Source organism: Lepus europaeus, chromosome 6 (genome assembly GCF_033115175.1).
Source record: "Lepus europaeus isolate LE1 chromosome 6, mLepTim1.pri, whole genome shotgun sequence".
Classification (NCBI taxonomy): domain Eukaryota; kingdom Metazoa; phylum Chordata; class Mammalia; order Lagomorpha; family Leporidae; genus Lepus; species Lepus europaeus.
In genome coordinates, this window is record NC_084832.1 from 124,059,722 (window position 1) to 124,203,900 (window position 144,179).

Sequence of the window (144,179 nt, forward strand, 5' to 3'; positions counted from 1 at the left end):
CCAATCCTCCACAGATGTGAAAAGATGACTGTGGTATCATTTGAGAATTGGCTATCAACAATGACATTGGTCCTACAGATGTCATGTTGGGTATCGTAATTCTCTGATTTGATGGGAAAGGAGCAAGGGTGGTAAATGTTTTGTAATATTCCAAGCACAACTAGCAAATGAATTTTGTTTTAATTTCTTTAAAGAAATGTAAGTTGAAAACTAAAATATATGCCCAACACATTGTCCAGTAGGTAAATAAAGCTAATTAACATCTGTATTAACACATATACTTATTTCGTGGTGATGACATGAAATCTATTCTGCAATTATAAATATGCAAATTATCATTAACTGCAGTCACCATGATGTACAATAGATTTCTTCGGCTTATTCATCATCTCTTATGAAAATTTGTTATTGATGCTCAGAAAATGATAAACAAAACTCTTAAGTATGACACTTTGGTGTTCTGGATGCTTTGAGATGAGGGACATGGCAGAGGGCCGAGAAACAAAGTGTCTGTCTGATCTGCCCTTCCTCCCCTGCTTCTCTCTTTGTCTCTTACTGCATGCCACAGACACTACAAGTCCCATTGACTAAGCTCAGTCACGGAAAGTTGAAGCCTACTTGCCCAGATTCATCCCCGAAGCCTAGACAGAGCTGTGTTAGATCCACACAGGTGAGATCATGTGATACTTACCTTTGTGTGCCTGGCTTCTTTCATTGAATATAATGGTCTCTAGGTTCATCCATGTTGCTGCAACTGACAGGATGTCCTTCTTTTTAAAGGCTAAACTGTATCCTATTGTATGTACATACAGCATTATCTTTTAATTCATCTTCCATTTCCATATCTTGGCTATCAAGAATCATGTGGCAAGAAATATGGGAGCACAGGCATCTATTTGAGATTCTGATTTCAATTCTGTTGGATGAATACCCAGAAGTAGGGTTGCCAGGTCATAAAGTAGGTCCACTTTAATTGTTTTGAGAAAACCCCACATTGTTTTCCAAAATGACTGCTCTAATTGACATTTCTACCAGCAGTGTACAAGGGTATTCCCTATGCAACACGGATCTTTGATTTTTTTTTGACAACACGTAACGTTTTCTATAGGATCGTTGTTTCCAACAACATGTAGTCCTGCCAGATGTTGGGGGATGTATCCTAAGAAATCTCAGAGATGCTTGAAAAAACAAACCCTGCATAAGCTAGGATCAAGTTTAATTTATAAATTAGGCACAGCAAGAGATTAATAATAACTAGTGATAAAACAATTATAACATAAAATAAAATGTATGTGACTGCAGGCTCTGTCTCCCTCAGAATATCTGACTCCACTGTTGGGTGATGTGAGTTGCTGCAGTGCCTACATGATGCAGCGGAGTGCGGTGAGCACTGCAGGCATCATGAAACAGTGCTCACTGCTATGTAAGGGTTACTTGGACACAAGCCGTATGATATCATGGCCGTCAGTCTAATACCTGAGATGGCCTGTAAGGGGCTTATTGGCAGACAGCACACAGAATGTGGATACGCTGACGGAGGGACCAAGTGAATTCCTCAGGCCATGCAGAAGGGCACAGAATTTAAAACTTAGGAATTACATATTTCTGCAATTGTCCAATTAATATTTAATGTTTTAGACGGCAGTTGACTATAAGTAACGGGAACCATAGAAGCAAAACTGCATATAAAGGAAGCCTGCTTCTTACTTTGAGGCCTTTAGGTTTATTTCTCTTCCCTAATCACTCTGACTAGGTCTTCTACCAGTGTGTGTGACAGCAGTGAGTTTGAGACATCCTTGTCTTGTCCCTAACTTTCTTAGTGTCTTACCATTGAATATGAATTAGCTGTTGATGGTTATATATCATCTTTGTTGTGTTGAGGTACATTACTTCTCCAGCTAATTTGATGGGAAGTTTTTTCATGAAAAGATGTTGAAGTTAACCAGATTATTTTTGGACATCTAGTGAGAGCATCGTATTGTCTTTGATTCTGCCAGCACATCATATTTCATGACTTGTGTACTTTGAACCAAACTTGAGTGAGAGGGATAAACTCCAGTTCATTATGATCAATGATCTTGTCAACATGCTGATGGGTTTGATTTGCTAGTATTTTGACAAGAATGTTTGCCTATTGATTATAAAGGGTATTGGCCTGGGATTCTTTTTTCTTAGAGTATCTTTGTCTTGCTTCAACTGCAGGGCAATTCTGGCTTTGTAACATGAGTGTGGAGTGATTTCCTGTTCGGTTTTCTAGTAGTGTTTGAGAAGCCTGGGCACTGGGTCTTCTGTAAATGTTGAGGAGAAATCATCAGTGAAGCCTTAAGGTTCTGGGTTCTTCTTTGATGGGAAACATTTTATTACTGATTGTATATGCCTATTCATTGATGACCCGATCACATTTTTTATTTCTTCGGGATTCTGTTTTAGTAGGTTGTATGTTTCCAGGAATTTACCCATTTCTTCTCGGATGTACACTTTGTCGGTTAATAGAACATAACTTTAATGATCAACAGAACAGTCATGTCAGTGACTGACTCATCAGTGCCTGAAAGTAGAGCTTCTTTTTATAAAAAAAAAATGCAGTTTTTCCATGGGTTTGAAATATATTCAGTTCTAGAAATTGTGTTATTGAGGAAAGAGTTACCTTAGTTTGTTTGGAAATTGACTAAGAGTTGTCAACTACCAGGGAAATTCAGTCCTCAGGAGTAAATCTGCCAGCTGGCTTTCACCTCGGTCCAAGCTTCTGACTCCTTTACTGTATGTTATGGTCATGCCCAAACAATCCCATAGCTAAAAGACAATTCCTTTATAATAAATAACTATCTATTGTATACTTTTATATTATGGGGAAGGTATTAGATAGATTTTTAAAATATGTTTCAATAAGTTAGAGTATTTATAAGCCACGATGTGGGGAGGGAGGCATCTTAAGACCATTGTCAGGTGCAGTGATTCCCCAGAAGGACACCAAGAACTCAGAAAAGCTATAGGGCACAAATTAAAATCAGCAAAGACACACGGAGCAGAAGGCAGGAGGATCCAGACAGACCAGACACTCGTTTCCGTTGGTCCTCGCCCAGTGGAGCATATGGACAGAGCTACATTTTCCCAGGCACGGTTTGTGATAATATGTGTGAAGTAGTGTGCCCACTGTTTTAACTGGAGCTTGGTCATGTATCAGTGGAGTGTGTGTGGCTGGCTGCTGTGTTTGAATGTCTGCAACCTTCCAAACTCAAGGTGAAACTTAATCCCCTTTGTGGAGATGGGCACTTTTGGGACGCCATGAACTCTTGAAGGCTCTGTCCTCTGGAATAGAATGAATTTCCTTTTAAAAGAGGCTTCCAGGAGCTGCCTGGCACCTCTGTCCCTTCCACTATGAGAGGAGACAAAGATAAGGTGTCATCGTGGAGGTAAGAGCAGGTTGTCGGCAGATGCTGCATCCACTGGGGCCTCCAGTTTGCACTTCCCAGCCTCCAGAACTGAAAAATGAACTTGCGCTTACATCTTACACACTCTGGTGTGTTTTGTTACAGTAGCCTGGGCATGCTCAAATACTGACCTCAGTTATTCAGTCTGAATGTCCTGTGGTGCTCCGTTGGTACTGGTTAACCCAGACCTCCACCACGTGTCATTGTTGTCAGCACAAACCAGCTGTTGTGGCCCCAGGCAGACCAAAACACTCTAAGCCGGCCCAGTATTGTAGATGCTTCGAGATCATCTTCCCGAAACTGGCCAAGGACTAAATCTGGTTAGAATGTGCAGGGTCTGGACCATCTGAATCTGTTCAGTTGATCCCTTACCGCATACTTGAATTTATTTCAAAATACAAAAGAGGGTATTAGAAACACTAGTTAGAAGAGGCATCGGTGGATATGTGGCAGTTAAGGATCACCCTCTTAAGACATGAAGTGGGATTGGGAGGCAACTGCCGGCCTCCTGAAGATCCAGTGGAGTGAAATTTGCAAGATGGAATTCCTTGAGACTTGGCTTTTTGCATGAAGATCTGGCCCTACTGTTTCCAGAGTATGTGATTCAGAGTGGGCTACTGGGAGATGTTTCTTTACCTGTTTGTAATGTAGGGTTGTGAATGCCCCTACTAAGGATATAGTAAGCAATGAAGGGTTCTTCTTAAGCCCTTTATGTCTGTTAGTATTACTAACACTGTTACCTTTTCTAAGAGAAGAAGTGAGGTTTCCAAATGAGGAAAAGGAGGAGGGTTCGAGGTCATTGATGTTTTAGATGGGTGTACTTTTTTCAGGTTTGGGCTGTAGACCACTCTGTTTCTTCCAGTTCGTTGCAGGGATAGATGACTTTGAGATGCATTTTGAATGTGGAGAAAGGCCAGCTGTCTTCTCAGAGCCTTTCCGTGCTTCTGATTGAAGAACAGTAAAGCCCAGTGCAGATGGCTGGCCTAGTGTCACAGCAGCAGTAAAGATGTTCTCATCCCACAGGGATGGCTAGGGTTCGATTCCCAGCTCTGGCTCCTGACTCCAGCTTCTTGCTAATGGAGACCCTTAGAGGCAGCAGATGATGGCTTGAACGGGGGGTCCCTGCCACCCACCTGGGAGACCTGCGTGGAGTTCCAGGCTCCTGGCTTCTGCCTGGCCCCATACCAGCCACTGAGGGCATTTGGGGAGTGAACCGGTAGATAGGAGTGTGTTTCTGTATCTCTCTCTCTCTTTTTTTTAAAAAAGCCTAAATCAAACTTTTTTATTCTTAAATTATCCAAACCTGTCTGTCAAGACACAGAGGAAAGACAGACTCGGAGCAGCAGCTGGGTCCAGCGAGCAACATCTGGGCCGGAGATTTTGGATGCTGCTGACCTGGAGGCCTGAAGGGACCGGCTTTGCAAAGCTCCCCCCACAGCTCTGCAGTTATAGTCAAACTGAGCAACCGTTCTCATCCAGGGTGAACACGTCACCTTAGGCAAAGTGACTCAAGTGTTTTAGTCATTGCGTTCCTGCTAAAGGTGACAGTGTAGAGTGTGTGAGTGACTCATTTAGCCAAAAAGGGCTGCATGAATGGACTTTGATCACAAACCACTTGAAGGAAGAGTATCAGCTAATTGAAGACTGCACAGTGCCTGCACGGAAGGGTCTCCAGCGATGGCAGGAGGCTGCAGCACTTTGTCCACAGTGCCATCAAGTAGCAGAGAATGAAAATGCGTATTTTACCCTGGAGAGTTTGGTTCCTGGTCCGCAAGGCACAGGAGTGGCCCTTGGGAATGAAGTGCCTTACACTCCCATCAGACAAAGCTGCTCATCGGCTCTCTTTTTCTGCAAGCTGTTAACTGTTTCAGAGAATTGCAGGACAGCTGACCACGCTGGATAATGCAGCTGGGAAACGAGCTCCCTGGGCACTGCCTACAGCTGTCAGATTCAGAGACTGTTCCCCTGCCTCGCTCACAGCGCCAGGCGTGCACCCTCGGCAGCACCCAGCGGAAATCTGCTGCCTAGCGTCCTGCCATCCTCAGACCCACCAGTCAGCCAACACCGGGGAAGTCAGGGCTCTGCCCCCCACCACCCTCCTGCTGTGCCGTTTGGTGCTCCTGTCTGCTATCACCAGCCTCACACAGCCCCAGCCTCCCGCACAGACGTGCCTCAACGTCTCTGCAGCAGAGGTGGTTCACCTGCTCACACCCGCTTGTCTCTGCGTCTTGAAGTGGGAAACGGCAGATTAGTAATGCCTGGGCCACTGTGTAAGTGGGTTTCCATGTGCTTGCGATTCTCCCTTCCATTGCTACATCTTATACCTTCTGTCAGTCCAAACTGCTTCACCTCAAAATGTCCAATGCAAACGTTAGACTGAAAGGTCACAGCTTACTATGTGTCTTGTTGGCTTATGTAGTCTATTAGCATATTGTTTTATTTTTATACTTCTGCTTTTCAGTATCAATCTCAACTCAAGTAGCTTTCATAAAACTGTTTCAGAATTCTCCTCTCCATGCTCAATGCCGAATCCCCTTATTTATCGCTTACTCTTAGCAAGGGATCTGGATTTTGCTCTGTATCTGATGTAACAATCTAGATGTCTCAGTTGCCTTAAAGTTAGCATGTAGAAAAATCTCTTGAACCCTCTTCTCTCAAAAATGCCTTCCTTCTGTGTTCTCTATTTCTCTTTGACATCTCTGATTTGGTCACTCAGTATATTGAAACTGAAAACCTAAAGCCATTCTGTTTGCAGGCAGCCCATAGTTCCTGTAAGAAGGCCCAATGCTTAGCAGGCACACAGCTACATGATCTGGATGCTCCTTGTCTGTCTCCCCAGACTTCTCCTGTGCTACTCCTTGCTCTGTCCATCTTTTTGTACAGCCCATACTCAGCATCTTTCTTTTCTTCTAATGCACGCAGGGTCTCAGAACAGGCAATTTTTATAATCTTTTTATAATCTTTTTACATACATCTATTTAACATACAGTAACTAGCTCAGACCGTCTCATTCTTCATGTCTCACTAAAATGTCCCTCCTGCTGGAGAAACTTTACTGTCTCAGCTGTCTACTAACAGGTTAGGTCTTTCTGTTACACAGTGGAATAGAAAATTGCACGTCTCAGAATAATTGATTACTGTCTCTTTCCTACCCTCAAAGTCAGTTTGTAGTGTGGGTTCATGGCTCTGCACTTGGACATTGTCTATGATACCTATGGGAAAAGTGAAGGAATGACCTTGTGTCATTGTGTGCACTGTATTTTACAGTCTGTAATCATGATATATTTATTGTGATTCACAGTGGTATGATGTTCTCTTCTCACCGAAGACATAAATGCAACCCACCTATTACTGTAATTTTTCCACTCTGCCTTGGATCACTGCCCCTGACTGGTACAGCTCACTCCAAGACTTCTGCTCCACTAAAACTATGTGCCTGTGGCCCTGAAGCTGAGATCACCTGGAGGAAACCATGTGACCAGACAGGTGGTTTCCTCTTGGGATTCAGGGTCACAAACCACAGTTAGTAGTGCCTAAGTGCCGAGGCCGCTCCCATGTGCTCTCTCCTGGTAGGGGTTCACATCTCTTCCATTTCAGACCAGGAACACGGCTCTGTTGAAAATGAGAACTCATGTTTCAGGACACTTAGTGAAGTTATTTTATCCATCCTAAAGGCAATTTACAATGGGAAAAATGGCACCCTACTTTTATGCTCACCATTTGAAAACTTGGTCCATTCTGCACCCTCTCTCTGTATCAAACTGAATAGATTCTAAACAGCAAAACAGCAAACAATACATAGCATTAAAAAGCAACTTAAGGACTAGAAGAGCAATTTTTTCAAACTACATGTCTGATAAAGTGTTAGTTTATAAAGAACTCTTAGAAACACAGATAATGTGATTTTAAAAATGGGCAAATACTTGAACTGTTCCAGAGAAGTTATGAGGATACTTCAAAAGGTTTGTAGGAAATGGAATTAAAAAAAATATTTTTTTCATTGTGTGACATTTTTGAACTGGATACGTTTGAGTATAAAAGTTACCAACAGGTTGATCAAAAGATGCTCAGTAGCATTATCAGGGAAATGTACATTAAAGGCCATGTGAGGCACTGCCCCACACCTGTGAGGATGGCTGCGATCAAAAGACAGGAGAAGGATCCGGGAGGAGGTGTGGAAAAGGCAGCCCTAGCACCACCAGTGGAAATGCAGAGGGGTGCACCTCCTCGAGAAACCAGTGTGGGGGTTTCTACATGATAAGAACCAGGACCTTGTGTTAACAAGCAGTCCCTCCTCTGGCCGCGGGCCCAGGGCAGGTGCAATCAGCACTCACGGTGATGTGGGCACTCCTCGGTCACGGCAGCCGTCTTCACAGCAGGAGGCTAAGGACACCCCCTGGGTGTCTGCAGGAATGGACAGAGAAATGCGGTGTGCCTGTATACCTCACAGTGACTGCTGAACAAGACAGGTCGCCACTTACTGGGCCAAAGTCCTGTTGCTGCACATAAATGATGATTGTTGGATCTGATAGTATTTTATATAAATGTGTGGAGTTTTATCCTTCCTTTATGGTCTTAACTAACAATCGAACTTACATTTTGTTAGTTTTTACAGTAGTTTCTTATTGTCTGCCTTTTTATGTTTTTTCTATTTATATGATTTAGTTTTCCTCTTAGCAATTTAAATGTAGTATATTTAAGTTTCATTCCATTAATACCTGTTTTTCAGTAAATATAAAACTTCAGTATTGGTATCTTTTGTCTCTATGCATCAGAATAACTTACTTTTTTACTTCCACCTATTTCCAGTTTCCTGTTTTGGTTGGATAAGTGTGGAGTTTAAGTCCATTTTATTTCATATTTTTACATTAGGCTTTCTTTATTTTATGTTATGAAATAGTGTTTATAAAAATAATTTACTTGAAAAGTTTTATTGGAGACAATTCTATCATGCTATGGAATTTTCTATTTTAAAAATCTTTGAATTTTGATCCTTTGAAATATTTCTTCAAATATATTTTACTGTGTATGCATATCCAACAATTCTACAAACCTGTACATCTAAAAATACTTCTTGTCCTTATAGTTGAATGCAAATTTAGCTTTGCATAGAGTCCTTTGGATACAACTTCTTTTTGTTATTGTTGTTGTTGTTTACAACTCCATGACTACTGTTTAATTCTTAGAATAAGGTCAGTGAGGTTAGGGTTTTGAATTCTCAAACCATCCCCAAGTCAAAAGGAGGAGCAGGTGCACCTGTTGAAATGTGGTAAATTTTCAAAAGTAAGTAGAAAAGCAAGGTTGAAGAGGAACCATGTTTCTCTGTACCTTGTGACAGGGTAAATAACTCAACATTTTCAGCCTGAAAGCAAATTGGAACAGCACAGGTGATTCTGGGACGTCAGTCTCACTCTGGGTCACACCTGCTCAGGATGACACTGTGCAGTGTTGTCAGGCACGGTATGTAGAATCCCCTATTTTCCAGCTTTTTTTTGGTAGAGTTTATTCCTTGATAGTTGCGATTACTTTCAAACAGTACAACAGAGAAGACTATGCTAATAATTTATAATAATTTCTGGCTGGCACCGGGGCTCACTTGGCTAATCCTCCACCTACGGTGCTGGCACCCCGGGTTCTAGTCCCGGTTGGGGCGCCGGTACTAGTCCTGGTTGTTCCTCTTCCAGTCTAGCTCTATGCTTGGCCCGGGAGGGCAGCAGAGGATGGTCCAATTGCTTGGGTCCCAGCACCTGCATGGGAGACCAGGAGGAAGCACCTGGCTCCTGGCTTTGGATCGGCACAGCACCGGCCGTGGTGGCTATTGGGGGAGTGAACCAACAGAAGGAAGACCTTTCTGTTTGTCTTTCTCACTGTCTATAACTCTCTCTCTCTCTGACTGTCTAAATCTGCCTGGCAAAAAATAAATAATTTCTGTGAAGTCAACTCATGTGAAGCATGGGAAACCACCAAATATTTCATTATCGAAAAGTTAGCTTGTGGTTCCAATATAATAAGGATATATTGAAGATACAATTTAAAGTTGTAACCATCCCTGGGGTTTTAAAGTTATGGAGTAAGGACAATTTTTTTTAAAGATTTATTTATTTATTTGTAAGTCAGAATTAGACATACAGAGAGAGAGGTCTTCCTTCCGCTGGTTCACTCTCCAGATGGCCACAACAGCTGGAGATGCACTGATCCAAAGACAGGAGCCAGAAACTTCTTCTGGGTCTCCCATGTGGGTGCAGGGGCCCAAGGACTTGGACCATCTTCTACTGCTTTCCCAGGCCATAGCAGAGAGCTGGATCGGAAGTGGAGCAGCCAGGACTCGAACTGGCACCCATATGGGATGCCAGCCCTGCAGGTGGTAGCTTTAGGTGATACGCCACAGCACCAGCCCCTGAACAAAATTCTGTCAAACAAAATTTACCTCTAGAGCTGGAAATTAGAAATTAAAATTTAAAATCTTGGTTCAGATTTTTCTCATCATTTTATACACAGGAAGGGGCATTCTATTATTTATACAGTTTGTTCTAACAACAAAAATATATTCACAAGGCCGGCGCTATGGTGCAGCGTGTTAATGCTCTAGACTGAAGCGCTAGCATCCTGTATGGGCGCCGCTTCGAGATGTGGTTGCTCCACTTCTGATCCAGCTCTCTGCAATGGCCTTGGAAAGCAGTATAAGATGGCCCAAGTCCTTGGGCCCCTGTACCCACGTAGGAAACCTAGAAGAAGCTCGTGGCTCCCGGCTTTGGATCGGCACAACTCCAGCCGTTGCAGCCAATTGGGGAGTGGACTATTGCTTTGAAGACCTTTCTCTCTCTCTCTCACTGGCTCTCCTCTCTGTATAACTCTGACTTTCAAGTAAATAAATAAATAAATCTTTTAAAAAGAATCTATTCACAAAGAATGGCTATGAGCAACAAAAATGTGTCTGATTTAGCAACACAGTAACAGCAACACAGCAAAAATAATACAGTAGATACACTTGAAGCCATCACAGTTGAGGACTGAATGCCAATTTCATGGGAAAGCTGTTACTGATAATTACAATCGCATAATTACAATTATAATTACATTACCTAATCGCTTACAATAGGTGAGATAGAGTACATCTGAAATTCATAGGGAGCTGTATTTACTTTGACTGCCATGTCTAATCTGTGTCACTGTGAATACAGTCCATCGAAGCAAAACCTTTCCAATGTCTTAATACATAATAAAAAATTTCTATAACATTATGCAAAGTTAAAATAGAATCATAAGGATTATGCTGCTATATGACATTGGTAACTAGATGCTTTATGGTTTTTTAGCTTATGATAGGAGTATTGATACGGGTTGTCGCTGTGGCTCACTTGGTTAATCCTCCACCTGCAGCGCTGGCATCCCATATGGGTGCCAGGTTGCTCCTCTTCCAGGCCAGCTCTCTGCTGTGGTCCGGGAAGGCAGTGGAGGATGGCCCAAGTGCTTGGGCACCTGCACCTGCGTCGGAGACCAGGAAGAAGCTCCTGGTTCCTGGTTTCGGATGGGCGCTGCGGCGTCCATAACGGTCATTTGGGGAGTGAACCAACGGGGGGAGGACCTTTCTCTCTATCTCTCTCACTGTCTAACTCTGCCTGTTAAATAAATAAATGGAAAAGTATTGATGCATAAATAACAGCTGGCAGTTCATGGAACATGGCTGGATTAAATACTGAAATACATTTTTTAAAACAAATCTTTTTAAGAGCATCTTAAATTTTAATATTGATAAACACAATGGATGATGGCAACAATCTAAATAGATTCTTATAATGACGTTTAATAAACAAACACAATATTGAATAAAATCTGTACTTAAAACACTGACAAGTTTGAATTGTAAAGGTAATATAGAAAAATGCATCTTTTGGATTGAACAGAGGTGATCATTTTAGTATGCACCAAAGTTTTGAATGTGTGTATAACACTATACATGTTAGTGGCATTTTGTTTGTCGAATATCTGAAGAAGTCAAATATGTAACATGTAGGAAAGGATATTTGTTGAAAACACATTAAATTGTTTCTAATGCTGGGTTATATAGAATGTTTTGGGATGCAGCGTGGCTAAGATTGGCTTCTAGGTCTGGATTTTATCTTACTCTTGAAGCTTGTGTAGCTCATATTCAGGGTTTGGTACTTTTTCCAAGGGTGCCCAAGTGAAAGGACAGAGAGTCCTCTTTCCTCCCCAGCTAAATAATATTTTACAATATAAGAACACAGTCCCCAGTCTCTTCTCTACTCTGGTCTTGATACTATGGCTCAGCCCCTTGGCCAACAACACTACCATCACCACCTTGTACTCTCTTGAAATGACAGACAGTGGTGTTGACTGAAAATACACCAACTGTGTCAAAAGGGACAATGAGCATGGGGCAGAGGACAGTGGGGCAATGACCATGAACGTTGCTCTGGATCCTGGCTGAAGGGAGATTTTAAGGATATCAACTCTTGTTCATGTTTGCTTTTACCACTTTTTATTTGAAAAACTCATTTATGTGCTTGAAAGGTGGTAGGTGGGGGCTGAGAGAGAGAGATCTCTGCCAAGTGCCGGTATACTCCCTAAATGCCTACTGTGCTTGTGCTGGGCCAGGTCAAAGCTGGGAACCGAGAACTCAGTTCAGTTCTCTGATGTGGGTGGCAGGGCCCCAACTACTTGAGCTGGTACCTACTGCTGCTCAGGGGGTGCATCAGCAGGAAACTGCAGTCAGAGGTGGAAAGGTGGAGCTGTTACTTGAGCCTTGGACCCATGAGACGGGATGCTGACATTTCCAAGTGGAGCCTGACTCTATGTCAAATACCCAACCCAAACACACGATTTTTGTATTTTTAATTTTTCTAGGATACATGTTTTGGATTTCAGAGTGGAATTACCAGTTATATGGTAAGTTTATGTGTAACATTTCGAGGAAATGCCAGATAAAATTTCCTACTTTTTTAAAGACTTATTTAGTCTTATTTGAAAATCAGAGTTACACAGAGAAGAAGAGGCAGAGAGAGAGTTCTGCCATCTGCTGCTCCACTCCCCAGTTGGCCACAATAGCCAGAGCTGCGCTGATCTGAAGCCGGAAGCCAGGAACCTCCTCCAGGCTTCCTACATGGGTGCAGGGGCCCAAGCACTTGGGTCATCTTCGTCTGTTTTTCCAGGCCATAGCAGAGAGCTGGATCAGAAGTGGAGCAGCTGGGACATGAGATGCCGGCACTGCAGGTGGCAGCTTGCAGATAGAATTTCAAAGAGGCTGCACCATTTTATATTTTTTGCAGTAGTTTTTGATGGCTCAAATTTTCCACATACTTGCAGACAACTTTTATTCTATAGTTTTTTTTTTTTTTTTTTTTTTTTTTTTTTTTTTTTTTTTTTTTTTTTTTACAGGCAGAGTGGACAGTGAGAGAGAGAGAGAGAGAAAGGTCTTCCTTTTTGCCGTTGGTTCACCCTCCAATGGCCGCCGCGGTAGGCACGCTGCGGCCAGCGCACCGCGCTGATCCGATGGCAGGAGCCAGGTGCTTCTCCTGGTCTCCCATGGGGTGCAGGGCCCAAGGACTTGGGCCATCCTCCACTGCACTCCCTGGCCACAGCAGAGAGCTGGCCTGGAAGAGGGGCAACCGGGACAGGATCGGTGCCCCGACCGGGACTAGAACCCGGTGTGCCAGTGCCGCAAGGCGGAGGATTAGCCTAGTGAGCCGCGGCGCTGGCTATTCTATAGTTTTTAAAAAATAAATTTCTTATTTGAAAGTTAGAGCTTTGGAGAGAGGCTGATTGACTCAAATGGCGTCAACAGCAGGGCTGGGCCAGGCTGAAGCCAGTAGCAAGGAGCTTCATTGGGGTCTCCCGTATGGGTGGCAGGGGCCCAAGAATTTGGGCCATCTCCTAATGCTTTTCCCAGGCCATTAGCAGAGAGCTGGATCAGAAGTGGAACAGCTGAGGCATGAACGAGCACCTGTATGAGTTGCTAGTGTTACAGGTGGTGGCTTCACCCGCTACACCACAGCCTCATTTGTGGTTTTGATTTGCATTACCCTGATGACTAATGATGTTAGAAACTTTTTCCTGTGCTTTTTGGCTGCCTTTACATCATTTTGGAGAAATGTCCTTCCGTGTCCTTTTATTTTTTTATTTTTTTTTATTTTTTGACAGGCAGAGTGGACAGTGAGAGAGAGAGACAGAGAGAAAGGTCTTCCTTTTGCCGTTGGTTCACCCTCCAATGGCCGCCGCGGTAGGCGCACTGCGGCCGGCGCACCGCGCTGATCCGATGTCCCGTGTCCTTTTCTATCTTAAACTTGGTTTGTCTTTTTATTACTGGCTTAGAAAAGTTCTTTATGTATCTGAGCACTAGTTACTCACCCGATACATGACTTGCATATGCTTTTTCCCATCCACTGGCTTGTCTTCTCACTTTGCTGATGGTATGCACCGAAGAACAAAGGTTTCTAATGCTGTTGAAGTCCTGCTTATTAGCGAATGAAATTGCTACTGAATCCAAGGTAATGATTTTTCCCTGGTGTTGTCCTCTAAGAGTTTTATGAGTTTAGCTTTTATACTTAGGTATGTGACTTAAATGGACCTGCTGCTTATAATTGGCTTCAGGTAGGGATTAAGCTTTATTCAGTTGTAAATGTGTATATAGGCCAGCACATGGCTAATCCTCCGCCTGCAGTGCTGGCACCCCGGGTTCTTGTCCTGGTTGGGGCGCCAGATTCTGTCCCAATTACTCCTCTTCCAGTCCAGCTCTCTGCTGTGGCCCGGGAAGGCAGTGGAGGATGGCTCAAGTGTTTGGGCCCTGCACCCATATGGGAGACCAGGAGGAAGCACCCGGCTCCTGGCTTTGGATCGGTGCAGTGCACTGGCCGTAGCAGCCACTTGGGAGGTGAACCAACGGAAAAGACCTTTCTCTCTCTCTCTCTAACTCTGTCAAAAAAAAAAAAAATTGTGTATTGTGTATCTAGTTGCCTCAGACCATAGCTGGGAAGTGTTCATTCCCCCTTAAAGTTGTTTTGACCTCTTTGTCTATAAAAGTGAGCAGCTGACTTCGGGCTCCAGTTCCATGCTTTGTTCTGTGTCTCTTCTCAGTTATCACAGTCCTTGCCTCTTTCCATTTTAATTTAAATTTTAAAAATTACCTAAAGGTATAACCATATAGATCCTTTAGGGATTTAGTGTTTTCAGTCGACATTTTCAGAAATTAAGTTACTACAATTTACCGATGTTGTAGGTAGTGATAATTCACTCATCTCACTATTGTGTAATATTTTGTTGGATATACCAGACTTTATTAACTGCGTTTATATAGGACTGTGAGTCATTTTGTCAAATCAAATTGTTTATGTAAAGTTTGCACACCTCTTTGGAGTTGGCGTTGTGAGACTGATTTCATTGATGCTAAGTAATATTATCTCACTGAAACTTTGACATTTTCTTTATTACTAGCAGAATATTTACTTACGATTCATACACATTTCCCCTTCATAAAAGATTGTTTTTACTCAATTTAAATTAAGATTTTTAAGTTCTTCAAAATGATTTGTTTGCTACTAGTTTTCTTTACTAGTTATATATATATTATAAATATTACCAGTTTCTAGGTTTTTCACTTTTAAAATTGTTTTGATAATCACATTTTAAGGCAATTTGTTTTAGTGATATTTTGTTCTGGAACACATTTTGTGTTCTAAGAAAACATTCTATTTATACTTCACAATAGAATTCTCAAAGTTTTCATCTGACCTCTGCCATTTGAAGGGAATTGAGTACATGGGCTGAAATGGGTCCCCATATTTACACTTCTCCCTGTGCTTGACTTCCAAGAAGATGTACAGGTTTTAGATTTATGTTTAAGTTTGGTATTTATACATGAAAATAAGCTTATATATGAGGCAGTAGTAAAATCCTTTTGTGTTTTCTTACGGGTTTCCAGCTCTTCCAGTATTGGTTTCATTTGGGGTTTCTGAGTGCAGCTGTGGGATGTTCAGATACTCATTACCTAGAGATGGATCTGTGTAGAAGGGAGCGGCTTCTCTAAGAATCAGGAGGTTTTTAAACCACTTGGCAAGATACATAAAATGCAAGCAGAGCTTCCATAGCCCAGTCTAGAGGAGAGGCAATGAGAAGATGATTAAAGACTGGGATGTGATCAATGGGAGTCTGTAGGACTTGAGCCACGGATGCTGCCCCTCTCTCCGCTTGTTGGCTCTACTCATCATGTGCTACCTTAGCCTCCTGGTCAGCACAGACCTATCTCGGGAATTTTAAAAATACCCCAACTGTGAATTTCACTATTAATGAGGGGAAGCATAGTGGTGTAAAAACCAGCACTTAGTATTTGCATAATGCTTTACATATCACATAAATGGCACTGACAACTAACTGGTAGGCCAGGCAGACATTACTAAGTCACTTCACTGATGAGTAGCCAGCATCAATGAGGCTTCCATTGCTTTGATCCTGGGGACTCACCTAGAGAGGCACAAATGCCTTAATGAGAATGCATTAGTCACAAAATACACGTGCAGTTTGCAGGCCCAAGACCAAGATTTTGAGGCTCAGCCCTACCCGACATGGCCCTGGCCTTTGATGTAGCATCTCTTCATCACAATGACCATCTTCATTAAAAGGAGTGGTGAAATCCACATGAGTTCTACTAAGAATATGGGGATGTAAACCAGTGTATATGAAAATATTTTAAATTGTAAAGCTACTTATTTTTATATGTCATGATCTATAAAGGACAGAAGCCTACAGTTGGGCACAAATGATCCGTGTAGGCACAGCTGTGCTCTGCCATGAACTAGCTGTGGAAGCAGAGTTCTATTTCTCTATCTTGAAAACAGGATATGCCCCAGAGACATTACACAGAGCACAGATGAGCTGTGCGAGGAGCACAGTGCTTGGTGCATCACACATGTTCTATGCGTTGTAGGCAGTCTGTCCAGTTTAAAAACAATTCAGTTCTTGACTCCAGCGTTCAATCACTGTTGCTGATGAAGTTAACTGGGTAGCTTTCAGTAGTGCGTAGGCCTTGTTATATGACCGGTTAGATTGGTGTTTTGCTGGTGGTAGCATTTACTCAGACCACAGGGTGACTGATGCCTCCTGGAGCTGTGTTTGGTGGCCGGTTTGTGTTTGCGTCCTTGGTATGATTCTATCTACTCCTTCCCTTTCTGCTTTGAGTTCCTAACACTGGATTGGGTCTAACTTCCCACTGAAGGTCACATTTTTCATCACATACATCCTACAATTTATTTAATGACAACAACAACAAAAAACGTAATTCACAACAATAGAATCTAATCAGTTAAACACCAAACGCATCCGTAAGGGGAAGTATTTTTGTTCATATAATTTAAACTCACATTTGAAGCTTTAGTTTTACCTGTTTAGAGAAAAGTGGATTTTGAAAAAATCTCTAACTGAATCATGAAAATGGAATCAGTTTGTCAAGTGTCCTCTTTGTGGGTTTTTTTTTTTTTTTAGATTTTTTTTTATTTTATTCTCTGTGGAAATTAATGGATACAGCTTCCTTTTGTTTTGCATTATTCCATGAGTGGAAAGAAAACTGTTCCAATGTGTCACCAAAAGGTTTTTGAACAATAGCATAAATAATGGATTATCCACAAAGAGGATTATTTGTACTTCTATCAGACACAGCAGTGGTTACAGCCCAAAGTCATTCTGGAAATTCTCAAGACAATTGATGCTTTTTCTACAAATGATTTTTATTTGCACTTTGCTGTATATTTATTCACACATATATATTATTCATAAATTCACTCATATTATGTCTAAATTACCTATATGGATTGTAACCTAATATTACACCTTCTGCTGTGCATAGTTTGAGAAGTAATCACAGGGAGAATTTATCTGAATTTAAAAAATCAAGAAAGCAGAAAATTCCAACAGGATAGAGGGAAAAAGTCTTGAACAGTGAGACCCAAATTGCCCGTAAGTATGCAAAAACTGATCAATTCCACTAGAGGGAAAAGGAAATAGAAATTCAAACACTGATAAGACATCATTTTTGTCACGTTAACATTGGCAAAGATTCAAGTAATAATGCCAACTCTTCACCGGGACACTTGGAAACTGATCTGTCATTAGTGGGTATAAAAATCTTAAGTCCGTGCATGTGAATATAAACACAGGGAGAAATTTGGTGATACTACTAAGTTTGGAAAAGTGGCACCTTGATTGCTTTTTAAGATGCAAGTTGGAATGCATTGAGGTTCCTTGCTTTCTGTATGCAGGGACTCAGACGAGGACAAGAAAGGCAGATCCCACTCTGTCCTACACTGTAGGAAGAAGAGGCATAGGTTTATTTTCTTGTTTTCTCTTAGGAGCTGTATTGTTTTTATAAGCAATTACTCCACGTACACAGCATGTGGTTGTCAACGTCTATGATTTCTTTGTCACTGTTCTGCTGATTGCCTAAGACTAGATCCTACGCCTGTATTTCTTATAAAAATAACTTCGACACAAACAAGTAACCCAAGTGTCTGGTTTAACAGCTAAGAGCTGGATCCCCTGCTAAGCTTAGGAGCTTAGGGGCTTGGAATTTTTTCTTGGGGGGAGGGGGATGAGCATCAGGTAAAGCACATTTGAGTATTATGAAAGTTACATGGATTGCAAAATATTTTGCACAAAAACCTTAAGTACCACTTTGCATGAACTTTTGCATGTATCTTAATTTGTGTTAATACTATTGACTGCTTTTAACACTTACGCTTGTTGCATTAGCTTTTAATGGAAATAAATCCGGTAATTTGATTAACTGTGACACAGACAGCTCATATAAAATGACACCCAGCAGCAGGCACTGGGGCGTGCTCAGGGAGAGACTCTGCAAGGGGCTCCCTCGCAAAGCCTCTTTCTGACCTTCCTTCTCCTGTGCCCCCACGCAGGTCCTGCAAACCAGAACCCCACTCCCCCCGTGCCCACCCCAGGGACACAGCCAACCCTGTGTAGGAGCTGGCCACCCAGAAGCCTGCTGCTCTACCTTGTCTGTGTGGGTGGTAGGACCGTGCAGAGGGGCTTGCTCTGCACCACACAGCCAGCCTTGGCTGGGTCTCCCTCGCAGTGAGTCAGCATGGCATTAGCCGCTTTTGACCAATGCTACGTGCTGTCCATCTAAGCGTCAAAACAATGTTCTCTGGGTCTAGCAGTGTGTTTGTATGTGAAGCTCCTTTGTCACAGTTCTTAATGAAATGAATTTCTTATATTTTCTCATTAAGCTGTCTCTCATTACAGGAGGGCTAAGCACGATGCTTACGAAGTTACCCGTCATGAAGACAGCTTCCCCTCCCCGTGCCGGATGTATCCTAGGAGAGCTTTAAGGTAGATTGAGTGCTTCAGTTCAACTATTGATAAATGATTAAATCTACATAAGAAATGACTGCCAACACAACGTCTGGCCAAGAAAAATATAACAGACCTTTCACACATAAATCAAAAACAGACAAACATAATTTATAATCACTTTATTTCTTTTCAAAATACATATGAAACAGTAAAATTTTATTTCAAGTGCTTTTCCATTTTCTTTTACAAAAGTAATCATAAACTGTATGCTTCCTAACAGCTTTGAGGTTTCATTGTTACATAATTCACCTGAACCTGACAGATGTGTTCACACATTCTCAAGAAGACATTGCAAAAATACTGCAGTGTGTAACATCTTTTACAGGTGGCTGCAGAAACATTTGTTCTAAGTAATACAATTATATGCTGTCAAGTTTTGCAAATGGCTGGTTACCACATACAAAAGCCAGAAACACAGATTTCAAAAGATTTTTAGAATTCTATAATACGGAAGTCAAAGATATCGATTTGAACAATGGTCAAGTATGAAGTCACAAACTGCAGTTAAAAAAATCACTTTATGAAGAGTACAAAAAATGATCAAATAGTATGGACCCAAATTGTTCAATGTGGGAAGTGAAGAAGAATTTCAGTGGCTCCTGCCAGGTAGGGAGGATGCTCCCCTTAACACAGGACACAGTTCTGCTCTACTTGGACTTAGCTCTTGGTTCTGATGAAGGCTCCCTTCCTTGTAGTCGGTAGCTTCTCAGTATTTGGCAGTTGAGCCAGTTGCTTCTCTCAGTTGGATGAGTAATGACAAATTTATGGGAATGACCAACTGGGTTTGGAGTCTGTTCAGTACACAAACTACAAGTGTCAGTATTTAGCACTAGAATTGGTCTACCTGCTTATTTTATCAAATGACAGAATTTATGACACTATTCCTACAGGAGGGTACTGCATTCAGTAGAAAGTTTAAGGGATATGTTGAAAGGAAAAAACAAATTTACAACAAGTTACACAGTAATCTACATTGATAAAAACCATGCAGTTTGTACAGAGAATGAGTCTGTGCCCACTTTGTACATGCAGATGATAGCTACTCTTGGGTCCACAAACTTTATTCTACGGACAAATCAAAGTCAAGTGTAACGCCTGGCACTGATCTTTAGATTAGGAGAAAAACTAATTAGAAAGGGATGATCATCCAACACACTAACCTAATAATGCTGAGATGTTTCTTAATTTTTGACACATGTCCAGAATATGCATTGATACTCAGTAAATTGTGTTAACAAAAACAATGTTAAATTGGATAACTGGAACTCAACACTCTGAACAGTAAATAGCAGGTTCTTTGCACAGCAGGAGTAGCTCACCCTGACATTTTAGCAGAAAATGGTTTCTATGTACCCTCTGTTCACAAGATCAGGCATAGTTCTGTTCTGTGCAGTGATTCTATGGTTCACTGAGTCTAGAAGTCATTTCTGAGATTAAAATATTGCCATACAAATAAATCAGCACTAAGTGGTGTAGGTGAAAATGCAACTTCGGCAGGTGCTTCCTCCTGGCAGGAGTACACTGAAATCACTACAGGCATGAAGAAGCCCGTCTTCTCTGCTCAGCACCTACTTAGCTCTTCTGTCGGCTTTGAGCAAGTCATCACAGCCCCCACCCCACGCTCCAAAGCTGGTGCTTTCTTCCCCTGTAGCATAACCAACACTGCGTTATCTTCACGGTGAACAGAGTGACAATGAACCACAGTTTTTACTCTGATGAGAAGAAAAAGTGAATTTTAATTAACTGCCACTGTTCAAATACATATCTTTTGGGTTAACCGTTAACGGCAGATAAGTAATTAACTTACCATTCACTTTAGTTAACATTGAGTAAATATAGCAGTATTTGAATGATTTCTCATCTAAAAGGGCATCAATAATGTATTAGAAACAGCATTAGGTTTAATTACTATATTTTCCACCTGAAATATAAATTCATCTTTTGTTGTGAGTGCTTACAGCAGGTTCAGATGAATCGTATCCTGAGCCGTGTCACTGAGTATTAAATGCTCTGTACTGGGGTTTTTGAACCAAGTGAGAGGAGTTACTTGGATTTTGCTTCTCAATAACTATTTCCACATGCTACAACATGTTGGCTTCATTATCACTTAACTATGTGGATTTTACTTCTTTATTTTACTTGCAGTTCTTCTGAAGCATTTTTTATTGACAGCAATTTTTTGTTAGCATGAAGATCGTGAAAGTCACCACCCTTTGGAGTACCCCAGAACACGGGCAGTTGCTTCAAGAACTATTGAAGGTAATGGAGCTTCTAAATTCCTTTAGATTTAGTGGGGACTGAAGGACTTTCTTAAATCCTTATTACCCCCAGTGTTTTCCAGGTAATTAAATTACCTGGTTAGAATCATAACGAAGGTGGCCCACAAGGAAAAGAAAACCTCAATTCGATGATATGCATTCTTTTAATCATAAGTAAAAGAAAAAAAAGGGCCACGTATTGAGTGTTTAGCATATTGGGGTCCATTAAAGTTAAGACAATAATGGACATTTGATTTTTTTTTTCATTTTTGCAGCAACTAATCATTAACTGAGAGCTATAAGAGACAGCTCTTTCTTTAGTCTACAAAAATTTTAAAGTAATAACCATTTCTGGAGAATACAGTTGGAAATGTCAATCAAATTTCAAAGTTCAAAGATATTTGCTCTGATAGAAAACCTGAGTCAGAATTGATCAGTGGCGATCTCCCTGCAGTGAGAACGTGCACGCACTCCCCACTTCATGCATGACAAAGTGCGTGCCTGGCTTTGCATCCCCAGATCCCTGTCCCAGATCCCCTGGCACTATTCCTATGGGTAATTGAGAATGAACAGGACATGAATTGGATTTACATGGTGACTTTTACATAGAAAGTTGAGTACAGGAAACACAGGGCTCTACAAAATTAATGTTCTTTTCATATTAAATTTGTTCATTTCTCTGCTTAGTGAATGGGGCAACAATTCAGCCACCACTCCTCCAGAAAAAAAAAGAAGAGCAGTATTAAGTTTATGAATCAACCCTGGCTACTTTTGCTTAGCTTATGTTTGGGACATCCCTGTTAAAGTCCCTGAAATTAGGTATCCTGAAAAGGACCTCACACGCTGCCAGCCCTAGTGATAAACGCATAGCTGCGTCCAACATCACATCTTGTTTCAAATACTGTCACTGACAACATTTCCCTTCAGTCAGAAGCAAAGGAAGAGTGCTCTTGAGGGTATGGACGAGGAGCTGTGAACTCGTGAATTAAAAGGCCGGACTAACATTTATAAAATATCCATGATCAGGTTTAACATCCCTGCTTTGTCATTCTTAAAAGAACAATGAGTAGGTGTGAATCTCCTTCCCTTTCTCTTGCTGGGATTAACGTATGTCCTGGCAGGATGAGTTAGTTCAAATTCCTAGGAGACAATTTTGTAATTCTTAAAAACTTATTTTTAAAAATGTATTTTAATCTACAGTCTTCATATTAAATTCCCCCAATGGGCTGTTTCACATTTTTCCATCACAAGCCCTGGCTTTTCCTATTTATGAGACGACACTTCGAGATGAGTAAGGTCTTTAAAATGTGTGTGGGGTAAAAATAATTACACTGAAGTAGGAAATATAAAGCAATTGTCGCCAGCAATGTCCTTCAAGTGGTCCTCCCAATCGGCAGAGGAGTGTCACTCCCTGATGCTGCCCATGCCTTTGGCAGCTGCGTACCTTCCTCCTAGTTTTAAGGAAGAGAGAGTAGCAAGGAATACTTGTCTTCACCAAGATGCTAGAGGAGGTTTGAAAACTCTGAAGGAGAACTGTTTGCCTTCCAGATGTTCACCAATAAAATCGCTGCAAGACATGCCTACAGACACAATTTCAAGGCTTAAATTTTGTTGGTTTAGAAAGAGGGGATTTTATGGAAAATGCATGATTTCCGATAACATTTTCTATTCCTGATTGCACATGTTTCTATATTCTAAATCTTCTGGCCTTTTTGTTAACTTTGTATCTTGGAATATGCTTGAAACAGCCATGAGCTATGTAACACACATCTCAAAAATTAACACTAGAGTAACTTCTTATTTCCTTTAGAAATGGTCCAAGAGGGCCTGGACCGGAAATGACACAAAGTTCTGCCTCCTGAAAATATTTGCATAGTTTGACAGCGTGGGGCGGGTCCCTGTCTTCATAAAGACTGCTGCCTTCCCTGGGAGCAATGGAGCTCGGGGGCAGATTGAGTTTGCTGATGTTCCTTAAATGTTGAGGTTGTACTATGTCTGGGGCCTTCCTATAGTCTCTCATCCTTTGCTGAAAAAAAACAGCCAGTTGCAGGGATGAGCATCTGACGTGGTCTGAGTCACCATTCCCACGTACAATGAAAAAGAGTGGCACAGTTTTGTGTGCCTTTGGTGTAGAATATAAGAAACATAGCACACACGTGATGGCTCGTGTCACAACACACACGCCACACTACAAACATGCAAAACTGAGCTTCTGTTTCAGTTCACGTAGGAATATCAATGCTACACTTGAAATTAACTGGCATTTTTAAACTTCCGATAAACTGCAACAGGTATCTGAGCTCATGTCAGTGGGAGTATAAAAAACTGGCTCAACCTCTATAAAAAAACTGGCTCAACCTCTTTTTCCCAGCTGCTAAACGCCACTCCTTTAAGTTTGTATTCGAAGTGATTCTCTAAGTTTACAGTTCTCCCTGTGAGTTTTAAAAACCAAGCTTCAGAGAGTTCTGAGTTTGGCAGAAGCAAATTTCACCTAGGAAATAATGTGCAAGGATTTAACACTGTGTAAGTTAAGTTCAAAATCTCCATTAAAGATTATGTATAACCATGTGCACAATTGGAAATACACGCACTTGTAACAAAATCAAAACCATACTTGTGTCCGGTGCTACCATATACAGCAGCAGCATGAGCATGGATTCTTTAAAAAAGACTTCTTTGTGCAAAGATTTACACCATACTCAAACACTGTGCTAATAGGCATATGCCATGAAAGATAAAACGCCTTAGCTAACTAAGGACTGTCTGTATTCAAGTAAAATGTATACAATGTTCAAAGTGACACACACACACACTCCAATGGAAAAACTGCACAATAAGATTGTTCATCGACATATGTAAATGAGCAAATCAAACCTCCCATTCATTTTCTGATCCAATGAGCACACGATCCCAGGTTCCTGTTTCAAGGTCTTGTTGGAGGCATTACGGTGTGGAAGGTGGTTTGGGAGAAGAACAGGATCCTTGACTATCAAAACTGGTGGCTCGGCCAGGTAACTGAAAGACAGTATTTTCACAATAACCAATCGGAGACAGAAATGTAATACAGTGGGGAACTGCTGCTCCCTTGCAGTAGGGTTCATGTACCCACAATATTCAGGTTGCTGAAGAGAACACACGGCCCCCACCCTTCACAGCTTAGCCTCCCAGGGAGCAGGAGAGGACGAAAGCACGGCAGACGTGTGCAGAGATGGCACCAACACCTGCTTAGGACTGAAGTAACCACTGGTGAACAGCACTAAGTGGCTCTGGACATCAGCTACTGCACCCCAGCTGCCACAAGGCAGGTGTTGAGTTGTAGGAGGACAGTTAATGGGAGGAGGAAGATTGCGATAGGTGGAGAGTTTTAAAATACTTGAGTTACAGGAAAACAAACTCTGATTATGTAGTAGTATCCGGATTTTCTCCACGATGCTTTAGGCTGTTGAACTTGCCTTGTCTCCAACGATGCATCCCTTCCCTAGCCAGTACACAGACGATGACAGATGTTTTTCCTACACTTAAAAATCCAACCAATTCCTAAGTCTCCAGTCCAAGGATAACAAAGCAGGGGTTGTAAAACTTTTTCTGGAGAAAGTACACAGGTCTCACAGACCCCTTGGACCTGGCTTCTCATCACTAGGAAGTATCTGGGATCTTGGGCTGCTACCCACACGGTGGCTGAAGTTCTTTTGCATCTTGTGACTGAAACGTGCTCACAGGTTCTCAGACACCTACCTCCTCCTCAGCTCCCCTTCATCAGATAAATGCCTAACTGCTTACTAGGTGGAGCTATAAATACACCCTGAACCACACAGCATCTTCCCTCTCCCAGTTAAAGTCTCTTCCTCCCATGATGTCACCCCTGCACATCACAGGTGCAGCCAGTCATGTTTCTACTACTGATAAGTGCCATTGTCTACAGCAAGTGACCTGTGCAGGATTAACTCAGAGAGCAGGGTTTAGAGCCCACAGGCCTGGTCAGTGTGGTTTCCTGTCTAGCACAACTTAACTCTTATTTCCAGATTCTTAGAAATAATGTTTCCTTTACAAACTTTAATAGAAAACAGCTGGGAAAATATACAGTAAGAAGTAGGGTATATTTTACACAGAACCACTGTGAAGTTTCCAAGACTTGTTGAGTGTTCAGAACTGGTTTTGTACTTGTGAAATACTCCTGGGCATCTCTATCTTTTACGATTTACATTACAAAGTCTGACAGAGACTTGGAACACGCTTCTGTCAACAGTCATCTCAGCTGAGTCAGCCCTTCTGTTATCTGAGCAAGCAGCGTCCACGTATCCAGTTGCTCCAGTGTTCAGATAACAGCGAAGGTCACGTTTTTGCAGCTAAGCTGAGAGCAGAGTCTGGTACCACTGATACTTAGTCAATTGCACTGCACAACCTCTCCCATTCTTCACACCGAGGCCTGGTGCCAGGACCAAAAGCAGAGTCTTATCTGCATGGAGATGGCACAGGGAGATTGCAGCAACACTGTTCTTTTTATTGGGTTACCCAAAACCTATTACACGTCCATTTGTGAACCTGCATTACCTTTTAACAAATGACGTCATATTAATCATGTACTCAGACTCTGCAAGGGGCCCTGGCGGTTGTCCTTGGGAGATAAAAACTTGCAACCTGCAGTGTGTCCAGTGGGCTGAGTGGGCTGACACCCTGCCTCCCTCCTCTGGCTAATGTAATCATTAGCAGTGGTTATGCTAACAGCAAACATTGTCCCATGACCTGCTAACACCTAGTATCTGGCATTTATTAGTTTTTGTTATGTGTTGGCTACGATTGTACAGTCATAGCAGAAAGTTCAGAGAGGAGAAAGGGTTTGATGCAGAATGCATAAAATCTGAAGTTTCATTTCCTGAGCAGCGTTCAGGGACGCAGACCTGACCCCTTTGACAGAGAGCAGCATTGGGTGACGGTAGCTCTACGTAAGGCAGCTGTAGCAGAAGAGAAGCACTGAAATCCACTTTCAAGTTAGTAATAAACTTACTAGATTGCTCCACAAGTCCCTGTTGGGAGGTTCCAGGCTCTGTGAAAATGATAGATTTGCAGGTTTTATGGGCATACTGTCCGAACAAGTATGAAACCCAGAAGTCTGGTTGCTTTTAAAAATCCCACAGGGTAGAAAGAAGGTTGAACGCTAAGACACTCCAAGATGTTAGAGACAAAAGCGAGAGCAGCTATAAAGCAGAACAGAGCCACACACTCACCTCCAGCAAGGGGTGCCAGTGGGTGATTGGTTTCCGGTGATAGGCCAGCATCTCGTTCCAGTGGTCGCGGCCGAGGCCCTCGGCATCCAGGCCGGTGCGACACACGCCTATGACCTCATTGTGCCCCACCCTGTGGGTGACAGAGGGCAATGGAAATGCACACCACATGGAATTTTCAACGCAGGAGTGGGACACTAGAATCTTCCAGGGTTAAGTCCCTCCTCACCCCTGGCTTTGCTTTCTGTGGTTTTGGGTACCCGTGGTCAACCACAGCCCCTGGCCATGAACTGAGACATTGTAGAAGTAAACAATTACATTGATAATTTATGTTACAGGATATTGCTGTTATGGTTCTGTTTATTATTAGCTATTGTACTCTTATTAGCTTCAGTACTCTCTCCGGTCTCGGGCATCCCTGTGTGCTGTGGAGGGCAGACAGTGCTTCTGATCACATGGAAATGCTCACCCCAGTAGACCTGACTGACCAGCATCAGCATGCAGAAGTCCATATGTTCAAGGAACACATGCAAACCACTCTGGTGCTGTGTAACTTGCACACAGCTCTGCACAGGGGGAATGGGAAGGCGTGAGATGCACTCCTGTCTCGGCACAGTCCTGTCAGATTTAAGGGGTGTCGGTCCGATCCTGCCCTTACCATACGGCTTAATGCTTTATGGTGACGTTTCCATTCCCACCCAGAGCACAGCCAAAGCCTTCGTCTACCAAAGACCCTACCTAACTGGCTCTAGCAGATACGGTAGTACTGGTGACTGTTTGTCCTACAACTGCACCGGCCAGGGCCATGTGCAGTCCCAGAGCACATGACTTACTACTGTGTGGCACAGAGTAGGGTAGAGGACATGCCTGTTTTCTGTTTAGGTCCTGCTCTCTCAGCAACCAATCAAAAGATGAACAGTAACTTTGAGAGCTCACTGTGTGCCACTATTTTAAGCAGCTGAAATGCACAGGCCCACTTCACCCTCACAGCCGGAGCAGGAGTGACGGTCACCCTTTTATGGATACCTAAGCCAGATGCCCTGATGTTAGGAACTGGCCTGACTTCCCCCGGGTACTGAGCAGGAGGCATAAGCCAACTCCCGGCAGTGCTAAGAGGCTTCCCGCGAACAGAAAGTAATCCAAAGGGATTTCCATAGGGTTGCTGTGACAGGCATCTTTAAAGAAACCTCAGAAACATTTCAGCTACTTGAAAGTAAGAGCAACAGAGGGTGAGAGAGACACTGATCCATCTTCCACCCACTGATTCACTCCCCAGACGACCACAGCAGCTGGGAGTTCAATCTGAGTCCCCCATGTGGGCAGCAGGGACCCCAAGTGCTTGAGCCGCCATCTGCTGCCCAGAGTTTGCATTAGCAGGAAGTTAGAACCGAGGGTGGACCAGGGACTACAAACCAGCATCCCAAGTGCAGTCTTAACTGCACAGAATGCCTGATTCTTTTGCAAGCAAACCTCCACACTGTCACCTAGGACACAGAATTTGGAATGAAGCATTTTTCCCTCCCAGTTAAAAGGAAAACCGTCAGAGCAGTAAATAACCTGAAAAGCTGATCTGGACCTTCACCTGACTAGACACAGCTGCTACTTTTTATTTTTTACTTTCATATTTTATTTAAAATGCAGAGAGAGGGAGAGACACAGATCTCCCATCTAGTGGTTCACTGCCCCGGAAGTCTCCCATCACTGGGGCTGGCCCAGGTCGGAGGCAGGACTGCTGCCTCCCAGGGTACACATCAGCGGGAGCAGAGTGGGGACTTAGACCCAGGCCTCCCCAGAGGCGTCTCTGCCACACCACAGGCCAGCCCGACTGTTCTGCAGAGAGTGCAGAGACCCCGCACGTACCTGTCGTAATCCATGACCGCGATGGAGAGGCTGACCTGATCCACGTTCTCGGGAGGGATGTCAAAAATGATGGCCTCGTTGTACACGGGGTTCAGCGTGTTCTTCTTGGTGGTGGTTTTCCGCTTCTTTAGCCTCCGACCCTCACACATCAGGGACACTTTGACGTAAGGGTCTAGGAGTGAGAAAGTAAAGATCAAGGCACTCATTCAAAGCCTAAAGAGAACTCGTTCATTTTCGCTCTATATGGAAAGGAGCATATTGAACATTGTTACTGAATTATCTGGGAGCAAGATTCAAGACTTCTTATGTTAAGCGATTTATATGGAATAAACTGGAAAGGGATTTCACTAGTAAAATTTTTAAAGATTTATTTGAAAGAGTTACAGAGAGAAGGAGAGGAAGAGAGAGACGTCTTCTAACCATTGGTTCAGACCCCAATTGGCCACAATGGCTGGAGCTGTGCCCATCCCAAACCAGGAGCCAGGAGCTTCCTCATGGTCTCCTCTATAGGTGCAGGGGCCCAAGGATGTGGGCCATCTTCCACTATTTTCCCAGCCACAGCAGAGCTGGATGGGAAGTGGAGCAGCCAGGACTCAAACCGGCGCCCATGTGGGATGCTGGCTCTGCAGGCAGAGGCTTAACCCACTATGCCACAGTGCCAGTCCCAACTTTAAAAAGTGATTCACAAGTGAGTACGAACTCCCATCTGCTTGTTCGTTCATGAAATGCCGACCAGGGCCAGGGCTGGGGCAGTGCTGAAGCTGGGAGCAGGGAACTCAATCCAGGTCTCCCACATGGGTGGTAAGGATCCACTCTCATGAGCCATCACTGCTGCTTCCCGGGGTCTATTTTAGCAGGAGGCTGGAGTCAGGAGCCAGAGCCAGGAACCAAACTGAGGTACCTGGATGTAAAACACAGCTAACTTAACAGCCAGGCTGAACACTCACTCCCTGACTTCACTATCTTAACAAGGGAGTCTATCAAAAAAATTAATGAAAATTAGAAATGCAAGGTAAGTTTCTTTTGGTGCAAAACAAAAGTTGAAATTCAAAGACTTTTTTTTCATAATTGGTGTCTGCCTCAGTCTGTGGAGAAGTCACTGTAAAGGAGAAGCACAGAGCCTGCCAAGGCTCTTCATCCCAGGACGCTTTTCACTCCAAGTGTTATGTAGGAAAGATACCGTAACAGGCTACATACATTAGGATTAGCATCCTTCAGAAGACTCAGACAAAACTTGTGAAAGATTTAGGAACACTCTATCTGGACAACTACATCTAATCAGGGTGGGTAGAAATCACCAAGCAAAACCTAAGTTCTCCTTGGAATTGTTTGCAGCTACTGGGAAAGGTGCTAAAATGGGAAGTATCATGCTATTTGTTAAGGAGTGAGGTTTGAAGATGGCAGTGTATGGTAAACAGGTGATGTTTTGTTTAAAGACGGCCACAGGAAGACTCCTGATAGGACTGTCTATATGATGCCAGCTGCACACAGAGAAGTCCGACAAGGCTGTATCTCCAGGGCCAAAGGGATCAAATCACTACCAAGTTCTGCCCCAGTTGACGTGGTCCTTGCCCTTCCACCCCACCCACAACCTTATTATCAACAATTATACCAGCTTTTATAAAGCATCACAGTTGTGTCTTTTCATTCAAAGGAGGCATAGCCTCGGAAGGTAGTGTTGGCATCTGGTGACCAAGTGACGGTAGAAATCGTATCTGCTCTGTCATTTTCCTTCAGGTCAAGCTCCAACTGCACCATCACCACCTCTTATGCTTTGTTTCCATATGATAAATTAATTTCCTTAGAATAAGCCAAAAATGATGTCCAATTATATCTGAACAGGTGCAATTATATTTGCAATTCAAGAAGAATATGTAGGGGTGTATTTCAGAAAACATAAAAAGTAGGCAGAGGGAGACAAAGTTACAAGGTAACCTGGAGCGTGTTGCACAACTACTTTTGAATTTTCTGGTGTTTTCTAGAACGTTTTCTGTAAGAACTGTGATGCACTTTTGTGTTTGAGCCACAGGCCCAGGCCTTCTTGTCAGCACCACGAGGAAGCACACTTTATCCTGTGTGATCCCCACATCTCGGCTGCACGGCTCTGCCTGTGACAAGGATAATTTACGGGCTCCTTGGCTGATTCACAGCCTGTTGTGAGGATTAATGAGGAGGTGCTCCCGAAGCCTGCGCTCCTCCGATGAAAAGCCCAGAAACAGAACCAGAAATCTTACACTTAATTACAACTCAGAGGCTGTTTGCTTGTCTCAGGATCTGATCTCTCTTCATACATGGTAAAAAGTAAAGATAAACAGTAATTTGCAGAGTGCATTGTTTACCCTGAGTTCTTCAACACTTATTGACCCTGGAGTTTTTCACTTGCTCTTCAACCTTCATATACACATCATGTGATATAAAGGGGGAAAAAAGGGGGAGGTCTACGACAGAGTTCCAAAGTCACGATGCTAGAGAGAGACAGCAAGGAGCCACCTGGTCCTCATGCCTCTTAGCCCTTGGTTTTCCTGTACCCTTTCACATCTTTTCTGTGCAAACTTTGGCAACACAAATGTATATTCTCAAATTCCCCATGCTTACACAGTAGTGAGCATGCTATCCATATTTGGTTTTATGCCTTTTATAAAGATTTATTGATGTAGTTATTGGAAAGGAAGTGTAACAGAGAGAGTGAAGAAAGGAAGGTCAGGGAGAGAAAAAGCACAGGCACTAGATCTTCCATCTGCTGATTTCCTCCCTAAATGGCCATGACAGTCAGAATGGGGCCAGGCCAAAGCCAAGAGCCTGCAACTCCTTCCTGGTCTCCCCTATGGGCAGCAGGTGCATTAGCAGGGAGCAGAAGCGGAGGAGCCAGGACTCAAGCTGGCACTCTGATATTTAGTGTTGGCATTGCAGGCACAGGTTTAACCTGCCATACCGTTAACACCAGTCCCTTGTGTCTTTTGTGGTTTTTCTGCTTTTTTAATTTACTTGTGTGTTCTAGAGCTCATTCCATACCAGAATTAAGACCTTCTTCCTGCTTTCTGAGGAACCACAAACTATGGATGCCTCCACTGTGATACCCTTTACTCTCTCTCAAGTTATTTCTCATTTGCATTTAATTCAACAGGTAGTTACTGATCTCCCCACTCTTACCATTTGTCTCCCACATCCTTTTCTGCCAACAGTCACCTATCAGGTTATAAATAATCTCCCAGAACTGCAGTGACTTAAGGAGTAAAGGAGTGTGGTATGGCTCATCTCTCTTTGCTGTCGCAGTACAAGCGTCCTTCGAGAATTTCTTAGAGAACTCCAGGAAGCAATGCTATGCTTCATTAGTTCCTCCAGTCCCTCAGGCTGTCGGCAAGGATGCAAGTTCAAGTCTAACAGTGATTAGTGATTTAGTGATTTCATAGTGATAATAAGAATAGAGAGGTGACTGGGACACTGCACTTTGTCACCTCTCTCCTTTTAAAAAACCAAGTTACTGATCATTCGACAGCCAAATATAATTTTACACACAGGCTAGTTTATTTGGGAATGTGCCCTTGATGTGAGCTTACCTGATGAGCCTGTGACATCCATGGCCTTGAGGTTTCTGCACTTGATGACCGTCAGTGTCATGCGCCCAGCAGTGGGTAGGTAACACAGGGAGAACATGATTTCCCCCAGGTCTACACTCTCCTGGAACGGCAAAGGGAATGTTAATACCAACATCACTTCAAACTGTTTTGTGCAGCATGCAGGAAACTTAGAGGACAGCTGTCCTGGATAAGGCAGTGGGCAAAGGACACCTCCAGCTACTCACCTGGCACCTGCGCTCGTATTAATAACAGCCTCAGGCTCAGCACAAGGAAATCCAGACTGACTCCTCCCATTTTCCATCATGTTCAAACACCATTCCACAGTGGCATCACAACTTACCCAAAAAAAGTAAAGCTGAACACTGATCAGTCATTTCTGTTCTTCCATTTCCTTCACTCCTGCAGGCAATCCCCTTGAGGGTCTTGTCCACAAGATCTACAGAATGTACCCTACATCATGGCTTTCTTTGCTCTCTCCTACTTCCATTCAACCATCTTTTCTCCCCAGGACCATTCCATTGGCCTCTAAAACTGATCTCTGACTCCAGATGTTAATGTTCATAAAGCTGTCACTTCAGGAGACATCCATGAAGCTTAAATTATATTATACCATTCTCCTACTTAAGACTATCTAAGGGCTCACAGCAATCCTGGAATAAAACTCACACATCTTACCTTGGCGGTGGAATAACTACATCTGCTGTCCTGCTGTCCTTAAAAAAAGCACCCGCTCTGCTCTTGAAACTGTCTGTGGGCAGTGCCTACAAGGCCATACACCTGACACTCACCTCATCTGGACCTGACCTCTTGAACTTCATCCCCTAACTCCCGTACCCAGCTCTCATGCACACACGAAAGCCTTCTTCCATTATTCAAGCAAATGACATTTTTCTCTTGCTTTTCGAACTTTGTGTTTTCCCTCTGATAGTGCTTTTCCCCTTCATTTTCTGGCTTCTTCTTGTCGAGGGAACTCAGCCTGACAACATCTCTTCAGAGAGGTCTGCCCAGTCTTGTCATTTGAAGCTAGCACCTGGTTCCTACTGTAGACCTACCCTCTCCTATCTACACCTACACACACACACACACACACATGTGTATACATACCTGCATATACCCACAGGTACATCCGACTCCCATAGCAGTGACCACTGTCTGACATCTTCTAATTAAATCTTTTCACTTGCTCTGTTCTGTTTTTCTCATGCTCATACAGGGCTCCTGGCTGTCTGGCTTTCCACATCCTCCTCACATGCTTGGTGTATATGCATTTATTGAAAGAATGAATTAACCTGGATAGAAACCAACATGTTTTCTTTCATTTGTAAAGTGGAACTGTCCATGGTACTGGACACAGATTTCTGCATTGCCTTTGTGTGGGTGGTAGACAAAAGAAAACGAATGCAGGCAATGGATGCCTTAGGATGCTTCTCAGAGAGCTGTTCACAGGGTTCTGTAAATCATTCCTGGTCAGACATCTGTGTTAGGTTTAATTTAGGGAGGGGGAGAAGAGCTGCTGATTGTACACTCAGGCCCACAGAACAAGTCATTAGAAGTTCATGACAGGATAGGAATCTGGTGCAGCAGTTAAGATGCTCCTTGGGATGTCTACATCCCACTCTGGAGTGCCTGATTCCAGCTTCCTGCTAATGCACACAGACTATAGGTGATTGTCTAGTACTTGGGTTGCAGTCACCCACATGGGGGACCCAGATTAAGTTCCAGAACACTGGTTTCGGCCTTGCCCAATTCTGCCTATTGTAGACACTTATGAGATCAACCAGTGGGTAGGAAACTCTGTATTTGTTTCTTTGCCCTTCAAATAAAAATTTCTTCATGATGAACTATTAGCATTTAACATTGATTGAATTTATTCACACAGCTCACATTCTGATATATGTAATTTCTATTTCTTTATTCATGGACTAGAAGAGCACAGTAGTTAAACTTGAACTTGACTTTCAATTTTCTACTTCCAACCTGTGAGATCCTGGAAAATTTAATCTTTGCATCTCTGAAACTTCATTTTCCAATTTAGGACAACACCCACTCCAGAGGTATTGTGAGCACTCAAGTTCTATGGTAAGAGATGTTGTTTGTTCACAGCTGCGTAGCTGGCATATGGAGCCAAGTTTTACACATGTAAGTATGGAGTAAGTGAAAAAAATCACTAAATGGGGGCAGTTATTTTTCTAAGACAATTAGTGAAAGTAAGCACTATTAAACCGAGGTCTATCTATCCAACTACATCTCCTTGGGGCAGCTGCATTGCTGCAGACTGAAAACAGTGACCAGGAGTCCACAGAAGAGGACTAAGTAAAAGCAGGGTGAGGACACCCTCCTGCTGGGATGATGTCACCCTTGTCACCATGGCTGAGCATGGTGGAAGGAGCTGCACACACTGAAACACTCAAGTGTGTGCGAGTGTGCCCTTGCAGCCTTCAGTACAGCAGGAAGAAAGCAGGGTAATAGGGCTAAGAAAATAAATCCCAATTACACAGTTACCCCTTTCTTTATCTTTCTCCTAGGATTCCTTTATGTTCAGCCCATGGGCTGTTGTTTTCCATCTGACAGCCATGTCTCCTTCCATCTCTGGTATTTCTCCTTTCAGTTGCTACCAGCAAATGTAGGCATTTTTGTTTTCAGTTGGCCAAATTAAGGGACCTCTCCAGGAATGTAGGACAGTATACAAAGTTCCACTAGTAAATATGGGTAGGGGCAGGAGGTTGATGGAAAAGCCAGAAAGAAAATGGGAGACAGGACCTCAGGTAGGTCATGCTTAGAACCCTACAGAAAATGCCCCAAATGGACACAGGAAGAAAGCACACAGAGTCATTTAAAAGTATTAAACTATTTTCACCTGATTCATACAATTTTATGTATTAATCTGTGAACATTTCATTTCCATTTCTGATATGCCTGTTGCCAGCAAGTTCAGAGTCAGCTGTCATTACAGAAAGACCCATCCTGTGGACTCCGTTTCCACAGAACGGTAGCCGTCTAGTACTATAACAAGTTCATGAGCATAGACAAGGTAAACTAAGGAGCTGACCAAGCATCAACCCAATAAACTAAAATCAAAGGGCATCTTCCAGCACCTGGGTTCTAACCTAGTTGAGGTGGCACAGAAGGATTAAGATACCAGCTACAACACTGGCATCCCTTCCTGGATCACTGGTTTGAGTCCTGGTTCTCTGCTTCCAATCCAGCTCCCCACTCATGCACCTGGGAAAGTAGCAGATGATAATTCAAGTACTCAGGTCCCTGCCACCCACATGGGAGACCCAGATGGAGTCTCTGGCTCTTGGCTTTGGCCTGGCCCAGCCTTGGCCATTGTGGCCATGTAGGAAGTGAACCATTGGATGGAAGATCTCTGTCTCTCCCTTTCTCTGTCACTCTGCTTTCCAAATAAATAAAATAAATCTTTAAAAATGAAGACAATTGGGGCTGGTGCTGTGGCATGGTGGGTAAAGCTGCTGCCTGCAGTGCTGGCATCCCATATGGACATCGGTTTGAGTCCTGGCTACTCTACTTCCAATCCAGCTGCTGCTATGGCCTGGGAAAGCAGTAGAAGATGGCCCAAGGCCTTGGGCCCCTGCACCCGCATGGGAGACCCGGATGAGGCTCCTGGCTTCAGATGGGTGCAGCTCTGGCTGTTGCGGCCTTTTGGTGAGTGAACCAGTGAATGGAAGACCTCCCTTCCTCCCTCCCTCCCTCTCTCTGCCTCTCTACCTCTCCTTCTCTCTCTGTGTAACTCTGACTTTCAAACAAATCAATGAATCTTAAAAAAAAAAAAAAAATGAAGACAGTTGGCTCTCTGCCTACTGCAGCGGTAAGAACTCACTTCAGTACTGACTTTCCACATGGCAAGGCATCTTAAGCAAACTGGAATGAACTGGGAGATAAGAGTCAATGCATGTATGTACACGTGCCAAGTGCACTGAGGTTGACTTTCTCTTATACTATGGTTCTCTGTCAGGAGTTATATATGTGAATGCACACAGAAAATGGCAGATGCTCTCTAAGGTGAACACCAATAATCTTCAACTTTTGATTTTTGGAAGCGATGTGAGATGTCAACGTGTTAAAATGAACTTAACGGGCCGGCGCCGTGGCTCAACAGGCTAATCCTCCACCTTGCGGCACACTGGGTTCTAGTCCCAGTTGGGGCGCCGGATTCTGTCCCGGCTGCCCCTCTTCCAGTCCAGCTCTCTGCTGTGGCCAGGGAGTGCAGTGGAGGATGGCCCAAGTCCTTGGGCCCTGCACCCCATGGGAGACCAGGAGAAGCACCTGGCTCCTGCCATCGGAACAGCGCGGTGCGCCGGCAGCAGCGCGCCTACCACGGCAGCCATTGGAGGGTGAACCAATGGCAAAAAGGAAGACCTTTCTCTCTATCTCTCTCTCTCACTGTCCACTCTGCCTGTCAAAAAATAAAAATTAAAAAAAAATTTAAAAAAAATGAACTTAATGAAGGCGAGTGGCCCGATGACCTTAACAAAGGTCTCGGAACAGATGCAATGCACAACTCCGGGCTTAGCTACAGTGCTCTGAACTGCAAGTCCTCACCACTAACTCTGTCTCCGTCCTGAGCACACAACTCCAATGAATAGAGTTTTTGTTTTTAAAGTGTTTCTTTACTTGAAATGCAGAGTTAGAGAGAGAGGGAGATAGAGAGAAATAGATCTTCCATCCACTGGTTCACTCTCCAAATGGTCACAAAGCCCAGGGCTTGGCCAGACCAAAGCCAGGAGGCTAGAACTCCATCTGTGTCTTCCAAGTGACTGATGGCAGCCCAGACACTTGAGCCATCTTGCTGCTTTCCCAGGCTCATTAGCAGGGAACTTTGGAAGAAGCGCAGCCAGGTCTCAAACTGCCACTCATATGGGATGCTGGCATATCAGGCAATGACTTAACCATGTGGGCCAGGATGCTAGCCTCATTTTTTTTAAAGAGTATGTAGGGGTTTTTTCTACTTCCTCTTTGCCATCTGCCCCATGCCACTCAGCTTCACTCAGCACTGCAAATAGGAATTCTTGGCTTCCAGCTAAGAAACAGCAAACAAGGTGAAAGGTCTCTGAACATACAACAGTCAGAAAATTAGACACTAAAGTTCTTTTGTCTTCTGAAGACTTTGTCATTTCTTACTTAACACTATTATTTTTAACAGCATTGTAACAAGAATGCTTGTTTGCTCTATCGATCCACAGGAGGTCAGAGGCACACATGAAATGAAGAGAGAAATTAACAGCATGTCTCGGGAAGGCAGCGGTAAGTGACAGTTACACAAACACAAGGCAGAGAAGAGAGAACCAACTATTACAACAGGGATGGCCCACTGCAATCGTTCTGCGCTAAGGAGAATTAACCCTAACAACGCCTCAGTAACTCACAACCGAACAGTCTGTGCAGATGTGAACAGTAATTAATGCTCAAACCTTGAGTCATCGAGAAAGAATTCCATCCTTTGTGTTCTCTTCAAGGAGCTGGAGAACTATCCACTGTTGTCCCAGGTTGTTTGTATCCAAAAGGCTTAAAATATTTAAAGTGGTCATTTTGGCTTCTGAGGTTCTGAAACTGTTCCTCATGTGTGACTCAGCCTCTACCATTTCACATGCACACGACTTTCTCACATTACCCTCTGAAAACCTCTTTTGTTATTGGGCGGAGCCCCAGTGGAAGGGCTGCTCTGAAGCCCTGGGTACCCTGACTTCTGTAAGGGACGCAGCCTTCACTCCACATCACACACGCCGATTTGTCTAAGCATGAGGAATGACGGCCACGTGAGTCCACCCTTGGAAAAGGGGCACAGGAACCCAGGCTGCCTGGAGGCGGGGTCAGCGGTCGCACACATGACTGCTGCACCAACACGTAGACAAGCAGATAAAGGCAATTTTCTGATGAATGGCCACAGTCACCTCACAGATCGTCACAGTTATAAACTCTGTTCCATGTACACTTTCTCCAAAAATAAAAACAGGAGGCATGGGAAAGATGCAATGGTCAACACACGTTTGCAATGCACATCCCACATCAGGGCTACTTGAACCAGAAGTAAGCTGTAGTAATGGAGTGTAAGGGATGGACGGGGCAGAGTAAAGGCCCCCTGACTACAGGGGGTGAGCACCAAGGGCAGCACTCCTGGAGGGAAATGACCACTGCACAGGGGCTTCCAGCACTGCAGACACGGGATTCCCCCAGAGAAAAGGAATGGTGTTGGATGCGAGTGCTGTGTTAAGTACCAGAAATAACAGCAGGAAATAAGGTCGAGAGGGATCCTGGTCACGTGTTAAAGGGGGTTCAGTCCGGATGCACTGCGGTGGCTTCCATGGGCAACAGAGATCCACAGGTCCTGGTGGCTCAAAGAAGGAGTCTGGCTGTGAGCAGACAGCACGGCATACTGGGTTAGAGAAACTGGAGTGCAAACCCTGTGTTCCACGTAGTAGCTCCCAGGCACACAGCCCCCACACGGACCTCCCTCAACTTCCTCTTCATCTCAGGAAAAGTGACACATCTACCTTGTACACAGAATGTCTGGCATAATCGGACACCCCCGAATTACAACGGTGTGGAGGGAAACAGGCTGTGAGAAACACTTGTTCCCCTGGTGCAGGCTGGATGAGGGTGGCAAAGACACAACGTAGGTAATGAAGTAAAGCAGGTGTGGGGTGGTGCTGGCTGAGAGGAGGCTGGGACTCAGGGACACACTGGAAGTGAGAATCATTAAGACCTACTGAAAACGAGAACAGCTGAAACACGCGGTCGGTTGCTGTGGTGACGGCAGTCACCACTTCCACTTAGCACCCTAAATGCAGCCTGCCTCCCCCATTTCCTCGAGGGTAAGAAAACAGATGGTTTTCTTCACACTGAAGAAAAGCAAGAGGGGTTATTAGCTCACGCAAGGTAGCAGAGGGAGACGCAGGCTCGGAGCAGGTCTGCGCCGTCGGGAGAACAGCACCGTCTGTCTTCCTCCCTGACCCACACCCCTCAGTCCCTGGGGGAAATCATCGAGTTCAACCCTGAGCAATCCATGGAGCCTTACTTGGCCATTTTTCAAAGACATGAACCTGCCTGCCTTTCAAGTGTAAATCTTGTACTTCGAAGCACTGCTAACAGCGAGATCTGAATTGGGGCTGACATGGCTGGGTTCCCAGGGCAAGGACAGATGGTCACAGACAATGGCTATCACTGAAACTCTCCAATAATGTGCAAGAGGACCACAAGCCCCGTTCTCGGGGCACCGAGCATCAGGGTTGAAATATCTGGGGATTTCCAAGGGAAGGCCACAAAGGATCAGGTCTCTGATGCTATCTCTTGGTTCTGCTTAAAATCTCCAAGGCTTCTCTGATCCATGTGGGACACACAGGCTTACACGCGAAGCTGCAACTCTGACATGACACATGTGGGACACACAGGCTTACACGCGAAGCTGCAACTGACATGACACATGTGGGACACAAAGGCCTTACACATGAAACCACAACTCTGACATAACACATGTGGGACACACAGGCTTACATGTGAAACCACACTCTGAAATGACACATGTGGGACACACAGGCTTACATGTGAAACCACACTCTGAAATGACACATGTGGGACACACAGGCTTACGTGCAAAGCCACAACTCTGACATGACACACATGGGGGACACACAAGCTTACACATGTAGCTGCGACTCTGACAGGACACACGTGGCTCCTAGTAATCTAGTGCCTACATACTTTGCTACCTTCATGTCATAAATTTCTTGTTATGCTCCTATAATCCCCAAACTCCAGCTCTATCAAATGCCGTATCACCCTCCAACCATTCACTCCTTCATGGGTGTGCTCCTGCCCCTAATACAGGTCAGCCTTCTGGTCCCTGGGGAACACTGATGACCGGCACACACGTTTCTCCCCCAGGGAGTCCACAGGCAGTGTACTTTAAAGGGGATAGATCCTGATCTGATGTTGTAAGAACTTCTGGAGGGATTCTTGGGTTTTAATTATGGCACCAGTGATGAAAGGCATCTTATTCTTCCCCGAGTAGCAAGAAGGCTCAGCGATAAGTCAGGATTAGACTGACCCTTTAAGACTGAGAACATGGCCAGCACCGTGGCTCAATAGACTAATCCTCCGTCTGCAGCGCCAGCACCCCGGGTTCTAGTCCCGGTCTGGGTGCCGGATTCTGTCCCGGTTGCCCTGCTTCCAGGCCAGCTCTCTGCTGTGGCCCGGGAAGGCAGTGGAGGATGCCCAAGTGCTTGGGCCCTGCAGCCACATGAGAGACCAGGAGGAAACACCTGGCTCCTGGCTTCGGATCAGCACGGTGCGCCAGCCACGGCGGCCATTGGAGGCTGAACCAACAGCAAAGGAAGACCTTTCTCTCTGTCTCTCTCTCTCACTGCCCACTCTGCCTGTCAAAAAAAAAAAAAAAAAGACTGAGAACAGGTGCAACTTCAGCTAAAGAGGCTGTGAGCCGAGGCCTGCAAAGGCCTAAAACTACCAGAAGATCGACCAGGAAGCACTGGGCCCGTGAGGCCAGGGTGTAATCTGAATGGCAACGCGGTGACCTTATCCTGAACAGCCCTGATCACGCTGACCTTCTCTGTTGACAGGAGACAGAAGCCAGGGTCACAGCTCGGGATGATGACCAGAAGCAGCTGCAGCTCGACTTAAAAGAGATTATAGAAATGTATGGTATGTGCCCGGTTTATAGCCTGACACGGTAGATGCTAAAAAATATAGTGTTTTTTTTTTCCATAAAAATTCTTCCTGGGGTCAATGACTGGCATAGGACAGATGCTTAACTAAAATCTCATGGAGCGAATAAATGATTAAATCCCGAAAGCATCAGCCAGGCCGTGGTTTCAGTTATAAATAAGGCACAGACTGTTTAAGGGAGTGAGGACCACCCAGTAAGCAGAGAACAAGTGAGCCAAGATGCCCATGATGGCGTCCTGGTTGGTGTGTGTGAAAGTAACACAGGGGCTGGCCCACGTATAGTGGCTCAGAGGATACAATGAACTAATGGCCCTAGCACTTTTGAGCCATTTAGAGATACATATAGTGTTTCAGGAGTGACAGTAATAACTACCTCCTAGTTTTATTCAACTTTATACATTTTGCTAGTCCAGTGTGATCACGTTAGCCACTGAAATTTCCAAGTCAAGGGTGTCCAGGTCTATGAATTGCTTTTCTCTGTGCACACCTGGCCATCGCCCCCAGCCAGCCAGCACGGGCACCTCAGTGACTACACGGACAACAAGGATGGGGAAGCCGGTGATGGGAGACAGTCAGGCCCCGTCACTAACACTACAATCCTCCAGCTGCTGGCCCACTTCCGCCCTTTCCTAAGAACCACCACTTTCTCCTACTGCGTCCTCGCTGCCCCTCCTCTCCCCTCCCCCCGCCCATTCACTTTAATTAAAGCTGGATTTCATCAATTTCAGAAGTATGGGAAAGCAAAGGGAGGGAAAGCCACTATCACAAAGTGTAGTAAGATTCCTGGAACTTCACAGCCTCTTCTCACTGTTGATTCTGTCTTGCAATACTTGCAGACAGAGAAAATGCTCACAAGATGCCCTCAGAGGATGTCCCTGCACTTCTGCACGGAAGACAGAATACATTCTCTATTAAGCACATTTTTTTTTTTTACTTTGCTAAGGTTTTATTTTTAAAATAAATTTCATCATGTATTTTGTGATTTGATTTGGCCTACATATTGATAGTCACATGGCTACTACAGGGATTAGGCACATAATTTTTTTAAGATTTATTTTATTTGAAAGGCAGAGTTACAGATAGAGACAGAAAGATCTTGCATCTGCTGGTTCATTCCCCCAATGGCTGCAACACCTGAAGCTGAGCTGATCTAAATCCAGGAGCTTCTTCTGGCTCTCCCACATGGGTACAGGGGCCCAAATACCAAATACTTGAGCCATCCTCTGCTGCTTTCCCAGGCACATTAGCAGGGAGCTGGATCAGAAGTGGAGCAGCCAGGACTTGAACCAGCGCCCATAGGGGATGCTGGCACTGCAGGCAGCAGCTTTATTCATTATGCCACAGCACTTGCCCCTAGGCACATAATCTTAAGTGCTGAGCTTGACTGTGGCACAAAACCCAGCTGAAAATTGACTAAGGTCAGAGCAGCAACAGGGCATAGTTAGGACAATCACAAGCCCCACTGGGAATTATGTATTTTTTTTTAAGATTTATTTTATTTGTTTGAAAGAGTTACACACACAGAGAGAGGGAGAGGCAGAGAGAGAGAGAGAGAGAGAGAGAGAGAGAGAGAGAGTCAGTCTTCCATTGACTGGTTCACTCCCCAATTGGCCGCATGGCCAGAGATGCACTGATCCAAAGCCGGGAGCCAGGAGCTTGGGTCTCCCATGTGGGTGCAGAGGCCCAAGGACTGGACCATCTTCTGCAGCTTTCCCAGGCCACAGCAGAGAGCTGGATCAGAAGTGGAGCAGCCGGGACTTGAACTGGTGCCCCTACTGGATGCTGGCACTGCAGGCGGGCGCTTCAACCCACTGCGCCACAGCGCGGGCCCTGGCACTATGTGATTAACAGTAGCTGCCCAGAGCTACTACTGCTGGAGATGCTGTTTGTAAGGGTCCATGTTTCTTCTCAGTGGGGGATCTGTTTACATTTCCCAGTCTAGGTGGGAAATACCTGCCTGCCAGGATATGTTAGCTACTCCCCTGTCCCATAGGGCCATGGCCTCAGCTACCGGACAATGAGGTGCTCAGGTTACAAAGAGAATGGAGGCCTTAAGACAAAAAATTTAATCTGCAAACTACTGTGTACTAAGCTTGCTGGAGCCCAGAGGGAATGATCCAAACACATGCTGGGATAAGAGCAACTTCAGAAGGGAAAGAGGAAAAGAGGATACAAACTTGCTGAGGACTTACCTCCCCATCAGACTGGTTAGAAATATTATCAGAAGTGAAAATGAATCTTGATAAAGAATGGGATGGGAGAGGGAGAGGGAGATGGGATGGTTGCAGGTGGGAGGGACGTTATGGGGGAAAAGCTGCTATAATTCAAAAGTTGTACTTTGGAAATGTATATTTATTAAATAAAAGTTAAAAAAAAAGAAATATTATCAGCTTTTTTACTGAAAAGAATGGAAGACTTATTTCTGGGTAGGAGACAGACACCTGTGCAACATATTGTATGTAGCTTGTGTCTGAATGTTTGTGCTCTTAAATACTCTTACAAAACTCCTATTTAAATATTCCCGCAGGTGGCCAGTGCCGCGGCTCACTTGGCTAATACTCCACCTGCAGCGCCGGCACACCGGGTTCTAGTCCCGGCTGGGGCACTGGATTCTTTCCTGGTTGCTCCTTTTCCAGTCCAGCTCTCTGCTGTGGCCCAGGAGGGCGGTGGAGGATGGCCCAGGTCCTTGGGCCCTGCACCCCATGGAAGCACCTGGCTCATGGCGCGCCAGCCGTAGCAGCCATTTGGGGGGTGAACCAAAGGAAAGGAAGACCTTTCTCTCTGTCTCTGTCTCGCTCTGCCTGTCAAAAAGTTTTTTAAATAAATAAATATTCCTGCAGGTAGACACAGTGACACCAAGAGCATGACTTCAGTACTTTAAGTACTTCCTTTCGTTAATTCACATGGTTCTACTCCAGCCCCGCAGGGTGTAATGTCCATCTGGTGGGCAGAGATCACACTCAGTCTGTCAGTGACGGGCTCACTGCTGAACACCATCACTGCTCTCTTAAATCACCCAGTGTGAAACCCAAAGCTCTTTCCATGGCCTTGTCTCCGATTCTGATTCACCAGAAAGTGGCAATCGAAAATGGGCAACCAAATCTACACTGTGGACCAAACAGATCTAACTGATATCTACAGAACCTTTCGTCCCACAGTTGCAGAATACACATTTTTTAATCAGTACATGGAAGTTTTTCTAGAATATGCTAGGCCATAAAGCAAGTTTCAGAAGATAGAAATTAACAACTGAAGAATCTCTAGAAAATATGCAAACACATGGATACCAAACAACACGCTCTTGAATGAACACTGAGTCATAGAAGAAATCACAAGGGAAATAAAAATTGCTGGAAACAGAAGAGGATGACAACACAACATATCAAAACTTAGGGATACCACAAATGCAGTGTTAAGAGGGAAGTTTATAGCAATTGGTACCTATGTCAAGAAACTGGAAAGACATCAAATAAATTAACAATGCGTGTCCAAGACTTAGAAAAACAACAACAAATAAAACCCAAAATTAGTAGAAGAGAAGAAATAATTAAAATTAGAAAAGAAATAAAATTGAAACAACAACAACAACAAACCACACAAAAGCAAAGTGAACAGGCCGGTGCTGTGGTATAGTAGGTTAAGCCTCTGCCTGTAGCACCAACATCCCACATGGGCACTAGTTAATGATCCCATCCCTCCTCTTACAATCCAGCTCTCTGCTTATTGCCTGGGACAGCAGTGGAAGATGGTCCAAGTGCTTAGCCCCTGCACTCACAGGGGAGACTCGGAAGCAGCTCCCGGCTTCAGATCAGCCCAGCTCCAGCTGTTGCAGCCACTTCAGGAGTGAACCAGCAGATGGAAAACCTTTCTCTCTGTGTCTCCCTCTGTCTTCAACTCTGTCTCTCAAATAAATAAATATTTTTTTAAAAACATGTGAAATGAAGAGCTGTTTTTTCAAAAATAAAAAAATAAAAAATTGGCATGCCACTGGCCCAACTAACCAAAAAAACAAAGATGGAGAAGACTGAGAGCAATAAAATTACAGAAGAAAAAGGAAAAGTAACAAACGACAGATATCACAGAAATAAAAGGAATCATCAGAAATTGCTACAAAGAGCTGTATGCCAACAAACTGGGAAACCTAGAAGAAATGGATGGATTTCTGGACACCCACAACCTACCTACATTGAGCCATGAAGACACAGAAAACCTAAAAAGACCAATAACCAAGATGGAAACTGAATCAGTAGTAAAAATCCTCCCAACAAAGAAAAACCCAGGACCACACAGCTTCACTGCTGAATTCCACCAGAAATTTAAAGAACCAACTCCAATTCTTCTCAAGCTATCCCAAACAACTGAAAGGGAGGGAATCCTCCCAAACTCCTTCTATGAAGCCAGCCTCACCTTAATTCCTAAACCTGAAAAGATACAACAGAGAAAGAGAATTACAGACCAATTTCCTGATGAACATAGACGCAAAAATCCTCAACAAAATATTAGCCAATTGAATCCAACATCTCAGAAAGATCATTCATGTGGACCAAGTGGAATTTATCCCTGGTATGAAGGGATGGCTCAATATTTGCAAATTAATCAATGTGATACATCACATTAAAACTGAACAAAAATATATGATTATTTTAATAGATACAAACAAAGCACTTGATAAAATTCAACATCTTTTCCCTTAATCAAATTGGGTATAGAAGGAACATTCCTCAACACAATCAAGGCTATTTATGATAAACTCAAGGCCAGCATCTTATTGAATGGGGAAAAGTCAGAAGCATTCCCACTGAGATCAGGAACCAAACAAGGCGGCTCACTGTCACCAATGCTATTCAATATGGTCCTGGCAGTTTCAGCCAGAGACATTAGGGAAGAAAAAGCCATCAAAGGGATGGAAACTGGGAAGGAGGAAGTCAAATTATCCTAGCAGATGACATGATTCTATGTATGGGGGAACCAGAAGACTCCACCAAGAGACTACTGGAACCCATAGGACAGTTTGGTAAAATGGCAGGATATAAAATCAATACACAAAAATCAATAGCCTTTGTATACTCGAGACAATGCCATGGTTGAGAAAACAACTTCTAATATCAATTCTATTCAAAATAGCTACAAAAAATTAAATACCCTGAAATAAATTTATCCAAGGAGGTAGAAGAGATCTATGATGAAAATTTCAAGACATTAAGAATTCAATAGAAGAAGATATAAAAAATGGAATAGTCCTGCAGGCTTGCAGATTGGAAGAATTAATAACAAGATGTCCACACTACTGAAAGCAATTTACAGATGCAATGTGGTTCCAATCAAAAAACCAGTGATATTCTTCTCAAATCCAGAAAAAACTATGCTAAAATTCCTATGCAAACAGAAGAGACCTGAATAGCTAAAGTAATCTTCAACAAAAACAAAGCCATAGGCATTACAATACCAGATTTCAAGACATTTCACAGGCAGTTATAATCACAACAGCCTGGTACTGACACAAAAATAGACATGTGGAACAGAAATCAATCCATGCATCTACAACCAACTAATCTATGACAAAGGAGGTAAAATCACTCCCTGGAAAAAACACAGTCTCTTCAACAAATGGCACTGGGGCAACTGGATCTCCACATGCAAAAATATGAAACAAGACCCCTACCTTACACTTTATGCAAAAATCAACTCAAAATGGATCAAGGATCTAAACCTATGACCTGATACCAAATTACTAGAGATGAACACTGAGTAAACTCTGCAAACATGGGCGCAAAGGCTTCTTGGAGCTGACCCCAGAAGCACAGGCAATTCAAGCCACCGCACTAATTTAATAGGTAATTTACCTGTGAAATGCAAATGCTATGACAATGGGCTTAATAGACAATAAAATCTTGTTTTCTAAATGTATATAATGTTTTTCCTAATTAAAATATCATAAACTATGGTGATGATGAAATACTCAAGAAACAGAATTCCTTCTGACAGTCTGAGTTGGGTATGCATCAGGCAAAGAAGAATACACTTTGAGAACTCTCGTAGTCTTCTAAAAACCTATGATAGACTCTATCATTTTAAGCTTAATTTCAATTTAACAGAATTTTGTATTGCAGTATAAATGCTAACTATCAATTCTTGCAAAATGGCTTAGAGGTCTTACAGATAGGTTTTGGGATTCACTTGTATGATTGGGGTTAATCAATAATTAAACCACAGTTGTCCCTTAGCAGACACACAATCTGTAACACCCCAGGGCCAGGATTACTAAAGAGATGAGACAGAAAACCAGGACTGCTCAGAAGGGAGAAGACACGGGTTCATGGTCCCAATCTCTGGCAATGGCCACAGCACTCCCTGCTACACCCTGGGAACAGCTGTGAGACAGGCAGTGCCTGACTAAAAACATCTGCCCCCTACTTGCCCTGCCTTCTATCATACCTTTTTCTTTATAATGAGATTGGAATTTTGCCATTCTTTAAAACATTCCTAGCTAACACAATATTCCACATTTAACAGACTTCAGAATTCACTGACACCTAAATAAATTTTAAAAAAGTATTACTTTGTTCCTGAAATAGATTCAGGACAATTATGGGCAGAATTAAAGTATGTCACTAGAAATAAAAAAAAATAAATTCAGAAATTTTTAAACGCAGACATTTTAGTAATGCACAATAAGAGAACTCATATGTTACTTCAGAGCCAGCAGGGACTTTTGGCCATGTGAATGATGCATAATGAATCCAGCAGTTCCTTTGTGTTTTTCATGTCAAGGCCTATACTTTCCAACACTTGAAAGACAGACTTAGTAAAAAAAAATAGATAAAAATTTTTTGCAGCTGTAAAACAGGTCAACATCACATGCACACACACAACTTCCTTTCTTGTGAAAACAAAGTTGCTAAATAAAGACAGAAATGAAGTTTTCTTCAGATCAAAACAGGGCCATCTTCTGGTATCTCATACTTCCAGTGGTTGCTGGTCTTTAGACATTACTTTCTGAATAAAAGGCAAACCTCTGAAAAACAATGGAGACATGCTTTAAAAAAATTAAAGTAGTACATTACAACACGTTTCCTTCCCAAATCAGTGTCAACTACTTTGCCAACAGGTAACTAGCCACTATTAAGTTCTTGTGTGTAATGACACAGATTCCCCGTGTACATGGACTAGAATGTGAATATATATTCCCTTTCCCACGACAGGGGGAGCAGCATAGGGAACACACAGTACAACGTCTTCAGTGTGCTTATTTCCTAAGTTACTGTTACTCCAAGAAATGATTTGCTTCCCATATTTCTGATGTAAAAAGTAATCCTAAAGTGAAAATTATATATTTGTGCATAATAAAGATATAGCCTTGTTTCTGTCATTCAACCTTAATTTTTAAAAAGTGGTCATTTTCTGATAAAATATTAATTTTTATAGAAATAGAAATAATTTAATAAAATCATGAATGTAAAATGTGTGACTTGTTTCGACCTGATGTAACTATTAACACAGAGGATTCTGAGGTGGGGGAACAGGGAGGGAGCTTACTGCTCTAGTCTAGGGGAAGATAGTTAAAGTGAAACAAAAAAAAAAGATGGAGAGAGTCCAATTTCAGCAAACAGTTAGGGAGAAAGCAGCAGAGGAAACTCCATGCAAATTAGAGGGACACTGTGGATCTACGTGCAGAGTGTGGACACGCACAGCTCAGCACCCCAGCAGCCGAGAGCCTCAGCACCGGCTTTGGAGAGTGACATGAGACCAGACTGCAGCAGCCCAAGACACTGGCAATAAAGCTTCGAAAACAGACTGGCCTGAGTCAGGGGACTATGTACCTGCCACCCTAGAGGGAAAAAGAGGGGACACATTTCTCTTTCCCAAACACCTGGTACCTGCATCCTGTAACTAGCCGTTAGAGGTATGGCACCATTTTAGACATATGTAACAGTTGCCATAGCTCAAGTCTGCATGCCCAGCAACCAACCAAGAGGAGATGCCTGAGTCTGGCCTAGAGAACTGACCAGAGAATGGGTTCTCATGACGGAGGGAGCCTTGTAAGTTAAGACTCTGAGAACACTGTGGCTGCGTGGGAGGGCAGTGGGTGTAGCTGAGTCTTTGGGCAGTCACTGTGGGTGGCTCCACGTGCTTGGAGATCTCTCATTCTCTGGTGAGGGTCACTACTGCATGGTATGTGCTCACATCAAGGACTGCCTGCATCCTTTGTGCAGCTCTTATGGCAGTGTGGGTAAATACTGTACCCACTCAGGCTAGTGCCTAGACAGTGGTCTCCTCGGAGAAGAGGAGGTGACCATGAGACTCTGCCAATAAAGCTGATCAAACCTCCTTCTGGTTAAAGAAAAAAAAAAAAGATTTACCATGCCCAACTTGGGTGTCAGCTCGGACACTCCCCTCACCCTGGAGCACTGAGCAGAGCTCCCTGCCCACAGCCAGCACATGCCTCTAGGTATTCACTGAAGGAGCAGACACTCCACTAAGCCACAGAAACACAGTCGAAAGAGAAAAGCCACCACAAGGGGAAAAAACAAGTATCTCCACAAATGCCTAAAAATAAATGCAGAAATTACAGAAGAATAAGGAAGACAATATGAAGCCCCCAAAGGAACACAGCAACACTTCAATTCTACAGTGTGAAGATGAAGAGACTGATAAAATACCAGAAACAGAATTCAGAAAATAGATTGCAGGATTACTGAAAAGTAATCAGAAACAAATCCACAAATTAAATCTGTACATGACAAGAATGAAAATTTTTCCCATGAAATTAACATTTTAAAGAGAAATCAAAATGAAATATTGGAAATAAAGAATAAATAAAAACTGCTGTGCAAAGCCTCAACAGCAGAGTTGGTGATGCAGAACAAAAAATATCTGAGTCAGAAAACAAATCTCTGGAAATTTATAATCAGGCCGAAAAAAAAAAAAAAAAGAAGAAGAAATTAGAAAACTAAAATACAGTGTTGGAGATTTATGGGATGTTATCAAACATCCTAACATAAGGGCCTTAGGAGTTTCTGAAGGTCTGGAAAGAGGATGGATTAGAAGGCCTTCCTAGTGAAATCATCACAGAAAAATTCCCTAATTTGGAGACATAAAAGGATATCCAAGTACAGGAAGCATGCATGACCAGAAAAGATCCTCACCTCAACATATTGTGATCAAACTCTCCACGGTACAACATCAAGAAAAGATTCTAAAATATTCACAAGACAAACGCCAGATTACTTTCAGAGAATCTCCAATTAGACTCACAGCTGATTTCTCATTAGAAAGTCTACAGACTAGGAGAGAATGGTGAGATATAGTGCAAGTTTCAAGAGAAAAAAAAAACTGTCAATCCAGAATATTGTACCCTGAAAAGCTCTCATTTCTTTTTATTTTTTAAATGTTTTATTTATTTATTTGACAGGTAGAGTTACAGACAGTGAGAGAGAGAGACAGAGAGAAAGGTCTTCCTTCCATTGGTTCACTCCCCAAATAGCCAAATCAGCCGGAGCTGCACCAATCTGAAGCCAGGAGCCAGGTGCTTCTTTTTGGTCTCCCATGCAGGTGCAGGGGCCCAAGCACTTGGGCCATCCTCCTCTGCTATCCCAGGCCACAGCATAGAGCTGGAGTGGAAGAGAAGCAAGTGGGGCTAGAACCAGCGCCCACATGGGTTGCCAGCATTGCAGGCAGAAGATTAACCTAGTGTGCCACAGTGCCGGCCCCAAAGCTCTCATTTATTAATGAAGATGAAATAAATAACTTCCATAACAAACAGAAAGTTAAAGAATTTGTCACCACTCATCCAGCATTACAACAGATGATTCAGGATGTGCTACACACAGAAACACAGAAACATGGTCATCACTATGAAAGAAGGTGAAGGCAGAAAATCTCCCAGTAAAATTACAAAGGAAATCTGAAGTAAATTATAGGAATATTTATGGAAAAATGGCAGGGCCAATTCATTACCTATCAATAGTCACCTTAAATGTAAATGGCCTTGCCTCTCCAGTTAAGACACAGACTGGCTGAACGGATTAAAGAACAAACCCCATCTATTTTCTGCCTACAAGAAACACATCTCACCAGCAAAGATGCATGCAGACTGAAAGTGAAAGGATGGAAAAAGATAGTCCATGCCAACAGAAACCAAAAAAGAGCCAGTGTAGCCATCCTATTATCAGACACAAAAGCTGTTAAAGGTGACAAAGAAGGGAATTATGTAATGATTAAGGTATCATTTCAACAGGAAGATGTAAGTATTATAAACTTGCACCTAATTATCGGGCACTGGCTATTTAAAAGAAATGTTAATAGATCTAAAGGGAGACATAAACTCCATTACAATAGCAGTGGGGGACTTCAATATCCCCCTTTTATCAATGGACAGATCAACCAGACAAAAAGTCAGCAGGGAAACACAGCACTAATCTACTCTACAGACCAAATGGACCCAATGGCTATCTATAGAACTTTGCATCCCACAGTTGCAGAATACACACTGTTCTCACCAGAGAATGGAGCTTTCTCTAGAATAGACCACAAGCTAGGCCATAATAAAATGAAATCCTGTCATTTGCAACAAAATGGATAAAACTGGAAAACATCATACTTAGTGAAATCAGCCAGTAACAAAAACATCACAAGTTCTCCCCAATCTGTGGTAACTAGCAGAACATCTAAAAGCTAATCTATAGAAGTGAAATTGACACTTTGAGATGCATTGACTTGGAACAGCCATTGTCTGTACTGTTAAGGAATAGGTTATTTTTCATAGGTTATTTTTCATGTGTATTTATCTTATGTGTATGAAGTTAATAGAAAATGGATCTTAGTAAAAAATAAGAAAGGGACTAGAGGAAGGAAGAAGAAGAAGGGTGGGGGTATGGGTACAGTGGCAAAAATCACCATATTCCACGCATTGTACTTATGAAATGCATAAAGCTTGTATATATTAAATAAAAGGTTTCTGGGAGAAAAAGGAATTACTGACAGCAAACTTATAATATCACTGATTGATTTTACTCATGACTACACAAAAAATTTTTTTGTTTGCAGAAAGTAGCCAATGCTAACAAAACGTAACCAAGCACATACTGCTTGGTACTGCTCTCAGGTAGTGGTAGATTTGTACGTAAATGGATTCTACACTTGGCCTGATAAGAAAATTCTTAGTTATTTATTCAACAGTATTTGCTGACTGACTACTAAGCACTCCTAGGCTATGGGGCACGCAGGACGTCACAAGGTAGTTTCTGCCTTCCGGAAGCTCAGAGGCAAGGGGCAGACACAGAAGTCCAGGGTTTGCAGCACTTTTAAATAAGTGCAACAGACAATGCTTCCTTGGCATGCATTCCCATCACTGCACTCAACCAGGCTCCAATCACTTCATCTGGACGGTCACAGGTCTATCTGGGGGTGGGTTTTGTGGCACAGGTGAAGCTGCTGCCTGCAATGTCAGCATCCTCAACAGGGAAGTGCTTCAAGTTCCAGTTGCTCTACTTCCCATCTGCCTTCTGGCTAATGTGCCCAGGAAAGCAGCAGTACTTGGTACTTGGTACCTGGACCTCTGCTACCTCTATGGGCAGCCTCGGTGGAATTCCAGGTCCCTGACTCAACCTGGCCCAGCCCTGGCCATTGCAGCCATTTGGGAAGTGAACCAGTGGATGGAGGATCTCTGTGTCTCTCCCTCTGTCACTCTGCCTTTCAAACAAATAGCTAAATAAATCTTTTATTTTTTTTTAAACTAAGAATCCTATCTGACTCCTCCATTTCACAGTCCTCCACTCCCATCCACTACACACATCAAGGTATCATGAGATCATAGCTCCAGCAATTTTGACCTCCAAGAACCCTAAACTCTCCCCAATTCCCTCATCCAAAGCCAACCTCAAACACTATGTTCACATGACATACAGTCTACACCACAAACTCCAAGAGCACATATCAGTAGTTTATCACAAAGAGATTACACAGTAGTTTATGCCCCGACATAAACTAAGTTATTTCCCCTGTGAAACTGAAGCCCTTGACTAAAATTTGCATTTCGTTTAACGATTTATTTATTTGCTGGAAAGGTGGTTAGAGACAGGGAGAGGCAAAGGCAGAGGCAGAGAGAAGTCATCCATCCATTGTTTCACTCCCCAAATGTCCACAATGGCCAGGGTTGGGTCAGACCAGTCAGGTGCCAGGAGCTGCTTCAGGGCCTGAAATGTGGATTCTGGGGACCAAGGATTTTGGCAATCTTCCGCTGCTTTCCCAGGTGCATTAGCAAGGAGCTGGATCAGATGTGGAAAAGCCAGGACCCAAACTGGTGCCCATATGGGATGCCGGCACTGCAGACAGTGGCTTAACCTGCTGTGCCACAGCACCGGCCCCTAAAAACTGGGATTTTACTTGTTTACTTTTTCTAGTAGACTAGTCTTTCCTCCACTTGACAAGTAAATATAAACCCTGAACACGCAAAGTTCACAGTAAATATTTATGTTTGTTTTTTTGAATCAAGTGTTGTAGGGGGAACAAGTCAATTTCACGGTGTGAGCTGGCCTAGGAAGAATTTTCAGATGAGGCATGGCCATCAGGCCTTCAAGTGTATGCGACACATGTGAGAGACTGCGTGATAGAAACTGCTTCAGATGAGACACTTAGACACAGGCCTTGTGGCATGGAGGGTAAGTGCCTTGTGGCATGGAGGGCTCAGTACCACTTGGGACACCCACATCTCTTACTACGATGCGTGAGCCCTGCTCCTGTGCTTCTTATCCAGCTCCCTGAAACCACACCCTAGGAGGCAGCAGGTGTTGGCTAAAGTATCTGGGTCCCTGCCATCAACGAGGAACACCAGGATTGCATTTTGGGCTCCTGGTTCCAACCTGCTCCAGCTCTGGTTGTTGAAGGCATTTGGGCATGAACAAGTAGAAGATCTCTGTCTCGGTCTCCTTCACTTGTCCTTCAAGTAGATGAAAATAAATGCACAATAAAAAATAAAAAACGAAGAACAGAAAACAGCAAAGTCCTGTCTCCAACAATTTTAAGATTAATTGGCATTAGAGAAGAAAAAAGACATTTACATAAAAATGACAGTAAACCAACACTTAATGAAGCCAAAAGAATCACTAAACATCAAAAGTCCACCAGCTAGTGGTTTTCAGACTGCTAACAAAATGCTCTTCATCCCATGAAATGCTAGACTAAACAACATTGGACATTTGCAGTTGGTTATATAAAAGCATTTTTTAAAACTCATATACGCTCAATTCAAATAAACACCTTAAATTATTAGGATTCTCATAAATATTAAATTATATAATTACACACTTTTATAAGTATACAATTACATGTGATTATAAAAATATAAGAATTGTAACAATATTTGTATTTGTCATGCATCTCTTCTAATAGGATAGCTAATCTTTATTTTTTTATTTGAAAGGCAGAATGACAGAGAAAGGGAGAAAAACAGAGAAAAGAGATCTTCCATCCACTGGTTCATTCCCTAAATTGCTACAACAGACTGGTTGCACCAGGCCAAAGCTAGGAGCCAGGAAACCCATTTGGGTCTCCCACATGGGTGCAGGGGCCCAAGTACTTGGGCCATCTTCTGCTGCTTTCCCAGGCACATTACCAGGGAACTGGATCGGAAGGGGAGCAGCTGGGACTCAAACCAGCACTCCCATAAAGGAGGCTGGTGATGTAGGTGGCAGCTTACCCAGCAGTGCCACAACCCCAAACCCTGATAGTTAATCTTTTAATTATTTGTTTTAACTGTTCCATAAAATGTTTTTTGAAATCTGTGTTTGCACAGATGGATCACCTGGAAAGTTTTTAAAGCCCTTATTTAAATGCGAGCCTATGCATGGACTTCAAAATTGCTCCAAAACAAACATCTTTCAATTCTATTTCCATGAAATTCTAAAGTACATCCAAATACTGTATTTCTATTTAGTTCTTTTCTATAAAACTATAATTTCTATTTAAAATCAAAGATGTGTGAATAGGAAACAGTTTCCCAAGAGAATTTCAACCCACATCATTTCCATTGTTACAAGAAAACAAAAATTGCTTAATGTTCACTCAAAAGCTGAGTGGAGGTTTTAATTACATATTACTCAGCCAGAAAGATGGCAATAGTGTACTCTGTGAGTTCTGCTGAAAAAGTCTAGAAATGCAAGTTTCAGCACTACGTCCCCCTGAGTAGCCTTCAGTATCCTGAGAGAGTGTGACTCCACATTTGAGTTAAAGGTAAGTTACCACTTCATGCAATCACTCCGTAATAAACTCCATTTTCCCCTACTTTTCTGTTGTGAGTTGAAAATGTCCACAGGTGTGGGAGGCAGAAGGAAGTCACTGCCCCCAGAGATGGCACCTGCTATTTCCTCGACTCAATGGATAGGCTCCCAAGATTGCTCAAAGGACTTCACAGACACTGAAATGTGAAGATTTTCCTGATTCCCCACAGGGGCCCAATCCAAGCCCAGGAAGCACTGCAGCCTCTGGAACCCAGCAAAGCTGGAAATGGGGGTCGCCAAGAGCGCCAGGGAGCAGTACAGGTCTACCACACTAGTTCAGCTCCCGAGACCCACATCAGACTCCTGACCCAACCGTGCGATGCTTCGGTTGCTGTAAGACACTACACATGTAATTATGCAGAAGTAGAAAATTAACACACCAGGCATATGAACGAATTGAAAATAAAACAGAATTAATATTTAGCAAGAGAGGCTGCATTATCAGCAATCCATAAGGAATTCCTACTCCTCTCTAAACAGTAGCTTAGAATAAAAAAAAGTACGAATGTTAGATTAAAAAAAATTCTGCTAATCTCCTAGCAATTCATACTACATTTTATACTTCATTGGTGTATTACTGATCTCTGAATCTTACTACTAATATAGAACACGTTTCAAAACACTTTTCAATGCAATGTGCTTGCTGTATCCCTAATACCTAGAGCATACCAAAAACCTAGTAAGCAGTCGCTAAATATTTGCTGAAATCAATTAAAGAAGTAATCACATAAGACTGAGCAATCAAGAGAACCAGCAAGTAGCTCCTGTTTGCATTTATAGATTCCTCACTGTTGTATTTTTAAACACAGTAAAAATCACTGCCAACTACATTTCCCATTTAGAAATATAAACCGCAGAGTGAAAACAAGGTGAAATCGAAGTAACTCAACATGCAATCTGACCCCATCTCAAAACTCCTTCTCAGTTCCCTTGCAGAGCACAACGGTGACTAGGAATTGAAAACCCAGTAACTGAAAGCATTATGATGCTCTAAATATGATGACATATATCTTAAGATTCTCAGAATTTATAATGGCAGCATGAGCATCCCAAGTATGGACTACAATTAGCAAAATATCGACAAGGGAAAAAATAAAAAATGAGCCAATGTGAGTCGAAAAAAAGTTTTTTTTTTTTAAGTAAGTCCTTATCTATTCAAGGGTTATCTATATGCAACATGTAAAACTTATAATTTTTAGTTTAACAAAAGTTCATAAATCCACATACACCCAATGGTAAAGAATCTAATGCTTCTATCTAAAAACTCATAAACCCAAACAACTTTTCAGTCTAATCCAAGAGACCAGTTCTTAATTCTCTATCTCTACCCAGGATGAATCATCCGTAAGTTTTAAAAAAAATTTATTAAAAACCTCTATTTTTACTATAACAGAATATGAGCCCAATATGCCTAACAATAAGATGATGTTAAGTGGATCATGCATTTAAGCATACTGGACTAAAACAAACATACCACCAAAGAAACTCAGTGTGAAAACAGACCTTAACTGTTTTAAGACATGTATAGCAAAAAACTGGAAAATATGCCAAAATATATACAACAGCATTGTTAGCCATTTTCATTTTGTGCTATGATTTCCCTCTGCTCCAAATTTTCAATACTGCAGTTGACATTTGTATCAGAAGGAGCAATGGTAGTGAGCAAGTTCTACTGTGAACGATCCCTTCCTGATGACTCACATCTCACACTCCTCCCCTCACTGCGCACACGCCTCCACGGCTTTTGGAGTAATGGGGTGCTTTCCATCAAAGCCACAACTTTACCAGATAGCATCAAAGCTCACTTTGGGTTTGATGTGAGGACAAACTCACCTTAAGTAATCAGTCAACACAGACCAAGAAGACCAAGACGCTGAGTGCTGTAGATGGGTTTCAGATAAATATTTAACAAGAGAGATAACTAAGTTATCTCAGTAACTTATTTTTTTCCCTTTTGATTATAATCACTAACACTATCTTACAGTTTAAGGTTTCCAAATTATTACCAAAAAGTCAAATCCTACCTTTGTTGCAGGTTCTTAGGATGTCAGTTCCAGAACTCCGTAGAATTTATTCTGATTATCTGGGTAATATCTAGCCTTATATACCACTGCAGGTCAAATAAAAAAAAAAACATATATTGGTGGGATTACTACTTACTGTGGTTGCACAGTGAATGTCTTTCCACACCGTGGCTTCTCTGGAGAGATCAGAGACTTCAAACAAATTATCCAGGATCACTTCTCCAATCATGTCGTGTCTAGAAAACCTGTCAAAGTCATACACACTGAAGTGCAGCTTCCGGTTGCTGAGCTGGTCATATGCTACAGGAAACTGGAAAGTTTCATCAAACAGCGGATTCAAGGTCTTTCTGTGCACACGGGTCTGAAACTTCTTCTTCCTGTCTGGCAGCAGATACATCTTGACGTAAGGGTCAGAGGTCCCTGTGAAGTCTTTAGCGGGGAGATCTAAGGCCTTGATGATTTTCACCACGAGAAGTTCATTTTCATAATCGTACTGCAGGGTAAAGTTCAACTTCCCACAGGTTTTGACATCTTCCTGTCTGTTTCCCTCGGAGTCGACAGATTTCTGTTTGTAGAGCTCGGGTTTGATCCTCCCGATGCTGGTGGTAGTTTCGCCTCTTTGCAACACGGGTTCTGCGCCCATGCTGAAATCCACACTGGAGACCTGCATTTGCCGCGGCAGATGCCTCCGGAAGGAGTTGTGGCTGCGCACACACACACACACACACAGTGACACACAGAGTCATTTAAGCAGGTCACCCTCACAACAGTGACACCCACGAGCAGCAAGCCCTCCCCGACTCCCAGGGTAATAAAACGATATCCGTACCTAGGTCCCTACGTATGGATACAAACACGCACACCCCACAGCCAAAGATCCACTTTGGACAACAACAGGAATGTGATACAAGAGTACTTCTATTTCTACAAGACAAATGCCTCGAATAAAAAGTCAAGTTTATTTTGGTGCCTCAACTTTTTGAACTCTATTCATGGTTGTTTCCTGAACGGACATTTTCAAGGAACTTTTTTGAATACTGCAGACCTCTCATCTGGATGGGCTTTAAATTTTTTCTGAACCAAAATAAGCCTAGCTTTTAAAGCCATTTTACACAAACTTCCTAAAGTACACTTGTATTGAAATAAAAATGTCTGAAACTCCAGAAACACCTGAAACACAGAAAACATAAATTTTCACAAACTTTTAGAATTCTGTAATCTCAAGCCTAAGCATATAATTACACACAATTGTAGATAAACAGGATCCCAGATATTCCAGAAACCACTCTGAATGTCACTGCTGTAGTCTGGGTATGTTTCAGGTGTCCCACAAAGGTCCCAGTGTTGGGAGCTTGGTGCCCACAGTGGTGGTCTAGGAGGTGGTAGGACCGTTAAGAGGTGGGGTCTGATGGAAAGCCAAGACACAGTGGCAAAAATGGTTTTCCATGAAGGATCTCTGTGAGACCCCAGTGGAAAGAAGCGGCCATCAGAGAAGGAGGTACTTTTCTCTGAAGGGAGGAGAGAACTTCCACTTTGCTTAGGGCCTTGTCTAAAAACCAATGGAGTTTGTGAACTCAAAAGACTTCCATACCCTTGGCAGCTCATGACAAGAGCCTCAGGTGATTACTGACATCATAAATAAGAGTGTCAGTTGTTAAATCAACAACAGGAGTCACTGTGCACTTGCTTCCCATGTAGGACCTCTGTCCTTAATGAGTTGTACTAGGAGAATTAATGGTAAAACTTGTCTTCAAACAGTACTTTATACTTTGTGTGTCTGTGTGGGTGCAAATAGTTGAAATCTCTCCTTAGTATAGAGTTTGTCTTTTCTATATAAAGACAATTAAAAATGAATCTTAAAGAAGAATGGGATGAGAGAGGGAGTAGGAGGTAGGATGGAAGGACGAGAATGGGTGGAAAAAACACTATCACTAAAAGCTGTATATAAGAAACTTTGTATTCATTAAATAAAAACCTTCCAAAAAATGAATAAAACCATGGTGCTGCTTGGCTGGGCTCCCCGATCCTGCAACATTGGTCAGCTTTCAGAACATCTGAACCTGCTTTCCTTTGCTCATTCTAAATAAATATGTAAATTTTAGCCCTCTCAAAAAAAGAGGTGTGGCCTGGCAGGAGGTTCCTACATCTTGCTGAAGGCACCACCCACAGAGGAGATTAAGGGCCTTGTCCCAAGACTCCTTGGTGGATCTCCAGAGAGAACTGCTATAAAAGGGGCGAGCCCCTCCTCAAGACACAGTCCCTTCCCCCATAGACATTCCCACCATGAGGTGAGGCATCCACTGCCGGGCCCCCAGCCAGAGGATGCCCCAGAACTATGAACCAAACCGACCTCCTGTCCTCCTAAGTGAACCTGTCTCTGACAGTGTTACAGCAATGCAAAGCTGACTAACACAGTTATCACGCGGGTATGCCTAGGCGTAAACATTATACAAAGGAATCCAAATGGCTGGTTCCTCCTTGGACACTAGGGTTTCGTGAATTCCATGTTTTGGCCATCACATCATTTAAATAAAATACAACAGTCCCTGCATTTTTAGAATCTATTAATTACTTCTAATACTTAAGGTAACTAAAAGAGGAGGTACTTTTAAAGATACATGGTTCTGACAGTCACAATGAGTACATCTTCCTTTTTCCAGCGTATGTTGGGCTTCAGAAGCTCTGAAGGTTAAAAAACAAAAAGCAGAATTCTAGAACTGGGGCCAACACCGAGTTTTATAATTCAAGCTGAACCGCCTGTGTTCACTGTTACTATTCACCTGAGTCAACACTTTCAGAAGATAAGCACCATGGGTTCTCTCATGTCTCCTACATGGGACGCCATGAAGTCACGCTACTTCCTACACTTTCTCCGTCAGCTCTGGAGTGAGCTCCGCCCACCTCTATGTGTTTCCCAGCCTCAGTGCCAACACTTGTTCCTGTTCTTCTGCATATGGCCATCAGGCACTGGTTCTTGGGATGCAATAATTATTACATTATTATTACCCAAATACGCCACAGCCATGGAGACTTCTAGTCCAACATCTGCCAGACTCTGAGAAAGATTTCTAAACAGACATGCTATTTTTTTCCCCAAACTCAAGCAAATTCATTATATTTTCTCCCTTTTAGTCTTCAGCCAGCTCTCTCTCCCACAGTCTGTGACCACAGAGCCAGCCTTTTCATCTGTCACTCATGCTTGGCAATACTCATAGACTTTGTTCCTTCCCTTTATCCGTGAGACTTGCTCCATTTCCTACAACCTGTTGATGTTTCCTTTGAAACCTCTAACATAATTATCCATGCTGCTCCTGTTCCATGGCCTCACAGTCCAAACCTGCATCACCGCATGTTTTGCCTTCTCCGGCAACCTTCAGCTGTCTTGCCATCTTCTGGTTTTTATATTTACTATCTACTCAGAACACCGTCAAGGCACTCACTTCAAAAATCCCTAACTCATTCTGTTGTCCACTGCATCAGGTCTGCACCTTCTGTGGCATGAAGTAATACTTGAGGACATGGGAGACCAGGAGAAGCACCTGGCTCCTGGCTTCAGATCAACGCGATGCGCCGGCCGCAGCAGCCATTGGAGGGTGAACCAACGGCAAAAAGGAAGACCTTTCTCTCTGTCTCTCTCTCTATCCACTCTGCCTGTAAAAAAAAAAATACTTGAGGCACTGCTTAGTTAATATCAGACTCACTGGTGCCCATATGAAGATTTAATAGGGATGAAAAAATCTAGCGAACATCCAAGAGTGGCATGCCTACGCACAACAGCACTCAAGGGGCAGGTAGGGGACTCACTCTACATGGTTCTTTAAGGGATCTTTATGGGTCTAAATATTCATAAAGTCATTACAATGTGCATTAATAAAGTGAAATTGTTGAAATCAGAATTATAATCTGAAGTGTTTCCAAGTTCATTCTCTTACAATTAGCTTATTTTCCCGACCTGGAGTGAAATATTAAAGTTATTCAATGAATAGCATATAACATTCTTAAGGACTATACTGAAACCAGTTAAGCCTCTCTAAATATTTCCCTTTTCTAAATTTAAGAAAGATAATACAAAACACATTGTGGGAAAGTGTACCTGATATGTTCAGGTTACTCAAAAATACATCTTAAAACAAATGATAGTTCAGTACTTATTATATGCAAGAGAAATATGGAGAGAGGCAAATCTGTGAGGCAGTGCCTTGTGTAGACAAACACCACTGGAGGAAAAAGAAGGCTCATGGACAAAAGCAATATTCCAGGTTCATGTCAGTGCTATGAAATATCAGGAGTTAGAATTGGAGGGAAAATCATGCCATGGTAATTGTGGATGATAGAAACAAAGAGAATAAACCAAAACACACAATGTCACATTTTCACAGTGAACAGATGTAGTAGGTCCCTGCTGCTCGGGTTTCGCCAGTCAAGGCTAACAGTGAGAATTTAGGAGGTGCCAGGCACATGTTAGGAGGTGCCTACCACTGTGCTCTCCAGTTCACCAAGGAGGGCAATGAAGTCTCAAAGGATGTAACTTAGCCAGGCCCTAAACCTGAGAGCTCTGACAAGAATCTGGGTTTAGTAGCCACACTCTGGACCACCATTCTGCACTGCTGTGGTTATCCCACTTAATTAAATCATCTCATAATGTACTCCTTGTATTAAGCAAATATTTAGAATTATGTATATATTCCTTTATATAACTTTTCCCACCAAAATTTTATCTGTAACATAATTTTCATTTCCTAAGATACAAACTCTACTCGGGGGCCCCAGCTTGACATATGTTTTTATTGATGTTTTAACTTGTTTGACTCGTTATCAAGAACTGAAAGGGAGAAAAGACGCTTGCTGGTAAAATTATTACCAAATATCATGTACAAGATTCTAATACCTAGTTAGAATAATTTTATAGGGGCCGGCGCTGTGGTGCAATGGGTTAAAGCCCTGGCCTGAAGCACCGGCATCCCATATGGGCGCGGGTTCTAGTCCCAGCTGCTCTTCTTCCGATCTGGCTCTCTGCTATGGTCTGGGAAAACAATAGAAGATGGCCCAAATCCTTGGTCCCCTGCACCCACGTGGAAGACCCAGAATAAGCTCCTGGCTCCTGGCTTCGGATCAGTGAAGCTCTGGTCATTGCGGCCATCTGGGGAGTGAACCAGCGCATGGAAGACCTTTCTCTGTCTCTACCTCTCTCTGTACCTCTATCTTTCAAATAAATAAAATAAATCTTTTAAAAAAGAATAATTTTATAGAAAAGGACATGGTTTGAAAATAGTAAGTAGCAAAGTAAAATTTGTAATGCAATTCATACTATATTCTATATAGTCCAAAACCATGACTACAAAAATACCATTTCTGTATAAACATGCCAGGACTGCTTTATCTTAGGTCAGAAAATTGACTCCTAATGAAAACTACACCAGAGAGGGAGGAGCAAGAGGGGTTGAAGTATGGGTAGGAGGGCAGGCACTGTGGCAGCATCACCATGTTCCTAAAGTTAGAATTATGAAGTGCATGAAGTTTGTAACTGTAAAGCTGTATAGTTCTGCATACGCTTCTATGGACTTACTTCTAAGGGTGCAGTTTAAAAACTTGCCATGGGACCCCAAATCCTCTTAAGCTGGGTGGTAAAAATACCATCTTAAGTGTTAAAGTGATCATATGGATAGGATAAAGTGTCTGGTAATAATAACAGGTAGAGGGGGCCAGCACGTGGCCCGGGAGATTAAAGCCCCAATCTGCAGTGCATCCCATATGCGTTCCAGTTACAGTCCCAGCTGTTCCACTTCCAATCCAGCTGTTATGGCATGGGAAAGCAGCTAATCATGGCCCAAGTCCTTCAGCCTAGGCACCCACATGGGAGACCCAGAAGAGGCTCCTGGCTCCTGGCTTTGGATCAGCTCAGCTCTGGCCGTTGCAGCCATCTGAGGAGAGAACCAGCAAATGGAAGACTCTCTCTCTCTCTCTCTCTGCCTCTGCCTTTCTACAACTCTGCATCTCAAATAAATATTTTAAAAAATATAATTAAAAATGAGTGAATCCTCCAACATGGGAAGCAGTCCACATAGCAGATTCGAAGAACAACAATCACTTTAAGTAGAACTCTGACTTCAGAATCAGTCCTTAAGGCATTCTGGTCTGGCTGAAAAGTCTACTAGAGCATTTCAGGTATGAAAAGCCAAGACACTGTGGCACCCCAGTGGATACAAGTGGTCATCAAAGGAGGAGGTACTTTCCTATAAAGGGAAGAGAGAACTTCCATTTTGCTTATGACCTTGTCTAAATACTGACAGACTTTGTGGATTCAAAAGCCTTCCATAGCCTAGACAGCTCATGTCAAGAGCCTCAAGTGATCACTGATGTCATACATAAGTGTAAATTGTTAAATTAACAACAGGAGTCACTGTGCACTAACTCCCCATGCAGGACTTGTGTTCTCAATGAGTTGTATTATAAATATACCTAAGTGCTTGCAAAAGATGTATCATTCTTGGGTGCTTCTTTAAAGTTAATTAAGTGAAATTAACTTCCAGATACAATGACTTTCAACAGCCCTCATCTGGACTATTGAGGAACAGTTTTTTTTTTGTTTTTTTTTTTTCATGAAAATTGTGGCACTCTTAGTATAGAGTTGGTCTTTTGTGTATAAAGTTAATTGAAAATGGATCTTAGTGGAGAATGGGACTGGGAATGGGAGAGGGAGTAGGAGGAGGGGTTTGAGTGTGGGTGGGAGAGTGGATATGGTGAGAACAATCACTATATTCCTAAAGTTGTACTTATGAAATACATGAAGTTCGTAAAAGGTTTCTTTGGGGGGGGAAATAAGGTTCACTGAAAATTAAAAAAAAAAAAAAAAACCGTACTGAGTCTAGAACTCAGTGTTGTGGAGTCCGTACCTAGGTGAGAATCCCTGTAAGAGCTTTTACTAACTTAGCTCTTGATTTGGTCACCTTCCTCAATGGGTCCCATCGTCATGCACGAAGCAGGACCTGAGCTGTGTTCTGACTCTTCTTCCACCCTAGATACACAGAGCTGGAAGCACCAGTTAGGGTCAAGGAAAGGTCTGAGGGAATTTATGAAAATGAGAAGGACTTTTAAGAAGGAATCCAGGTAATAAATGTCATTATGAAGTATTAAAGGATTCTAGTATAATCCAGTTTGTATATTATGTGTTCCTAGGCTATTTTTCTAGATGAGTGATACTCCTATAGGAGTCACTGTGACACATGAATCCCTGAGAAGTTAAAATCTTATTATTTAAAACAGAATCATTCTACAATTTCACTTAGGCTTTTAAATACTAATTTTAATCTTCTTTTCCTCCCCTCCAAATTAGCAATGTCTTCATGTGCCTCTGAATGTAATTTGTGCAGCTGTAAAGAGCCCCTTCTAACAGGAATCAAACATCCTAGTGCTTTTCTTCTTGTAAGCCAGTGTCCTAATTACAGGGTAAACAGTGCATACTCTATGCCACAGTTTATCTCGTCAGTTAAGAAGAGCTTATTTATTACAATGTTAAGCTATTGCCATGACAACAGAGATCTTCTATTTCTTGCTTTTTCTGCTTCAGAATGACAGTGATTAGTGGCTATATGATCTCACATGAACACCCAGCCAATCACAGTACAAGCCATCTGCCTGTTACTAATCCCATTCTTATCCTGCATCCTTGAAGGACCCCAGCCAAGCATGGGCTCTGGGAAAGGCACTAGCAATGCATCTGGTCCCAAGGTCCTTAGGTAGTGAGGGCAGCAGTGGACAACTCAACCAACCTGAGATTTACTCTCCTTACCCTTTTTAGGACCAAATCAGATCCCGTAGGTAACTTTGAACACCTGTTTTTTTATACTGGTATTAATAGTTACCTGTAGTATTCAGGACACAAGGAGTTGCAGTGCAATGTCACAATGAACTCTGTTTTCTGACCAGTTCAGATCTAGGCTAGCTGCTGCCGTAAGCAGAGCTGCAGAGTCATCCCTATGTGAGCTGGTCCTGCACCACTGCCTTGGACTAGGGAGAAGTTCTGACTCCCTGCATCTTTCTGTCCTCAAGTCGGAAACCTACCTACGTGTGCAATGTCTTCCCCAGCTATTAAGCTCATCTTAACAATGGAATCATACTTAGCTAAGGAAGATTCTGGTCAACAAAGTGTTCATTCTTTGTTTCCTATTTTCTTCCATCCAATTTGCAGCAAGGACAAGAGTGATTCATTCATGACCACTAAAGCTGAGTATACACCAAGTAAGGCACTATATAAATCTTGGCTTTACTGCTCTGCAGAGACCTGGAAGGTCTCCAGGATTTCAGCCATGACCCAGTTGCTACTCAACGCCTCCACTGAGATTACTTAAATCCAACAGGACCAGAACGTACAGACTCCTGACTACCAGGCTCCACTCCACCCTAGATCCTCAGGCCCAAATCTTGAGGTCAGCTCTCTCTCATTTACCACTCACACGCCCCAGTGAATGTGTCCAGAAATTCTGCTTGTTCTACTTTCCAAACAGACCCTGGATCCAGTCAGTCCTCACTTCCCTTAACTCTGATGCCCCACTGCCTCCTGCCTAGGTGACTGCCTCCTCTGTGATCTCTCACTGTGTCTCCCTCAATGTCCATTCTCAAAACAGATGAAGCTGTGGTGAACATACATGCCACTCCAAAACCCTCCAGAGGCTTCCAGTGTTACTCAAAGCCAAAAGCAGCTTAGCACCCACCACCTCTCCCCTTCCTCCTGGAATTCTCCTCCACACTCTCCTGGCTGCACCTGTGCCGGGAACTTGTGATACAGGCTGTGCCTTCAGGTGCAGGGTGACCTTCTCCCCAAACACCTGCATGGTCCAACACACCTCTTGCTGACTTCGCTCAGCGGTCACCTTAGCAAGACACACCCCAACCACCGTGCTTGAAACTGCAACACTACCCCCACCCAGACCTGCCAGTTCTACAGAGCTTACGACATGCTACACCATATATTTGCTTGCTAATACATTATCTAATCTACAGGAACGTAGGTGTGGATTTTTGACAGTTCTGTCACATGTGTCAAGAGTTCAGTAAGTACTGCTGAAGAAACAAATGAGTATTTTTCCTTTGAAAAACTTGGGCTCTATGACTAAATAAAAATCCAGTAATAAGAATCAATGAGACGAATGGTTCTCTTCTCAGATATGCAATGCTATGGTTAAAGACCACTTAAGTGACACCTCTTCTATTCTTCAAATAATTTGCAGGCAATTTGATATTGAGTAGATGCTAATGAAAAATCAGTTGTTCTGAAAGTACTTCCCTTGACCTGTCTCCACGTTAAAAAGGTACAAATTTCATAAAAAGGGGCGACAAGCAATGCCTTTTGATCTAGCAGAGAGACAAAAAAAGGAATGCATATGGAGTAATTAGGTTGGAAAATATTCCTTGGTAGCATTTGATGTGCAAATAAATTTCGAGAACATATTACTTACTATAAGAAAATGGAGAAAGAGCACTAAATAACTTCTTAAATGCAATTGGTAAAAACCGGCAAGTCAGCTCTCTGCTGTGGCCAGGGAGTGCAGTGGAGGATGGCCCAAGTTCTTGGGCCCTGCACCCCATGGGAGACCAGGAGAAGCACCTGGCTCCTGCCATCGGAACAGCGCAGTGCACCGGCCGCAGCACGCCTACCGCGGCGGCCATTGGAGGGTGAACCAACCGCAAAAAGGAAGACCTTTCTCTCTGTCTCCCTCTACTGTCCACTCTGCCTGTCAAAAATAAATAAATAAATAAATAAATAAAATTTAAAAAATTTAAAAAAAAGGCAAGTCTACAGGCTTATTCTTTAGTATGACTAGATGCCTAACAGGCCATCTGACCGTCATCATTTAAGCTCCTTCTACATTTCTATTCTTGGTGTGCCACTTTAACTCCCTTTACTTTGGAGTGTTTCTGACCCTCTGGTGAGCTCAGCTAGGTTTTGGAGAACAAAGCTGATGTCCCTGCACGTGAGCTCCCGTACACCTTCAGTGACCCTTGTATGCGTCCACACAGGCATGAGCAAAAGTGCACTGAAATTACCTGTTCCAGACCTGTCATCTCTTCCCAGCCCTTTTACCAGGTCTGCATGATGCATACAACAAGTATGGTTCATATTTTTATGCCCTGTATCACAAACATACATGGGACAAAGGCAATGTCAGAGTTCACATGAAAACAACAGAAGATCCCAACATCAAACTTCCAAAGCACTATTAGCACTGTTGAAAAAAGGGGGGCCCAATCAATTTACAATTAGCAATTCTATTGATAATATTTCTAAGTACAGAAAACAAATCTCTTCATGTCTGAATCTATTTTGTAAGGTTTTGTCTTGGGCCTTGTTCAAAGAAGCGCCCCATTTGGTGCAAAGAAGTATCCCACTTCCAAAAGCAATCAAGTGTACACATCAAATACACATCCTTCATAAAGGGGATCAGTTAATGGCCCCAAGTTCCTGCAAACAAGTTTTATATACTCTTACTTTAAGGAGAGAGAACTAGGTTTTTCCATTTTTCTGGGTAAGCACTGATTCATGATATCCTAGACAGCTATATACCTTTTCCATTACTAACAGTAGCCTGGAACGTAAGATTTTAAATTCTGCTGTTTTTTGAAAGGGATGTAATTTTTACAAAGTTCTTACAGTGAACAAAAGCAAGCAATCTCATTTTATGTGTTTTCATATATTCACTTTTATAATAATGTACGCTGAAAATTCTTTGAGAGTGCTTGTGATGGTTTTAAGAATTACTAAATTGATCTCCTGTATATAATGATAATTGAAAATGAATCTTGATGTGAATGGGATGGGAGAGAGAGTGGGAGATGGGATGGTTGCAGGTGGGAAGAAGGTTATGGGGGGGAAAGCCACTATAATCCAAAAGTTGTACTTTGGAAATTTATATTTATTAAATAAAAGTTAAAAAATTTTAAAAAAGGAAATAGAGACAGAAAAAAAAATTACTTTTCTAACCAACCAAAGCTAATGGAAAATACTACAAACCCATCAGCACACACCTTCCATGTGCATTCTCGTCCTCTGGTTCATGTTCCACAGGTCCTGCCCTCAAGTGTCTATTTCCAGTCGGCACTTGGGATCCTAACAGAGGCAAACCTGCACAATTCCCCATCTCAGCAAATTATTTTGTCACTACTCATTTCATCTTTCTAACAATAACAAATGCAAAGAAAATTAGTTCTCATATTCATCCTTGTGACTCTACCACCATCAGCCTTCTAGGCACAAGGCAATGTTGAAGTAGGCAGGCAGATAAGCTAAAATTGATTAGGTTTGTGAGCTGGAAGTCCACGCCTTTGCCACGCCCCTGTGTGACCTCATGCCCCTACCTGGCCACACCTGGGTTCCCACCAGCCAATCAGGTTAATTAACCACTCTCCTTCGGAAGTGAGTTAAAACATGGGACATGGTGTGTCCTGCCCTTCTCTTTGCCCTGGTCTCTATCCAGGAGGGGACTGGCTGTAGCCCTGTGCCTCCAGGGCGCGTGGCCTTTGGGCCACCTGCCCTAGGCTTCCTGGCCTAGATGCTCCTCCACGTGGCTGGTTCCTTGTGCTCGGTATGAATCCAGACTTACCTCTCTCTCTCAGATAAAGCTCTCACTCTCCTGTGCATTTGTCTCACTAAATAAAAGCCTAAAATGTAGCATGCTGCCTCATTTATTGATGCCAGTATTTAGAATTCTTCTCTAAATATTAGGCAAGAACCCTGTTGGGCTTATTAATATTGGCAATTTATTAATAAGCATATGGTGATACTGTATGGCACCCCAAATTTCAATAGCACATGTAGTACCCCAGATGGGACTTCTGGGGAACTCTAAGGGGCCACATTTTCGTATAGATTTTAGGGGGTCATCTCTGATATCAATGTTGCTCTCTGATGATGTCTTCAGCAAGAGAACAATGAAGCGAGCAGATCACCAACCAATCAAAAGCATTCACTTCACACTTGCCATGCACCTGCTCAGCCCTGGAAATGAAGAGGGCATCCAAGTAGGTTACCTGCCCTTGTTCTCTGAGAATTTAGTGTTTAGCCTGGCAGACAGCCAGAGGTCAACATGAAGACCTTAAATAATTAACTGCTGGGTTCTAAGCACAGTTTATGAATAACAAAGGTTAACAGCTTATACTTGGACTGAGAAAGTAGATGCTCAAATGTATTTTCCTTAAAGATTTACTCAATAGAAATGAGGTCATCGTTCTGGACAAAGGAATCCATGGGAGTAAACGCATAGAGACCCAGGGTTCAGATCTTCACTGGAGGGTAGGGGGATAATCAGACCAAGCACTCCTCCAGTGGGCAACACAGAAGGCCCATGTGGGTAGGAAAGATCAAGTCTTTAGACTCACTTATTGGTGTTTGTATCCAGCAAGTGTGCCCTCAGTTTCTCTAGTGCTTTGTCAATGCATCAAAAAGCACTATGGATGTAAACCTAGCAGATTTTCTGTTTAAGGAAACCGCATAGAGCTATCCATGTGGGCACAAATGGTGCCAAAAAGGATAAAACGTTACCTTTGTACAGTCAGTTTATAACAGCCTTGAATTGGGTTTTTGCAAAGGCTTGGATTAACACAGAATGACAGAAATGCCACTTAATCAAGAATTCTTAGGTTCTTCCTGTACCTTCTTCCTTAGGTTCCTTTCTCTGGTTGTTGTTTGCTATTTCCTGATTTTTGTTATGCCAAAGCATCACATTAGTTTCAAAATAGATGTCATCCCCTACAGTCTGGCCGGTAAGTGTTGCCAAGTTAATTATCCCCAAACAGCACTCTTTCCCAGAGGACTCTCCTGCTACAATATTGTTAAACACTTTCACTGTGATTTCAAGGCCTCCCTACTCTTCAATTTCAGCTTCCTTTATTCCTTACTCAACTCCATTTTCTCAACAAGGTAGCTCACCTGCTATTTTCCTAGCAAGACTTCCTGTGTTGAGATTTTCACATCAAGTGTTTCTCTCTGGGGTGCCCATCTTTCCCCAACTGCCATGTGTGTGAATTCCTAGTTTTCTTTAGTCTCTGGTTAACAAATCTCTGTGCCTCAGCTACAAATATTCTATCTGTGCTTTGAGTTCTACATTCTCCACCTTTCAGCAGTTACCTATAAGTCCTTATAGCTGGCACTGCATGTCTTACTGCCACACCGCTTCATCTATTTCTACACAGCTTCTTGGAGCTTTAAAATGGGGAGAGTGTGCAGAACACAATGACCACATCCAGAGAGCAACATATGTTGATTACAGTTATCATAATAACTGTAATGGCCAGCTCATCAAGAGGAGTCCCATAAGAACATCAGTAATGAGGACATGCACAATTGGCAGCACAGTCCTTCGGCTGCCTGGCAGACTAATGCTGTCCAAAGTCCATGCATTTCAAAAAGGAGATGAGAATGTGGGAAAGGAGGTAGCTCCTCGCAAGACTGCCCCCTTCTGGACCTATCAGGATGTGAGAGACAAAGCCTGAGAAGGTTTTGTGTTACCTATCACTCGATCCCAACAGCAGACTACAGCTGGGCAACAGCCTAAGGAGGTGGCAACCAAGTAAAAGCTTTTTATTTGTGTGTGTATCTGTTGTGCGTGTAGACTTGACTTTGCCACAGCTCAGAGAAAAGCTCACCTCTGAGAACAACGTGATTCCTAATAATGCACCCTCGATCTCCCTGTCCCAGTGGACTACGTAATCAACTCTGCAACTTCCTCTTCCTCTCCAAATAAAGCTGATTTCTAGTACAATGAGGTAATTCATGTGGGCACGCTTTCTCAAACTAGGAGTAACTTTGTTTTGTGCAAGGAATTCATCCCAAGGTCAAACAGATTAAAACCCTGACTCCAGTCATTCACAAGAACGAGACAGCTCCGGATTTCTAACTGAGCAGGAAGACGCCCCAATTCACCCAACTCGCTGTCCCCAGCCAACTGCAGCCAACAGCTCTGATGGCAAAAAACCACATCCCCTGGGCTTCCGCGTATGAATCCAGGTAAATTCAAACTCTTACTTTTGCCAGCTGCATGACTTAAGGCAATTTGTTAAATCTCTCTGGGTTTCATTTGACTCACAAGTAACGGGACAATCAATAATAGCAGGTTCACGCCAGTTAGTGGCATGCCATAGGACTCAATGCCAAGAGCCCAAAAGCAATCCATTTGTTCTCTTCCCCAGCCACTAGTGTGTGCAAGGGAACTCCAAGAAGCAGGTGAAATGGTATCAAAGCTGTAGCAACGCTGTCCGTTTGTGTTGTATGTTTCTCTTAGAGAACACTAAGTGAGTATAAACCAATTTTTATTTTTTAGGTTGAGAGAAAACATTTTCTTCCCTACTGAATTCACTTGATAATAGATAACATTCCCATCCTGGATTTATCACTTATTTCCAGAAACCAGGTCTGCATCCAAAGCGAACTCTGTATACCTGTGTTTTCGGGGTTTGGTCTGTCATTCTCCCCTAAACAGGTTAGTGATCTCTTTGTAGTCAATAGCTAGCATCTTGGAGACAAAATTTTTGTTTTTAATCTGCGGTTTCCAAAACATGCAGATCACTTCAATTTGTCTTCATGAATTGAGTGTTTGTTTGAATGTTTTGCATTCTTATCAACTCATAGAGTTGCACAATTCTGTATGTTGAGCTGATGTAACTTCATAGCTGTTGCTCGGACAGTGGTCCTCACTGTCTTATGACTTTGCTTTCAGGAGTTCTAGTTACCTGCGGTCAACCAGTGTCTGACAACTTTTCATGGGAAATTCTAGAAACAAACAATTCAAATGATGTAGATGGTGCACCAAACTGAGAAGCGTGATGACGTCATGCATAGTCCGGCTCTGTTCTACCCTGGACAGGAGTCGTTACTCTGCCTGGTGTATCCACACTATGCTACTTGGCCCCTCAGTCATGGAGTCAACACCTGGGTTATCTGGTCAACCATCACAGTAGGCAGCTTGTCTTCAAGTAACCCTGAGGCAATATGTAGCCTAACATTACATAACAATAACCATGACATTCACCTCACTTCATCTCATATCATCAGTGAAGGACACAATAGTATAGTGAGATATTTTGTGAGACAGAAATCACTTTTACACATTTTTGAGTCACTGTTTCATCTTATTAGTCATTATTGTTCATCTCTTACTGTGTCTAATTTTCAATTAAACTTTATCATAGTTATGTATGTATAGGATTAAACACAGTATACCTGAATACAGTGTCAGGTACCATACACAGTTGCAGGCATGCACTTGGAGTTCTACAAATAAGCAGGATCCTTTTGTATTTTAAAAAGGTTTTAAAGAATACCTGAACATTTTTCGCCTGAGTCTCCTGAATATCTCAAGACCTCGTACACATTAAATATCACATCTGGCCACAGTTTTCTGAGTTGGTTCTAGTGATAACCAAATGACATATCACTTCAATTTAAAGCAGTTTCCCCTAAAGATACACCAGGACCAATGGTATGGGGGCAAGAAAAAAAAAAGTTCCATGAAAGGCATTTTTTTCCATTTAAAAAAAAATGTAAAAAAGAAGCCTATCGGGTATTTATTTTTACAGCTAAATACCCGGAATAAATTAAAAGGTAAAATGAATACTGCATTATCTTACATAAAAATCACAAATAAGGAAATTTAAAGTGATCCCAAATTCCACTGCTTAGGAAATCTCTTCAAAATGCTAAGTGAACGTAAGGCACAGCTTGGCTGTCAAAATTTAAGTAGCAGGGATCAGTGTCAATGCAGAAGATGCCGGCACCCAGCCTCTGTCCTGGGCCTGCTAATCACAAGGCTGACAGGTACTCCTGCTCACTCTGGAATATACTTCATGAAGAGGTGGACGTCTGTGCAGACACACCCCGTCTACTTTCACCAACAGTGTTCACCAGTTGTCTTGTCATGTCTCAATCTGAAAGTTTTCTGAACTCACACAAGTGTGTCTGGGCACAAAGTACAGATGCACCCTACAAAAGTAGGAAGGTGAGATCAGGAGGTAAACCAGTTGCCTGTGCAAAGAGCAGGTACCTCCCAGAATTACTGAATCCACCCTGTTCTAGTCTAAGACTCAGGGTCACTCAAGGGGACCAGAGAGAAACTGCTACCATCATTCATCATTTGTTTCAAGAACTGATGACTCCACTTACCGGAACAAAAGCCTCTCCATGACAATCTCTCTTTCCTGCAATTAATATAATGTGAACATGCTGGGGCAAGCTATTTTATTCAACCTGTCACTCACTTCCCCAGTCTGATCCAAGATGTGTTTCCTTGAAGAAGCCTGTTTGTCTTGGTGGGTGAACACTGCGTGATACACCTGCATGGCGATATTCAGGCTCTTGTGAAACTCACCTTACCATGACACACCTGAGGATTTGGGGTATCCAGGGACAAAGTAACAAAATCTCCCAGTGACTGCACACTTACAGCATAGGCTCTAAACAACTGTCACTGTGAACTTGGAGGTGATGCCTGATATTCTGTGCCTGTATCACACACATTCACGTGGCTGTTTTCCCTTGAGTGGCTGGATTAAACCAAACCCAAACACTACAGGCAGCAGCTTTCAGGCAAGGACATTTCAAAGCATGGAGTCCAGAGTGACGCATAGTTGTGCGATTTTAATGAGTCTGCAGATCCCACTGTGCCCCTCCGATGGGACCTCTCTCTGTCTGGCTTCTTGGTCCTCAACTTCCCTCTCCCTGTCTTCACATAATGACATTTCCTACATCTTTCCCACCCCGCCATTTCTCTTTGCTCCCTCTTCTCATCTTCGCTGTCCTGTGAAACCACACCACACACACATTCACACACGTATCAGCTTTACTGACTCGACCTTTCCTTACCGGGATGAAGAGGTGGGCTCCGTGGTTTGTCTCTGCACGCGTGCGTGCTTAATTAAATGTTCCTTCAAGGCAGTCTGGACTTCTGCCGGAATGTCAGGGGAAGTGTGGCTGATTTTTATCGCGGGCTCCATAGCTTTGAGAGCTGGCTTTCCGTTTTCTTTAACCTCTTTTTTCTCTTCAGCCTCAAAGACTTCAGTGGGAGCACTGGAAACGCTCTGTGGAACGGCAGTGACATTGGGGGTCACGGGTTTGCTCTTCCAGCACGGCCAGCACAACTTCCAGAAAACAAAAAGCGAGACGACCAGCAAGGCCAGCCCACAAAAGCTCACGACGACCGCCAACAGGCTGACGGAAATATCTGGAAGAAAGGTCAAGGCAGAGAGATCTTACTATGCCACGTCAAAGGGCAGAAATGAGCCTTTATTTATTTACAGTTTCCCGATTTAGTTACAAAAATTCACTTTTCAGTTATCTTTGTTGGGAGGAAAGATGGAAAACCAGGTCTGGAAATTCACAAAGGACACACGTGCCAAGTTCTACTCCAGGGCAGTTGTACAGCTCCAAGGAAATGCATGATGCAGGCATATCGCTTTTCAGCACAGCCCAGACGGCTCAAATGCCACAGATGAGGCCACAGCCTGCACTCTGCTGAGAACCCAGGAACTGAGCAAACCCCGAAGCTCCCTCCACAGGAAGCGCTCCTATTACTCAACTCCGACCTAACAAATGCAGCCCTCTCCCTCTCCAAGCAGGGCTCAACATCAAGTGTTGGTGTTGCCTGCTTTCTGTAATCTACAGGAAAATAAAACATGGTTATCTGACAATGGCTGCTGTCGGTGACATCTGCGAACTCATTAGGTGCTGATAACTTGGCACGTTCCTAATTTCTTAAGTCCTTAAGTAGTCTGCAAATTTTGGAGTGGTAAAAAAATGTGTGTGTCCCCAAACTCTTATGCTGAGATTCTCACTCCTACTATGACTGCACTGGGGCCCCTGGGAAGAAGATCAGGTCATAAAGGTGGCACCTACCCTGTTTATAGTATTTTGAGACAACAACTTAAATAGTCTGAGTTCTTATCTATACAATTTTCAATGCTAATATGCTTATTATGTAAAATTATTCAGGGCCAGCATCGCAGCTCACTAGGCTAATCCTACACCTGAGGCGCCGGCACCCCCGGTTCTAGTCCCGGTTGGGGCGCCAGATTCTGTCCCGGTTGCTCCTCTTCCATTCCAACTCTCTGCTGTGACCCGGGAAGGCAGTGGAGGATGGCCCAAGTGCTTGGGCCCCTGCACCCGCATGGGAGAACAGGAGGAAGCACCTGGCTCCTGGCTTCGGATTGGCACAGTGTGCCGGTTGTAGAGCGACGGCCGTAGCAGCCATTTGGGGGGTGAACCAATGGAAGGAAGATCTTTCTCTCTGTCTCTCTCTCTCACTAACTCTTCCTGTCAAAAAAAATATTCAGAAGACTATGACTCAAAAGTTGTTAAGATGGAGGTAACATGTACCTGGGCAGCAATGACAAATCTCCCTTGCAGCTGGTTCCTGGCAAGGCAGGCAGATCCTGCACCCTGAGCAGGGGGTGTGCAAATCCCGCTTCCGAGCCCACTCAGACGTGGCGCCAAACGACTTCCTGCCCAAGAGCTCCGTGCCCAGCGGGCTGCCTTCACAATGGAAGCACCACGGTGAACACCCAGGTGGTGAACCACGGCAGGAGCGTGCACGCTTGAGACTACACAATGAAGCACCAGACTGTGGTTTTCATCCCCTTTAAACCTGTAAACCCAAACTACTCTACAGGAAGTATCAGAAAAAATTTCAACAGGGTGACATTTTACGAAATACCCAACCAGTACTCAAAGCTGTCCAAGTCTTCCAAAAAAGCAAAGTCTGAAAAACTGTCATATTCAGTAAGCACCTATGGAGACAACCACAGGCAACGTGCTGGCATCCTGGCTGGGAACTTAAACACCAAACGGATCTGAGGGGGAAAACTAAAGCTATCTGAACAGGGGCACAAGTTGTGGTGCAGCAGGTGAAGCCCGCCAGGGCACTGGCTAGTTTCCTGGCTGCTCCACTTCCCTCCACCCCCTGCTAATGGCCTGGGACCGGCAGCAGAGGATGGCCCACGTATTTGGAAGACTCAGAGAGAGTTCTTGGCTCCTAGCTTCAAGCTGGCAGCCATCTGAGGAGTGAACCGGTGAATAGATCTCACCTTTTCTCTTTCAAAACAATACATGAATCTTTAAAAAAATAAAATCAAAGAAATTGTGGACTTTAATAATGTACCAATAGTGGTTTATTCACGATAATGAGTGTAAGATACATAAATACAAGGAGAAACTGGGTACTGGGTTTATGGGAATACTGTAGTAGTTAATTTTTCTAATACATCTAAAACTATTCTAAGAAGTCAATAAAAAGGGTAATAATGTCTCCCTGTCCACTTCCACTTGCACCACCATAACATAACCAACGTGATCAATATGGTACCACAGAATTATTCATGATCTGAATAACAAGTAGATTTCATGTAGAAAACCTTTTAGACTTGAGTTACCTTTGAATTTTCTGTTACAATTCTGTTTAACATCAAGTTTGAACCCAGCTTCTTTTGCCTGTCTAAACAAACGTGTTGGGAGCATGTTACAGGCTTACTAGTGCCTGTTTCTCTCCTCCTCTCCAATTCGCATTCTGAAGTCCTATCCTGCACCCTGGAACGTGAGTGCACTTGGCAATAAGCCCTTCAGATGAGTAAATAAGATAAAATGAGGTCACACAGAGTTGGCCCTCACCCAAAGAAATGGGTGTCCTGCAGAAGAGCCAATGAGGGCACAGCCTGGCACAGAGGAAAACCCCAGGAGGACCCAGGGAGGAGACGGCGACTGCCAGAGACTGGCAGAGGAAGCCCCAGCCCGGCCAGTGCCTGGACCCCTCCCCCCTGCCCACTGACTGCCAGTGAGGACAGGGGTGGCAAAAGCCCTAGCCTGGCCAGCACCTTGACCCCTTCCCTCTGACTGCCAGAGAGGAGAGGGGCGGCAGAAGCTCTAGCCTGCCCACCTCCTGGTCCCCTGCCCACCGACTGCCAGAGGACAGGGGCGGCCGAAGCCCCAGGCTGGCCAGTGCCTGGACCCCTTCCCCCCTGCCCACCAACTGCCAGAGATGACAGCAGCAGCAGAAGCCCCAGCCTGGCCCGCGCCTGGACTCCTTCCCCCTGACTGCCAGAGAGGAGAAGGGTGGTGGAAGCCCCAGCCTGGCCAGTGCCTTGACCCTTCCCCATCCCCATCTCCCACTCCCCATCCCCACCATCTGTGCTCCAGAACTGCAGGCGGCCAAGTTTTGTTGTGTAAGCCACTGGTCACGCATACGTTGTTATGGCAGCTTCTGCGCACCCACAGAGGGTAAGCCTAATTTACTGTAACCACCGTTCTAAATCTCAGAGGTCCCACCCCTCCCCAGAGATGACCATGGGTACCAGCTGCGTGTAGGTTTATCTGTCCAGCCCTGGTAACTATACCAAAAAAAATGTCTTAAAAATCCATAGGCGTATGTAATTGTATTTCACTTTTTACTTTTATGTCAATGGCTCACTGCATATTTCTTCCTTCAGTTTGCTTTATTTTTCATTCAATGGTAATTGAAGTTTTTTTTTTTTTTAGATTTTATTTATTTGAAAGGCAGTTACAGAGAGGTGGAAGGGGGGGGAGGGGAGATAGGTCTTCCATCTGCTGGTTCACTCCCCAATTGGCCGCAATGGCCAGAGCTGAAACAATCTGAAGTCAGGAGCTTCTTCCAGGTCTCCCACATGGGTGCAGAGGCCCAAGCACTTGGGCCATCTTCTACTGCTTTCCCAGGCCATAGCAGAGAGCTGGATCAGAAGTGGAACAGCCGGGACTCAAACTGACACCCATGTGGGATGCCTGCGCTTTACCGGCAGAGGCTTTACCTACTATGCCACAGAACTGACTCCTGAAGTTTAGCTTCATGCCACAGCATATTCCCCAGTACCCCATCATGATGGATATGGCCAATGTCTTAGACTCCAGCATAGCAACCCTGAGCATCCTGGCATCTTTCTTCATGTGCTCGTATTTGTGACTGTTTCTCCAAGACAAATATCAAGAATAGAACTGATGGGGCCAGTGCTGCAGGTTAACACCTTGGCCTGAAGTGCCAGCATCCCATATCGGCGCCGGTTCTAGTCCCGGCTGCTCCTCTTCCCATCCAGCTCTCTGCTATTGCCTGGGAAAGCAGTAGAAAATGGCCCAAGTCCTTGGGCCCCTGTACCCACTTGGGAGACCTCGAAGAAGCTCCTGGCTCCTGGCTTTGGATCGGCGCAGCTCCGGCCATTGCAGCCATGTGGAGAAGTGAACCAGCAGATGGAAGACCCCTCTCTCTGTCTCTACCTCTCTCTGTAACTCTGTTTTTCAAATAAATAAAATAAATATTTTTTCAAAATAAAAAGGAATAGAACTGCTAAGGGTACAGGTTGTATACATATTTAGGTTTCCACATTTACGAAGTGAATACCAGAATCGCTGTAACAAAAACATCCTGTGCCTTTGCCAATCCCCTCCATTTCACAGAAATGTTGTGCTGTAATTTTTACTCATCTAATGGGGAAATGATCCCTCATTTTAATTTCCATTTTCCACTCAGAAATTTAAGTAATTCCAAGTTTTTATTTGAGAGAGAAATAAAGAGAGAGATTGACTAAGATCTCATCAACCAGTTCAATCCCCAAATTCCTGAGCAGCCAGGACTGGAGTGGGCTGAAGCCAGAAGCTGGGAGCCCAATCCATGTCTCTCACAAGGGTGGAAGGAACCCATCTACTTGAGCCATCACCACTGCTTCCCAGGGTCTGCATTAGGAGCAGCTGGGGTCAGGAGCCATGGCCAGGAATTGAACCCAGGGACTCCACTGTGGGATGTGGGCATCTCAACCACTAGGCTAAGCTACCTGCTCCTTTTTTTTTTTTTTTTTTTTACTTTTTATTATTCATTGTAACTGTAACTTGAGAAGAGAAAAAGTTAATATGTGCCCTGGATTACTATGTAAAAATGGGTAAGTACAACTGTAGCTTTCATTATGGTTTGAATGTGTTCCTCCAAATTTTATGTGTTGGAAACTTCCTTCCAATGCCATAGCATGGGGCCCAGGGAGATGTGATTAAATACAGGAGCTCGACCCTGATTATGGCTAGGCTGAGGGTTGTCAGGACGGTGTTGAGTCTGGCCTCTCCTGATCTCTTGCGGCCCTCCTTCCTTCTGCCATGCAATGCCCCAACCGGAAGGTCCTCTCCGGAAGCCAGCGCCTTCAAAGTGGGCTTCCCGACTTCAGGAACTGGGAGAAATCACTTCTTTTCATCAAGATCATGCCGTTTATGGTATCCTGCTACTGCCACACTGAATAGGCTAGGATAACACCACAATTTTCAGTCCCTGTCCTTGTTTTTTCCCTGTGTATTTTAACTCCGCTTCCTCAACACGGTGCGTCTACCAGTTGGAGGGCAAAGCCAAGACTAAGAAAACAGCAGGGCGCTGTGGGATGGGGGAGGACGCAGGCAGTTTGCAGTCTCCAGCTTTTTAGTCTCAGGGGTCAGCCTTGATAGAAACCTCTATGCCACATTCACAGGATTTTAGACAACTCTTCACGGCACTACTGCTACACAACCACCTACATCTCACCAAGGAGCCCGTGGAAATCTCTAAGCCTGTTTCTACTTTCTCCACTGGTAAAAGTTCTTTTTGAAGTTGGCATCTCATCCTACCATTTCATCCAAATCAGAACATGTGTGAAAGGCAAAGGTCGTGCCATGAGTAACACCACCGTAGCAGGACAAACCAACTCAGGTGCTGGCAACTGAGCTGGAGCTCATCCCACCCCTCGGCCGCACTCATGGTCTCCCCACAGTGCTCAGCAATTCCTACCTTGTGGGGCACTGCAAGGCACCTGTGTGACTTGAGCCCTGGCTGCTGGTGCAGCTTCCCCCTCCAGCCACCCGTCCCCTACGTGCCCTTCTCTCCTGTGACTCTCTTACACCTAGCTCTAGGGCAGCTCCTCCTCCTGTTTGGCTCCCTAGCAAATCGGTATTCGACCTTCAACCAACAGGCCCGAGCACAGCTCTCCTCAGAAGCCCTCTCAGCCTCTTCCATTCATCCCGTGTGACTCCTGAAGACCACGCCCCACTTTAACACAGAACTGTGCCCCGATGCACCTGTCACCCTTTTACCCCATCTCTGGAGACACAATGTGTTGCAAGGCTTGAATATGATAAAGCTAACATGGTACCCATTATCTGGGCTGACAGCCACTAACCAAATACATCACTCTATGTAACTGAATGTACACACTGGTCATACTCAATGTGATCACTGAATGGCATTAATAACATATGCTCATAGTTAATTCATTTTAAAAATAATTTTATTTTATTGGAGAGGGAAGGGAAAAGACAGTGTGGGAGAGCACAAGCAAGCTCCAATCTACGGCTTCACTCCAACAAATGTCTACAATGAGTCAAACTGTGTTTGTCTAAGAAATAATTGTTTGCTAGAAACATTTGCTAAAGTACAAAGTAGTCTATAATGACACTGTTCGGTATATTTGTGTTTTTTGTTACAGCCCACTTTTTATAAATATTCTCAAAGAAGCTAGATAATAAAATGTATTTCTATATATATGTAAAAAAAAAACATGTCTACAATGGCCAAGTTTGGGCCAGGGCCAGAACCAACCACTGGAATTCAATCCAGGTCTCACTCATAGCGGGGCAGAAACCCAACCCCTGGAGTCACCACTACTGCCTCCCAGGGTCTGCATTAGGGGAAGCTGGAAGCAGGAACCAGAGCCAGGAATCAAATCCAGGCACTCTGAAGGTGCCGGCCCCCAAGTGCCACAATTTATACAACATCCTGCAGTTTTCAGAGGGTTTGGAGTTTCATCACAGTGCAGAAGGGGTAATGGAACTTGTTACTACTGATGGTCACCTCTTACTCACGCACTCAACTCCCCAATCCTTTAGAGCAGGAACAAAATGCACTGGCCATTTTACCGTCTACCATAGGGTTCACATGGCAAGGCACATCTGTGGATCCAATGATTACGTATCTTTGTAGTTATTTCAAATGATACTGAAATGTCTACAGATTTCAACTTTGTTGGATAATGAAAAGGTGGCGATTTGGAGAACCTGCAGAAAGCCTACCAGGAAGACAGCAAAGCTTGAAGTGGAGCCATTCAGGTCCGGGTTCAAATGTTAACCCCAACACAGGGACTCTGAGAAGTTGTTTACATCGTAAGAGTCTCAGTAAATCCAGAGTAGCTGCATTTATAACAGGACTACAACAACTTCCTTTTGGTGCAACAAATGCATGGAATACAGATAAAAGTTTTTTTTCCTAATATGTGTTTCCACGGGCCATTCTGAAGGCTCCATTTTTCATAGAAACATGGCAAGTTACAAATGAGGAAGACAATGTTCAGTATGTAGCACTGTAATCTGCACACTCAGAGTTGACAAGGAGTGGCTACCACTATCAACCATTTTTCAGGCAGTGTGTCTAGGAGAGGAGAGGCATAGGTAAGGACTGGGCAAAAATGAATGGTGGTTGTACATTTGGGCAGGTATCCTCTGATGGTATTTAATACTCAAAGGACTGCATTTAAAACAGAAACTAAAATTTCTGTATTTAATTTAAACAAGGGCTTACAAGTGAAAAATAACAAGTAGGTCCTCGGCAAACTGGTAAGACAACTGAAGCAGAGGCTGTGCTAACCACTTTAATGTGGTTTAACAAAGGAGTGGGAGTGAGCAAGTAGGATCTGTGAGTGTAGCTAAGCTCCAGGAACTATCCGTAGGTAGGCGGAAGGGAGCAATAAATTGAATATTATCAATGGACTTAATGAAGCTTTTTAAAAATTAAAATACGGAATATTTCAGCAGGCTTGAAGCAATTCATGAATAGGAACAGATACAAAGTAGAGTAACAGGAACTCTGTACCACCAAAGGTGACAACAGATGTGTCCGAAGCAAAGGTCCAAGCGCTGAAGTACTTTCTTTTTTCTAAGCAAACGAGGACCATTCCAGATGCTGGTCAATTTACATCTGGGGCAGAAGGTCAAGGGCACTTTTGCTTATGACTGGCATTTGTTTTCCCCAAAGGAGGACTTCCAGCAAAAAATCAACTGTCCATTATTTTGGGGAATTCAGGAATAGTTCGTGTTTTTAAAAGCTGCAATTTTTAAAAGTGTCAAATTTTAAGAGATAAAGTCTGAAATAGGAACTGTATAGAAGAGAAGAAAATTGAATAGGGAAATATAAGACACAGTGGAGAACTAGGGTGGTAATAGTGGACCTGGGTTAAAAATCTTCTCCAAAATGCTCAGTGCTTTGGTGTAGGCATAGGGATAGATGGACTTATGCATGAGGGATGCGTGGTTGTTTTTTCCTGCAGGATAAAATGGCAAAGCACAAAGAAAGTGAAGGCAATGTTGAAACGGTGCATCTCAGGTGTGGGACTCCCCTTACTGACAGCAGTTACAGCTAAGAGCAAAGGTTAACAGACTGGAGTTCCCAAATACAGAATGAACATACAGAGTTTCGGTTGGGGATTGCAATGTCTGGGCTGAGAAATCCAAGACAGTATCACTGACCAGAACGACAACTGCCTAGGCAAGTTCATGCCAGAGGGGAGGCAGAGAATTGCACTCCAAGGGCCAGGGGTCACCACTATGAACAGATGCCCTATGCTACAGACTCCCAAGTTACCCAGCACAATGGGCAAAGTGATGACTAGCATCGCTAGCTCAAGCTTTCAGTGGAAAAAAAAATTTTTAAAGCTTAACATTCTTTATATCCAGGTAAGATTAGGAGTTAATGAATTTTCAGAAGTTATACCCTAAGCTATTTCCAATTGCTCACAAAATGCAGGCACATTGCTGCACCACTATCTCATCTGTGCTTAACTGTCTATCTTTAACTCTTTTCTGCTACATAATTTTCCTCTTGTATCATGTCTTAAAATCTCAACATAGAACAACCTAATTCTTAAACCTGAGCAAAGATCACTCCTGTCAGAAGACATAGTAATCCCTAAAATGCTAATTTCTTAGAAACTTTTAGAAACTTATCTTTGCTAAAGTCTGTGTAACCAGACTGCAGCACCTGCATGATCCAATTCTCTGCAGCTTTCGGATACTGCTGACTCTCATTACCAGCACCCCTCCTGCCCACTGCTCACTCTCATTACCACCACCTCTCCTGTCCACTGCTGACTCTCATTACCCACCACCCCCACAGTGGAGCCCAGAACAAGCATTAGGATCTCCACTCCAATTACCACTGCCTCCCAGGAGAAGAACTGTCACTTCCATTTTATTATGGTAAAATACTGGTTCATGTTTCATTTTCCAAAATGTACCACAGAGTCATTTCTCATCATTAATAGGAAATTATGGGGCCGGTGCCGTGGCTCACTTGGCTAATCCTCCGCCTGTGGCACCGGCATCCCAAATGGGTGCCGGTTCTAGGCCCGGTTGCTCCTCTTCTAGTCCATCTCTCTGCTGTGGCCTGGGAGTGCAGTGGAGGATGGCTCAAGTGCTTGGGCCTGCACCCGCATGGGAGACCAGGAGGAAGTACCTGGCTCCCGGCTTCAGATCGGCGCAGCGCTGGCCGTGGCGGCCATTTGGGGAATGAAACAACGGAAGGAAGACCTTTCTCTCTGTCTCCCTCACTGTCTAACTATCTGTCAAATAAAAAAAATTGTAACAGGGTTCATTGATATTCTAAGCCTTTTGTTTCCTTGGTTCCTCCTGTTGCTGCTGACCACAACTGAAATTCTGTTCATGGCACCATTCTGTAGAGGAAGAGGGGAAACCCGCTCACACCAGGAACCATGGCTCAAAGACAGCTGAGGTGCCTGCCTCTAAGATGAAAATGTGGGATTAACTTTGAAGCTATTGTATTTATATGACCTTGATAGAGTTAGGAAATAGCTCTCATGTTCATAACAAGACATCAAATTAACCGTGACCTTAACAACACCGCCGACTTCTTTCTCACGTAGAAAAAGATTTCACTGGCATGCTCAGGGCACATATATCAGCTCCAAGCTGCCTGTTATTTTGGTTTCTTCTACATTTTTGCTCCTATATCCAAAGTATTTTGCTGCTTCTTCAAATTCTGAGCTGGTAAGCTACCACGTCCATGTTCCAGGGACCAGGATGGACAATAACATGAGCAAAGGGAAGGGTGCTCTGTTCTTACTACAGATCAGGGAAGACATATGGATTTGTGCTTTAGGGACTGGGTTAGTTCACTAACTATATGGTTTCCAGTTGTATCCATTTTGTTTCAAACAACAGGATTTCATTTTTTCCAACCACTCTGTAGTATTCCATGGTGTACATATCCCATAATTTCTTTTTAGTCTTCAGTTGATAGGCATTTGGATTGATGCTATAACTGGTAAGTAATAGAGCACCTAAAAGCTAATCTATAGAAGTGAAATTGACATTTTGAGATGCAATGATTTTGAACAGCCCTTGTCTTGACTGTTGAGGAACATTTTTTTTTTTTTTTGCTTTCAAAGTACTTGAATTCTTACTTAGTACATGCTTATGTGTATAAAGTTAATTGAAAATAGATCTTAGTTGGGACCAGTGCTGTAGTGTAGTGGATAAAGCGGTGCAGGCATCCCATATGGGCACCAGTTAAAGTCCCGGCTGCTCCACTTTTGATCCAGCTCTCCACCACTACCTAGGAAAGCAGTAGAAGATGGCCCAAGACCTTGGGTTCCTGCACCGGCATGGGAGACCTGGAAGAAGCTCCTAGCTCCTGGCTCCTGGCTTTGGATTAGTGCAGCTCTGGCCTTGTTGCCAATTGGGGAGTGAGCCAGCAGATGGAAGACCTCTTTCTCTCTGCCTTTCCTTCTCTTTCTGTGTAGCTCTGACTTTCAAATAAATAAATAAATAAATCTTTAAAAAATAAAACAAATATATAATCATCTTAGTAAAAAGTAAGAATGGGAACAGGAGAGGGAGAAGTAAGATGGGTAGCAGTGTGGGGTGAGTGGGAAGAATCACTGTGTTCCTAAAATTGTATTTATGAAATGCATGAAGTTTCTATACCATAACTAAAAGGTTTCTGGTGGGAGGAGGCAAGGCCAAGGGGAACACAGACTGGTCCATTTTAAGGGCACCATGTTAAAGCTGCATATATTCTAGCTGTCAACATCCAAAGGGCGAGAGCTCAGTCACGTGTCCACACCACACTGAAAACAGACCGAGAAGAAGGCTAAGGTTCTTGAGAATTTCTTGTCAGTACCTTGGTATTTACTATGGACTGTAATTCTCACAGAGGTATTTTTGGTCTACTGCCCAATAGAGTGTACTGTGTTTAAGTAACTAGATAAATGACTACTGCAAAACCTGCAAGAGAAGCCCATGTCAGGTTCAATTAAAATGAGAATCCCGCAGAGGGTCTTGCCTGAAGTTGGCTGACAGGTGCTTGCAGTTTCGGTGCACTGAGATGTAGCAAGGAAAAGGTGCTCTTTAACTTTCCTCTCTTTGGTCCATATAGCTTTTCTCCAACTTGACTAACGGATGCACATGAAATCATCTGTCTGAATATTAATTTAATGAACTTGTTACCTCTTTTTGCTAGAAATGTTATTAATGTAATACATGTCAATGTGGGGGATTAAAAAGATACAAATATCATCCTTTTCTTTAAATGTTATTTTGTGCTGCCACACACCCCGCTAAAAGATCTTACTGCTGTGCAGAAGGGGGATGAACACTGGGACGAAGCTGCAGGCCCACTCCTCAGATAACTCCAGTGGCCATGGCTGGGTTGAATGGAAGCCAGGAAAGCAACCCAAGTCTCCTACATAACTGGCAAGAATTCTACTTCTTGAGTCATCGCCAGTTCCTCCCAGGGTCTGCATTAGCAGGAAGCTGGAGTCAGGAGCCTGGGCTAGGAACCAACACAAAGCACTTGCAAGTGGGACAGAGGTGTCTCAACTGGTGTCTTAGCCACTAACCCAAGTATCTGCTCCCATATGAGTATTTAAGAACATTTCATGTTCCTGAAATCAGCATCCGTCTTACTATCAATGGTTTGTTTCAATCACTGATAGCCAGGCAGTAACTGTGCCACCTTTACCCTGCTGGCTTATCAACTTAAAGCAAACTAACAACAAAACGCACAGTGCAGTCTAAGTGGCTTGAAGAAAATACTGCAGCACACCCTTAACCCTGTAATCCACAGCTGTGATGGGAACAGCTGGGGACGGTAGTGAGGCCACTGCGTCTGGTGACATTGCCAACACTCCAGTGCCAATGGTCTTTTCACCTCTTATTAAGTCTTTGAAGGAAGAAAACACAATATTAACTTTCTTGATGGTAGAGTCTGACAACAAAGCAAAGTCAAAGGCATTGTCAATTCTGATTCAAAAAACCAGACTCCACATTTCAGTTTGAAAATCATGAAAACCCATTTATTTCTTCTATATTTTCCTTCCTATTGCTCTTCAAGAGTACTCTATGATTGTTAAAAGTCTGTGTCTGTTTAAGTTTTAAAGAGATCTTTCCATGAGCACAACATATTCCTTCCACTTGGCTCCACCTACGGCAAAGGTGCACCTCATCAACAGTGACAAACTGCAGTTAACCAAATGGGCAACCAATATGGAATTCCAATATTCAAATTGATTTAAAATGGGTGTTAACATTTATGTTAGCTCAAACAACCACACAAATAATGGCTTCCACTTAGTAAGTCCTAATAAACATCTTGAATAAAAGCATAATCTAAAGCCACCTCCAGACACATTAACACCCCACAATGTCACAGAAGCACGAATAAGCTTCAGAATTCCGTTCTGTCCGTCACTTCTGTAAATCTCTACTCAAAGCATCCGTTTTTAACAGTGGGGTAACGCACTAGAGAACAGACCCTACCACGCCTCAAGATCTACCTAAAGGGAAAGAAACATAGCGGTATCAGTCCCTTTCTTCCCCCCACTAGAGCAATTCCACCCTTCTGACTCCAAGGCCGTCACAGCACAATTCTATGTGTGTAAAATATTTCACATTTTTTTCCTGCTAATCTCTGAACCATTTTAATACCGGCTCTTACAGCTTCTGAGCTCCTTAAGGTACAGCAAGCATTAAAAAGAGAAAGAAATCACCCTGTTAGATCAAGCCAGGAAGCTACCTCTTCCTTGGGAATTCTCTAAGCTTACTAAGCACTGGGTACTCCTGCAACAGGATAAATCGGCCTTGACAAGTCAGAAACAAGACATCATTTACCAACCTTTACCAATGCACACTAATTGCTTCAGGATCTTTAAATAAATGGCTCTCAGCTCTTTTCCACTGTCATATGTGGTTATCCAATGCTTCATAGTACTGATTCTTAACAAAACAGGCTGTCAGTTGTTTAACTTAGCCAAAATATGGGAGAAACATAAGAAAACCAATTTCAATTTTTTAAAACGTAATTACGAATCAACACAAACAACCGGTGCATTAATATGCATTTTCAGAGCAGGCTAATTTATGAACTAGGTAAAATGAGTTGTATCTAGGATCACGGGAGTTTAATGCTGCACATTTCAAACAAGCTAGAATCTCAGTTGACTGTTGCAATGTCAATTTAATATGGCCAGGAATTTGAGTTAACAAATACTTGTGAACACTTAAGTATATATGCGTGCATAAACCCATGTAAGAGAAATGAACACTGCATGTGATGCTTGGATAACAGCAAATCTAACAAATGACTGAGGATTTGGGTCACAACTGTGCACTGGTTAAGTTTAACTGACATCTTCCAATATGCCAGTAATGAGGGCAGACAGTACTCAGAGTTCAGAGCTGGTCCTCATAATCACTAGTTCCAGCATGCTACAGCACTAAGGAGGCCGCTTTTTTTTTTTTTTTAAGGATATATTTATTATGAAAAAGACAAAGAGGAGAATGAACCTTCCAAGCACTGGTTCACTCCCCAGCTGGCCTCATTGGCCAGCAGTGGGCCAGGTTAAAGCCAGGAGCTTCTTCCCAATCTCCAACATGAATAGCAGGGGCCCAAACACTTGGTATATCCTCCCATGCTTTCCCAGGCCATTAGCAGGGAGCTGGGTCAGAAGCCGAGCAGCTGGGACGTGAGCAGTGTCCACATTCGATGCAGCAGTCACAGGTGGTAGCTTTAAGCCCTACACCTCAACCTTGGCCCCTGGAGGCCACTTCTTATCCCTACTCTTCAACCAATCTCTGCTAGGCTCTTAGGAGCCCCAAGGACTCACTCCAGTGCCATCACCAACAAGCTGTGATTTAGGAGAGGCAAATACCTGCCAAACAGTGTTTACCACTGGGTCTCTGGAGTGAGCAACGGCAATCTGAATAATGCTGTTTTGGTTTTTTTTTCCATGCCACTTTCTGCTTAAGCAAATTAAGATGTTTTCCTTTTACTCCCATAAATGAATGTATTCAACATTATTTTCCCATTTGTGTAGAACTTCAAAAAACTCACTGCTTTTAAGGCAACACTTGTAAACGCAGCATGGAGTCACAAGTCTACCCGAACACACTCTCAGATCAACATGGGCAGCATTCACACGCTGCTCAGTGCTTTTAAATCCCCTAAACACTCTAATTTCTGTCATTGTTTTAATCCAGGCCTTTCTTACGCCAACCTACTTTGATACTGTATCAAACAGTAGAGACACAAACATACAGGTATACTGGGATCTTCAAAAGTACATGGAAAATGTGAATTATTTTAAAAAGATGTGCAGATTTCTATTTTTGGAAGATACCATATTAAACTTATAATTCCACTTTTCCATGAACTTCTTGAAGACCTCCCCTCCTCATATACAATTCATTTTTGCATCAGACTTTGAGATTATTAAGTAGAGCTAGTTATTTCACAAAGAAGGAAGCTGAGAGTTCTAGAGGACAGATTCTCTGGGCCATTTATATATTCATTCAATCAACAAACATTCACTGAGCCTCTAGGAGGGCTCTCAGGTTTTCTAGGCGCTGAGAACAAAACAGTATCAAGCCCAACCTTCCAGGAACTTCTATTCTATTGATGTAGTGTGCTCAGCATTGGTGGAATAAAATATAGATCAGGAAAAAGCCAATTCTATTTTCTATATATAGATAATGTCAACTCACCCTTCACATTTCATTAAACATTTACTGAATATTTGTCTTCTGCCAGAATTTTATATAAAAAAAAAATCTTTTGAAATAAATGCAGAAGGGTCTACCCAAAAGACAGTTTTGTTCACACAATCAAAATTAAAATGAAGTTTGTAATTTGAATGAAATGGACATGTACATATTTGTAAGTAGTTAATACAAAGAAGTGCAGATCTCTGCTACAATAAAAATTGAAAGGTAAGGCAAACCAAGCAACCAGCCACTATCCTGCCAGTACTGCCAAACACAGTGATGTCCAGAATGAAGAAAAACAGATGTTTGCTGGGAACTGCTTGACCTTTAAAGATAATCGCCCACGCCCCTGGGAGCCCAGCAACACTGGGAAGTGATGAGCATGGACAGTGAGAATGGCAACACAAGCCGGCCACGCCTCAAACTGGGACCATGTGGAGCGAGGAATACGTCTTCCTTCACATCCTGAGTTCACTGTTGTTCAGCAACTCTTGTTCAGACCTACAAATCTCAAGGGAAAACTTCCACTGTATCATCTGGATGTGTAAAATCCAAAAGTTACCACGACACAAAAATCGTTACTCAAATAACTGGGGAGTGTTTCCTCTGTACCTGGAGAGAAAACCTATGAAGTCCCCCTTCCGACTTGAAGCCCTCAGCACAGAATCAAAACGCCATTTAACTCAGACCACGACTGAGCAATTTTATTTGGTACTCCCTTTCCTTATTAGGCAACTACTGCAACGAATTTTTTTTTTTACCATATATCTGCTCGTTGTCCCTACTACTAAGAGACTGAAGAAAGTTCTAGAATTTTTGATTCTAGAATTTTTAGTGAGAATTGTTCGAAAGTGCAAAATAAGACACTGTGAATTAAATGCTTGTTAAAATAGTTGCTATAATTAGGGTTATATAATTGTGACATGAGTTGAAGTACCTGCAAACTTAAGTTGCTAGTTGCTATTGGTGAGGTCTGCCTTAAAAGCATCCTACCAGTTATCTTGATGAGCGTTTGAGCAATGATTAAAGAAACAGACACCTGAAAACAGGTCCAAGACTAATGCATATTCAATTAGGCATACTGTATCTGAAAAATAACATGTGAGAACATTATACTGCTATTTGTTCTCTCTGAACATTTTAGTATTAAATTTTACTGTGTGTTCAGTGAATTCAGTGGTTAGCATACTGATTTTGGGAGGAGGGGGAAGAAAAGCGATTTTCTACAAACTGCACACCACGAAGTTTCTAGTGTACCAGCAGTGTTGATGCCTATAGTGGCTGGAATGCACTACCTCAAAAAAAGGGATGCACTGTTAGCAGCTGCAGGCACAAAACTTCACTCAGAGAGACCGGTCAACTGGATTAAAAAACAGTAGGATAACACTTCGATGTGTGATTCTCAGCTCAGTCCTGACGCTTGCACTTGTCCCTGAAGTGCTGGAAAAACTGACAGTGCCTGGGCTGTGCTGGCTAACTCACCACGTCCCTAAGCCCTGGGCCACTCACCACCTCCCTAAGCCCTGGGCCACTCACCACCTCCCTAAGCCCTGGGCCACTCACCACGGTGATGTGCTCTGCCAAGGGCCTCTCAGCCAGTAAGCAGCAGGGTGTCAGGAGGGGCTTTTCAGCTGCGAGCTGGCAGTCCAGGGCAGGAGGGGGCAGGTGGCAAGAAAACCCACTCCGAAAAACCACGTGAAGCTGAGGGGGCACTTAATACCACGAGGATCCGGTGAGCAGTCTCTGAACCCAGTTCACAGTTATCTACCAACAGCGGGAATCTATCTGCTCGTTCTAGAATTTCACTTCTGACTGTTCCGAGGATTTGCCAAGGGCAAACATGAACCAATCTTGTCCATCTTTCTAAGCCATACGCAGTCTAGAAGATGATCTTCCCACATCCATTTACTAAGTCAAATATCTCACTTGAATACTATGTATTTTTGCTCAACAGCATGCATTCTTTAAACTGTCCCCCTGTTTTTGTTCCCAAGGGACCATCTGAAAGGGATTAGGAGGTCAGCAAAAGCTGGCGGACTGCGTTTTCACCTTGGGCTACCCCAGGATGGATGGATTTGGAAGCTGTTACCGTATTTAGTTTCCAATCTGCACATTACCAGCCAACATGACACCTAGGAAACCATCATTTGAAATTTCCTGACAGGAAGTGGGAAGAGCCGGTAGGGCAATGCACAGTACCTTGAAATCACCAAAACGCAGATCTTTAAGCATAAGGCCCCCTCCTCTCCTGCTCCGCACGCGCCCCCTCCTCCGACCTCCAGCGGCGGGTCACCATGGCCCTGGCAGAGGCGACCGCTCAGGACCACCCGGCCCACGCTGTCCTGGTGCGCACCTCCCGGGGGGCAGCCACACCCGGCAAGGGCTGTTCCCCAATGCCTCCCCGTTTGCTGCGTTGCACACCCGCCGAGGAATTGCACAACCGCTGCGAACAGGGAAAAGAGCTGTGTTCACGCGTTCTGGGAACGCTCACACAATGCCAAGTGCGCAGGGCCGGAGCGGCTCCAAGTCCTCGGTGGTGCTCCGGGCGCAGACAGAAGCCCCTCTAGACTCTTGCTACCAGGATCAGAGAATCCGAAATACCTGCCCATGGTCCGTGGAGACCACACCGCGGGCGAGCCGGGTCCGCCGCCACCCGCGCCCTTCGCCGCCGGCTCCCCACGTGCGCGCGCGCTCGCGCCTTCCCCGCGCGCTCCGCTTCCACTCGCGCGCGTTGTCCTGGCGACCTCCAGCCCCGAAACCCCGCGGGCCACCGTGCCAGCAAACCCTCCTGGGGACCCCGTGCCTTCGGGCCGGATCCCAGATCCGCGAATCCAGCGTATGCTCCTCGCGCAACAGGTGCCGGCGGCGCCGCAGCCGGACCACCCAACACCTTTCCCCTGGGGCTGACCCAACGGGGCTGATTTCGTCTCCAGCACCCAAGCCTGCAGAGAAAGCTGTCCTCTGGGACACTGTCCATGGCCACACACCTGATGGCCGAAGCCCTCTTGCGCCCCCAACTCCATTTTCTTCCAAGTTTCGTACACGCACAGGGAGGGTTGGGCAAGGGTCCTCTCCCCTCTCCTCCGCTTCCTCCCCGAGTGTCCCGGGCCTTGGGTGTGGCCCAAGCACCCACGCGGTCCCGCACAATCACCCCGATTATGTGGGCTCGAAAACTCAAACGCACCACCAGTTGCGGCCGCCGGGCAGCCCCGCGGGGACGGTGCACCACAGCACTCGAGTGCGTGGCGGCTCGTGGCGTCCACGCACGGGTTCCGCGCCGGACCCGCAGGCCAACGAGGGCAGCCAGGGTCCACGGAGGAAGCGAACCCCAAACTCCGCACGCTCCAAGTCCCGGGGCGCCTGGCGGGAGGAAAGGCGCGCCGCCCCGAACGTGCCCCGGTGCTATCCGCCAGGCGCCGGCAGCGCCGCGGGCGCACGGCCCGAGTTCGCAGCGGAGCGCGCCGCCCTACCTGTGCTGCCTCCGCCCGGGGTGCGGCGGTCCTGGGGGAAGATGCCGGAGCACTTCTCCCGCTCCACCTGGCCTGCGAAGCAAAGCTCGGTGACGATGTGCAGCGCCTTCTGGCACAGGCTGCTCACGCTGTCCTCCTTGCGGAAACTCATCGTCCGGCTGGCCGGCGCCTTCGCCCCGTGACCTGGAGGCCGGCCCCGGTGCGCCCTAGGTCATAGCCTGCCCGTGGGGACGCTGGCCTGAGCGCGCGCCGCCGGCCCGCAACTCTTAGGAGCCCCGCGGTGGCCCCATGGCGGGAGCGGCGGGCGCAGACGGAGACGGCGAGGCCCGGGCTGCTGTCCACGCGACGACGCGGCGGCGAGGGTGGCGCCGACTCTTCCGCGACGCGCGCCAGCCGAGGCCAGTGGGAGCAAGCAGCCGGCATGGAGCGCCGAGGGGCGGCAGCCTCGCGGAGACGCCCCCCGCCCTGCGCTCGCTCGCGCGCCCGCTTCCCCGCGGGGCCTGGCGGCGGCGCGGCCAATCGCGGCGCGGCGCGGGCCTAGGAGCGGGCGCGGGAGGGAGCCACGCGCGCCCCGCCGCGCGGGGAGGGGCCGTCCTCATTTCCCCCGGGCTCCGCGGGCCCCGGCGCCCCACCCCGGCCGGCTCCGTCTCCAACTTCTCCGCTCCCCGTTTGCTTCTGTCCTGCTGTTCTGGCTGGACTGGGCATTCCAATCCGGGGAAAGTTAAATGACAAAAGCAGCAGTTAGGGTCCCCCAGGAGTGCCACTCAGCGCGCGGCGGGCGCATCTCCTGTTCACCGAGGCCAGGGCTTCACGCGCGAGGACTACCAGCACGCGCATGTTCACCTGCTGCCTCTAATTTTTAAGGATAGTCCACTTTTTAAAAATTAATGCATTCTGGGGAATCAGTTACACAGAGTTTCCAACCGCCCGTTCACTCCCCGAGTGGCCAGGGGCTCCATCCCGCTCTCCCAGGTAGTTCACAGGGACCCAAGCGCCCGGGCCATCTCCCACTTTGCCCGAGCCCTGAACAGGGGGCTGGGTGGGCAGTGGAGCTGCCAGGACTCCAACCTGCGCCCCACCTGGCTTGGCAACCTGGAAGGCGGTGGCTTAACCAGGTGAGCCACAACACCGCTTCCTGCCGTTGGCTGTCTTAGACCCTCAGAGCACCGAACACCGTGCATTAGTTGTATTAACACGCAGTTCAGTTCTGTTGATTTGGACGCCATGGCGATTGTGAGCGCCCAAGGAGGCTCCTTTGGTCTCTGGCTAGCGGCTTAAATACTGAAAAGGCAACGCAGAGGTGCCAAGGGGAACGAGGGTGGACGCGCACTTGTTACAGACCTCTGCTTAACCTGAGTTTTTTTTTTCTCAGTGCTTAGAGTGAGGGGCTCCGATTCCTCTGTCTAGAATTCTCCTTTCTTATGAGTACCCCATGCAAATGAATGCAAATTACTAGTGAGGCCAAAAGTTACAAAGAATAAATGCATTGAGATGGGTTTTCCATTGTTTCTCCAGCAGTGTGTTCAAGCATTGGAACCTGAGAATCGATTGAAAAGTTGCTCAGGTGGAGGGCTCTGTACCTTTGAAATGGAATCTCCGGAGCTCCTTGGTGCGCCCCTGCTAGTGGAAAGAGCCGTCTGGTTTTAAACTGCTCTTCAGTTCATGCTACATTGTTCCCTTTGTATGAACACCACTTCCAGCTCACCATGAATGTGAGGCGCAGCACCCCAGTAGGTAAGCATTCATCAGTGAATCATTTTGACCTGATTCATGGAAGTCTAACTATTTTTACCAAGAATTACAACAAAGTAAAATCGGCAGGCTCCATCTGATTTTGGTTTTCATGCACATTCGATTTTGGTGGTTTTTAGATCAGATTGTCTGAAGAAGTAACTGCATTGTTAAGGTGCTGTGTCCTCCAAACGCCCACACATGTGTGGGGCTTGCCCCCCAAGCCTGATAGTAATGGTTAGAATGCAAGGAGGAGACTTGATGCTATTATGCAGCTAGCAGGTGGGCCTGCTGAGAGTTGGTCAGCAAGGACCTGCGCTCAACAGGTGGTGGGTCCTGGGAGCCAGATTGGCTCAGCTGTTCCCACTGTGCTTCCTGGCTCCCCCATCATCATTTTTCAGCCACCCTTCATTCTCCTGGGATGCCTGGAACCGAGAGGGCCACCTGATCCTGGACTGCAGACTTCTAAACTGTGAGCCACACTAAGCCTTCCTCCTCCCTAAGTCGCCTCTCTCTCTCAGTTATTTCAGTTAAAGTGCTGTGGCTTTACAAGTCCTCCACAGGTGCGGTATGCGGAGAGCTGATGCCCTTCAGTGAAGCCTCTGGGGTTGTCCTTGCCCTCGTCTGTCTGGTCTAGTTAGACCCCTGACATAACCTGCAGGCTCAGGCTGTGTGTGGGAGCTTGGCTGTGCCCTCCTTCCAGGCTGTCACTGCTCAAGTGGAGCGAGACAGAGGTCCTGCTGATGACCACTTGTGTTTGAGCGTTAAGTGTTAAACACATTCTGAAAGTAACCTTCCTGTTGTTTGTTGCCTGTTGCTCATCTTTCATCTGTTTTTCCACAACAAGCAGAGTTAATGTCACTTGGATTTTTTTTTTTTTGCAAATTTGTCCAAATTGGTTTTTTCTTTCCTCTAAAGTGAATACTGCCAGGTTCCGATTTGTTGTCTTTGTTTCTCTGTCTGCAGCTCAGTAACAGGTGAATCAAAACTTGTCACTGATTAACAGCTCAGGTTAGAGTTTTGGGAGAGGCAGAAGCTTTGTTTAAGGTCATTGTTTCCCTAATGCTGAAGGAGAGTGTAATAAAAATGTCAATTCACAGTCTTAAAAATTCTTCCAACTATACCAGCAACCAGAAACTTACAGCAGAGCAGCTTGGAAGGGAGCAAGTCTGACCCTGAAGGAATGGCTCCAGCAGTGCGAGGAGCAAGTGAGACAGCAATGTACTGTGGGTGGTATCGTTAGCTAGAAACACTGGCTGTGCTGCTTTCTGTCGGCTTCCTTCACAATGACCTTGGCCTAGAGGACAAATTGGTTTGGATCCTAAGAGATATGGGGACTAAGCGCACCTCTGGGGAGCCAATTATGAAGGGTGAGCCCAGTGAATTCCCGCCTTCCTCAGCCCTCCCCAATTCCTTCTTCCTCCTCCCATGCCGCCTCTCCCAGGAGGGAGAGTTGTAATGAGAACTTGGGAATCACTGGCAAGTCATACCCTGCAATGGTATTTGACCCTAGAGAGTGGGTCAGTGAAGAGACACCGGAACAGCTAGGCTGAGCCTGGATGATGACTTGTCCCATGCTGCAGCTTCCCGGCTCTCCCTTCTGTGCTCTGCAGGCCGCTCAGGCTCTGAAAGCTGCACTTGGCCTGCTCCTGCCTGCCTTAATCCAGAAAATGGCATGGCTTCTCACTCCCACAGATAAAGATGAGCAGACTTCTGATTTGCCTCCAGGGGTCCCTGCCCCGCTGCATTCCGATGCTTGAGCTTTTTAATAGAAGGGCACTTGGGCAAATTTGTGGCCAATAAATTGCAAAGATGTTTGCTTAGGGGCTAGTGTTGCCATGCAGAAGGTTAAACTGCTGCTTGGGATGCCCACTGTCCATATCAGCAGAGTGCCTGGGATCAAGCCCACCTGCTTTTACTTAACTCTCGTTTTCCAGCTATGAGCCTCTGCCCTTTGTTTTCTTTCTTTCTTTCTTTTTTTTTTTAAGGAGGAGGGTTGGAATCTAGGATCTAGAGCCTTCCAACTCTACAATCTCCAGGAAAAACCTCTTTTCACATTCCATGAAGGGAACTCATTGACCACAGGCGATGTGCTGCTGGTGGACACCTGAGTCTCTAGGCATCTACCTGAAGAATCACAGTAACACCCAACACCTGCCTCTGTCCCCGCCCCCTTCCCGTCCTGCAGAGCCAGCAGCAGGTGCCTCCAGTGGCGTTTTCCTGAGACGCCATGGAATCCCTGGCTTCTCCCTGCTGTAGGCTTCTCCAGGCTGATGCCCCTCTGCTCAGCCACCGACTGCTGTTTCCCCGGCTTCCACACTGAAAATCAGTTAGCGTCGTGGGTGTGCTCCTGTGTCTTGTCCTCTTGTTTTGTCCTTTGGGCTTCCTAGATTTTTTTAGCACTGTGCTGTCATTTCTGGCAGGGCAGGGACACAAGCACACACATCTTCATATCATGATATTTAGCTGTTTAAAGAAGCAGTGCAGATCATGCCACTGCTGGAACGTTCCACCAGGCTCCCCTTGTGCTCTCGATATAGACAGAACCTTCTGTGAGCTCCGCGAAACTCCACCTGACCTGGCCTCTGCCTCTTTCCTTTGTTCTTTTTGGAGTTCTCTGTGTGCTTTCTCTTCACCTTCTATTTCTGCTTTGTAGCACGAATCATAATTAAAGTCAGATAATTAGTTTTAAATTCTGGAAGAAAGAGAACATTTCTTCCTTCCTCAATGTCTTTGAAGTACCTTCCATGATGCCAGCTGCCATAGTTAGTTAAGAAATATTTTCTGAATGAAGATATTAATACTCTGTTAACTCTCTTTATCTCTAATTACCATTCAAAATAAGAGCCTTTGGCTACTTGTCACAGAAACATTAGGATATATAAAAAGAACTGCACATGTAGTACAGAAATGGAGGTGGAGCACCCTGCATCTGAAAATCCCAAATTCTGAAATGTTCTGAAATCCAAAACATTTTGAGTGTTAACATGATTGATGGCACATGTGGAAGATTCCACACCCAACCTCATGAGACGGGTTACAGTCAAAATGCAACCACATTAAAAATAGTGTCTAAAATAAGCTTCAGGCTATGTGTGCAATGGGTACAAATTTCTTGCTTGAATATGGTTCTAATTATCAAAGCATCACATTATGTTTCTGCAAAAATTCTAAAATCAGTGCTCTGCTGACCCCAGTCAGAAATCTAGAACACTTCTGGTTTCAACCACTTCAAGTAAGGGCTACACAACTTACAAGTCTTTTTGAGAAGCACAGAGGTGACCATTTGTATCTTAGGAATAGACACTAACTTTTGAATACTTGTGCCTGTGTGTTCCATGCTTTCCATTTCTGCCTTTGAAAGTTTTATATATATATATATATACACACACACACACACACATATATATATATACATGTAATTTTAGAAAGTTAATTATAATAATGATGCTAACTCCTTTAGAACAATTTCAGACATGGTTCTAAGCTGTTTATGTATTATTGAATTCTCGCGACAAATTTATGAGTTAGGGTGCTATTATTTTCATTGGTGGTTGAGGAAGTGAGCCACAGAAAGGTTTAGTAGACTTTCTTAGGCTATGCAGCCATTGGTAATAGCGTCTGGGTTTGGTCCAAGACCCTCAGTTCAGAGTTTAAGCTCTAACTGTTGAGATACATGCTGCTTCTCAGTGTTCATGGGAGATACCTGTGGAATAGAGATTGAGATTAAAGCCCCATTCAGCCTCCCAGCTGACTGGATAAAAACATGTAATGATGCAAGCCCAGCCTTTATCTAGTCTGCCATTCAGATATCAACCATCATTCCTGTTCCCCAGTGGTTACATGGTCTGTGCGTCATCATATTCTTTTCTCCTCTCATAGTCCAACAAACAGAGTGATCGTCGCATCTATAAACAGGTATTCTCCTGTCTGTTTTCCTAAAAAGATGGAGTTCTTACCCAACCGGGTCTTAAAAATCCCTCCATTTTATGTGATGGAGCTTGAGCTAATTAGTTTTTTCTGGTTTTTTTTTTTTGAGATATAATTAACAAACAAGAATTGTATAAATTGATGTGTAAAGTGTGATGATTCTGTATACATGTATATTGTGAAGTGATTATCACAGTCAAAGCAACCCATCCATCACCACACATAGGTCCCGTATCATGTGGCTGTGTGGGCAGAGCTGGTGAGGACGCTTCAGATCTTCTCTCTGAGCAGATTCCAAGTGAACAACACAATATTGTTTATCATGCTCACCATGCTATGCATTAGATCCCCAGCATGCATGCCAGAGTGACTAATTATTTTTAATTACTTTAATTTTTTCAATGTAATATACCATACTTTATTCAGGGACTTCACTGTATATGAGAATTCATATTATTTTAGCTATTCTCTACCATACCCCACATTACAATAAGCTTCCTTGTAATGCTTATTTATATATTTATAATATCACTTCTATCATTCCGATTCCTAAGGAAAATAATCAGTTGTATAAAATACCATTCCATTTCACTTTTCTACCCTAAATATATAAGAGTAGACTTTTTTTTACACCTCTCAATTATAAGAATAGGAGTTACCTCTTCAAAATTCTTGACATTGTTACGAGTACACAAGTTTCAGATTAACACTCCTAACTTTTTGTATGAAGTGATATCTACACAGTTATACAAATTATTTTCCTTTTTTATTTCAGCAGTGGCCAAATGTGTGTGAATGAAGCTAAAATTCAAGTTTAAAACACAATGGTTGTTGCCAAATATTGACTTTGTCAAGGGGACATCAAGCTGCTGTTTATAAAGCTGAATGTCTTAAAAGCATTCTTGCTTGCTCTCTCTGTTTTCGATGGTGTCTTAGCCCGTCCTGAGTTTTTCCAATGAACCCAATTTTAATATATGGTATTTTTGTATGCCAAACTGGTGTCTTGTCCTTTGTATATGTGGTAATGTTGATTTTATGACTACTGTTAAAACACATTTGCTATGATTAAAATTCATAAAATGAAAAAAAAAAAACAGAAGTCATGAGGGTCGCCATTACTTTCAAAACTAGGGACTTCAGACATTTGTATATATCAAAATCTGGAGGATTTGTTGAAATATAAATTTCTAGACCCCGCTCCCAGAGATTCTGATTCAGGGGATCTGAGATAATCAGGTGGATTATCAGGTGCAACTGAGACTGCTGGTCCAGGAACCATACTGTGAGAACCTCTGTTCTAAGTAGACTCTAAGATTTTACACCAGAAGGAAGTTTCCTGTTGTGGACAGCAAGTCAATTGAAACTGACAATCAAAAATGGCAAGATTGGAACATTGATTAAAGTAATGAGAAAAACACTGAAACTATGGTTGTGAATTGCATCATCTGCCACCTGGATGATGAATGCCTTACTCAGATGCTTTGCCCCTAATTTTTCTTTGAATTTAAAATAATATTGCATCAGACTTCCTGTATAGGACTATTCTGAGGCTAAGACAATGTGATGATTCTGAAAGTGCTCAAAAAGTACTTTACAAAGTGCTGTACAAAGAGAAATTGTGTCCGCATTTGGGGAATTAGGATGACGTAAGTGAACCACTTAGGTCCCGCCCTTACTAGTTCACATGCAGACTTTGCTCAGACTGACATCTCCATGCGTAAATAAAATAACAGAGACCCATGAAAGCCTTAGGAAATAGGGGTGCACCTTACCCTAGGGGCAGTAACTGAGCAGTCACCTCACACTACACACCACGAACCTCCTTGTAGTTCTCCCCCAATTTCCCCTCACTGAAGAAGTTCCAGTCATGTTAGAATATCCCGTTATCTCTAGAGCAGTGGCCTCTCTCCACAAGTATCATGTAGGTTAGTTAATACGATTACAGTCCGTCTCCTTCATGCTACATTACCAACTCCCTGGCAGCCAGATGTCTCTGACTCGTTCACTATTGCATCTGAGAACCAACAATAATTATGGCACATTGAAGGAATGAAACCATAAATTAGCTTTTATAGTGACTAAACGAAACCTTATAATAACTTACAAATAGTTCTTATCTGGGATTGATGGGTTTGAATTAGGAAGTAGCGCTGTGTCAATTTCTAAACACCAGAAATACATGAAAATTACTGGCTATTTGGAGAATCCCAATAGAGATCACATTTTGATCAAAAAGATTTGTAAAGCACTATGACTATGGTTTTTAATTCATTAAACATTCATTTAATTTATACAAATTAATATAAACAATATGTAAGTTCCCAGGAACATTTTTTTTTTCAAGCTCTTTCTTGTTAGAAATCTGGTCTAGCATGAAACAGTTCTAACTTCATGGATTAGAACCAGTTCTCCTGCTATCAAGTACTCTTTTCCCATCAGGAGAGAAGATGAAGTTGCGTTCTCCTCTTGAGAGCAGGACTGGAGTAACGGGTGTAACTGGAGGCAATTTTGGCTAACTCTCAGAAACAAATAGTTGTGATTGTTGTAAGTTTTCTGCAGAAACATTGAGAGTACTCTTGGTTCCAAGCATTAAAGAGTAAGTGGTAGAATATGGAAAGTGCCTATGAAATAGAGCACATTATCTTTCTGAATAGTTCTTTTCCTAGGCTTATCTGTAATTTTGGCATCTTACCTTGACTCAAAATACGTTTAGAAGTATTTCTTTTGGAATTCACTTCTGAGCAGATTTACATGCAACCAAGAAAACCATAGAGCTCTGGAATGACAGAATTATTTACCCTAAATTGAAAGTTTATTATTCGGTTCAATATAAGATTCATCAATTTTGAATGCTGGCTGTAAAGTTTAGACTTTAAAAACAAATGGATTCATAATGGGTGTATATGTTAAATATGTGCTTAAAAATTTCTGGGTCACTTATGCCACCTGGAATTCTTTTTTTGGGTAAGGGATCATGTACCTTTTTTTTATTTATGTAAGGTGAACAAGTTTCATGTATTTCACATACACAGATTTAGGAGCATAGTGATGCTTCCCACACTACTCTCTCTTCTGCCCACACTACCACCCTCCCTCCTTCTTCCTTTCTTATTCTTTTAATTTTTACAGTGACCTATTTTCAGTTTATTTTGTAATCATAAGATTAACCCTCCACTAAGTAGAGAATTCAACAAATAGTAGGAAGAAAAAACACTGTTCCTCAACAGTAGACAAGAACTGTAAACAATAATTAATTTTTAAAATGTCGTTTGTTCATATATATTACATTTTTAATGCTCTATTACTTACCACAGATCAAGAAAGACATTGGCTATTTGTCTTATTTTTGTAAATACTGTGATTTCTAGTTGCATCTACTTTGTTGAAAAAAGATTTCATTCCTTTTTAATGGATGAATAATATTCCATAGTGTGTGTGTATGTATATACACCATATTTTCTTTATCCAATCATTGGTTAATGGACATCTGGGTTGATTCTAAATCTTAGCTATTGTAAATTGAGCAGCAAGAAACATGGGGATACAGATCCCTCCTTGTTATGTTGATCTCATTTCCTTTAGATAAATTCCCAGGAGTGCGATCGCTGGGCCATATGGTAGATCTATTTTCAGATTTCTGAGCAATCTCCATTCTATCTTCCACAATGGCTGTACCAGCTTGCATTCCCATCAATTGCAGATCAGGATACCTTTTGCCTCACATCCTTGGCAGCATTTATTGTCTGATGATTTCTGTATGAGGGCCATTCTAACTGGATGTGGTCAGAGCTCATTGTGGTTTTGACCTGCATTTCCTTGATGGCTAGTTATCCTGAACATTTTTTCATGCATTTGGCCATTTGAACTCCTTTTTTGAGAAACGTCTGTTCAAGTTCTTTGCCCATTTCTTACCTGGATTGTTTGTTTTGTTGCTGTTGAGTTTCTTGAGCTCTTTATAGATTCTGGATATTATTCCTTTTTCAGTTGCAGAGTTTGAAAATAATTCCTCCCTTTATATCAGTTGCTTCTTTGCTTTGCTGAGTGTTTCCTTTATAGTGCAAAGCTTCTTAGCTTGATGTGTTCCCATTTGTTTTTGTTTTGATTTCCTGTGCATCTGGGTTCTTTTCCAAGAAGTCTTTGCTTATGCCAATGTCTTGCAGAGTTTCCCCAATGTTTTCCTCTAGTAATTTGATGTTCAAGATTATAGATTTAGATTTTTGATATATTTTAAGTTGATTTTTGTATAAGGTGTAAACCAGAAGTCTTATTTAATGCTTCTATACTTGAAGATCTGATTTCCCAGCACCATTTGTTGAAGAGACTGTTCTTTATCCAGGCATTTTAGCTCCTTTGTCAAAGATCAGTTAGTTGTAGATGCGTGGATTGATTTCTGCTGTTTCTGTTCTCTTCCATTTGTCTACATGTCTATTTTTCTGCCAGTATCAGGGCTTTTTGACTATCAGTGCTCCTTAGTATGTCTTGAAAGCTGTTGTGATGCCTCTGGCTTTGTTTTTGCTGTTTAAGTTTACGTTAGCTATTTGGGGTCTCTTGTGTTTTCATATGAATTTTAGCATTGTTTTCTCTATATGAGAAAAATGTTGGCTTTTTGATTGGGATTGTGTTGAATCTGTAAGTTGTCTTCAGTAGTATGAACATTTATGTTTCAGGTAATGGTAGGCAAAATGCAGCACAATTTTGCCTTCTCTTGTTGAGGCACTGTCATTTAAACATAAACCTGGAGTGCTCCAAGTAGGATTCAGATTTGCAAGACGCAAGCACGGCAAGAAGTGTGAGATGAAAGTGGAAACATGTTGCTGGAAAGTAAAAATCCCAGAAGGCAAACACAAGTGGCATGCTTTACCATCTTGCTTGGTGAAAGAGCTGCAGTTGAAATTGTTTAAAGTAGCAATTACAATGAATATTGTCACAACTTACAAATTTCAAAGTGTTATGGGTGCTGATTCCTAGTAGTGTAAATATATATTCAGGATTTTTTTTAGAAAGATTTATTTATTTATTTGAAACGCAGAATTGTAGAGAGGCAGAGAGAGAGAGAGAGTTCTTCGATCCACTGGGTCTCTCCACAGATGGCTGCAATGGCCAGAGCTGGGCTGATCCGAAGCCAGGAGCCAGAAACTTCTCTGGGGTCTCCTATGCAGGTAGGACTTGGGCCATCTTCGACCCTTTCCCAAGCAATAGCAGAGAGCTGGATCAGAAGTGGAGCAGCCGAGTCTTGAACTGGGGCCCATATGGGATGTCAGCACTGCAGGCCACGGCTTTACCTGCTAGGCCACAGCGCCAGCCTCTCACGATTGTTTGGATACCTGTATTTATGATTAAACAATGGGAGGGTGTCAATGAATTGCTGTCAAAAGCTGATCCTGTGTGTTAGGTATAATAGACATGGAAAATATTTGTTTACAGTCTGTTAAACAAATCATACATTTAAGTTTAAATGAAGTCAACAAAAAATAGTATATGGATATTTGAATTTAGATTAAAATTAGTCCTGAAATGTAAATAAATGTGGAAAATGTCCTCAGAAAGAGTTTTTTAAAATAAATAAGACTGAGATAAAATAAAACTAGAATTACTATTGCCCATTACTGTACAATACAGTATTTTATATTGATTTTGAATTCCGGAATCTTGTTAGTCTGACTTATTAGCTGTGGTGGTTTTGATAGGGAATTCCTAAGACTATTTTATACAAAGTCATAGCCTTTGGAAAAGAGATGGTTTTACTTCTCCTTTTCCAGTCTGGATGCCTTTTGTTTCATTCTATTGCCTGACTGCTCTGGCTGGAATGTTCAGTGCAATGGAGAACAGAGGAGGCAAGAGTCTACATCCACGCATCTACAAGTAACTGATCTTTGACAAAGGAGCTAAAATCAATGCCTGGATAAAGAGCAGTCTCTTCAACAAATGGTGCTGGGAAATCAGATCTTCAAGTACAAAGGTAAAACAAAAGGAGTTAGGATAAAAATATTCAACTGATAAAGGGCATCTAGAGAAAACAGCCTCAGCCAGCGCCATACTGAATGGTGAAAGCCTACAGCTTTGTCTCCAGGACCAGGAAATGAGAAGGTTGTCCACTGTTGCTTTCTCTGTTGTCCATTGCACTGAACATTCCAGCCAGAGCAGTCAGGCAATAGAATGAAACAAAAGGCATCCAGACTGGAAAAGGAGAAGTAAAACCATCTCTTTTCCAAAGGATATGACTTTGTATAAAATAGTCTTAGGAATTCCCTATCAAAACCACCACAGCTAATAAATCAGATTAACAAGATTCCAGAATTCAAAATCAATATAAAATACTGTATTGTACAGTAATGGGCAATAGTAATTCTAATAAGCAATCCAAAATGAAATTAAGTAAGGAATTATAAAGTTAACAAAAAAGTGCAAATCCTTTACCCTGAAAACTACAAACCATTGTTGAAAGAAATTAAAGATGTTAGGAAATGAAAGGTATACCATGTTAGTAAATCAAAAACATGGTTGTTAAGAAGACAGTATTCCAAAACTGCTACGCAATTCATAAGAACATCCCATCTGTCCTTTTAAAAAACGAAATTCAGATGAAACTGCAAGATACCCCGAATAACCAAAATAAGCATAAAAAAAGATGGCTATCTCCCATGCCTCTTCTTTTCAAATGTACTACAAAGTTTTACATAATCCAGTCAGTGAGATCCTGGGGTAGGGATAGATAAACAGATCAACGTTAGTCCAGCAATAAAACTGTATTTATGGGCGACTGATTTCCTAAAAAAAAAGTACCCACAAATTTCAGTGAAGGAAAGAATAGTGCTTTCATCACACGGTTCTAGAACAACTGGGATCCACTGCAAAAGAAGTAAGCGAAGTCTTCCTCGTACCTTAGTGAGGATTGAATGAAGCACATCATGGACCTAAATGTCAGACTTAAAAGTAAGAATGTTTGAAGACAAGATGCTGTGGTACAAGGGTAAGGTGGCCAGTGGGCTGTCTGTACCCCATATTAGAGTGACATGTTGCATTCAGACATGCTGAGCTTCCGGTCCAGTTTCCTGCTAATGTACTTAAGAGCAGCAGATGATGGTTCAGGTACGTGGGTCCCTGCTACCTGCAGAGAAGACCTGGGTGGAATTCCTGGTGCCCAGCTTCAGCCTGCCACAGCCTATTGCTAGCATTTGGAGAGTGAAGGGGTAGTTAGAAGATGTCTCTCCCTCCCCTGTCTGTCACACTGCCTTCTAAGTAAATAAATGAGTGTTTTTCAAAAACAACTTTTTAGGAGAAAACAGAAGTATTTCATGACCTTTAGTTACAGAATGATTTCTTACATACAGCACCAAAAGCTGGATAGACAAAAGTAAAACAGTGGGTAAATTGAATGTCACAGAAACTCAAACTTTTGTGCTTCAAAGGAAACAAGAAATTGAAAAGCTGACCCACAGCTTCAGAGAAAACATTGCAAAAACACACGTAAGGGATTTTTACCCAGAAACTGAATAATTCTTACAACTTGGCAGTAAATAAATGTAACTCATTTTAAAAATTGGCAAGAGGAGTGGGCATGTTATACGACAGTTGAGACTGTTTGGGATGCACACGTCCCATAGTGGAATACATAGATTTGAGTCTCAGCACCTCTCCTGACTCCAGCTTCCTGCTCACTTAGGCATTGGGAGGGCAGCAGGTGACGGCTCACGTAACTGAATCTCTGTCCCCCATGTGGGAGACCTGAATCAGGTTCCCAATTCTTGGGCGTTTGGTGAGTAAACCAGAGGATAGAAGGGTTCTGTGTGCAAGTGCCTTTGTACGTCCATCTCTTCCCTCCTCACAAATGAAATGGGAAAAAGTTTGTAAAAATGGGCAAAGGATTTGGACAAACACTTCTCTAAAGAAAATATACAAGTGACAATTAAGTACATTGAAAGAAACACGGTATCAGTAATCATTAGGGAAATGCAAATTGAAAAGCACAGTAACACTAAAAATATTGTGTTGAATAAAATGAACCAGTCACAAAAGATTACATATTGTATGGTCCAATTTATATGAAATGTCCATAGTATATAAAACCTTTCAGATACAAAATAGATAAGCAGTTTTTCATATGGGAAACACCAGCAAAAGGGACTATCCACTTGGGAGTATAGGGTTTCTTTTGTTTCTTTTTGGTGTGATAAAATGTTGCAAAATTACATGCTGCTTATGTTGGTATAACTCTGTAGCTACAATAAAGCCACTGAATTATACACTTTAAAAGGGTAAACGAGGAGGCCAGCATTGTGGTTCAGGAGCTTAAGCTACTGCCTGTGATGCCAGCATCCCAGATGAGCACTGTTTTGAGTGGCAGCTGCTCTACTTCCAATCCAGAAAGTAGCAGAACCTGGCCCAAGTGCTGGGCCACCCACGTAGGAGACCCAGATGGAGTTACAGGCTCCTGGCTTTGGCCTGGCCCAGCCCAGCACTGCAGTCATATATGAAGTGAACCACTGCATCAAGATGTCTCCCTCTTTCTCTCTTACTCTGTAACTATGTCTTTCAAATACATAAATGAATTTTTAAAGGGTAAATATTATGTGAATATATCATTATATTTTTAAGTTAAAAACAAATGCTGGTATTACTACATAACTCATATAATTTTGAATGCTTTAAATAATTAAAATTCACAAGTAAAAGTTGCTTTTAGGCAATTTCGAATATAAAAATTGAAACCGTAACATGTAAGACAAAAACATACTAAAAAAGTAGCAAAAAAAATGAACTGAGAAAAATGTGTGTGGCATATATGCAAACAATAGACTAGTTAAACAGAATGATATCTCAATCATAAAAGAACTCATGCATTAAGGCTATAATTTAGTAATAAAGTGAGCAAAAGAATTTTTTGAACCCTTTAAGTGTTTGTTATTGTACCTCCTGTAACTGCTGCAAACCCTTCTCCTTTTGGCTGAAGTGATTTCCAGAGAATTTAAAGGATTAGTTCTCCTCCCCTCCACTCCCTCCATGATTTTTCTTCTGTCCCCTTTTATGAGTCAGACGTCATAGGGAGAACTGGAAGGTAACTGAACCTGCACCTGCCTAAGGGAAAGCGTAGCCCAGAGAAAATGTCAGGAGAACTGTTGGTCCTTGTGACAAAGAAAACAGAGCACATTTAAACACAAACAGTAAGTCAAAGCAGTGTCAAAGAAGCAGAAAGCAAACCCCAGAGAATGGGGAGGAAGCTTGATTTCCAGAGTTACCACATTATTGAAATGAAATGTCCAGATTGTGACAACAATCAAAAGGCATAAAGAGGAACAGGTACTGCTGGCCCTGCACCTGGGCCTCTGCCTGCAGTGCGGGCATCACGTATGGGTGCCAACTCATGTCCTGGCTGCTTCTCCTCTTACCCAGCTCTCTGCTATGGCCTGGGGAAGCAGTAGAAGATGGCGCAAGTCCTTGGACCCTGCACCTGCGTGGGAAACCGGGAAGAAGCTCCTGGTTCCTGGCCTCAGATTGGCTCAGCACTGGCTATTGCAGCCATTGGGGAGTAAACCAGTGGATGAAGACCTTTCTCTCTGTCTCTCCCTGCCTCTGTGATTCTACCTCTGAAACAAATAAAGCATTGGGAAGAAAAAAAACAAACAAGCAACTATGACTTATTCAAAGGGAAAAAAATGGCCGGCCGGAGCCTTGGCTCAATAGGCTAATCCTCCGCCTGCGGCACCGGCACCCCGGGTTCTAGTCCTGCTTGGGGTGCTGGATTCTGCCCCTGTTGCTCTTCTTCCAGTCCAGCTCTCTGCTAGGCCCGGGAGTGCAGTGGAGGACGGCCCAAGTTCTTGGGCCCTGCACCCACATGGGAGACCAGGAGAAGCACCTGGCTCCTGGCTTCGGATCAGCACGGTGCACCGGCCGCAGTGGCTATTGTGGGGTGAACCAACGGAAAAGGAAGACCTTTCTCTCTGTCTCTCTTTCTCACTATCCACTCTGCCTGTCAAAAAAAAAAAAAAGGGAAAAAACAAATCAGCAGAAATTGTTGCTGAAAAAGCTGTGATGGCACATTAACTGGAGAGACCCTTTGAAAGTATTGTCTTAAATATGGTCAGAGAACTAAAGGAAGATGTGGACAAAGTCAGGAAACTGATGTATGAATAAATGTGTACTCATGCTGTAGAACATAATTAAAGGTAAGGAAAAATATTATAGAATATTGATGAGAAGATATGGATTGCTTTAAACAAAAGTATTATTGAGTTGAAAATTATAATAACAGAAATGAAAAATTCACTGGAAGAATTCAAAGATTTCAGAAGGCAGAATAGCAAACTTGAAGTTAGAATGATGGAAATGACCCGTTCTGAGGAACATAAAGGAAAAAAAAAAGATTGAAGTGAGCAGGGCTTATAGGATTTTAGGAACACCACCAACCCACATGTGCACTGTGGGAGTTCCAGAAGGAGGGGAGGGAGATAGGAAAGTGGAAATTTTTGGAGAAACAATGGCTGAAATCTTCCAAATTTGATGAAAGAAATGAGTATAAACATAAAAAACCTAGTGAACTCCAAGTAAAATGAACTCAAAGATAGCCACACCGAAACACCTTATCATCACACTTCAAAAACTGAAGACGAGGAGAGAATCCTGACAGCAGTGAGAGAAGTGACTGAACACACTCAGGGAATCCTCTCTAGGTTTAGCATTAGCTCTCTCAGAACATGAGGAAACTGGAAAGCAGTTAGTCAATATATTCAGAAGGTTAAGAAAAACGAATGTCTGCCAATGAGGAATCTGAGAGCTGGCAAAGCTGTCTGTCCAAAGTAAAAGAGAAATTAAGATATTGTCAGAAAACAAAAGCTAAGGGATTGCCTGAATACTGGTCTGTTCCATAAGAAACACTCAAAAGAATACCATAGGATAAAGTAAAAAGACACTAACTAATACCTGCAAGCTACATGAACCAAATAAGATCTCAGGAAAGCTAAAAAAAATGGGCCAGTGTTATTACAACAATGGTTTCTAACTGCACTTTTTGTTTTCCACATGATTTAGGAGTCTGATATATTTTAAAGTTATTAGTCTAAACACTAATATTATCATAACTTTGGTTTTTACATGATTTTAGAAAGTAATGTACTTCAAAAAATCAAATTTATTTTAGCACCAAAAAATTTGGAATCCATGTATAGTTTTTTCATGGTACTCAGAATAGTAAAAGTTGAAGACAGAAAATAAAATGGTTTCCAGGGGCAGAACAAGGAGAGAGAATGGGTCCTGATGGTTTATTGGATGCAGAGTTCAGTTTTGCAAGATGAAAAGACTTGCAGGTGGATGATGGGGATGGCTACACAACGTTGTACCTGGCTTCAATAGCACTAAACAGAATATACAAACATAGTTATATAGGGAAATTGTAGGTTCAGTATATTCTACCATAGTGAATAGTCATTTTTTTAAAAAGATTTATTTACTTACTTGAAAGAGTTATAGAGAGAAGGACAGGCAGAGAGAAGTCTTCCATCTTCTCGTTCACTCCCCAGATGGCTGCAATGACTAGAGCAGTGCCAATCCGAAGCCAGGAGCCAGGAGCTGCTTCTGGGTCTCCCGCGTGGGTATGGGAGCCCAAGGAGTTGGGTCATCTTCCCCAGGCAGTAGCTGAGAGCTGCATCAGAAGTGGAGCAGCCAAGACTGGAACTGGTGCCCCTATGGGATGCTGGCACTGCAGGCATCAGCTTTACCTGCTACGCCACAGCGTCGGCCCCAGTGAATAGTCTTTTAACGTGCTGGAATAAAATACTAGGAGAAGTGTGATATTTATTGGTGAAAAATACATTCATGTTAATATATGGTCATGACGGAGTGATATATAGCCTTTATAATTTTAAAGTATGTGTCATCTATACCTAATTTGTGGATGGTTTTTATCATGAGGGGGTGTTGAATCTCATCAAATGTTTTCTCTTCGTCTGTTGACATGACCATATGGTTTTTGTTCTTTCTATTGATGTGATTTATGATGGTTATTTATTTGCAAATGTTGAACCAACCTTGCATATGTGGAATAAAGCCCACTTCATTGTGATGTATGATTTTTTGGATCTGGTTTTGAATTCAATTTGATGGTACTTTGTTGAGAACCTTTGCATCTGTGTTTATTAAGGTTATAGGTCTGTAGTTTGCTTTTGCGTCATCTTTGTTTGGTTTTGGTATGAAGGTGATGTTGGCCTAATAGAAAGAGTTTGGCAGAGTTTGAACCTGTTCAATATTTTGAAATAGTCCAAAAAGCTTTGGAGTCATTTCTTCTTTGAATATTTTGTAGAATTCATTAGTAAAGCCATCATTTTCATTGATGGAGACTTGATTACTGCTTCAGTCTCATTGCTTGTTATGGATATGTTTAGATTGTTTGTATCTTCTTGATTTAATCTTGGTAGACTGTATGTATCCAGGAGTTTATCCATTTCTTTGTTTCTCAGCTTATTATCAAATGCTTCTTTCTTTCTTTATTTTAAAGATCATTTATTTGAAAGGCAGAGTTACAGAGAAGGAGGGAGGGAGAGAGGAAGGAAGAGAAGGGAGAAGAGGAGGGAGAGAGGGAGAGGGAGAGAGAGAGAGAGAGAGAGAGAGAATGATTTTCCATCTACTGGTTCACTTCACAAATAGCTGTTATGTCTTCTTGTTGAATGGAACCACTTATCAAAATATAATGACATTCTTTATCTCTTTTTGCAGTTTTTGACTTAAGGTTTGTTTTACTTGATATCAGGATAGCTACTTTTGCTTGTTTTTGGCTTCCATTTGCCTGATGTTTCTTTTTTCAGCCCTTCACTTTTCAGTCTGTGTATATCTTTATTTGCAAAGTGAGTTTGTTTTAGGCAGTGAATAGGGAGGTCTTGTTTTTGTTTGTTTGTTTGTTTGTTTGTTTTATCCATTTGGCCAACGTAAGTCTTTTGGCTGGAGTATTCAATCAACTTAATCCATTTATTGAAGTTTAAAATTGATAGATAAGAACTAACATCTGTCATTTTGTTGGTTGATATTGATTGTATCTGCTCTATTAGTAAATTTGGTGGTGTCATGTGTTTTCATGATAATTAATCTTATTTTAAGATTTACTTGTTTATTTTAAAGGCAGAGCTTCAGAGAGAGAGAGGGGTCTTCCATCCACTGGTTCACTCCCCAGATGGCTACAGTAGTTGGGGCTACACCAAGCTGAAGCCAGGAACTTCATCTGGGTCTCCCACTTGGGTGTAGAGGTCCAAAGACTTGGGCCTTCCTCTGCTTCTTTGCCAAGTGTGTTAGCAGGGAGTTGGATCGGAGGTGAAGCTGCCAGAACTTGAATCAGTGCCCTTATTGGATTGCAGGGAGCAGTTTAACCTATTATGCGACAATGCCAGCCCTCCTTCACTTTTAAAATATAGCTTCAGTGGATATAATATTCTTGGTTGGAAGTTTTTTTAAGACCATGAAATCATCATCCCACTCTGTTTGGGCCTATAGTGTTTCCACTGAGAAGTCTGGTACTAATTTAGTTGGAATTTTTTGGTTTTTTGCATGTAACTTTAAGCTTTTCTCTTTCTCTCCTTGGGATTTCTCTTTGTCTTTAACTTTTAACAATTTGACTACAGTATGCCTTGGAGAACATCATTTTTATGATTGAGTATGCTTGGGGTCCTTTGACCATCTTGAATCTGGATGTCCATGTGTCTTTCAAGACCTGGGAAATTTTTAACTATTCTTTCACTTAGCAGGTTCTGAATACCCTTTTCCTTTCCTTCTTCAAGGATATCTATAATATGAATATGTGGTTGTTTAATGGTATCCAATATTTCATGTAGAATTTCCTCATTCTTTTTTAATCTTTTCTCTTAGGTTTTGTCTGACTGGATTATTTCAGTAGTATTATCCTCTAGGTCAAATTCTCTTGTTCTATTCTGCTATTAAAGCTCACAGCCATATTTTTGTTTCCCTGATGGAAGATTTCATCTCCAAAATTTGTATTTGGTTCTTATGGAGAGTTCTATGTCTTTAGTAATATTTCCATTCATTGATTTTCTCATTTCTTTAATCTGTTTATCTGTATTGTCTTGTATTTTACTGAGTTTCCTTACAATCATTATTTTGAATTCTGTATCTGGCATTTCATAGATTTCCTACAGTTCAGGATGTAATTCGGTAGGATCATTGTGTTCTATGGGAGGCTTCAGGCTGCCTTGCCTCCTCATGTCTCCCGTGTCCCTGTGTTGACATCTGCACATCTGGTGTAATTGTCGCTTCTTCACTATGGAGTAGGTTTGACTGGAAAAGAATTTATAGCTTAGTGGAAAGCAGGGTATCCCTTTGCTTTTTGCTTTGGCGTTGGTTCTAGGTGAGCCCAAGAGTGCAATTTCTGAGTGATTTCTTTTGTCTTAGTATTACTTGTGTCTGTTAGTGACACAGTAGTCTCCTCTGCTATAGTCAATTGGGAGAGAAGTGTGGCTCTGAGATGCATATGGGCTTCCTAGGGTGTTCCGTGCCTAGAGTTCAGTGTCAGTGCCCCTGGTGACTATGATAGCTGGGGTACTGGGGTACTGTTCTTGGTGCTGAAGGACACAGAGGGGCTGTCCCCTTCTCTCGCTGGCAAGCCTGAGTGATGCCGAGGTTTGTGGCACCGGTTGCTGTGGATCTTGGTAAGATGGTAGCTCACAGCCAGCAGCTGGCTGCACCTCATGGCTGCCGATAGTACTGTCTCTGTCTTCTCTTGTCTTGGGATAAATCTTCATTTTTTTTTCTTCATTGTATTTTCACTTGTTTGCTGAAAATATCCATTGTCCATGCTGCTGGACATGTGGTCCTTTCTTTGTTCTTCTCACATCTCAAGGCAGCTGAAGTTAGCATGGCTATACCCTAGTCAGCCATCTTGGATCCCTGGTCAATGCAGATTCAGAAGGTGCAAAGGAGGCAGTTGCTATACTTCTGTTACAGCTGCCATTTCTGTTAGCAAGCATAGTCATAAAAGCATGTGGTCTTTGTTGGAGCGTCACGAAAATTCAGTGACATAGAATGTGATTTTCTTTAACCTGTATGCGGAACACCATTTTGTTTGCTTGTAATACATGAGGCTCCAGGTAGATCGTGGAGTTGTTCATGCTCCCTGCAGTGACGACATGATTTTGAATGCTAACATTCAGTCATAGAGCAATCCGTAGATTCCTGTAGTATGGGTCTTGCATCCTTTTCTGAAAGTACCATCTAGCATCTGTGTTGTCACTCTTAGAACTTTTCTGTAAATCATTGGGTACTTAGAAAAGTCTCTTTTGGTTTACATGACTTATTTCAAAAATCTTTTAGTGTGTATATATCATCTAAATTCTGTATAACAATCATGTATTACTATTGTCATATGAGAAAGTTACTTAATAATAGTTTGAGAAAATCTGAAGTATAGAAAGTGACTTCCTGGGGCCAGCGTGGGTTAAGCATAGGCATACAGTCCTGGCATCCCATACGGGCGCCAGTTCAAGTCCCTGCTGCTCCACTTCCAATCCACCTCTCTGCTAATGCTACTGGGAAAGCAGCGGAAGATGGCCCAAGTCCCTGGGCCCCTGCACCCATGTGGGAGACTCTGATTAAACTTCTACTTCCTGGCTTCAGCTTGGCCCAGGGCTGGCCATTGCAACCATATAGGGGAGTGCACCAGTAGATAGAAGTCTTCTCTTTGTCGCTTCTTCTCTCTGTAATTCTGCCTTTCAAATAAATGAAACAGATCTTCGTATAAAAAATCTCAAATTCTCACTCTTTCTGTCTATACTTCTCTCATTCTGTAACTCTGCCTTTCACATAAATAAATAAATAAATAAATAAATAGGAAAAAAGTGGGGAGGCTTCCTTTGAAATTCCAGGACTTCTTAAAACAAGGTGTCTCAGTCTGTTGGGACTCGATACACAGTACAGAAAGCTAGGTAGCCTGCACAATACAGAAAGTTACTCCCCACAGTTTCAGAGGTGGGAAGCCCCAAGTCATTTCCTGGCTTCCCGGAGCACTGTTTGCACCCTGCATCCTCACACGGCAGGAGGCACACATGTGCTGCCGGGGACTTCTGTGCAAGGCTCAGCCCCCTCCCACATCCTAGGATCACGATATTGGGGTTAGGATCTCAAAATATGAATCTTGGGGAGACACCATAGCAGTGCTGAACTTGTTTAATAGTGAAGAGCTCGGGCTCTGGGGTCAGACCGCACAGACTCAATACAGGCCCTGCTGCTTCCTCGGGAAGCAGAAACCGTTCTGAAACCTCAGTCGTTTTCTGTACATTTAAGATTCATATTTTACAGAAGTTTAGTAAGTCATCGTAGCCTCTCACTTCCCCTCTACACTTTCAGAGTTCCCGTTTCTCAGTCTTGATCCTACGAACAGCCGTGCATGTTCTTTGTAAATAAATGATCTGCTTTGAGCTGCATTTCATTAGACTACACCAAAATAAATATAGACAAATATCCTAATCTCATTTAAGTTAGGTGCAAAGAACATCTTGAAAATGTTAAATGAAAGTGGTTTGTCTATGTAAGCTTGTATTTCATTATCACAGACATTACTTAAGAAAATAAATTCTAGTTTAGATACGGTGATTTAGAAGTTTTTTCAGTTTGCTAATTATTTCAGATTGAAACAGGTTCCAACCTGGTGTTCAAAATACAGCAACACATCAAAATCTGATAATTAAAAGAGTCAAGAGTCAATGCTTACATGAATTCACATGCATAATTGTTAATAAAGTTAATAGAAAAGGATTGTGTATAATAAATTTAATAGGAATTTAAACTAAGAACATGCAGCGTATGCATTTGGCTAGGGGTTAAGATGTCTACATCTCAGATTGGAGTATATGGGTTCGGCTCCTGGTTCTGACTCCTGATTTCAGCTTTCTGCTGATGTAACCCTGAGATGCAGCAGGTGATGGATTAAGTGATCATAGTTGTCCAATCCACCAGGTTGCATCCTTGCAACCTGGCTCCTAGTTTCATCCTAGGAAAGCCCAAGCAGGTGCAGGCATTTGGGGAATGAGCCGGTTGTTGGAACCCCTCTTCCTTCCCCTCCTCCTCCTTTCCCAAATAAATTAAATCTATAAAATATTCATATGCTTAGGAATTGTTTCCAAGTATCCAGAATAGTAGGATATACACTAAAGGCACATCTTCATATTCTGCACTTAAAAATCTGTGTGATTGTAGATAGATCACTGAAACTCTCAGTGAACTGAAACACCTTCTCCAGTAGGTCTAATGGTTTCTCCTGATCTTGTTGCAGTTGTCACTTTTTTCCTTTGCAATGCTAAGTTTCTTTGAGGGGCAGGGATGCAATATGTGGCCAATGCATAAATAGAAGGAAAATCACATTTTATAGAGTTCAAGAAGGAAAATCACTTTTTACAGGGCTCAAACTATCACTTTGGTTTTATTAGCATTACATACTAACCAACTGAGTTGATTTGTTTCAAATATAAATAAACCCTATATATATAGCCGCTGGCTGCCCCACACCAGGCTTTACCAAGAGCAGCGCCGTGAAATCAGGAAAAGAGGGCTCTGCTCTCACTGTGCCCCTGCAGCCCTACATCGACACAGCTGAATGAAGTGTCAGCTAGGGAGTCTCCCCTCCATTCCAGTGTAGCAGGAAACAAAGGGGGTGAGTGTGCGTGTTCAGCCAAGAGACAGTAAGTTGGTAACTAGCATAATACTATTCTAATAAGGTGAATTTACATCAAATAGCTTATACAAAGATCTCTGACTGTGATAATGGCCTCAGTATTAATTCATATGATTACTTGTCATTTTGGTTTGTGATATTATCTCCAGTCATTGGAGCTGGAAAATTTCTTAGAATAAAAAAAGCCTCATTTAAAGATATTCTTTAGAAATACAATAATGAATCTTAAAACACCTTAAGATACATTATTAGCAGTAAGCATGTCTTTGCATTCAGACTCCTGCATGCTAATAATGATTTTCAAATAGAGTTTATGCAAGGTGCTTGTATACATAGCAGGATGACAGGCAGTTGTACCGTGACATACGCCAAAGTAAACATTTCTAAATTGTTAAAAATAAAAACAACCAGATTCTAGTCAAATTGAAGAACCATAATGTTGACTATTGCAGCCACAATTAGCCATTAAGACACAGTTATAGCTTCCCTATAAATAAAATAGTTACTTTTTCTAGCATTTCTTAGAGTAAGGTATAATGTATCAGAAATACATTATTGCACTAGACATTGTTTAAAGGTTGTTATTTTATGAAATAAAAATTCTTGTCTCAACTTTGACATTAGTTTTTGAAAAATAGGCTTCATTTCAACATTTATACAGCAGCGGGAGACCATTATCTTATGACAACACTTCATCGCATTGACATTATCTGTTAATTATCTTTGCCACCACTAATTTTGAGCCTGGTGTGCTGTACATTCTGTAGCAGTTGTGTGACTGATCTTTTCTTCCTCACTGATGAGTCTGGAAAAGATACAAAGCTTAATTAAAAGTGAAACCCAGACAAAGGTGAGACTGCATGGGGAGCTCCGGAGGCACTGTGATCCTATGGCATGGTTCCAAGGAGCCTGCAGGCGCTCACACTGGCCTCCAATGTGCAGGTCTGTGTTGTGTTCTGTTCTTCCTGTCCTTCGACACAGCGGCACTTTCCAGTCACTTCTGAGTGCAGTTCCACACAGTCCCTCTTCATACCTACCTGTGCTTTTGTTCTATGAAAATGCAATCAAGTGTAGGTCATTCTGGGGGTGCAGCAGAGCAGGAGACCACATCAAAAACAGAAAACTGGGTGGGAAAGATCCTTCCTCATGGCATGCACAGACTTGTGGAAGATACGCATCTGTTTGCAGACTCTGGCAATAAACACCTGTGCTGTTCAGACCTAGCCACTAGCTTTAGGTGGCTTAAGTTGAGTTCTTCGGCTTTGTCTCCCTATCTCCATCCAGAGAAATTTTATAACCCTTCCCAGCCTGTTAGTTCAGATCTTGCTGTGCACCTTAGAGGGGAATCTCTGCCTCCTTTCACCTGTCATTGTCTCTGAAATGGAACATGTGGTGCAGGGCTCCTGTTTTTCCTCTAGAGCATGGCCCCTTCCACTCTGCTCTGGTGCAGGTGGTCGGTCTTGGTGCTGCAGTTCTCAAATCAAGGGCAGGGAACGTGGCTCTGAGCCCAGCCTTCCATTTGCCAGTGTCTTCACAGACACTGTGCCCTGCCCCTTAGCTTCAGCTAACCACGACTTGTCTCCTTCTCATAATTCCATCGCATCTCGGTTCCAATGTTTCTGCCTAAAAGAGGTACTCCTCAAGAAGAGCATCTTACATAGATTCCTTCCCTGACCTCAAATTTTAATCCCCTCATTCTCATTCGGATTTGCATTCTTTATAATAATTAGAATGCTCTGAAATGATTGTATCTTCTCAAATACTTGCTGATGGAAGTCTGTGTCCCTCTGTTACCATGTCAGCTCCACAGAATGAGAACTTGTTACTGCCTTCTTCCTACCACCCCGAATTGGACTTTTTTCTGATTGATGTTGACACTGGCTGTCGCCTCCAGGGACACAATCCCAGCATAGTCACCAGTGCAGTACCTAGCCCAAGTGGCCATACACACTTACAGGATTCCTTTGTAGCTCTTGGAATTCCTCTGCCTAGTTCTCTCTGAAGACAGCATCTGTTATCCTGTGGTACTTTGAGAAAAACAGTAGGATGAAGGCTGCTGAGGACTGGGGGGAGTAGGGAACCTATACAGCCGTCTGTGTAGGGTGCTCTGGCAGGAAGCAGTGTGTGGTGGAGTGGATTAATCTATTGGGTTTATTCCTGTGGTGTTTCCGGTGCTGAAGCATTTAAGTATTTCAATATTCCCAAACTACGTTCATGCTCACTTTCTTGTTCTAAACATATAGATAATGTACAATTATAGAACACATGATTTTTAGGAAACTCAGCTCTTTTCTCATCATGTAACTCCCATTGGTAGTTTTAAAAACAAGATTCAGGGTTGGAGGCTTGGCACTGTGTTTAAGATGCTGCCTGGGATACCTACATGCTATACTTGGAGTGCCCAAGTTTGAGCCCTGGGTCTTTTTCTGATGCAGAGTCCAGGTAATGCATGTCCTGGGAGCTAGCAGATGGTGGCTCAAGTGCCTCGGTTCCTGATAACCTCATGGGAGATCTTCATGGAATTCCAGGCTCCTTGGCTTTGACCTAGCCCTGCTCTGGCTTTTGTGAGCAACTGGGGAATGAACCAGTGGATGGACGATCTCCATCTGTCTCTGTCTCTGCCTTTTAAGTAAAATGAGAATAAACAGATGAAAATATAAGGCAGTAGCCTGATTTTCACATCCTATTTTTTACTTTCCTGCATACTTTCTTTAGGGGAAAGCTGAACTGACAGCCTCCCTGGGTAGGTAGGATCCCCACAATGTGTCTTTTTCAGAACTCTGTGAAGACACTGTCCCTAGGTGTGCAGCATGCTGGTCTGCTGATGTCCGATCTCACACACCCTGTGCTGCCTGTGTTCTGAGAATCTGTTCTGAACCCTGCTGTTCATGCGTCTGTGGTGAGCATGTGTTGGAAAGTCAGTGTGCTACTGGAGGAAGCAAGAATGAAGTTGGCAGGAAGAGGTTTATCACACTTATCCTACTCACGGATCCCAGAGACAGGGCACTGCATGCCTTCCAGGGCACCAGGGAGATGCCAGGTTTTGCCAGGAGGCTGACGACAGGAGTGGTTGAGTCCAAGTCTGAGCCAATAGACTGGAGTTCCTGTAGGAGAAGCAAGGAGGGGCCCAGGAAGGTGTCTGAGATTGGCTCCTTGGAATCGTTGTGGCCGACTTGGGGCTATCTGCAGCGGGCTCTGTGATGGTTCAACATGCAGAAAGCATGGGCTCTATGTGTGACAGAGATGAGGTGCTGGGGCTATTGATTTGGGGTTGGTTGATTAACAAATTAAAGATCCTTGATTCTTTGCTATCTCTTAAAATGGGCCAGCTCTTGCAGGAGCGGTCTCTCTCAGGCCAGCAAGCTTTATGAGATGCTGAAACATTGTAAGCAGAAAATATAAAATCCATGATTAGTACATGCCAGTTTTACAATTAATTTTGCATTTAGTAAGGACTATATTCTAACTATTTCTGGCATAAAGGGATGGTATGAACTACGTGGACAGGTTTAAATCTGAAAAGTAATATTTGAAGGATAACACTTAATTACTGTTACACAACATCTCCTAGCAAATGAGGAAAATTGTCAATACAGTAATAAAATCCAGCACTGATGGGTAGTGTGAAAGATTTATTTTTGTAGACAAGTAGATCAATAAAGTCCTGGAAATAAGCCCATCAGTTACTGGTGTTATTAAATTGTCCTTCTACCAGTGTCCTCATTACTTGGGAACATTTTTTAAGAGATACTTGTAAACTCTGTGTGTGTTTGTGCAAAATCCTTTTGATAAAGAACAAAAATAGTATTGAAAGCTGACTTTTGTTGATTCACGTGTCTTACTATAGGCTACTTGTATAATATGGTAGGGTTTTTCCTTATGCTTACCCAGGCTTTCTTCCCCCCCAAGAAAAATCATAAAATAGTGTACCTCAAAAATTTATAATCCTAACAAGAAACTCTGGAGACCACTGCCTTCTAAAGATGAGGGATTTGGGGGAAAAGGAAAATACAGCAACCTCCCCAAGGGGTCATACTTGTTGAGATTATACATAGTCAGTGTATACAGTGTGTAGCTTAGGATCTGACCAGGGCAAATGATCAATGATTATAGGACTTAGAAAAAATACTGATAATCTACTGACTATTTATTTTTGGGTTTCTTTCTTGACTTTTTGAGATATTTTAATAGTATATGTCTTTACATAACACATTCTTTTAAATTTGAGAATCAGAGACAAAGAAATGGACAGATGGACAGACAGAGAATTCCTGTGGACTGGTTTAGTCGACAAATGCTGACAATAGACCAGCTGGTCTGGGGCCAGAGCTGGGGGCTGGAAACTTGGAAACACAAACTCAACATAAGTCTTTAGCTTGTGTGCAGGGACCTGGTGACCTGAGCCATCACCCATTGCCTCTCAGGGTCTGCAATGGCAGGACACTGAAATCCAGAGTAAAAACTTGGCATCAAATCCAGGCAGGTTGATAAGGAACATAGGTGTCTTGATCTCTAGACCAGATACCTGCCCACGGTATGTGTTTTTATGTGTGCATAACTGTGTTTGTCCATTTCTGTCACATCCTATGCAAACTTTTTGTTTCAATATTAAGATAGAAGAAACAGAAGAGTCCAACGTTCATCTCTTCTCTATTCTTAAATGTAAAAGGACCCAGTTTTTTCTAACCAGACTTGAATGGGTAAAGAGGTGGGAATGAGCTCATGCCACCAACATTATACTTTCACTCAAAAAAATAATATTTGTACATAATATCACCATAAAAAAGTGCTGTAAATCAAAAGCATTAGTAAGAAATATCATATATGGAGCTGGCACGGTAACACAGTGGGTAAAGCCACCGCCTGCTGTGCTGGCATCCCATATGGGTGCTGGTTTAAATCATGGCTGCTCCACTTCCAATCCAGCTCTCTGCTATGGCCTGGGAAAACAGTAGAAGATGACCCAAGTCCTTGGGCCCCTGCATCCACGTGGGAGGCCTGGAAGAAGCTCCTGGCTTTGGATCGGCTCAGCTCTGGCTGTTGTGGCCAATTGGAGAGTGAACTATTGGATGGAAGACCTCTCTTTCTCTCTCTCTGCCACTCTTCTCTCTATATAACTCTGACTTTCAAATAAATAAATAAATCTTTAAAAAAAGCTCTCTGCTGTGGCCTGGGAGTGCAGTGGAAGATGGCCCAGGTCCTTGGGCCCTGCACCCGTATGGGAGACCAGGAAGAAGACATTGGCTCCTGGCTTTGGATCAGCACAGTGTGCCGGTCACAGCACGTTGGCCGTAGCGGCCACTTGCGGGGTGAACCAACGGAAAAAGGAAGACCTTTCTCTCTGTCTCTCTCTCTCACTGTCTAACTCTGCCTGTCAAAAAAAAAAAAAAAAAAAGAAATATCATATATGTCAGTATGTTCAGACTTAAGTGAACATGATTTACATCTGAACATTAAGCTTTTAATAGCACAACTTCAGAAACTTCAGGATATGTGCTAAAATTGATGTAAACCTTGATGGACAAGTAAACCAGGACCCAACCACTGCCCCCATGGGATGCTGGCCCTGCAGATGGTGGTCTTACCCACTACACCACAGCATGGATGCATGCATTTCTTTTTATCTTCAATGGATTGTACTGAAATGAAGTTATATATTTTGAGATTAAATTTTCCAGACTTGGCCTGTGACAGTGCTTTGGAACTGGACCTCTGTTCTTTCAGTTTTTTCCCCTTAGTTTTTGGCCACATTCTTTCTTGCTATCTCAGTAAGACCCTCCAAATTTTCTTTTACTTTCTTTTCTCCATTCTTAGAAATAGTCATTTTTTGAGGAGTCTTACTCTCTTTTAGAGAAATATTTTATCCACAGAGCACAGATTCTCACACTTCATCTCAAACATTATATTGAAATTTCTAGTTCAATGTGCTTACCGGCCTATATGGCATTTGAGTTTGTGTGCCGAACCAAGAAAAGCCCAGAACAAGACAGTATCACTAGTGAATTCTACCAAACATTTAAAGATGAATTAAAGTGAATCTTTATCAAACTCTTTCAAAAAATTGTAAGAGAGGAAGTACTTTCAAAATCTTTCCAGTAGGAAAGATTTATTCCAATACAAAGCCATAAAAGAGTACTAAAAACAAAGAAAATCACAGCCCAGGATCCTTGATAAAGATACATGCCAAAATGCACAGCAAGATACCAGCAAACTAAACTCTAGAGCACATTCGGTGCCTCATCCACCAGGATCAGGAGGTGTTTATTCCTAGTCGGCAAGGATGAATCAAATCAACATAAATACACCAACAAATGTGATATACTAAACTAACAGAATAATAAAACATCCCGTGATCATCCCCATAAATGCAGAAAAAGTCTTTGACATAATTCAAGATCCTTTCGCCATAACAAGTTCTCAGCAAATTAGGTATAAAAGGAATATACTTCAGCATAGTAAAAGCCATATACTCATATGACAAGCTCATACTAACATCATACTCAGTGGTGAAACACAGAAAGTTTTTCCTCTAAGATTAAGAGCAAGGCAATGATGCACAGTCTCTCTGTCACAATACTGGAAGTCTTAGCCAGAGCAATTTTCCAAGAAAAAGAAAAGCATCAAAATGAGAAAGAAAGAAGTAAAATTGTTTGTTGATGTCATCACCTTACACATGCAGAATCAGAGACTCTACCAGAGATTTTAAGAACTAATAAATTCAACAAAGCAAGAAACCAAATCAATGCAAAGAAGTCATTTATACTTCTATACATTAATAAAAAGCTATCTGAAAAGGAAATTTAAAAACCAATCCAATTTCAAATAGCATAAAAACGAATAAAATCCTTGGGCATACATTTAACCAAAGAGGCAAAATATGTATACATTGAAAACTATAATAGAAGACAGAAATAAGTGAAAACATACCCTGTGTTCATGGATTGGAAAAATTAATCTTGTTAAAATGTCCATAGTACCCAAAGTGAATGTAAGGTCATTGTCGTCAGCATCAAAATTCTAATGGCAGTTTTTAAAAAATTGAATAAATAATCCTAAAACTCATATAAAACCACAAGAATTTCAGAATAGCAAGAGCAATTGGCTTAAAAAAGATAAAAGGTAGAGGCATTATATTTGATTTAAAATTAAATGGCATATTCTGATTAGATGTTATAGAATGTGCATATGTAATGAAACAACACATAGTACCCCACAAACAGTACAATTGTTATATAGCTTACAGTTTTTCTTTTAAAAATATGAAAGGCAAATAAAAAATAAAATTGCATTACAAACTTGTAGTAATCAAATCAGTGTGCTACTTACATCAAAATAGTGATGTAGAACAACGAAAAAAAAAATACAGAGCCATACATGAACCCACTCATACAGAGGTATCCATTTTGATAAAAGTGCTAAGAATATATGGGGTACATAGAAAGGTTAACATTTTCAATAAATGGTAGAAAAACTGGATATTGTCATCCAAAAGTGAAATTAGATGATTATCTTACACCATACACAAAAATCAACTTAAAATGAATTAAGGATATGAACATAAGGCATGAAACCATAGAACTCCTAAAAGAAGACAAGAGGAAAAAAAGCTTAATGTCAATGATCTTGACAGTGATTTTGGGATATAACAAGAAAGGCAAGGCAACAAAGACAAAAATAAGCATGAGCAATTAAATCAAAGTCAAAATCTTTTGCACAGCTATGGTAACAATCGCCAAAATGAAAAAAAAAAAAAAATCAACCTGTGGAATGGTGAAAAGGATATTTGGCTTGCAAAGTCCAAAATATGTAGAGAACCCACATCACTAAATAGCAGAGAGAATGTAATTGGATTTAAAAAGTGGGCAAAAAATCTGAGTCATTAGATAGTTATACAAGAAAGACATACAACATCATTATGCAAACCAAAACCATGATGAAGTATGCTGTATCAGTTTCATTTCTAGGTATATATCGAAAGTAAGTAAATCACTATCTTGAAGAGAAATATGCATTCTCATGTTCATTGAGGCATAGTTTCTGTTGGTTAAATGGGTAAAGAAACTGTAGTATAAATAAAAAATGAAATATTATTCAGCGTTAAAAAAGAAGGAACTCCTAGCCGGTGCTGCGGCTCACTAGGCTAATCCTCCGCCTTGCGACGCCGGCACAGCGGATTCTCGTCCCGGTCGGGGCTCCGGATTCTGTCCCGGTTGCTCCTCTTCCAGGCCAGCTCTCTGCTGTGGCCAGGGAAGGCAGTGGAGGATGGCCCAAGTGCTTGGGCCCTGCACCCCATGGGAGACCAGGAGAAGCACCTGGCTCCTGCCATTGGATCAGTGCGGTGCACCGGCCGCAGCGCGCCAGCCGCGGCGGCCATTGGAGGGTGAACCAACGGCAAAAGGAAGACCTTTCTCTCTGTCTCTCTCTCACTGTCTACTCTGCCTGTCAAAAAATAAAAAAAAAATAAAAATGAAAATTAAAAAAAAAGAAGGAACTCCTGTCCTTTGCCACAATATAGACCTGAAGAACATCAGGTTGAATGAAATAAGCCAGCCACAGAAAGGCAAATATTGTAAAAGCTCACTTAGTCTTTTATGTAGAATCCAAGATACATAACCTCAGAGAAGTAGATAACAATATGATGGTTTCCGGTGGCTGGGGATGAGTGGGAGGAGCAAAGGGTGAGCTTGTAGTTAACAGATATGAAGTTGCAGTTATGCAGGATAAATAGGTTTTGGAGATGACTATACAGCACATTGGTAGGGCTTCTAGCTAACTATACTGCATGGCATGTGAGGGCGCTGCAAAAAGCTTGTGGAAAATGGAATTAAAATATGTTATTTTAATACAAAAGTATTTGAAACTCATGCATAGTTTCTTTGTAATATACATTTTTCATGAACCCTTTGAAGATCCCTTGCATATGTGATTTCAATTTTTTTGGGGGGCAAGTATTTAGATTTTTCATGTTCTTAGTGAAACAAAACCAACAAAACTAGTAATCAAGGTGACAAGAAACCTGGGGAGGTGATGGACACATATCCATGGCTTGATGGTGGTAATGGCTATATGGGTGTATACTTATTCCCCAGTTCATCAAGATGGATACATTAGATGGATACAGCTTTTTATACGTCCATCAAGCCTCCATACAGTGATTTTTTGAAAAAATAATAATGAGTTCAATATGAGCTTCATATTTTAGTGATAAATCAAACAATGAACAAGTATATAATATGCTTTAGGCAGGAACAGGTCTATTTCTTTTATCCTGGACATATGCAGCAGGCTTTCTTGTTTTAAAAATGAGGCATGCAGAGTGAATGATCGCAGAAGTCAAAAATAGAACATTTTATATAAACTTCAAGAAATCACGTCCTATCTGGACCTGGCAAGGCCATGTTGATATTCAGACTGAGTGGCCTGTGCTCTGTAAGTCAGTTGATAGGTAATTAAGCTGAGATTGTTGACAGGGTCATCAATGATCACATTCGGGAGCTTGTTAAGTCCTGTCTCTAGGGGACTGAATTTCTGTATTCCTGTGATTTTAGGATATCTTATTCATTTGTTCTCTAGTATCTTCATTCATGAGCTCACCCATTCTCTCAACATGACTTTATTGACCCCCTGGTAGGGGATGCATTGTTTGGTCAATGATCACTAGCACTGAAGATCTGCATTCAATATGAAGCACAGACTAGGACATCAGGGAGACGACACCCACTTCATCCATGAAATGGGGAGATGTGGAGGAGAGCGGTTTGGGCGTGGCAGCCCCTGATGCCCCTTCTTTCTCTGTAACGCCATCTTTGTTACACAGTTGTATACAAGAGTCTCAGACTTCCCATTGACAATCTAAAAAGGTGACAAGAAAATGATAACTTAGGAGAGCAGATAGCTCTGGTGTTTGAACATAGAATCAGGCAGCCGGTTCTGGAACCTCCAGGGGAAGGTAGGATGGACTTCAGGTCTGGAATCTTGAGTGTCCAAGGGATGCCTGCTAGTGAAATCACAGGACTTTTTAGGGCATATTGTAGAATGTTAACTTGTTCATTTATGAGTTCCAGTCACGTGGCTGTGCATTTCTTAGAGCACAAACACTGCAGAGGAAGCTAAACTATCAGTGTCAGTGGACTGTTTTTTTCTTTGCTTCTTTGCTTTTTTTTTTTTTTTTTTTTTTGGACAGGGAGAGTTAGACAATGAGAGAGAAAGGTCTTCCTTCCACTGGTTCACCCCCAAAATGGCAACCACAGCCGGTGCGCTGCACCAATCCAAAGCCAGGAACCAGATGCTTCCTCCTGGTCTCCCATGCGGGTACAGGGTCCAAGGACCCGGGCCATCCTCAGCTGCCTTCCTGGGCCACAGCAGAGAGCTGGACTGGAAGAGGGGCAACTGGGACAGAACTGGCACCCCAACAGGGGCTAGAACCTGGGGTGCCAGCGCTGCAGGCACCTAGTGAGCCACGGTGCCAGCCTGCTTTTGTTTTTAATAGGAGAATTCACATAACTTCCAAGCAATAGTAGCTACCAATAGGGTTTTATATTTAATAGATGAGAACCCATACCCTGAATCATCCAAGTCAATGAAATGAGATAGTCTGAGAGGAAGCCAGGACCTTGCCTGCGCCATCATACTGACTCTGGCTGTCTAGATTCCGGACTGACCAGTCTGATTCACAGAGACATTGTCTCTTCAGATATACTGAGCAGTTCTGTGTAGAACAGTCCTATCGCTTCTTGCTCGTCTGCTCTCAGCATGTATAGGTAATAGTAGTCACCCATGTCCAAGGACTTGGGGGCAAGTGATAACATTACTTGAAACTTTTTAAAGTACAATTGTAAAATACTTACTTTAGCTATTTCTACACTGGTTGAATGTTTGAGACACTACCCTGAGTGATCTCTGTTCTCTTTCTTTATGAAAATTGCTTAAATCTCAGATTTCAAAATGTTTGTTTCTATGATAGATTATTCAGTTTAAGAAATGATTGACAGACTGCAAGATAATAAGTCACATTGTTATAATTCAAAGGCTTTTCCCAAGATTTCTGTAATTTACAAAATATCCACTGATTTAATTATAGCATGCCAGTTGTTTTACAGTATGATGTATTTTCGAATTATGTACTCTCTGGAATTGAATTCATTTTAATTGAATCAGTCTGATAGTTACTGTTCAGTAGGTTAACCACACTGTCACACTTTGGTACGGATTGTGAAAGTTTTCCTGTGCTATTATTTCGGTAGGTTTGCTTGGCCTGCATTGCCAAGGAACGTTGGTCCCAACTGTTATCCCTGCTGCAAATCCACCTTCTCTCCTTTGCACGTTAACAGGAAGCTGGAGTCAGGAATGGAGGCAGGACTTGAAACCAGGCACTCCTATGTGGGGTACAGACATCCCAAGCATTCCTCCCAAGACCTGCCACCATTTTTTTTCTAAAAATAGCCTCTAGCAGAGCCAGCACTGTGGCGTAGTAGGTTAAGTCTCTGCCTGCAGCATCCCATTTGGATGCCTGTTGGAGTCCCAGCTACTCCACTTCTGATCCATTCTCTGCTTATGGCCTGGGGAAGCAGTGGGAAATGACCAGAATGATTGGGTCCCTGCACCTATGGGGGAGACCCAGAAGAAGCTCCTGGTTCCTGGCTTCAGATAGGCCTGCTCTGGCACTTCAGGCCATTGGAGGAGTGAACCAGAGATGGAAGATCTCTCTTGGTGTGTCTCCCTCTGTCTGTGACTCTACCTTTCAAATAAATAAATCTTTTAAAAAAAATTAGAATAAAATACTCAGACTATATTCTCAGTGTAGAACTATTTGAGAGAGATGCTTTAAAAGTTGACACCAATGGTTTCAAAGCACTAAAACCCTAAGATCTTAAGAGGGCGAATTTCTGTAAGTCAAATAATTTAAAGACAATTTGTAATTACTTATTTCATGAAAAATGTATATGGTTGAACATTTGTTGGTGATGAGGAATAATGCACAGAGTTGCACAGACACCAAATTCTTTTGGAGAGAAAGATAATATAACAGGTAAGTATAGTATTTATCAAGCGATGACAAGCACTTCTTGTATGATGAATGCTACTTCTTTGCTAATAAAATCCCTTAAGGCATTAGCAGCATTTGCACAGTTATCCAGCCAATAAGACAAAGTTACAGTGGTTACAGTTCAAGTGCGTTTTAGCTCTGTACATTGCATAACCAGCAGCTTCACCTCAGTTTTCAGTAGAGGGCACTGGAACACACCATCGAATAGAATAATGGGAAAATAAATCAACACAAGGAAAGAGTGCTGTAAAATACCCTAGAAATATGACAGCTTTTGTAAGTGGACAATTGACAAATGTGTCACCAGTTTTTAAGTGAGTATTTTACACTATATCGCATTTGTGGGAACTTTTGTTTCTCTTGCAGTCCTCAACCTATCTACTTTATTCTATTATAGTGTTGACAGTGTGGCTTACTCATTTATATCAAGTATTTAGATATAATAAAAGATTTAACAGCTCCTTAATAAACCAAGTCTTTCTGTCTCTACACATAATAAATGGATTTGTCAAGACTTAGAATGTCACACTTTTTTTTCTGTACAAGTTCATTAAACTATGTATGGATATGGAAACATCCTTGCTTTGTTGCTGCAGTGAGCTGGATGAGAAAGATAAAACCACTTTACATCATTAGATTTAACAGAGATGGCAAGACTTCTAATGGGTTTAATAACAAGTCTTTATGAGTATTCAATAAAGGAAATAACCTTTTCACTTTAGCAAGACAATTGTAACAGTTATATAATATTATCACATTGAGGCAAAAGTTCTTAGGAAGACTTTAGCTTCAACTAGAGGCAAAATGGATGATTCTTTTAAAAAAGACAACAAAACGAGGAGATTGAGTAACCGTTGTGAATTTCCTGTTGTTTACATTAAGGTATTTTAGAGGAAAGCAGCTCACTGTTCTAGTGTTTTTTCTGCTTAAATGTTTTGTTATGCTTTTAAAAATGTTTGATTTTTTTTTTTTTTTTTTTTGACAGGCAGAGTGGACAGTGAGAGAGAGAGACAGAGAGAAAGGTCTTCCTTTTCGCCGTTGGTTCACCCTCCAATGGCCGCTGCAGCCGGCACATCTCGCTGATCCGAAGCCAGGAGCCAGGTGCTTTTCCTGGTCTCCCATGTGGGTGCAGGGCCCAAGCACTTGGGCCATCCTCCACTGCCTTCCCGGGCCATAGCAGAGAGCTGGCCTGGAAGAGGGGCAACCGGGATAGAATCCGGCGCCCTGACCGGGACTAGAACCCGGTGTGCCAGCGCCACAAGGAGGAGGATTAGCCTGTTAAGCCACGGCGACGGCCTAAAATGTTTGATTTTTTATCAGTTCATATTAGATGTAAGAATTAGTAATACTTAGGAAATAACATGTTTAAAGATTTATTTTCTTAAACCACAGAGCTGGGGATGGGGAGAGGGAGAGAGAGAAAGACACAGTGCTCTTTCTTCTTCTGCTTTATTCCTCTAATGGCCTCAAAAGCCCTGGGTGGGGCAGGCTGAATCCAGGAGCCAGGACTCCATCCTGGTCACCCACAAGGGTGGCAGTGGTCCAAGCACCTGGGCCGTCGTCCATTGCCTTCCCAGGTGTGTTAACAGAGAGCTGGGTCATAAGTGGAGTAGTTAGGACTTGAAGCAGGCTCATATGGGATGGTTTTGTCACAAGTAGAAGCTTCACCTGCTGTACCACAAGTCTGGACTCATGAAATAATAATTTATAGTAAAAATTATAGTACAGTTTCAGAGTTCTGACTTTTATTGATTTTCCCATCAGTGTACACTTTCTACTTTATGGTCCTTTGGTGGAGAAAGAATAGCTTTTATGTTCTTACTACTTGAGAAGATGAACATTTATAAATACAGAATGATGAGTCACACATTTAATTAAATCAAATCTCTGCATATTTAGAACTACAGCCAACAAATTTGCCTTTTGAAGAAATTATCCAATTTATGAAAAATATATATAGTACAGGAAAGTATACACTGACAAGTGTTAAGCATTATTTTTGCTTTGCATAACGATACACTGTAATGAAAATAGACCGCATGATCATATTAAGCCAGGCTGCTCACATATTTCTTACTTTCTCCATGGGAACAAGTTGCTAACTAGATAGCAAAGAGAAGAGCCAGAGCAAAGAGGGTACATTTTTTAAAACAGTTACTAGTTCCAGCCTAAAGTTAACAACACTTATGTAACAGAAATGCAGTTTGTAATCGTCCTCTCCCAAGACTGAAGGTGTTTTCTGGCACTTCGATATTCCATGGAAATAAAAGGTGGCAGACACCCTGCAATTTCACAGTTGCATCAGGAATACTTGGGTCAGGCAAGATGACATCCTCGCCAGCTGGGCTCTTCCAGCATGAGCTGTGTGGAGTTAGGATGCCCCTTCCTTGCACAAATCATCTTTTCAGATGGCCTCGAATCTGATAGTTGGTAGCAGTATTATTTAAGTTTCCATTTGCTCAGATTTTTTTTTTTGGTACTGCATAGCTTTTGCAATGCTTTGCAATAAGATGACAACCATTTTTCACTTTTATAGATGGGGCAACTAAGGTATGAAAAATTTTAAATAGGTAGAAAAGCAAGGATAAGTCAACAAGCTTAAAAAAAGTGAGGTTCTTTTTTTTTTTCATAACTTAGTGACAAAAAAAAAAAAAAAAGCCCTGCAGAACTAATTGCACCGCAGTGATATTCAACCCAGGTTCCTGTGTTGTTGCTTTAAAAATTTTATCCTGGCCTGTGGTTGAGTTATATTCAAAAGGAGCCAAGGTTATTTCTGTAGTAAGAGTATACCTCAGGCTTACAGAAAAGAAATCTTTGAGCTTTTAATAATATCCCCTGCACAGATAACCATGGCAGGGTCTTTAAAAGTATGTAGATGTGGCTGGGAAAATAGTTTTCACTTCTTATTTTTCTAGCTTTCCTTTCTTCTTCCCCGGCTCAATACACAGAAAACTAAACATTTGCCAGGGGCCCGTAAACTCTGAGTTATCTACAAAACATAAAACAACACAGAAAAAAAGTCAAACCAACATGAAACAGAAAAGAGACTGAAAAGCATTTAAAATTTTTTCTTTAGGTATGCTGACTCATTCTCATTAGACTACCTTCTCATTTTTAATAAGGTTAGTGTAATTTTCTTTTAAGCTGTGTGCAAGTGATCCAGTATTTATTTTTATAGCCAATGGGGAGTGTTTCCTTACTAGGAATCTCAAGGCAGATTTTAAGTTGGTGCTAATTTACAAAATACCAGGTTTGGAGGAAAACAGAGAGTGATCCCGAAATAGTTGGTACCGACTGGGAGTTGTCTTATTTGATTCCTAACATTAATGCTTAATTTCCATGGAATGAAGGAGAGAGCAGTATCAAAAGGAGAATGTTATGAAATTGTAGGCTCTTTCATCCCAGTGACTTAATACACTTAATTCATTCTTGGGGAAAATATATTTATTCCCAAAGTACACATTTAGCTGGAATGGAATGAAATCAATCCACTGTTTCATTTTTTTTCACCTTCTGAGCTTTACTCTGACCGTTCAATTAATAAATGTGTTCAGGAACTCCAAGAAAAGCCGTCTTTACCTTCTGCCCTCACATGGCACCAGTCTCTGCTGTCATAACACAGAGTCACCAGAGGAAACAATGTTCTTTAACTTTGTCCTCACTCGGATGTAAGTTGGCTCAGCGCCAGTGAACTGGTCACTGTTCTCTGAGACCTCCTGTCTGGGAACTTTAGTATCAGAATGCAGTGTTTTGCACCTGTTCCTATCCCTCTGTCTGCTTTCTCTCTTGATGTGTGCAGGATCAAAGTCACCCAGCTGATAGGTGGGAAGCAGAAAAGGCGTGAGTGCCTGAAACCACAAAAGGGGATGCACTGTCAGAATTCCTTCCCGTGGTTGGTTCTTCCTCACCGCTCCGTGTCTTGGGCTGCAAAGTTCCTCCTGACTTTGCTGAAGCCTTACCTTGTTCTAATTCCATCCTGATATTGAACTCTTTAACTTTTTACCTCTTTTCTCTTTTGTCCAAATCTCAGCATAACCTTAGATGAGAAAGAAATGAAATATAATTTGGATTTAGGCTTCATGGAAAATTACTGAGAGCATACCAGTGAACTTGTAATAAACTTTCCATCTTCACACTAACATGTTGATATTTCTGTTTGCCTTTGCCTCTCCCAGGCTTCTTCCCTAACGTGTTTATTGATGTGTATTGCCTTAACTCTCACCCGGCTGAGGGATACTTGCGGACCCTGGCTTCCCCTCTGGACTCTGCGACCCGCATTGTGTGTCATGACTGTTCCCACAGTTCCCCAGTCTGCCTTAGGGTGCCGATGGCCGGTAGTCCATCTTCATTTGTTTTACTCAGTGATGAGTGGACCTCCTTCCATTGTGTTCTTTGTGGCACTACTTTCTCGTCATTCTTGGCCCTCCCTAGTCATGCCTTGGCGTCTTCTCCTTTCTTCTCATTGTTCCCACATCTCACACTTAAGCCCTCTGCTCTTGCTGCTGGCAGGCAGTTTGTCCCGTGACTGGTGAGAAACTGGGGGACATCACATTGTGCTGGAAAGATGCGGGAATTAACGTCACAACTGAGAGTTCTGATTCAGGCTTTTATGTCATCCCACACAAATCAGTGTTTCTGCGCCTTAACTTTCTCATATTTTAAAATAAAGTGATGGTAAAAGTTCTGTTTCTGTGAAATTCAGAGAATTTATGATATGGTAAAAGGATCAAAAGGCTATGGTTTTGAGTGGAAGTGCCTTGAGGACAGGGACCATGACTTTGGTTTTTACAATAATGTGCCAAAACAGAATTACTTTTAAGTGGAGTTCTGACTTCATTTTTTAAAGGATGGCATGATTTAATGATGGTCTTGATTTTTCCATTAAATGCCCTGCTGTTAGTGTGGTAATGGAACAAGCAAATGCAACCCAGGAGTAACAGTTGTTGGAGACTGGCTGATGGGCAATGCATTTGCTTGTTAACAACTCAAGTAGAGAATTTTTACATTGGTGAGATGTACTTGAATTTCAGAACAGAAATTTTAGTTATTTTTTGTTGAAGACTGCACTGAATGCTAAATTTCCACCTTTATAATAAACCAATACAGTAACAGCAACCCACACTGAAACAAAACAAAATTTCTGATAGCCATTAATTTTCTGTTTCGGACAATTTTAAAGTTTTATTTTGTCATAAGAGCACGTCTATACCTATACAATGGCTCAAAACAGGCCATCTTTCAACAAAAAGACTGAGTACAACATGTAACTAGTTGATCAAATAAGATTTGTTAAAATCCATCACATGCATTAACACATCTGAAGCACTCTTGTACAGAATATCACATGAAGACTTTATATTGATAAATGTCTAAACAAGTGGGTTTGTTGATGGACAGTCTGACAAGTTACCATAACAGCGCTTCCTGAGACAGAAGGAAATGCAAGATGATTCTTCTTGAACCCTTTCATCTTAAGACTTTCCATTCAATAAAATAGCTGAGGATCTGAAACTGAGAACGTATATTTGAGTACAAACAGCTTGTGAAAGTTAATTCTTTTTTTTTTCTTTTTGCATCATGAGAGGGTATTACTGAACTTATAACCGACTTGCCAGCTCAGTCTACAGTTCACATGTGAGAGCCGCTTCTCTATATAGGAGCCTACATTGTCTCCTGTCCTACGCGTGCTGATGTCTAACACAGGCAAACAGTCTTCTCCCATTCTCTAGGAACGTAATCTTCCTATCAGTAAAAGAGAGGTAAGGAGCCCCTGTAGGCCAAAGGGACTAGAGTCACAGGATGGGATTTCCTGAACTCTTGATGCAACATCCTAGAGCAAGGTGCTCAGGGCCTGCCGTGCCCAAGGGACTGATGGAGGAAGAAGCTCTATTTATTCTTTGTGATTTGATGCACAGGTGGAAAACTTAACACACAGTAACAGAAGTTGGTCAGTAAGTCACCTGCTGGTCTTTTCAGCGCTTCCCTGTGCAGACAGCCTCTTTAGTCTTCTAGCTCTTGGGGTCTTAACACTGGACCCTCAATGATGCCCATGTCCAGCATCAGTTGAGAAGACTCCAATTTCTTTTCTCTTAGTTCATCTCTCTTTCACTGTCTCTTGGTGTCTGGGTGATCACCGTTCTGCATTCTACGCTATTGCTCGTTGGGGTGCTGTCGATGGTCCCCGCGTTCTCTGGGCCGGCTGGATGAGGAAGCCACCATGTGAAGGTTGTGAGTCATGCGTTGCTTCTGCTCTCTTCCTTGGCTGCAGGAATTCCTGCAGAGCCTGGCCCAGGGTGCCTGGCCAGTGTCTGTACGCGGCACCATTGAGCTGCGGATGAATTGCTTGCTGATCCATTCCAGAGCAAGGAGCTGATGTGACAAAGAATTCCTTGTGGATACAGTTTCTTCTGCTTTATCTCAGTTGGGGCTGCCTCCCTCATCTCCAGCTGGGCTTGCTCCCAGCACCACGCAGGGGCAGAGTGCGGAGGGCAGGTGAGGTTCGGGGAGTCTTTCAGCAGATCCTGGACAGATCCTGCCCTCAGGCCCAAGGCTTTCTTATCCACCAGGAACGCCCCTTGCCTCGTCAGGTGGTGGTCCTGTTCGCTGAGACTGCAGTGCAAGGAGAAGCAGCCGCTCCGGGGCAGCAGGTCCTGCAGGGTGTGGTCCCTCTGCATGCCCAGGGACTGCTCTATCCCACCCCGCAAGCAGGGGTCGCAAAATACGATGCTGAATCCAAAGGCCTTGGCATGAGCCGCAGCTGCTGCCTCCAGCGACCAGAGCCCTTGAGGCCCAGCCTCTCCCCCTGGACGCGGGCGGCCCCTAGGCCAGCTCGCGGATCAGCTCCTCGCTCTGCACCCGCGTGCCTTCCCACTGCGCCTCAACCTGCGCAGGTTGAGCATGTGGCCCACGGTGGAATCGGCCGTCTCTCCCACGGCTGCAGACGGGAGGTTGCGCACGGCGGTCCCCGGAGCGAGCCGGCGGCCTTGGAGTCCACGTCGTCGGAGCCACGTTCGAGCCTCACGCTCGCTCGCTGGACCTGGAAGTTCTCCCAGGTGAGGGTGACGGCGTGGTACATCATGGCGCCCGCGGCCTCGTTCTGCATCTTCCCGTGGATCTCCCGCGTGGACCGTGCGTCTCAAAGCCACGGGGGCCGGGCAAGGATGGGCGTCTCCATGGTGCGGTCTCTGCTGTGCAGCGGGGCTGCTGGGCACCTGGGGGCGGACATCTTCACAAACTGTCCAGCCGCCGGCCCTGGACCTGTGCTCAGTGGCAAGGGCCATGCTACAAGAACCCAGGGGAACTCGCAGGAGTTCGCTCGCGCGATGCCTGCGCACCCAGTCGGTGTGCACCTGTCCGCAAACGCTGTAGCTCCCGCGATGGGCGGTCCGACTTCCTAAGGGAATACGGCTGCCTTGGTCCAGAGCCAGCTAAGGTGATGAAATCCCGGGGGTGCCTGCTCCACGCTACTCCACGCTCTTTATATTTTTCTCCTCGGGGAAGGAGGCGGCGAGCCAGCGCGAGGGAGGGCGCGCAGCGGCCGGGCGGTTCTCAGCGCCGCGGGCTGCGCGGAGCGCGGTTGGGTTTCCCTCACTGCCAATTAGTTTTGCATTCTGAAATCCTCCCACTTCACGCAGTAAACATTCATAGAGCCCTACTAGGTACAGCGAACTCAACTGTAGAGTGTGACTAATGCGAGATGAATAAGGGTTTAGTTCCCGGGAGCTAATGGGTCTAGACATCACCCAGTACTGGAGCTAAAGGGGACCAAGGACGCCTGCTGCTGGCGCCCCTTGTTTTACAGACATGAGATAATAAGGCGGGTGTGGCTTCTGCAAGGTTGAAAGCCGTTACGTAAGGACGTCTTGACTCCAGATTACAAGCTGCAGTGGGAAACACTCGCACGTGTACCAGTAACCGAAGCCCGTGGCAGACTGAGTTTTGCTAGGCCGGGGACGCGAACAGTGGATCCGTGATTACCCGGGACGCCGTGCTGCAGGCTGAAAGCAGCGGCGCCCTGCGGACCACCCCGGGTCACCACTGCTACCTGACCGTGGGAACGTTGTCTCAGACCATTTGTAGAGACGGTAGAATGATGAGGGTTTTTCAGTACTGTGTGATGCTTGCATGCCAGATGAGCACTTAGGGCATTTACTGTTCTTGTGATGAAGGGATTGCATTCCATAAATTGAATCAAATAATAAGCTTTCATCATCAAATATGTGTGATTACAGGAATGTGCAGACACGCTTATCATTGATTCCTTTCAAATGTAAGAAGTCCCATTGTGTAGTGTGAGATCTTACCTTGAACCTGAGGCAAGGTGAGAGACTCTTACTCTGTAAGAATTACCAGGCATGATGGAGGAAAGCCTAGGTCAGAGATCAGAACGTCCTTTCAAAGAGGGATGGAGGCTGAGGCTGAAGTATGAGATGGTTCATCCCAGCTCCATAGGCAGCGGCAAGCCTGGCTCAGTACATGGTGCTGACCCAAGGGACGGCAAAGCAGAGTTGAGGCAGGATGGAAAAAACGAGCAAAATAAAGACTGAAACTGAGGCCTTAAAGTACCCGATGTCCCAGGGATGCTTCACAGAGCCAGAGAGCACAGCTTCCTGAAATTGGGAAATGCATGTGTCTCCATGTAAACTGCGTTACAAAATGGAATTTTCTTGTCCGGGGGATAAGTGGCAGTTTATTCTTTAATGGAAAAAAACACCACCTTTTCTTCCTCCTCCAGTATTTTTTATTCATGTGATTCATAAGGCATTAATTCAAAGTATACAGCTTTTAATTAAAGTGGAGGGGAGGAATACATAGATGCTGAATAAGACACAGGCAGTTCTCAGAAGATCATGGTGAATTGTGTGCAATGTTTTTTATACCTAAATGATAAATTATTTTCAGGAAGTCTCAGCTCTGAAGCAGACAGTAAGAGACAGGTGTTATGGTACTGCAGGTTAAGCCACCATTTGGGAAGCTGGCGTCCCATAATGGAGTGTCTGGGATCAAATGTCACCTCCACTTCCAATCCAGCTTCCTGCTGATCATCACCCTTGGGAGGCGAGTGCTTGTGTCCCTGCTACTCACTTGGGATCCAGATGGAATTCCTGGCTCTTGACTTGTGCTGGTTGTTGTGGGTATTTGGGAAGTGAACCAGTGTTTAGAAGGTATCTATACCGCGCCCCCACCCCCGTCTCTCTCTGATGCTTTTTCTTTAAAATAAAATTATTTTTTAAAAAATTGATAGTTAATAGATTACACACTAATTTAAAAATTGATATTAAAATGATTATTTATCCCTCATTTATTTTAGTCAGGTGAGGACGAGGGCAAAGATCACACACAGGGTGCTAGGAGGAAAATGCAAACTCAACACCCAGAGGAAACTGTGGGTGCGATGAGTGTGGCTGAAAGACTCCTTCTCAGAGCTCGGATGGAGGGCATGGTATGGAGCCGTGCTTCCTGGGGCAGTAGGGGTCCCAGCGTCTCAGTGTGCAGCACATGGTATCTCAGCATGGCTTTAGGGCATCGACTATGTAGAGGAGAACTTGGAGCACAGCTTCTGAGAAGAGGCAAGGGATTCACTGTTTCACCCAGAGCAAGAAGCCGGAGACGGACGTGAGGAGTCCTGATCCCTGTCAGACAACCGGGTGGGCGGCGCCAAGCAGGAGCATGAGTCTTAGTTATCAGTAAGCCATTTCCACTCCCAGAAACCTGCTTTCAGCATTGGCAGGGTCACACATGATATCTATAGGTGGGAAAAATTTTCTGGACACAGAGCAAATACAATGTTTGACTTAGCTGAACTGAAGGACCAGAGATTTGGTGTCTGCACCATGCTAATTTGGAGGATTCAGCCTCCAGGGGTGAAAACAACATTGCCACATCCAAGTTTCTAGTCAGAATCAACTGCACATGTTTAAGCGGAATGCGGAAGTACTTAGAAGAACTAATACTCTTCATTGAATCCACGCTCAAATTCTTTCTATTCTGGGTGGCATAAATGACCTGGCATTTATTCAATGAGAAGTGTGGACCACAAGAAATATTTGAGGATTCAAAACCACGAGTCAGGAGTTCCCTAGTATATAAATTTGCTGCTATCACATTAACATATGAAATTTTTATTCCTTTATCAGTGTCGGCTCTCTGTGGACCATGGCTTATGCCCACCTTCATTTCTATCAAATATCCAAGCACAGAAATTGTTTCATGCAGGCAGGGAGGGTAAGAGGTAGGAATAGGACTGATATGGGTAGCTATTACATGTTTTCCTCTGTCTGGTGGATTAGGCTGCCCTTATTTGTCAACTTCAGGTATTTTCAGAGTGAGTATTTTTTATCATTGGTGTGAAAAATTGCTTCCTAGTGTCTCTTCTCTTCCAAGAGATGAAACTACAAGGGGAAAGTGGGTAAATCTGCTGATGTGGAAGGGAAAGAAAGCCAAACATAAAAGAAAGTGGAACATAAATGGAGAGAAGCCACACTGGTTTAATCTGTCACTGTGTCCTTTTGCAACATAACACGTCTTAAGGTCAGATTGGAAATTTCAGGGTTCATTGTGTTCCCTTGGATGGAAGTATTTCTTTCAGTGTGCACATCTGTGATGTGATCATTTTAATGGGAGAATCCGAGTCAGACCCTATCCCAGTATATCTTTTTTTTCTTTTTCTTTCTTTCTTTTTCTTTTTTTTTTTTTTTTGACAGGCAGAGTGGACAGTGAGAGAGAGAGACAGAGAGAAAGGTCTTCCTTTTTGCCGTTGGTTCACCCTCCAATGGCTGGCACGCTGCGGCTGGAGCACTGTGCTGATCCAAAGCCAGGAGCCAGGTGCTTCCTCCTGCTCTCCCACGTGGGTGCAGGGCCCAAGCACTTGGGCCATCCTCCACTGCCTTCCCGGGCCATAGCAGAGAGCTGGCCTGCAAGAGGAGCAACCGGGACAGAATCTGGTGCCCCAACCGGGACTAGAACCTGGTGTGCCGGCGCTGCAGGCAGAGGATTAGCCTAGTGAGCCGCGGCGCTGGCCCCAGTATATCTTCTCCTTATTTTCTTCTTTTCTAATCTTATTTCCCTTTGAGTCATCCAGCAACATCTACTTTAGTGTGGGCATTGATTTCCCATGGGTTAAGGGTTCAGAGAAATACACAAAGGCTTATGTGCAGACCTTATGACAAATATGTGTTTTCTGAAATGAAATTTGTAAGGTGAACGCAACCCTGTTTCTCTCTCCAGAGGTTACTATGATTTTCCTATTCCCAGGACTGAGAGAAAACCATCAGCTGCTGTTTTTAGACAAGCGGTACTTTGTGTAGGAGCAATCAGAACGAGGCAGCACAAACATGGAGATCAATTTCTCATGCCCACGAGTTTGTTCAACATGGGGCTCAAGGAGGCAGGCCTCACAAGGTGGTTCACGAGCTCCATGATCCAAACGAGCAGTGAAGAATCTCTCAAGAGTTTCACTTTTCTTCTTGGCATGTGGATTACTATAAGAATCTGGTTTATAATTCCACCCCAGAAAAACTCCTCATGCCTTATTCTGGAGAACTCACGCCAGGACAGCTTAGTTCAGCACCTCAAAACTCCTCTGAAAATCCACACTTCTCAGAGGTCTTGACCGTAAAGTCTGACTTCATAAATCCCTTACCTAATCCTCCTACCTGTTCTCATCTGTGCTTCTCTACTTTTTTTTTTTTTTTTTGTACATTGATGTGGCTTTAGGTGTGATGAATGACTATTTCATGAAAGGTATTGAGGAGAGAACTGAGTTGTGGCAGGGAGAATTATTTGCCCAAACATACATTGTGGTATATAAGGGAATTTTAGGAAGTTCATGGAAAAATAGAATTAAAAGGCCAGCTGTAGGCAGCAAGAATTAACCTGGTGCTTCAGATGGCTCCGTTCCACACGGGAGTGCTGCTTTAGTTCTGGGCTCTGACTCCTGACGACATGACTGGTGACTCTGCCCCACTGATGCAGGGCCTGAGAGGCCGGGGTGATGGCTCTGGTACTGGCTTCCTGCTGCTGACGTAGGAAAATGGGATTGTGTTCTCAGACTCCGACTCCAGTCCAAGCCCAGTCTTGCTGCTGTTGTGGTATCTGGGGAGGGAAACAGTGAACAAGAGGTTCTCCTTCTCTCCTTCTCCCTCTCTCCCTCTCTCCCTCCCTCCTTCCCTCCCTCCTTCTCTCTAGCTCTCCCTCTATCTTTCAAGTAAATGCAAACATTTTTAAAAAGTAAGTTTACTATAATGCAAAACATTTTGAAACCCATGCATCATTTTTTTGTGATAAGCATTTTCCAAGAACCTTTTGAAGACCCCGTGTGTACGTGTGTGTGCGCTTGTGTGCATGTGCTTTGGCTAAGTGCTCCCAAGCATTTCTGTCCTGGAAAACATCTATACATGAGATGGGGAGGTTTCCCCTGGCTTCTCTGTTCATGAGTGTCAGCCACTGCATAAGCTGCTGCACTTTCTACTCCAGTGTACTCCTGGTCTTGTAACTGACCAAGGTCGGATGGTCAGCTTTTACCAGATCATACAGAGGGGCTGGCTGCATGGCGCAGGAGGTTAATCCTTCACCTGACAATCCATATGGGCACCAGTTCTAGTCCTGGCTGCTGCTCTTCCAATCCAGCTCTCTGCTGTGGCCTGGGAAAAGCAGTGGAAGATGGTCCAAGTGCTTGGGCCCCTGCACCCACACAGGAGACCAGGAAGAAGCACCTGGCTCCTGACTTGAGATCAGTGCAGCTTCGGCCATTGCAGCCTACTGTCTGTAACTCCACCTCTCAAATAAATAAATAAAATCTTTTAAAAAACAAAACAAAACCCAAATCATACAGAAATGCTAACTCTGCTTGGAAAAGTTTGACAAACCACATTTCATAGATAATTTGAAAACTAAAATTTCTCTGCCTTTTTTATTTTGTATTTTGTCAAAGAGAAACAAGCCTTGCTGTAGAACCTTACCAATCCCTTGGAATCAAGTTCAAGTCTTTGCCTCTATCATAAGCAGCGTTCCTCTGTTACGTCTCGTAAGTTGCCACTTTCCTAAATACAAGGGAAATACCTGTTACGGAAAAACTATGAGTGAGTTTCAAAAATTTTTTTACCAAGACCAATTTATCTTTTTTTTCAGATTTACTTATTTATTTGAAAATCAGTGAGAGAGAGAGAATGAGAATCTTCCATCTGCTGCTTCACTTCCCCAGTTGGCCACAATGGTCAGGGCTACTCCACTTCTGATCCAGCTCCCTAGTCATGGCCTGTAAGAACAGTGGAAGACGGCCCAAGTCTTTGGGCCCTGTGCCCATGTGGAAGACCTGGAAGAAGCTCCTGGCTCCTGGCTTCAGACCGGCCTAGCTCTGGCCATTGTGGTCATCTTGGGAGTGAATTAGCAATGAAAGACCTCTCTCTGTGTCTCTCTGTTTCTCTCTCTATAACTCTGCCTTTCAAGCAAATAAAATAATCGTGCAGAGCTGTGGCTGGAAAAAAATAATAAATTTTATCTTTTTTTTTTTTTTGCTATTTCAGTAGTGTTTACTGTTACCATTGTTACCTGTTTTTTTCCTAAAATTTTTGGCTTAATGCTGTGGCCATTTTGCTAACTTTTTAAGTAGGTCATAGCTCAATGATTTTCTGGTTTTCCAATGTAAGCACCAAAGGCTATGATGTCTTCTTGAAGTGCTTTTTAATTTCCTCCTGCTAATTTCAGCATTGATTTATTCAATTAACATGGGTTAAGATTTAAGTTTCTCAGTTTCTGAACCAGATTTCAGGTAATATTTTCCTTTAGTTTCCAGTATGGTTTAATGTTCATTGTACTCTTCCCAGTTTGATTTAGAATTTCCCTATAGTGGATTTTTCCTTTGATTTTTTTTCTTTAAGATCTATTTCATTTATTTGAAAGGCAGAGTTAACGGATGGGGAAAGGGGAGGTCTTCCATCCAGTAAGTTCAGTCCCCAAATGGCCACAAGGGCCACTGCAGGGACAGGCCAAAGTCAGGAGCCAGGAGCTTCGTCTGGGCTCCCACGTGGGTGCAGGAGCCCAAGGACTTGCACCATTTTTCTGCTGCTTCCCCAGGCACATAAGCAGGGAGCTGGATCAGAGGGAAGCAGCCAGCACTCAGACTGGCACCCATAAGGGATGCCAGTGTTGCAGGCAGCAGCTCAACCAGGTAAGCGAGAACATGGGCCCCCTTTTGATTTTCTTTTGTTCATAAATGCCTTTGAACTGCCTGTACGTTGTATTGCTTACTAAGAAAAACATGGCTTTCTAAGAAATCTTGTTTACCCTCTGCCAAAAATTCTTTTTTGTAAGGACTTCCCATATTTTGTTTCCAAAGATGTCGAGGTAAGATGGGAGTAGACAGCAGAATATGATTAATTTTATCACAAGGGAGGGGATAGGATCACAAATTGTCAGTCTTTGTTGGCTTTAATTCTTGAACATAGAGTTTCATCCAGGGATATATGGAGAAATATGTACAAAGAAAATCATGAGGTAAGGCAAAGGACACACAGACACAGTGAGAGAAGAAAAATGAATGGTGCAGAGAGTTGTGGAGTTGATTCTGAAACATTTTTAAGTTTTCTGTGATCTTGAAGAAGCTATATGATGGGAGAACTTCCAGTATTACCCTATAGGCATTGAGGGTATAGACAAACCAGGTAGAGAGGTAGAATAATTTCGTTTGTAATCTGGAGATATTATTGTGGAAGTTATTAATTAAATTCAAAGAATAGAAAATGGAGTCAGATAAAATAGGATGGGCAGCGTTTTAAGCAAATGTCTAAGAAAAAGAACTTCAATGAGAAAAACTTGACAACACCACACATTTTCATATTACAATGAGAATCCACAAAAGATGTTGAACAAATTAAATTGGGAAGTACAGATGAAGAAAGACCTCCTATGGCTGTCAAGTTTTTAGCTCTTGTAGATTGGAAGGTTGGTGGTGCCCTTATCAAAGCTAGGGAAAACTGGAGAAGAGACAGGTGGAACCAGCGAGATGTATTCTGAGTATGTTGTTTACAGTCTGCCAAAGGTCATTGGATCATGGCCTGCTATGCTACATCTGTATCTATGGTAGAGAAACTAGAGCCACAGTAGCTAAGGTAGTGAAGCTGGAGCTACAGATTTAAAAGCAAGGTGTTGGATGAAATGGGAAGCCATGAATTGGCATGAGTGAATCTTAGGCAAGAAAGAGGTTTTGAGATTATGATACATGCCAATAGAAGTATTTAGAGAGTAGAAGAGACTAAAAAGGAAGAGATGGAAATTGGAGAAAGCTAGGAGAAAAAAAAATCATCAAAGATAAGCAAATGCAGTTTTAGAAGAGCTGATAGAAAATATCAAATTTTACAGGAAGGTAACATAAGCTGTTAAAATAATTAAGTGGGAGGCCTTAGGTGTGGGTAGCTCCATTATCCTGAATTCCTATGCAAACAAACCAAAACCCAACAGCCTATAAACAGCTCTGTGCTAGGGAAACATCGCCAATCACAAATGGCATTAGTTTAAAAAAAAATCAGATACTTCCCACTGGAATGATTCAAATAAGGCTACTGCTCCACTGCGAGCTGATATTCTCTTTGTCTTGGTTCTCTGTTCATCACACCAAGCATTGCCTTCGAGATCCTTCGGTGTGGACCCCTGAATAAGTTCTGGTTTGCAGCTGCCTGTTTGTGAATGGCTGTTAGTGTAAAAAACAAAACAAAGCTGTTCGAGGTTTTGACATGTCAAAGTTCATCTTTCAATAGGCTGTGACTTGGAAATTAGAGTGCTGTGCATGACGAGATGAACAATTTTGGTGTCATGAAGAGAGCAGAAACCAGATGTGCAATAAGAATCAGAAACAAGTGGGAGTTTAAAAATCCGCATTCAACTGGTTTCTCTTTCACAACATATTGTGGCTGCCGAGCCTGAGCGAGTGCAAACAGAGGAGCACCACACACTGATAAAATTTGACGGTCCTTTATTGCCAGGTGGAGAGCCGGCTCAGGCCCTAAAGAACCCTCCACCCTGAAGCTCAAAGGAACAGGGTTTATAAAGGCAAAAGTCACAAGGACCGGAGAGGAATACATGGTTGCTAGCTTGGGGGTGGGGATACATGGTTACCAGGGTCAAGCTGACCTAAGGCCTTTGCGAAACTAGTACCAATTACAATCTTGACAATAGACAAATTACAATCTTCACATTAATCCAGGTGCAGCCTATCTGGTTTAAGCTTGAGTGATCATGCTAAGGAGTTTCTATGCTCTGCCAAGTGGGATGCAGTGGACTGTTATTGTCCGAGTACTGTTATTGTCTGAGTTTTAGATCATATTTCAGACCAGAATCTCATGGTGGGAGGTGCATTCTCAAGATGGAGTCTTGGGTGCTCTGAAACGGAGTCCCTTCTGTCAAGGTACTACTTCAGTGGATATATGAATGCAGAGACATGGGGCAAGATCCAGAGGCACAGAAGAATTGAATGAAAGGTATTTCAGGACTAGGAGGACTTGAAGTTTTGGTAGATGGAATTCAAGGAACTGGAATGAGAAAGCTGGAGGGTGAAAAGAAAGGACAGTTGATAACGCAGCATCCTGG

The 144,179-nt window shown here is 43.0% G+C and overlaps 1 protein-coding gene and 1 pseudogene across 1 annotated transcript; both read right to left on the reverse strand.

Annotated features, from left to right (window-relative positions):
• Positions 1–24,007: 24,007 nt before the first annotated feature.
• On the reverse strand, positions 24,008–92,383 carry SYT10 (synaptotagmin 10). The gene is made up of 7 exons (XM_062195060.1): positions 92,233–92,383; positions 73,574–73,931; positions 56,861–57,428; positions 31,704–31,824; positions 28,147–28,318; positions 26,290–26,419; positions 24,008–24,079 (listed from the first exon to the last, which is right to left on the reverse strand). Exons 1-7 carry the CDS (start codon positions 92,381–92,383, stop codon positions 24,008–24,010), a joined length of 1,572 nt encoding a protein of 523 aa, XP_062051044.1.
• A 41,448-nt stretch (positions 92,384–133,831) lies between these two features.
• LOC133762219 (C-terminal-binding protein 2-like) lies at positions 133,832–134,878 on the reverse strand (annotated as a pseudogene).
• Between the last annotated feature and the right edge of the window lie 9,301 nt (positions 134,879–144,179).

Excerpts from the sequence above, each read along its gene's own strand:
- SYT10 (XM_062195060.1), bottom strand. The coding sequence starts at position 92,383 with ATGAGTTTCCGCAAGGAGGACAGCGTGAGCAGCCTGTGCCAGAAGGCG. Across the intron at positions 31,825-56,860 it reads ACATTCACTGTGCAACCACA|GAGAGTGTAGACCTGGGGGA; the intron begins GTAAGTAGTAAT and ends TTGCCGTTCCAG. Across the intron at positions 26,420-28,146 it reads GCGGTCATGGATTACGACAG|GGTGGGGCACAATGAGGTCA; the intron begins GTACGTGCGGGG and ends TGTCACCCACAG.